General features: G+C 44.6%; 1 protein-coding gene and 1 long non-coding RNA gene across 8 annotated transcripts in view; one reads left to right on the top strand and one right to left on the bottom strand.

The window, feature by feature from the left end:
- Positions 1-18,501: 18,501 nt before the first annotated feature.
- LOC130291160 (uncharacterized) lies at positions 18,502-83,816 on the bottom strand. Its single transcript, XR_008847809.1, has 4 exons — positions 83,754-83,816; positions 65,419-65,512; positions 63,361-63,413; positions 18,502-18,593 (listed from the first exon to the last, which is right to left on the bottom strand). It is a non-coding gene; the product is annotated as an uncharacterized LOC130291160 (long non-coding RNA).
- Positions 83,817-97,729: 13,913 nt separating this feature from the next.
- The window catches only part of B9D2 (B9 domain containing 2), a 51,927-nt gene continuing 5,477 nt past the window's right edge, over positions 97,730-144,179 (top strand). Inside the window, exons 1-5 of one of the 7 annotated variants that reach the window (XM_056539066.1) lie at positions 97,730-97,752; positions 104,886-104,975; positions 105,189-105,314; positions 108,293-108,546; positions 120,579-120,691. In XM_056539066.1, the coding sequence (XP_056395041.1) occupies positions 104,888-104,975; positions 105,189-105,314; positions 108,293-108,546; positions 120,579-120,668 (558 nt within the window). In that variant the 5' untranslated portion in view covers positions 97,730-97,752; positions 104,886-104,887 and the 3' untranslated portion in view covers positions 120,669-120,691. Of the gene's footprint in view, positions 97,753-102,760; positions 102,942-104,152; positions 104,668-104,885; positions 104,976-105,188; positions 105,315-108,292; positions 109,978-120,578; positions 120,692-144,179 lie in introns of those variants that run through there. The other 6 variants (XM_056539063.1, XM_056539068.1, XM_056539065.1 and 3 more) reach the window with 6 other exon arrangements.

A 144,179-nucleotide genomic window follows, 5' to 3' on the forward strand; every position in this document is an offset into this window, starting at 1 on the left:
GGCAGGCAGACCCGCCCGTGCAGCCTCCGTGGCTGCCCCAATCCTGAAAGAATGCGTACCATATTCTCCCTCTGGGAAACCCAGAGCCACCAGACATCTCTTAAAAACTGCCCCAAACTGAAAGCGAGAAAGCGGGGAACCTGACTCATGCAAAAGGAAATTACGCCCTGACGGGCGCACTAACACGTAAGAACCCACTAAGCGCACCGGGCAGGCACTGCCCGACACCACACTGAGTGTTAACCATTTCCCCCTGCCTAACATATCTGTTTTCGACTTTCTCACCTTAACATGAACCGAGGATTCCGTCAACATTACATCATCTTGCAACAAACCCCCTACCCCACCTGCAGAACTAGGGACCAACTCCCCCACCCTAAAAGCCCCAAAGAAGGCCAAAGAAAAAGCCACCTGAAATAAGAGGGACTCATAAGGAGAACGACAAACCCCTTGCAAGGCAGCCATTAAGGACAACAATAAGGAAAAGGAAACTGGCCGTCTAGCATCTGAAACCCTGGGCGTCCTATCCCAACCTTTAAGCGCTTGCAAAATAGAAAAACGCTTAGTAACATCAACCCAACCCCTTAATTTAAAGTGAAAACTGAGGCCCGACAGCCTCCGTCTAGCTACTATCACTGACCTGCCCAACTCTCGCATGCGCAACAGATAATCCACGGTGACAGTAAAACGCAGCTCATCATCACCCGCCACATCCCGGCCACCCACCAGTTCCAGCCATTCCCCCCACGCCTTACCATGTCAAGTAGCCGGGGTAACTGACGAGGACACCAATGGCATCAGTCTCTGCTCACCACCTCCCAAAGGAAAGAGGGGCACTGCCGGCCCTCCAATGCCGCATCCGGGCACAACTCTCGGAATTCCTGAAAATTAAAACGAGACAATGCATCAGCAACTGAGTTCTCAATACCAGGCACATGGCGAGCCCTGAAAAACACATTAAGCTCTAGACAGCGGAGAACTAAACGTCGAAGCAGAGATAGAACAGGAAAAGAAGAAGAAGATAGATGATTAACACAATGCACAACACTGAGGTTATCTGTCCAGAAACAAACCTTCCGGTTCTCAAAACGATCCCCCCACAACTCCAGGGCTACTAATATGGGAAAAAGTTCGAGAAGCGTTAAGTTGCGACAGAAACCGTTATCCACCCAGAGAACAGGCCAACGTTCCGCACACCACTCCCCGTCCAGGAAAGCCCCAAAACCCACCGAGCCAGCCGCGTCAGTAAAAAGGGCTAAATCATAGTTAGAAATCACAGGCTGTTGCCAACAGGTGCGACCATTGTACCGGGCAAGGAAATCAACCCATACCCCACAATCAGCTTTTAAAGGCCCAGTAACCCTGATCCTGTGCTCCGGTCCGCGAGCGCCCTTGGTGGCAAGAGAAAGCCTTCTGGAAAAAACCCGCCCCATAGGCATAATTCTACATGCAAAAACTAATAAACCCAAAAGGGATTGTAATTGGAAAAGAGTAACCTTGTTGGCTGCACAAAAACCCATCAGCTGATCCCGAAGCCTGTTCAACTTGTCCACCGGCAAGCGAAAGACCATGTCCACGGTGTCAATTTCGATGCCCAAAAAGGACAACCTCGTGACAGGACCCCCCGTCTTCTCCTTGGACAAGGGAACACCGAATCTACTCATAAGGGAACTAAAACAGTCTAACAAAAATTGACAACGGGAAGAATCACCCGGAGCAACAAACAAAAAATCATCCAGGTAATGTATAATCGAGTCTGAACCCGTCTCAAAGCGAACAGCCCATTCCAAGAAGGTACTGAACATCTCAAAATAATGAAAAGAAATCGAGCAACCCATAGGAAGGCAGGCATCAAAATAATAAAAACCATCTACCATACAACCCAGCAGGTGATAGCATTCCAGATGCACCGGCAAGAGCCGAAAAGCTGACTCAATGTCCGACTTGGCCAAAAACGCGCCCCGTCCTGCCCTGCCTACCAAATGGACCGCTCGATCAAAGGACACGTAGGAGACTGAGGCATCCTCCTTAGATATGCCATCGTTCACCGATGTGCCCTTTGGATGAGACAAGTGATGAATTAAACGATAACTACCCACTTCCTTCTTCGGAACCACACCTAAAGGGGACACCCTCAGGTTCTCATATGGGGGGGGCCGAAAACTGACCCATCATACGACCAAAATTTACCTCTTTCTGAACCTTATCCCGGAGAACCTGTGGGAGTTCTCTAGCGGATTTCAAGTTTTTTGCCAGCTGAGGGGATCGGGAGGGAACAAACAGTATGAAAAAACCAACAGAAAAACCCTCCACAAGTTGCTCTGCAGCCGCCCTATCCGGGTACCTATTTAACCACGGCAGCATCCCTTCCACCGACACCGGACTCTTTGCATTCAGCCTGACCCTGGGTCTGCTGGGTTGCTTAACCTGCTTGGTGCAACGCACTGCTGCATGAGATCCACCACAGGAGGAACATTCATGTTTAAATTTACAGAGGCCATAGAACTTACAGTGCCCCTCATTGAACAACCAGCAGGCTCCTGGGCGGCGGACGGCCACTGAACCTGAGGCAGCCTGCTGCCCCCCAGTGACCCCAGATTGAAAGGGAGGAACTCTCTGCGACATCATAAGTCGCAACCAGACATCTGTCGCTTTCACCCCCCAACCCAAATCCGGTTGCAACGCAAGGCGGCGACGAAACTCCTCGTCATATCGCCACCATGCGTTACCGCCGTACGACTTATGAGCATTGAATATAGCATCCATGTACATAAAAAGTTCTGAGCAACGCTCAGGATGCCGCTGCCCCATCACACAACCCAGAACAGCGAAGGCCTGGAGCCAATTTCCCATCGTCTTCGCTACACGAGGTTTCCTATCCACAAACCTATCCTGATTAACCGGTCTACGTTCAATATCCACCGTGTGCTGATCAACTGATACCAACGAACATATGTCTATATACTGATTGGCCCAAATTTTTTCTCGTACAGTATCATCAATATGGGCCCCCAGATGACTGAGTCCGCAGAAAATTGCTTCCTTGTGCAGGCCCGCCCGAACCGGGGAAGCCTTCCGTTGGGGAGCAGCCGGTGGCGGAACAGAACCTGGGGACTCAAACCGATGCAACAAAGCCTTAAGGGCTGGAATAAAACCCTGGACCCCTCCCTCACCCCAAACCCCAGACAAGTCACACTTACCAACTGCAGGGGCAGGAACTGGAACCACATGCGGAGCCACCGGCCCCGTCGGAGCCACCGGCGTAACAGCAATGGGGACATCGTGTGAACGTGAAGCACCGCAGGTCGAACGACGGGAGGATCTTGAAATCCCCCGCCGAGACCCACGTCGGTGTGACCTCCTATCTGGACTCATAGAGCTATCGGATGAATATTCAGAGGAGGAAGGGGACCTCCAGCGGGAGGACCTGGACCGACATCGATGACTGCGATATCTGGATTCGTTGCCCTTGCGACCTCGGCGGCGCCTCCCGGAACCGCTAGCCTCGCCACGGTTTTCACGGGCAGAGCCCCTGGCGGACCCAGATGAAGATCGCCTGCACCCTCCAGATGGGCCAGCAACTTCCGGCTGCCCGGTATGGGGAAGTATAGCCGCTTGCTGATCCATAATGGGAAGCTGGGGGGGAGATAAAGCAACACTAGTAGCAGGAACCACAGGAGCCCCAAGTCCCCCAGCAGCATCTAAAGGCACAGGAGAAGGATCAGGGGACGGAGTAACAATTGCAGCGGGCCCCTGAAGGACCCCTGCCAGTGCCTCACCCTCGTGCACTGAGGAGGATGAAGACGCCTGCTGGGTGTTGCCCATATCCCTAGAGGGCAATCGTACTGGTAGGGCACTGGGGGCAGAAACAGTGGGGGCAGAGGAATCCAGAAGGGGGCTGTAGACAGAAGTAGGGGGTGGGGAATCTCTGAGCAAGGGGCAAGGGACGGGAGTAGTAGGAACAGACCCTAACAGCTGGGCACTAGAGCCAGAAGCAGCAGCCGCTGCAGAGCAATGTACCTGGGCCACGTGAAGCTGCTGCCTAACTGCCGGTAACAGGGGAAGAGAGAGAGGCGCGCACAAGGGAGGGGGCGGAGCCGGCGCCGCCGCGCGAACAGCCCGAGAACCACGCCCCCCTCCATGCTTTGCACTATCGCTCCGTCCAGCGTGGCCACGCCGCCTGGACATAGGGGGACTAGGACTAAGCCTAGCCGGAGGACGGGATCGGCGCGACGGGCGCCCCGATCCCGACACCTCCGACGGCGCAGATACTTGACTCGGGGGAGGTGTAAGGGAAGGGTTCCCCAGTCCGGCAAGCAGCCGTGCCAGGAAACCCTCCTCATGCAACACCCTCTCCCGGATTCTCTCACAGAGGTCGTCGGCCATACTAGCTACCTGCTGCACAGAAGCTTCACACTTGCCGGGGACTCCACAAAGAGGAAGCTGGAAGCCTCAGCAACACATTTTATCCCCTATTACTCCTCCTCCCCTTCCTGTTAACCTAGCCTATCCCTGTCCTCCTGCCCTTCTAGGTTCCACCCCCCTATTTCTCCAGCTCCTCATTTTATTTTTTTTCTTCTAACTTTATTTAACCCCCTCTTTGCCAGTCCGAGACGCCGCCTCCTAAATGGCGCGGCGTCGAACAGAAAAGCTATGCATAGAGTATATTTTGTTCTGGACAACCCTCTTTAGTGTTACAATTCACAGTGTCCTGGGCTAAAGATGGTTCTAGATAAAGGGTACAGGCTATCCTATTTCATAGATGCCCACTGCTTTAAAGGGGTACTCCACCCCTAGACATCTTATCCCCTATCCAAAGCATAGGGGATAAGATGTGTGATCGCGGGGGTCCGGAAGCGCTGGAGGGTCTGGATCCCAACCACGGGAACGGAAGTTCGTGACGTCACGACTCCGCCCCCGTGTGACGTCACATCCTGCCCCCTCAATGCAAGTCTATGGGAGGGGGCGTGACAGCCATCACGCCCCCTCCCATAGACTTGCATTGAGGGGGCGGGACGTGACGTCACACGGGGGCGGAGTCGTGGCGTCATGAACTTCCATTCCTGTGGTTGGGACCCAGACCCTCCAGCGCTTCCGGAGCAGAAACAGGTGGGGGCTGCATGCTATATTGCGAGGGTCCCCAGCGGCGGGACCCCCGCGATCAGACATCTTATCCCCTATCCTTTGGATAGGGGATAAGATGTCTAGGGGGGGAATACCCCTTTAATGGGGTGATCGACAGCCCTCTGTGTCCTGTAACACCTTAGAAAGAACATGATGATTCAGCAGCTTAATGATGTGTTATCCAATTAGACCCTTGTGGACAATTTTGCACCCATCAGTAGAGGTTTGTGAGGGCATAATCCCGATGTCATAATCTAAAAGGCTCTTTCTTGGTGACAGGTACCCTTTACATGGCACAGTCACACACTTCTCTAACATGACTGGTAATTTGGATCTATTCAAGACGGCAAATTATTCACATCACGTCGTTCTACAAAAGTTTGTTTAAAAAGAAATTTAGCCGTCAATTCCCGGGAAACCGAAGTGTGTGCATAACTGATATTAATGAAGACATTTATAGCGTCTGAGGAAGGGAAGATCCTGTCTCTTAATGATGAGACGGAATAAGGTGAATTCATTTAAAATACTCTCAGGGGGTCACATGGGGTGCACGTCTAGGCGCCATTTTAATACATTGTTATTTCACTGCATTCATAAGAAGGATTAATATGTAACCGGCTATGGAAGGCCCAAGAGGCTTTATACATTTCCCACAGTGCCTTATATAAAAAGAGACTTTCAGCATCAGTTGGTAGAGTAACAGAAAGGTGACTACATTACGATGGTGTACGAAGAGGGGCAGGACAGGATTGTGACACGACTTCTGCAACCACAGGACCTGGAATTGGAGACTTGCGTTATGTGCATTATGGACTGCTTCATGGGGATCCCACAGCTGTGGCTATGCAGGAGGCTGGTACCTTATGAACTCTTATAAGGACACTTTGTGGTCTGCCAGGACACATATGATTATAAATTCAGTGAGGTCCATCCAGGACTGCGATGACTGGCCCACAGCCTGCTCACAGTGTACTCCATCATGGACAATATAGACGTCAAGGGAGAAGAGGATTGAAGGGGTTATCCAGGAAAAACTTTTTTTTATATATATCAACTGGCTCCAGAAAGTTTAACAGATTTGTAAATTACTTCTATGAAAAAATCTTAATCCTTTCAGTACTTATGAGCTACTGAAGTTAAGGTTGTTCTTTTCTGTCTAAGTGCTCTCTGATGACACGTGTCTCGGGAACCGCCCAGTTTAGAAGCAAATCCCCATAGTAAACCTCTTCTACTCTGTGCAGTTCCCGAGACATGTGTCATCAGAGAGCACTTAGACTGAAAAGAACAACCTTAACTTCAGAAGCTCATAAGTACTGGAAGGATTAAGATGTTTTAATAGAAGTAATTTACAAATCTGTTTAACTTTCTAGAGCCAGTTCATATATATATATATACAAGTGTTTTCCTGGATAACCCCTTTAACACCTTTCTTCCCTCCCCTCTCCCCTCGTATGTTTTTCTCTCTCAATAAAGCTTTGATCTCCCCTACCCACCACCTTCTTCCCAACCGCCATCCCCTATAACTATATGCAATGCTTTATTGTTTGTCTTTGTTGTTTTATAATGTGCACAGGAATGTTAGTGTAGCATGTGGTATGTTGTACTTTTTCTCAATGAACAGCAATTGTATGAATTTTTGTGCGTGCTGCATTCTAGCCTGCGCTGTGTCATAGTACATTACATGTATAATTGCTGGTAAAGTTATTTTCAATCAGAAAAAGTCCAATATGGCAACCGGAGACATAGAGGTCAATGCATATATATGGATAGCAATAAATACGAACATTAGGTGCGACATCAGGACAGATTCCAAGTTAGACATAGAATGATCCCAAACTCTCGATCATAGTTGCTCACAATTATCAAGATCTCTGCTTGTTGTCATTCAACCGAAACCTTTATTATTATTATTTTCAGTGAATAAAAATCTGTCCTGGTCATGTGATTATGACAGAGGTGCTGACAGATTTTTGGGAATAATATTTATTTTCCGAAACTAGGATACCCCTTTATTAATTCTTTACATTTTAAGTACATGTACACATATAGTAGTGGCCGCTCCTTATACAGCAACTGCTGGCCATGTTATACGGCTGACAGTGGCCGACAGTAGCCGGGATTGGAGATAACTGAAATCCTGGATGTTAAACTAGGTCAATAGTGACTGTGGCATCTAAGTGGTTAGACCAAGGGTGTGCCCCTTGGGTATCTGTTCAATTCCCACTGCAATGGTGAAGGTTCCTAGGCCTTTCACCTTAGTAATAATGCACTTTGCTATATATATATATATAGAACTATTATCTTATATTGTTAGAACTTGATCATCTTCTCCAGGTGGACGTAAAAACAACAAACAATAACGTTTTTAAAAGTGTAAAAAAGAAACATTATGCTTCACTTGCTAAACATATTGAATAAATATTGTGTTTAAAAAGTCATAATGGCACCAATATAAACTATAGCTTGACTTACATACGGTAGGTCCATTAATGGAAAAATAAAAGTCTCAGAAGGCGGCAATGAACAGCACATGATGGACCTGTGCGAGGGCATATTACAGTGACCCCCCCCCCCCCCCGACCTACGATGGCCCTGACATACGATCATTTCAGCATACAATGACCCCTCAGAGGCCATCGCATGTTGAAGGCAGCATCAACATACGATGCTTTCGTATGTCGGGGCCATCGCATAAACGGCTATCCGGCAGCGCAGACTGCTTCAGCTGCCATCGGATAGCCGTTTACGGTGCCCCGTGTGGTCCGCTGACGATCACTTACCTGTCCTCGGGGCTCCGGAGCATCCTCTTCGGGATCCCCTGCATCGTCGGCGCTCTCCTTCGTCGTCATCACGTCGCTGCGCACGCTGTCCTGTCATCCAATTGGAGCGGCGTGCGTAGCGACATGATGGCGGCGACGGAGAGCGAGGATGCCGGGGAAGCAGAGGCCTTGCTGGAGCGTCGGAGACACCCTGGGGACACGGCGACAGCGATGGAAGGCGACATCCAGGGCAGCGGTGACGAGCGGTGACGGTCCGTAGCGGCGGGGACAGGTGAGTACAACTTCCTATACCAGCGGTCTTCAATCTGCGGACCTCCAACGGCTGTCCGGGCATGCTGGGTGTTGTAGTTTTGTAACATCTGGAGGTCCACAGGTTGTAGACCACTGTCCTATACTTTACATTGCACGGATCCCTCAACATGCGATGGTTTCAACAAACGATGGTCCATTTGGAACGGATTACCATCGTATGCTGAGGGACCACTGTATTTCCAAGGCCAGCTGTGATGGAAGGGTTATGAGTGTTAACCCATGTTGTCTATCCATGGACCCTTATGCATTTAGTTTAAACTAGGGGTAAACTTTAAATAGATACCTAACACTATGTAAAGTGCTTTCTTTCTGGCTCCTCCATCCTACAGATGAGAATACACAGAGTTGTCTGGGGATCGTCACACCACAGTGCTCTGCAGTCCTAAAGCTATTTAAATGTTAATGGCAGAAATGTACTTAGTAAATGTAAATAGCAAGATGTTTGGTCATTACGGTAACACAACAATACGATATATGGGTAAGCCAAATGCGGGGAGGAATAAAATGTAATGAGCCCTGCCTAGGGTAAGACTGGTTAATAGTCACCCCCTCTCACATTTGTTGGCTGGAATTACCCATGCACATTTATATGCACATTTTATTTCAAGCAAAGCAAAGACAAAGTAAAGTAGTAAATAAATAAATAAAAAAAATGGAAGTACAGTGGTCCCTCAACATACGATGATAATCCGTTCCAAATGGACCATCGTTTGTTGAAACCATCGTATGTTGAGGGATTCGTGCAATGTAAAGTATAGGACAGTGGTCTACAACCTGCGGACCTCCAGATGTTGCAAAACTACAACACCCAACATGCCCGGACAGCCAACGGCTGTCCGGGCATGCTGGGAGTTGTAGTTTTGCCACATCTGAAGGTCCGCAGATTGAAGACCACTGGTAGAGGAAGTTGTACTCACCTGTCCCCACCGCTCCGGATCGTCACCGCTCGTCACCGCTGCCCTGGATGTCGCCTTCCATCGCTGTTACCGCGTCTCCGAGGTGTTCCCAACGCTCCGGCAAGGCCTCTGCTTCCCCGGCATCTTCGCTCTCCGTCGCCGCCATCACGTCGTTACGCACGCCGCTCCTATTGGATGGCAGCACAGCGCCGTAATGACGATGATGGAGAGCGCCAACGATGCAGAGTATCCCGAAGAGGACGCGCCGGAGCCCCGAGGACAGGTAAGAGACATCACCGGAGCACACGGGAACCGTAAACGGCTATCCGGTGGCAGCTGAAGCAGTCTGCGCTACCGCATAGCCGTTTATGCGATGGCCCCGACATACAAAAGCATCGTATGTTGATGCTGCCTTCAACATGTGATGGCCTCTGAGAGGTCATCGTATGCTGAAATGATCGTATGTCGGGGCCATCGTAGGTCGGGGGGGTCACTGATACTTCTTTTTTATTCAACATAAACTCCTATATTTAGCTTTAAAAACTGCATGTAAAACTGCCACAAGGACTCCAGCTTAAATGGGCGCTGTCAGATCCCAACACTTTGTTATATTGTTACTGATGAAAAATGAAAGACCTTTTGTAATATTGTTGTTTAAATGTTTTTGAATATTTATTTAAAAAAAAAAACGACTCCACTAGGGGTCCCCATTCCTACTGGGACACTAACCAGTCCTGCAGCAGCATCAGGCTTGTCCATGAGTCATGGACAAGAGAGGACTCATGGACAAGGCTGCATGAGCAGACGCACCAATTACCTCTCTCCACCACCAGGGAGGGACACACCCCCTTCCTCTGAGAGGATTTCTAACACTGTGAGCTAATAAAAAGAGGGATTTTTATAATAAATATAGGTGATGGGGGCAGAAAAGGTAGATGGTCAGGATTAGCTAATGAGTAACATATTATACATTCTTTGTGGGATCTGACAGGCACACTTTAAAGTGAACTTGTCACCACATTTAGGTCGCCTGAACCGCATTTCATTGGGCCAGTCCTCAGCAGCTTCTCTCCTCCCCATTAGCTTTGATTGATAGATCTTTCTTCCTGTTTGAGTATAGAGAGAAAAGTATCAATCAAAATGTTGTGGCATATTCAGAAGCCACTGGAGACCACCCTGATAGCTTATGGTTCATGCAGCAAAAAAGTGATGACAGGTTCCAGGCTATGGACACCTCTGCACTGATTTATTATTATTAAAAGGCCGAACCTAACAGTAGTAGTAGAAAAAGTAGTAGTATTGTTGTTCATTTGTTTCCTGAATTCAAAATGAAGCATCTTTCTAAATAGTCTTCATAAAATTTTTTCTACCATTTACTTGCTTCTCAGAGAAAGATGTGGACATAGGGGAGAGCATACAGGGAGAACAGATCGCATTTGTTGATAGGGAGGATGGCAAAAAAAATTGTTTTTACGGGATGGGCTGTGTAGAGAGAAGCAGAACTTACATGGCAAACTATAGAGGAGAAACTAAGCAAAATTGTTAATACACACCTATGGAAAAAGTGTTTTTGTACCATACCCCCATGTAAATCTGCAGCTTGCAATCTTCACCAAATTGTTCAGATTTACCACTATGTATATAATTGAGGATATGTAGATCCAAAGTTAATATACACCCGTGAATTTACATTAAAGGGGTTATCCACCATAAGGTGATTTTTGTACTTACCTGCCAGACAATAATGGACATTCTTAGAAAGGATCTGCGCTTGTCTTGGGGCTAAATGGCTATGTTGAGAGATTACCATAACGCCATGGCTATCTTTTTATGTACTGGCTATCAACTGTTGGAGTTTCCTTCTTCAACTCCAAGTCCCATAATTCCTTGTTTGTAAGTGTGAGGTCAATTCCCCCCCCCCCCACACACACACATCATCCACCCCACCCATTGAAACACAAATGAGCAGTGTTTTCTAATCAGGGTGCCTCCAGCTGTTGTAAAAATACAAATAATTGCAGAATGATCTTCCTCCCACCTGACTAGAGATGTAATCTCTCGGGCCGCACTGCAACCTGGGAAAACCTGAGACGACACTCATTTTGTATGCTGTTAAAAATAAACTTTGGGGCAAAAATCACTGAAGAGTTGCAAGATCAGCCATAAAACACCAATTTTTTTTTTTTGCAACATTTTTAGCTAAATTTATAATAAGCACATTTTTATACAGCCTTTCAATTAGGGATCGACCGATTATCGGTTTGGCTGATATTATCGGCCGATATTTACGATTTTGGACGGTATCGGCAATTACCTTGCCGATAATCCGATAATGCCCCAGCACCCCGCACCGCCCCCACCGCGCCGACCCCCCTTCACCACCGCACCCACCACCACCGCGCCGCAACCCTCAACACTTCACCCCCCACCGCACCGCCCCAGCCAGAGATCGCCGCCGCCGTTGCCCCATTGCCTCCCCCATCCCCGGTTTTATAATTACCTGTTCCCGGGGCCCGGGCTACTTCTGGCTCCTGCGGCGTCCTGTGTTACGCTGTGAGCTGCGCTGCGCAATGATGAGTGACGTCCTCAATGCGACATCACAGTCAGTGCGCACAGTGACAGCTCAGGAGGACGCCACCGGAGCCAGATGTAGTGCGGATCCCGGAAACAGGTAATTATAAAACCGGGGAAAGGGGAGGCAATGAGGCAGCGGCGGCGGCGGTCTCTGGCCGGCGCGGTGCGGTGGGGGTTGCGGTGGCGGTGATAGGACTCAGGAGGACCCCAGGACAGACAGGGGGTGAGAAGAGAGTGGCGGCGGCGGTCTCTGGCACCGCAAAAGCTGCTGCAGTTCATTTATTTAAAGCGCCCGATAACTTATACCGGAATATCGGTATAAGTTATCGGCTATCGGCCCTAACCTCCACCGATTATCGGTATCGGCCCTAAAAATCGATATCGGTCGATCCCTACTTTCAATGTTACTTTATAGCAGTGGTCTCAAACTGTGTTCCTCCAGATGTTGCAAAACTTCAACTCCCAGCATGCCCGGACAGCCGTTGGCTGTCCGGGCATGCTGGGAGTTGAAGTTTTGCAACATCTGGAGGGCCGCAATTTAAGACTACTGCTGTATAGTCTATAGTGCTCCTGGGGTTCCTGTTTTTTTCTTGGTGGTCACACTTGGCTATAATCTGGCTTTGAGATTATCAGAAGGATGTCGGATCAGACGCCAATCAGCCCATAAACCCAATGTTAATTGTGGCAGATCAGGGCAGTAATGACGGCCATTGTCTCGCCATAAAGGGCTTTGCCAGCAGTTGACTATGACCCAGACATACGGCAATGACCGGGCATTTGTGTTCACAAAACCAGCTTATCATTTTTCCTTGTTTGCCAACAAAAGCTCTTGACGCTTCCTCCAGTGGGGCCGTCGGGCCGAATACCTCTGATGTCATGAAACAAAAGGACTATTTAACAGGATTTTCTTGCAGAGCTGGATAATTGCCTTTCACAGCAGCCGCTTCACTGTCAACGACTCGAACATCCGTTTTGCCGCTTCCCCTCTGCGAGTCTTCGCTGGCTATAAATATAGTGCGCGCTCGGGGAAGCGGCGGCTCATGAATCCACTTCCAAATGTTCGATGTGACCTTAAATTAATGGAATGATACGGGAATAAGGGATTTATACGCCGCTTTAGAGATATTCTGGGTCAGATCTGTTTGTGATATATTAATGACTGTGTCCGGAACCTCTCGGAGCCCCTGTTTATCTATACTCAGCACATTTTATATTCACTACTTTAGAGCTGGGGATTTGGGAATTAATGGGCAGATGATTTTTCCATTCTGCTGCTTGGATTGTTATGGAATGTAACTCTGTAACACAGGTTCAGAGGTAGAAATTCTAAACTAAATACTTTCCCCTTTACCACGCCAATATATGGGTGACTGGTAACCTGTGTTTTTCATATACAGTGATCCCTCAGCTTGCAATGGCCTCATCATACAATAGTTTCAGCATATAATGGTCTTTTCTGGACTATTGTAACTTGAAACCAGATTCAACATACAATGCTACGGACAGTCCAGATCTGTGATACATGTCAATGGCCGGAAGAACTGACCAATCAGAATGGGCATTTTACTGGTAAATCACCTGTATTACTGAAGTGCATGCACTGAATTCCTGTATGATAGCGCCCCCTACAGTACATGTTCTATACTACTCTTTACCTGTACCAGGGTTAGCTGCTCCTTTGGACACCAGGTGAGGGCGGCTCCATCTTACTTTTTTAGGACATTGTATGTACTGTACAGGACCCCGAAGAAGCTTCTGTCCTCTACATAGACAGTGATTACAGCTCCCAGCAGATCTTTCTTACTTTTATATGTAAGGATTTGCTTTATCTATATTAGTTATCTACTTATTTTTAAAGGCCATCTGCAGCAAAAGACAACTCCACAGGATAGGAGATGTGTTTGATCGCAGGGGGTCCGACCGCTGGGACCTCCCGGGATCTCCTGCACGGGGCCACGGCTCTGCCGCTGCACTCCTGTGCAGGAGGCATGCCGCTCTCAGCGTGACGTCGCAGCCAACATGCCAACTCCATGTATCTCTATGGGAGAGGCGGGGAGGCAGCGTTTGTGCCTCCCCGCCTCTCCCATAGAACTGTATGTGGAGGGGGCGTACCGCCGACCTCCAAAAGGTCAACGCTACGCGCATTAGCCGCTCACTTAGAGTGGCAATGCAGGGCCCCTTTTGGGAGATTGCGGAGGTCCCAGCAATGTAGGCCGGTGCTCCGTGCGGGGTCAGCACGCACCCTTCCAGCAAACTGCCGGGCCCCATTCAGGAGATCGAGGAGGGTCCCAGTCCTTGGACCCCCGCAACCTATAACTTATCCCCTATCCTTTGGATAAGGGATAAGTTATTTTTCACTTCAGAACTCCTTTAAGGTATAAATAGTATGTAACATATTTTACTGTAATATGTAAATTCAGTTTGTTAATAGTGAATTGGCCTCTCGTGTCTCCCTCCTTCCAGATCATCGCAGAAGATGTTGGCTGTCACCCTAGAGTCTCGTTAAGTTTTGTTCTTTAATTGTAGATGTGTTGCAGCTCTCACCAAATCCGACAGAAAAAGATATAAATATCAGCATTAAGCCTTAAACCAGGAGACAGCCGGATATGAAAGTGTATTCGCTGTGAAATAGGAGGGACTTCTGGAGATCTGGAGTCCCTTGGATTCAGCCGTTCATGAGCTTGTTGTATGTAATGATCAATAGGAGGTCATATAACTCCAAAACTGTTCATTTTGATCTTAGGTTTTCAGATTTCTTTGGGTGGATTGGGTTGGAAACTATTTGGAACACATTTCTCTGCATGGTTACCTTTTAATAATACACAAGCAACAGAAGCTAAGAATCCATTAGATGACTGTATTAAAATGACAGCATGGTGCTCACTGGGACAATTACATAGTAGGCCGCCAATTCTTCTTTAAGGGTTTATCACACGTAATCACATGCAACCCATTATTGGTGTATTTCTATATGCAAAGTAGCTTTCTCCCAGCAAGATAATAGAGGAGTACGAGTGGACTATAAGTCTCCACGTGCCTCTTGGCACTCTCCTCAACAAGAATCTTTATACCCTAAGTCCCTGGTATTGTGTAAGGAACATGTGGGGCTGGAGTGTACCGGGTCTTTGGCTGTGTTCGCATGTTGCAGTTGAATTGCAATTTTTATGGATTTTTGAGCTCCAATTCTACTAAAGGCCTTTTTAATGTGCAGATTATCGTCCATATGGGGCCATTATTACCCCATGTAAAAGATCAGGGATCAGCTGACTAACAAGTAAACACTTGTTTGGAGGCTGATTGCAGGGATAATGCAAAATAGCAAAAATCAATGTTAGTTGGCTGCACAACTCCCCAGTATATGCGGTTGACATTGATGTAAGTGAAAGGCCACATTAACCATTTAGCGATTGTGTAGCCCTGCATTGAAAATAATTGAGCCGTGTAAGGGGGTATTCACACATTTAGGTTTTTAGGGGGAGATTCATCAAAACTTATGTAGAGGAAAACTTGACCAGTTGCCCATGGCAACCAACTAGATCACTTCTTTCATTTTTGAAAAGGCCTTATATTTTTGAAAAGCGGATAGCCGTTCACGGTGCCCCGTGTGGTCCGCTGACGATCACTCACCTGTCCTCGGGGCTCCGGCCCGTCCTCTTCGGGATCCTCTGCATCGTCGGCGCTCTCCATCGTCACGTCGCTGCGCACGCCGTCCCGTCATCCAATAGGAGCGGCGTGCGTAGTGACGTGATGGCGGCGACAGAGACCGAGGATGCCGGGGAAGCAGAGGCCTTGTCAGAGTGTCGGGGACACCCCGGGGAAGCGGCGACAGCGATGGAAGGAGACATCCAGGGCAGCGGTGACGAGCAGTGATGGTCCGGAGCGGCGGGGACACGTGAGTATAACCTCCAATACCAGTGGTCTTCAACCTGTGGACCTCCCTATGTTGCAAAACTACAACTCCCAGCATGCAACATCTGGAGGTCGGCAGGTTGTAGACCACTGTCCTATACTTTACATAGCATGGATCCCTCAACATACGATGGTTTCAACAAACGATGGTCCATTTGGAACGGATTACCATCGTATGTTGAGGGACCACTGTACGGTCATCCTGTTGACCCAAACTAAACCCAATACACCGGGTCATAGTGTGGGTGAACAGGAGACCAATGCAGGGTCTCTCACTAAGATACCTACCTTCAGTCTGGCACCCGTTCCATCTGAAGATCGGCTTCTATCTTTGCTGAATTGCGCACTGGAGGCGGGCCCGCCGGGTTACTAATTTGAATATTCATTGTTGCTCAAGTGAGCGCTCAGTAGGCACAGATCGCTGTGTGTCTGCTCATAGCGATGGATTGCCGCTACAAGCAGACAAAGCTGGAGGTTCCATCATCGGCGGATCCACAGCGTAAAATACACTGTGTTTCTTTTCTCATCTGTCTTTTTCAGCTCATAGCAGAATCAAGCCTCCTTTCTCTTCCTGCTTTCAGCAAGGAGGGCTTTTACTCTGTCATTGACACTTCAGACACAGAGAATTTGCTGGTTGTGTGCAAGCTACTAGTGCTTTTCATGACTCACTGACACAAGACAGCTTGCACACAAGCAGCAGAGCCCATGTGTCATTGATTGTGTTTACAAAAAGATACGTTTTCCAGCAGATATTGTCCCTCTCCTGCTCCGCAGAGTCAGAGTGTGCTACTTCTGCAGCAATCCATCCACGGCTTCAGAGTAAGAAGTGGTCTGTAGCCTACACAACCAGCAGTAAACAAGAAGCAGAGAAAAGCAGCTGTAATATGAAAAGGAAACACATTTTTAAAATGTATACTCTATATTTACAAAAGTGTATGAGGGAGATTTATCAAGGGATTTAGAGGGGATTTTTTGCTTTCAAAAGTCGCACAAAAAGTTTTGTGTGACTCTTGTGGGTAAGCAAAAAATACCAATCAGTCCTACCTGAGCAATTTTGAGTTTTCCCTTTGCAGTGGTCGGGAGTTTATCAAGTGCGAAAGTCGCATGAAAGCAAAAAAAAAGTTGCAAACCATCTTCAAAAAGTCGCAAGTGTAAGCCAGCTAATGCCTGGCTTACAAACTTGCCTTTGACAGCAGTTTAAAAAATTCGCAACTGTGACTTTTGTGTAACTTTTTCGCAGCTCTGCTCCCCGGCCACCCACCCGCATCTATCACCCGATCGCTAGGTATTGCAGAACTACAACTCCTAGCATGCCCTTACAGTGAGGACATGCTGGGAGTTATAGTTACAAGAGCTTGCGGGCAGGTGGTAGATACAGGCGGGTGGTTGGGGAGTGGTGCTGGCCGACAGAAATATTAAATTACAGACTGTCTGGCCAATCACAGCTGCCAGCAGGAAATAGGAAGTTACTGTGCCGTAATTTCAGTTTCCCCACTGGGAAGCCAGGGTGCAGAGCACAATGCCGCCCACTTCCCTGGCTTCCCTGTCACTCGCATGACTACAACATGCCGGCATGTCCTTACAGTAAGGAGTTGTAGTCGTGTGGTGGGGGCAGGTGACAAGCTTGTCACCCGCCACCGCTGCACGACTATGACTCCCAGCATGCCCTTACTGCCCTAGTTGCACGACTACGACTCCCAGCATGCCCTTACTGTAAGGGCATGCTGGGAGTTGTAGTCGTGTGGCGGGGGCGGGTGACAAGCACATCTCCTGCCTGCCTGTGTCAAACGACTACAACTCCCAGCATGTCCTTACTTTAAAGGCATGCTGGGAGTTGTAGTTGTGCGGCGGGGCAGGTGACAAGCTTGTCACCCTCTCGCACATCTCCCTACTGCGCCGCACGACTACAACTCCCAGCATGTCCTTACTGCAAGGGCATGCTGGTAGTTGTAGTCATGCGGCACAGGCGGCAGAAGATGTGCGAGCGGATGACAAGCTTCCCTGGCTTGCTTGTCATCTGCCTGCACATGTCCCTCCAGCCAGCCGTCGCATGACTACAACTCCCAGCATGCTCTTAAAGTGAGGACATGCTGTGAGTTGTAGTCGTGCGGCGCCGACGGGAGATTTGCGGCCGGATGACAATAATTGTAATAACCTATTGTTTGCTTGTAGGGGGGGTTGAAATGAAAGTCTTTAAACGTGTTGTGCTGTTTTTAATATTTACTTTACAGGCTTAGTAGTGGAAGCCGTCTTATAGACGTCATCAATTACTAAGCCGGGCTTAGCGTTTGCCACAAAAACAGCTAGCGCTAACCCCCAATTATTACCCTCGTACCCACCACTACAGGGGTGCCCGGAAGAGCCGGTACCAACAGGCCCGGAGCATCAAAAATGGCGCGCCTAGGCGGTAACAGGCTGGCGTTATTTAGGCTGGGGAGGGCCAGTAACAATGGTCCTCGCCCACACTGGTAACGTAAGGCTGTTGCTGCTTGGTTGGTATCTGGCTGAAAATAAAAATAGGAGGAACTCTATGCGTTTTTTATTTTTATATTTAATTATTCATGCAAAAAAACAACCAAACAGCAACAGCCTGAGGTTATTAGGGTGGGTGAGGACCATTGTTACTGGCCCTCCCCAGCCTAAATAACGCCAGCCTGTTACCGCCTAGTTCCATTTTTGATGCGCCGGGCCTTTTGGTACCGACTCTTCCCAGCACCCCTGTGGCGGTGGGTACCTGGGTAATAATCGGAGGTTTTTGTGACTATCGCTAAGCCCCGGCTTAGTGATAGATACTGTCTATAAGACCGGCTTCCACTACTAAGCCTGTAAAGTAAATAAAAAATTTTTAAAAACACAACACGTCTATAAAACTTTTATTTAAAAAAAAAAAAACACTCCCACAGAAGCCCTTGCTAACTATTTTATTAATATTAAGCAAACAAAAAACGTGGGTCATCGTAGTCCACCAAATCCGAAGAAGTCCTCTGCATACACGGATCTGAAATGAGAAGAAAGACAAACAAAAATGGGTTAGTACATTTACAGGGAAAAAAGTGGTTTAAAAAAATGTAATAAAGACATATATATTTTATATATCGCACATTTTTTTCACAACTGCGACTTCCGGTGGGGTTACAAAGTGGTGTTCTGAAGTCATTTACTGGTTTTTGCTTAAATCAACCTTTTTTTTTTAACCAACTGCTGCCAGAAAGTTAAACAGATTTGTAAATTACTCCTATTTAAAAAATGTTATCCTTCCAGTACTTACCAGCTGCTGTATGCTCCACAGGAAGTTCTTTTCTAATTTCTTTTCTGTCTGACCACAGTGCTCACTGCTGACAACTCTGTCCGTGTCAGGAGAGGTTTGCTATGGGGATTTGTGCCTACTTTGGACAGTTCCCAAAATGGACAGAGGTGTCAGCAGAGAGCACTGTGGTCAGACAAAAAGGAAATTCAAAAAGAAAAGAACTTCCTCTGGAGCATAAAGCAGCTGATAAGTACTGGAAGGGTTCATTTTTTTTAAATAGAAGTAATTAACAAACCTGTTTAACTTTCTGGCACCAGCTGATTAAAAAAAATGGTTTTCCACTGGGGAACCCCTTTAATAACCCCCTACCCCTGCTATTCTGGAAAAATGGAGACCTCCAGAATGATGGGAGGCCGGGTCCATTGCAGTCACCCTAGGTATCCACCCTTCCATCAATGCTGACCACATGTGAAATGTGTCTACAGGTAACTCCAACACTGACTATATTAGCTAAGAATATAATAGTCCAATATTTTTAATGATGCTTCCCTGAATGTCTACAGAATGATAGTAAATGTCACATCCAAATGATATTATGGTGACATTACGGGGCTTCTTTCAGATATTGTCCTGGACTATATTGTGCCCCATTATCCTTACCACCATTTATTAAACATCATCCAGATGTGTAACTTGAAGCTCCTGAGCTGCAGTGCAAAAAATCTGCCCCCCACCTACTGTATGCTATTATTAATACTAAAGTCTTCTTATGTGACAGAGAAGCCTTTGGCGCAACTTAGGGCCAGGTGCCAATACTCCCTCTCCATAGCTATGCTCCCCGTAGTCATTTTCACATACAGTGACCTCCCGACCTACAATGGCCCCGACATACCATCATTTCAGCATACGATCACTCTCAGAGGCCATCGCATGTTGAAGGCAGCATCAACATACGATGCTTTTGTATGTCGGAGTCATCGCATAAACGGCTATCCGGCAGCGCAGACTGCTTCAGCTGCCACCGGATAGCCGTTTACGGTTCCCCGTGTGGTCCGCTGACGATCACTTACCTGTCCTCGGGGCTCCGGCGTGTCCTCTTTGGGATCCCCTGCATCGTCGGCGCTCTCCATCGTCGTCATCACGTCGCTGCACAACGGCGTCCCGTCATCCGATAGGAGCGGCGTGCGTAGCGACGTGATGGCGGCGACGGAGAGCGAGGATGCCGGGGAAGCAGAGGTCTTGCCGGAGCGTCGGGGACACCCTGGGGACACGGCGACAGCGATGGAAGGCGACATCCAGGGCAGCGGGGACGAGCGGTGACGGGTCCGGAGCGGCGGGGACACGTGAGTATAACCTCCAATACCAGTGGTCTTCAATCTGCGGACCTCCAGATGTTGCAAAACTACAACTCAGCCGTTGGCTGTCCGGGCATGCTGGGAGTTGTAGTTTTGCAACATCTGGAGGTCGGCAGGTTGGAGACCACTGTCCTATACTTTACATTGCACGGATGCCTCAACATACAATGGTTTCAACAAACGATGGTCCATTTGGAACGGCTTACTAGAGATGAGCGAACTTACAGTATATTCGATTCGTCACGAACTTCTCCGCTCGGCAGTTGATGACTTTTCCTGCATAAATTAGTTCAGCTTTCAGGTGCTCCGGTGGCTGGAGACTCTCTCCTAGGACTGTATCCACCTTTTCCAGCCACCGGAGCACCTGAAAGCTGAACTAATTTATGCAGGAAAAGTCATCAACTGCCGAGCCGAGAAGTTCGTGACGAATCGAATTTACTGTAAGTTCGCTCATCTCTACGGATTACCATCGTATGTTGAGGGACCACTGTATTTTGATAAATCCATCTCATCATAGAAATATGTTCTTCTCTACTTCTATAAAGAGGGTAGGATCCTCCGAGTTATCAGGCAGATCGGTCACATTTTAGTAACATGATTATTGCCAGACTTATCCGTTACCCCCTTATCAAACCTAACGTCTACCGCTCAATCCCTCTTCTTGGATCTAAATATAGTTTCTTCAATTCACTCAGTAGATTCAATCGGAAAAGAGGAATTGATTGATCTCACACAGCCGCCTTTGAAGATTATATTCTAGGAGCCATTTCATCTGCCAAAAGAGCATTATAGGAGAACAGCATCTCATGTCCAACACCTCTAGATGAGACAAAGTCCGGAAGATTTCCATCCCATCCAACTGAAGTAGATTCAGTGTTTTATGTCTGGAGCTTCAATCATCCTTTTTATCATAAATGGGCTGAAACTAGCAAATATGTTTGACAGAGACCATAAGGCTCGACTAATACCGTTCCTTTAAGCTGGAGAATTAATGGTAGCAGCCATGTTCTTGTACTGAGGATCAGACAACGCAATGAATGCCTCCATTCTCCATACACTTGGCATAGAAATGTGGCCAAGATGTGTTAGCCGATTCCTCCGAGATGGCATTCCAGATTTATTGCTGATCTTTTCAAGGTCAGAAAGATGTGACGGGCCTTCAGCAGGTCGACATTACGGAGATGCCTAATAATGATCTGATCATTCTGCTGACGATCACTTACCTGTCCTCGGGGCTCCGGCGCATCCTCTTCAGGATCCCCTGCATAGTCGGCGCTCTCCATCGTCGTCATCACGTCGCGTGCGAACGCCATCCCGTCATCCAATAGGAGCGGCGTGCGTAGCGACATGATGGCGGCGACAGAGAGCGAGGATCCTGGGCAGCAGAGACCTCCCCGGAGCATCGGGGACACCCCGGGGACGCGGCGACAGCGATGGAGGGCGACATCCAGGGCAGCGGTGACGAGCGGTGACGGTCCGGAGCAGCGGGGACACGTGAGTATAACCTCCTATTCTAGTGGTCTTCAATTTGCAGACCTCCAAATGTTGCAAAACTACAACTCCCAGCATGCCCGGACAGCCGTTGGCTGTCCGGGCATGCTGGGAGTTGTAGTTTTGCAACATCTGGAGGTCCACAGGTTGGAGACCACTGTCCTATACTTTACATTGCACGGATCCCTCAACATACGATGGTTTCAACAAACGATTGTCCATTTGGAACGGATTACCATCGTATGTTGAGGGACCACTCTATTTGCAATTGTTTACAACGTTTTTTGGGAGTACTCAATCTGTGGTTTCTCCGAGAATTCCAGTGCAATGTAGACCCCTAATGGTTACAACCAAATGTGCAAAAATGCTTAAAATAACGAATAAAATGGAGCTGGTTCTCAAGGACTCTGAATAGGGGAACCGTATGTGCAGAGGAAATGGGGGAGGGGATGATAAAAGATTTAGCCTAAAATAACCAAAAGCACACTTATGCAGAGTTGTAAAATTACATTTATTTGAATTTTTTTTTTTAAACATTTAATATATCCAGAAGTGGATTCCGGCTATCCACTCTGGTGTGGTTAAAAAAGGGTTAAATGAGTAATCAAGAGCAAAACATAATCATATGTAAACATATGCGATCATAGTCATAAAGATTAATAGTTGATAGACAGCTGTAGGAATGTTCAAAGTATACGCAGAAGCACTGGAGCCTCTGGATACCGCGCCCACTGAGGGACGTTTGTCCTGTGGCGTGGCACAATGGTCGGCAAAGATGAAAAACAAGAAGCGTTGGAGCCCCTGAATCCTGCACCCACTGGGAGATGTTTGTCTTGTGAAAGTTATGTAGTGCAACACGGCGGTCGGCAAATGAATGAAAATATAGAAGCGCTGGAGCCTCTATATGCTGCGCCCATTGAGGGACGTTCGTCCTGTAAAGTTATGTGGCGCGACACGGCGGTTGGCAAAAATAGTAAACTGGTCCACTCACCCGACCTCACGATGACCACCAGGAGGGTGTAGATGTTCGCAGCCTTGTACGGCGAAGTCTGCTTGTGGACAGACAAGCCGTGTAGACCAGCGTTGTCTTCTGCATAGAATCCTATGAGTCCTTGTGGGGGACCGCGCTCCAATGATGCGGTCTTGATGCGATGTCTATTAAGCGATGGAAGCTGGCAAGCTTCAGTACAGTTGTCCAGTTTAAAGTTTTTCTAGTAATAATGACTTGTATGATCTTTCATCTGACGCGTTTCGGGTTGTCTTAACCCTTCCTCAGTGATGTATAGGCTATACATCACTGAGGAAGGGTTAAGACAACCCGAAACGCGTCTGCTGAACGATGTAAATGTATTTTTATAACTCTGCATAAGTGTGCTTTTGGGTATTTTAGGCTAAATCTTTTATCATCCCCTCCCCCATTTCCTCTACACATATCCACAGTGCTTGAGAACCAGCACCATTTTATACAGTATTTGCAATTGTGCCAGACAAAACTATAGGCACGAGGGTGAGAGCTGTTTTTGTTTCTAGTAGCTGCTTTCCCAGAGATGGCGCTACTAAAGTTGTCCATGCACATTTGATATTTGTTAGTGGATGATGACCACTATTTCTTCCTCATATTATGTGTATCTGCTGCATGTACTATGTTCACAGCCCACACAGCAATATCACATCTTTTCTGGGGCTTTATCTATAAGCAGGTAGAGAGCTCTGTTCCTATTATATAAATGTGGTGGCCCAGTACAGGAGTTGCACCTCTGTACCATTGCTGTCCTGTCTGGCGGACTCTATTGCAGTGTCCCCTGGACCCACATCCCTCTTATGAACTGTCAAGTGTTAAATATGCAACATTTTCTTATGTGATGTGATGGTTAATCTTTTGAGGCATGTATGTCTTTAAATATTGTTGCCTATGTAACCAGGGAAGATGTCAGTGACCAGGTGACTTGTGGGGTGACCTATAGGACCTCCTATATAAACTAAGGGAGTAGTTAGTTCAGTGAGTTGAGATGAGTCTGTGGAACAGAACAGTCAAGACCTGAGAGTGTCCGGTGTCCTGAAGAGACCCAAAGCCTAGTCCCACAGCCACGCTTCCATCACCAAGTGCCCCACAGGTGAACATCAAAGCCTGGTAAGCTACACAAGGGGTGAAGTCTAGTCAGTCCTAGTAGAGTCAGTCAAATCTGTCTAAATTCAGCGTGGGTCTGCATAATTCAGCCAAGTCTACTACAAGTCCCAGCGAGTCCACAAGTCTCCTAAGTCACTGGTCTTCTCCTTGGGCTTAACTGAGCTGTAAAGTCTATTCCATCTGTCTGCCTCAGTAAAGCTGCCGTTGTTCCGTAAATTGGCATCAGAGTCATTATTTGCCCCGCACCTGGCCCAGGATTCAGCGGCCATACCTCGGGTCGTGCAGAGGTTAACCACGCCCTGGCGTCACAAATACATGGGGTTAATGTCATCTGCCCGTAGGGCAATAACATCTTCCCTCATCACACCCTCACCACATAAAGCTTTAAAAGAGGTTCTCTGCTTTGGACAATCCGTACTTGTTAGAATGGTCCTTCTGCTGGGAAAACTGTCAGGGAAAACTAAACATTACACAGAGTCCATTCAATTCAATGGGTCAATGGGTTTTCTAAACTGGGCAACCCCTTTAAATCTCTAACCTAGGCACGCTGTTAAAAGACTGAAAGACATTTCAGCTGCCAGAAGTTGTCGATAGGAGGGTCTTAACAATTTGGTATATTTGTGCCAATAAAAAAGTTGTTTTGTTGTGTCTGAGTGTTTGAGAAGCGTGGCCCATGGGCTATGCCCCAGAGCAAAACACTGATCTTCGCTTATGTCACACCCATTCCACCTGAAGATGTCCCAGAGGAGCAGGCAAAAGATTCCTCATTGTAGGCGCTCTCAACCGCAGTAGAAGTCTTGATGTGGAGGCAAGATAGAGGTGCGTCTCAGCAGCGAATAACCAAAACGGAGAGGTAAGTAAATAAAACAAGGTTTATTTACTTACCTGTCCGTTTCGGTTATTCGCACCTCCATTTTGCCTCCACATCAAGACTTCTACTGCGGTTGAGAGCGCCTACAATGAGGAATCTTTTGCCTGCTCCTCTGGGACATCTTCAGCTTCCTTTCTCAGGGAAAAATTTCATAGATTCTGGTTTTGTGTCTTACTGATCTGTTTATTATGTTTTTGTTCTCTGATGCTAAACTGGGGAAATACAAGGTATAGCTCAGGGCCGGACTGGAACCAAAAATGGGCTTGGGCATTTTAGAATAAGCAGCCCATTGTTTTGTGGGAGACCAAATGCTTATTTCAAGTGACTCTACAGCTGTTGCAAAGCTAGAATTCCCATCATGTCTGAAGAGCATAAGGCATTATGGGAGTTGTAGTTTTGCAACAGCTGAAGAGCCACAGATTAAGGTACAGCGTCACCCATCATCACTGCAGAACTAATAAGTGACTACAGCTCTGATGGGACAGTCAGGAGACCCCTCTGTGTTCCTTGATCCTCCTCCTCCAGACCCCTCTGTCCCCCTCCATCTTCCTCCTCCTACAGGCTCCTCTGTCCCCCTCCATCCTCCTTCTCCAGACCCCTCTGTCTTCTTCCATCCTCCTCCTCAAGACCTCTCTGTCCTCCTTGATCCTCTCCTCTAGACCCCTTTCTCCACCTCTTCCAGACACCTCTCTTCCCTACTCCTCCAGACTCCTCCATCATCCTCCTCAAGAGCCCTCTGCCCCCCCCCCCCCACACACTCCTGAGGCCATATTCACATGGAGTAATTTGTGCAGAGTGTCAGCACAGAAAACACATGTGGACATTCTGCACATTTGAATAATCTGGCAGGCACTAGGATTGCTCAGATATGCACCTGTAGATGGCTATGCATTTCCAAGCAAAATCCGCAAAAAAATAGACATGTCTATTCTTTTAGTAGATGCCAGAATTGGAAACCTCGGCCGAGTAGGTTCCACAGTGTGCACAGTGCAGCAGAATCCCATTGAGAGCAATCAGACTCTGCTGCAGCGGAATGTCCGTGCGGAATACTCCTGCAGAATTCCACATGGACATTCCGTCGTGTGAACATACCCAGCTCCTCTGTTACACTCCCCAATCCTCTCCAGGCTCCTCTGTCACCTTTCCCCAGACCCCTGAGTATAATAGATTTGTATATGACCGGTGTATGTATGATGATAGATGTTTGTAAGTTTGATAGATGTGTGTATGATATACACATCTATCATACATATGTACACACATCTATTGTATACACATCTGTCATACCTAAATCTATTATATATACACACACATCATACACTCATCTATCATACATACACACACATAAATCTATCATACACACATCTATTATACAAACACACACATCTAACCTGCATACACACAACATACATACATACACACACATCATGCATAACACATACATACATAACACATAATACATAAAAAATTGAAAACATTTGTAATTTCAGCTACCAGGTTGGATGCTAGGTGCTGTAGTAGTTTTGAGTATATTTGCTGGCAGAAGAGCACAGACTGCAGAGAGTGGGCTGTGTCCCGTGTACCAGAACAAAGGAAAAAAGAATCATAAAAGAACCCCCCCCCCTTCCCCTCTCAGTCACCTTACTCTTATTCCGCACACTCTCCTGACCTCCAGAGCACGCTAAGGTGCCTCCACTTCTTCCTCATGCAGAGGGCCTTATGGTAGTTGTTGTTGGCATGGCCATCTCAGGGGGGGGGGGAAGCAGACGTGCATACGTGTGCACCTGTGCGGGGCAGCCCCTTCATCTGCCATTAGGGAAGCGTTGTGGGAAGGGGGCGAAAGTGCGGCTGGGGAAGAAGGAAAGTGCGGCCGGAGGATGGGGTAAAGTGTGGCCGGAGGATGGGGGAAAGTGTGGCCGGAGGATGGGGTAAAGTGTGGCCGGAGGATGGGGGAAAGTGCGGCCGAAGGAAGGGGGAAAGTGCGGCCTGAGGAAGGGGGAAGTGTGCACGGCCTGGAGAAGGGGGGCAGAGCGGCCGGAGAACCAGGGCAGGGTGGCCGGAGACACAGACCAAAAAAAAAGTTAAACATTGCGCTGAGAAAGACGGCCAACTGGACGGGCCGGCCCACCAGGCAAATGCTCGGTTTACCCGATGGTCAGTCCGGCCCTGGTATAATTGCAGTTATGGTACATAGCTTGGAGCTGCTCAGCAAAAACTGCTATGTTTATAAGCACCTTGAAGCTTTATTTCAAGCATCTTGAAGCTTTATTTCTGCAATACAGCAGCTATAAAATCAGTCTGGAAGACGTTTCGGATGGCAGGTGCAGCTTTTCCTTTTTTCCTTCTCACTAAATCTTGTATATCTTAATATGTCCTAACACTCCACTACATTACATCTTTGTAGCTGAGAATTAGGATCTTGGGACTAATGAAGATGTCAGAAGTAGACCGCTCATCATCTCCCTTTTTTTACAGACCATATTTTGTAAAGTGATGATATCAATAATGCATTAGCTGAGGATAACCTTATGTAACGCAGTATTCAAAGAGGTTTCAGCATTTATCAACTTGTCTCTTTTTGTTTAAGGGTTCCCCTGAATATAATAGGATCATGAAGTGTCCTGCTGCTAGAATCCCCAGAAATCAGTGGTTATCTGCAGAGAACCTGGTAATAATATCTCAACTACGCTGCAACGGCCCCACAAGAGAAACCAAGAAGTATATGGCGTCAGTAAGACGCCTTACATTGTGTAACCAGCTAATGGTCAGACAAGGTCTAAGTATCTATGGGATATAACTTCTATGTCAGAAACATTTACTATCTCATCTATCAACATTTCCTGATTACCCTATTCTGGTGTTCACACCAAAGGAAAGATTTAAAGGGGTACTCCGAAAAAAAAAATGTTTTTAATCAACTGGTTCCAGAAAGTTAAACACATTTGTAAATTACTTCTATTTAAAAATATTAACCCTTCCAGTACTTATCAGCTGCTGTATACTACAGAAGAAATTCTTTTCTTTTTGAATTTCTTTTCTGTCTGACCACAGTGCTCTCTGCTGACACCTCTGTCCATGTCAGGAACTGTCCAGAGCAGGAAAGGTTTGCTATGGGGATTTGCTCTTGCTCTGGACAGTTCCTGACATGGACAGAGGTGTCAGCAGAGAGCACTGTGGTCAGACTGATAAGAACTATACAACTTCCTCTGTAGCATACAGCAGCTCATAAGTACTGGAATGATAAAGATTTCTAAATAGAAGTAATTTACAAATAGCAATAAAAAGGAAAGTCCAGCAAAGGAATATTGTGCCAAAAAGAGGGTTCTTCTTTATTGTATAAAAAGTCAGCATACAGGAACACACATGGACAAAGTGACGCGTCTCAGGTGTCGTAGTGCACCCTTAGTCGTATGACTAAGGGTGCACTACGACACCTGACATGCGTCACATTGTCCATGTGTGTTCCTGTATGCTGGCTTCTTATACAATAAGGAAGAACCCTCTTTTTGGCACAATATTCCTTTGCTGGACTTTCCTTTTTATTGCTATTCTGCTTTGTGTGCCTGCCATAGCACAGTCCTGGCAAGGAAGCAACTGCACGGTGAGCTGGATTTCGTGTCTACCATATCTAATTTACAAATATGTTTAACTTTCTGGCACCAGTTGACAAAAATTATTTTTTCTCACGGGAGTACCCCTTTAAAGAGATCTCACTGGTGAAGCACAATTGTCTCTAATGTAGTGGGTGACAAAGTCCACTGCAGTCCACTTTTATTGAGTTCGGTTCTGCAATATAACTATTTACTATTCTCCAAGACTAGGCCAAACCATTGTGTAGACCTTCCTTCATTTCACGTCTCTAGTAAAGTCCAAACACCTTAGATTGCTTTTGGCCAAATAAGTCTCCTGACTCCCCTATACACATTCAGGCTCAGGTGAATATGTTGTTAATGGGGAAAGTAGAATTACCACGTGATGTGGTTTATCTCTACCGCTAACAAAGAAATCCAATATTCCCAATCCTTCTTTTCCCCAACATCTGCCATCAGGGATAGTCCACAGGTAGAAGAAAGATGATACCCAGCACTCACCAGTGATGCACAGTGAAGATTTATTATGCCATAGTGTAGTACAAGGATGCGCTTCGACGTGGGAGCCTTCCTCGGCTGTCTGCCGATTAGGTAGACAGCAGAGGAAGGCTCCCACGCCGAAACACGTCCTTGTACTACACTATGGCATGATAAATCTTCACTGTGCATTACTGGTGAGTGCTGGGTATCTTCTTTCTTCTACCTCTGGGTTTACCCTACCTCATGCACCACCGCAGATTTCACGGAAGTGCCGACATATCCCTATATTGAATCATGGATAGTCCAGACACCCACAAGCCCATGAAACAGTCAACCAACGTACATGCATATGGGCACCTTATCTCATTTACAATTGTTGGCAAGCTCTCTCCAAGAGCTGTTCAGGCCTTCCCATTATTTATAATGCTGGTTATGTCGTACATAGCTTCAGCATCCTACATTTGGCTTTATCACGCACTGGAGAGCAATTAACACTCGTAATGCTGGAAAGCATCATCTACTTCTCCATGTGATGAGTGGTTGGCGGAGCGTTTTCTGGCCCTGGATACCGGGGGTTGTTTTCAAACTAGCTGACAATAATATGACAGATGCCTGCTGGGCTGATACGGGAGATGTACCGAGTGCTATTTATAGAGGAAGGATCCCTTACGTGTCTGTGTTTACATGAGTTGAGGACACGTACATGGTAATAATGTGCTATTATGTCCAGGTGTTCCAGATACTGAGCCAGCATATTGCCCGGTGCTCACTATCCGTGTTAATGTTTGATTCGGAGCCTTAAAATGCCTGTAAGTTAACCTATCAATTAGCACATTTATATGGGAATTATGCTCCCGGAAGCATTGGCGCTCCGCACATCCCAATTACCCGCTCTGGATTTACATTTAAAATACATTTTTATTTTTCCTTATCAGCTTTGAGCACATTTGCTAAGGAACTATTTTAGGAGGTGAAGGATGGAAGGAAATGAACAGCGAGGGGAGCACAGTCCAGGGGTGGTGATAAGCAGTCAGGCACAAGCAGATACATACTAAAGGATGAGCGGTGACCGCTTCCGTGATTGTGCGTACTGGAAGCAAGATGAGAAATCATGTGACTGTGGAGAGTAAAGTTGCCCACACACATAAGATAGAAGTCGGCCCAAAAAAGGCCAATAATGATAGTTTGCAGTGGCCAACGACAGACTGCTGAAAACGGGATCTGTGATGCAGAATCGGCCATCATTGGCTGAAGCTCGGTGTATTGTATGACCGGCTGGCCAAACATTCTACAATTTGCACCGCAATTAAGAATAAAGAAAAAGTCATCTTCCATAAGTGGTTAAAGGGGTACTCCGCTTCTCAGCATTTGGAACAAACTGTTCCGAACGCTGGAGCCGGCACCGGGAGCTTGTGACGTCATAGCCACACCCCTGATGATGTCACGCCCCACCCCCTCAATGCAAGTCTATGGGAGGGGGCGTGACGAATGTCACGCCCCCTCCCATAGACTTGCGTTGAGGGGGCAGGTCGTGTCGTCATGAGGGGTGGAGCTATGACCTCATGAGCTCCCGGCGCCGGCTCCAGCGTTCGGAACAGTTTGTTCCAAACGCTGAGCAGCGGAGTACCCCTTTAGGTGCCGAATGTTTGTTTTCTATCCCATTGATTCTCTAATTTGAGCAAACCTACTTGGTTGCTCTACACTTTTTTCTTACTTATTTTCGTATAAATATATAGTCAAATGGCATAATACATTCGTAACATGGCACAACAGTCTTTATGGTTACAGTTCTCATATTTGGCACAGAAGCTTCATAGATGCGTTTATACTGGGTGGCACTATTGCTTGAATGTTTTGGGATTATAACATTAACAGGAGGGTAACAATAACAATATTGACACCTGCTCTCTCCACAGGGACCATTCCTGGCATTGTGTTACTGTCTCTCATTTTCAGTCTACACTCTCCAGACTTCATTCTCAGGGACCCCTCTTCACTACCCCTTCCACTATCCTCGAGGTCCAACCTTTTGCTCTCATGACTTTCCAAACCAGACCACACCCCAGGCCCCACTATCTAGTTAAAGGGGTATTCAACAAAAAAACTTTTTTTTTTTCAACTGGCTCAACAAAGTTAAACAGATTTGTAAATTACTTCTATTAAAAAATCTTAATCCTTTCAATAATTATCAGCTGCTGAAGTTGAGTTGTTGTTTTCTGTCTGGCAACAGTGCTCTCTGCTGACATCCCTGCTTGTCTCGGGAACTGCATAGAGTAGAAGAGGTTTGCTATGGGGATTTTCTTCTAAACTGGGCGGTTCCAGAGACGCGTGTCATCAGAGAGCACTTAGATAGAAAAGAACAACTCAACTTCATCAGCTCAAAAGTACTGAAAGGATTAAGATTTTTTTAATAGAAGTCATTTACAAATCTGTTTAACTTTCTGGAGCCAGTTGATATATAAAAAAAAGTTTTTTTTCCTGGATAACCCCTTTAACATTTCAAATATAACTATCCAGGCCTCTCTACAGTCTTGTAGGGCTACCAGAATTTGCTGTGGTTATCTAAAAGCCCCCTAGGACAGGGCTATTCCTCAGTTACAAAGCAGGTTTTAACTGGTGCCAGAAAGTTAAAAAAAAATCTGTAAATTACTTCTATTTAAAAAAAATCTTAATCCTTCCTTATCAGCTGCTGTATGCTCCACAGGAAGTTCTTTTCTTTTTGAATTAACTTTCTGTCTGACCACAGTGCTCTCTACTGACACCTCTGTCCATTTTAGGAACTGTCAAGAGCAGGAGAGGTTTTCTATGGGGATTTGCTCCTATCCTGGACAGTTCCTGACATAGACAGAGGTGTCAGCAGAGAGCACTGTGGTCAGACAGAAAAGAAATTCAAAAAGAAAAGAACGTCCTGTGGAGCATATAACAGCTGATAATTACTGAAAGGATTAAGATTTTTTAATAGAAGTCATTTCCAAATCTGTTTAACTTTCTGGCACCAGTCGATTTAAAAAAAAAAAAAAAGTTTTCCAGTGAAGTACCCCTTTAACTACAACCTTCCCCCAGTTTGGGCAGACCACCATTTTCTCCTATAAGTCTGACTTTATCACTACAGTCCTAACACACTTTCCAAAGCTAACCACTGTCAGGCTAAGAGTAGCCTTCAGTAGCTTACATGTACATAGGCTACAATCCTCTCTCTTCACCCCATAATAAAGTCTACCACCTGCCCTGTAACACTCATTAAAGGGGTACTCCAGCCCTAAGACATCTTATCCCCTATCCAAAGCATAGGGGATTAGATGCCCACCGCTGGGGGGACACAATCTTTCATGCAGCACCTCGCTATCATCAGCCTCCGGAGTGAACATCGCTCCGCGTCTGATGAATCACGATCACGGGGTCGGAGTATCGTGACGTTACAGCTCCGCCCCATGTGACGTCATGCTGCGCCCCCTCAATGCAAGCCTATGGAAGGGGGCATGGCAGCTGTCACACCCCCTCCCATAGACTTGCTTTGAGGGGGTGGACTGTGACATCACACGGGGTCAGAGCTGTGACGTCACGATACTCCGACCCCGTGATCGTGATTCATCAGACCCAGAGCGATGTTCACTCCGGAGGCTGATGATAGCGAGGTGCTGCATGAAAGATTGTGTCCCCCCCAGCGGCGGTACCCCCGTGATCAGGCATCTTATTCCCTATCCTTTGGATAGGGGATAAGATGTTTTAGGGCCGGAGGACTCCTTTAAGTCCCACATGTTGAAGCAGTTGGATTTGTTCTCACTGAGACTGTCCCCACTACAGGCCACCCTCTTGTACAGCTCTCTATGGGTCTATGTCCTGCCTCCCTGCCTTCAGCCCACCACAGCTTCCAGGGGGAAAGCCATTACCTGGCCCTTCTGTCAGGAACCACAAAAACACGATGAGAAAACAGTAGAAATCACAGTAAAATAATAAAAAATAACAAACAATGGCGGAATCCTGGGACTTGGTTAAACAAACAGCCAAAGGTCTGGAGCCAAGGTGGGTATTTAGGAACAGCCAAAGGTCTGGAGCCAAGGTGGGTATTTAGGAACAGCCAAAGGTCTGGAGCCAAGGTGGGTATTTAGGAACAGCCAAAGGTCTGGAGCCAAGGTGAGTATTTAGGAACAGCCAAAGGTCTGGAGCCAAGGTGAGTATTTAGGAACAGCCAAAGGTCTGGAGCCAAGGTGGGTATTTAGGAACAGCCGAAGGCCGGACATGGAAAGCTGTGTAGTCAGAAGTCGAATCCAGAGTTTGTTTTACATTTCAAATATATTTGCTTTTCTTTTATCCATCAGTTTACACAATAAATGTTACAGCTGGTCAGGAGCAGGTACTTTGCTGATTAACCACTTGCAGACATTGACTATAAATGTCTGGGCAGTCGACAATTTACTGTAGAAATGTCCTTGAAGAGATTGCAGCAGCACACAGACTGTATCGCTGCAGGAGAGGAGAAACCTTAGTCAGTGACAGGCGGGATCTACACAGAGAAGGTAGGAACATCGTATCCCCATCCCTGCCTCCTGCTCTTGGGAAACACAGCCATAAGACTTCCAGCTTCCCACCCTGGTGATCATGTGACGGGTATCTGTAGTGATCTGCTGGGTCTCAGCCAACCCAACCCAGCTCTGCAGAGAAGAGGGCTGTATTGTCCCTGTAACTGGGGCTGATATGTTACCCACTGAAAATCATCAAAAAAAAAAAATGCATATGTGGTAACTGCCTTGGGGTGTAGTGTAGTTGGGGTGTTGCTTCAGTAGATGAGGGGTTAATTTAACCCCTGTCACTCGTGACGCCAAGGTGAGGGGTAAAAATACGCTGAGGTAAATCTTCGGCCTATCGCCACCCTTCCCAGAAACAATAGGTGCGTGCTTAAATGAATGAAGGTCAACAATAGAGATGAACTTGAACTTGATTAAACTTCACTGAAGTACTTGCGGTACATCCAATTAACAGCAACAGTCTCAGTAATACAGTCTCTATGTAGTACGGCAGTGATTGACAGATGCCGCGGACCATTAGCTTATCCAAAGGACTAGTAGAATTAGGATTGATGCAGAGATCCGTCCAGATTTAGGGGTCTGTTTAGGTCCGGTGATCTTGCAGACTTAACAGGAATTGAGGTAACTCACAGTTTTGTAAGATGGCCGTTGCCGCAAGGCTTGGGCCTAGTCACTGCTGATGACAGCTGCGCAGATCCTCCTCTATCAGCAGCCCACGAGGAAAGAGAGCGAGTAATGGCCACCGCTCCCTTATATGGGCAGGGCCATTTTGGATTGGTCCGTGTCAGCTGTCACTCACCGTTACAATGCATGGTGGGCGATCACCTGATTTCCTTCAAAGGTCCTTGAACCAGAAAACCACATAGTTTTTGGAAGGCATCACGTGACCCGCAGGTCCTGCGACACCACAACAAGGTAAGTACACTTTATTTACATATTTACACATTGAATTTGAATAATTTTAACTATTAATCTCTTTAGGACATAGGACGTTCTCTAACGTCCCCGCTACCTGGGCTTTAATGCCCAAGGACGTTAGAGAACGTCCTGTTGTATTTACGGTCTCTGCCGCGCGCCGGGCAGTGTTCAGAACAGCATGCCTACTGAAATCTTTCAGCAGGCATGCCGTGCAAATGCCTAGGGGTGTCCCGGGACCCCCGCATGTCGGCGATCGCAGAAAATCGCATGTCAATTCAGACATGCGATTTTCTCCTATTCCGGGCTGATCGGGTCTCTGGTGACCCGATCACTCGGAAAATAGGGATGCTCGGACCTGTGAGTGACAGGCCCCAGCATCCTGCAGGGTAGGAGTGAGGTCCCATCCCCTGCCATTGGTCAGAACTGATTCTGACCAATGGCAGAGCAGGACAGTAGGTTGCCATGGAAACCCCCCGTTCTGCCCACCCCTGGATGTCAGGCAGAACGTGGGGAGAACATGGAGGCCGGTACCTGGAGGAGAAGACTCGTGGGGCCCGGCAATCATCGCAGATATTCACCGGAGATCCCGGCTCAGGTAGGGAATCGACGGTGGGGGGGAGAAATGAAACTGAAAGTAAAGTGATTTTTACTGTGGCAACCACTAGGAAGGCCGAACTGCAACTCCCAGCATGCCCAGACAGCCAAAAGCTGTCTGGCATGCTGGGAGTTGTAGTTTTGCAACATCTGGAGGGTCACAGTTTGGGGACCACTGTTACAGTGGTGCCCAAACTGTAGCCCTCCAGATGTTGCCAAACTACAGCTCTCAGCATGCCTAGACTGCCCAGGCATGCTGGGAGTTGTAGTTCTGTAACATCTGTCAATTCAGATTTTGCAATTTTCATTACATTTTTGAAAATTGCTGCTCTACTTTGAAGCCCTATAATTTTTTCAAAAAGTAAAAATATGTTCATTTTATGATGCCAACATAAAGTGGACATATTGTATTTGTGACAAAAAATAAAAATTATTTGAAATATCCAGTTTCCTTACAAGCAGAGAGCTTCAAAGTTAGAAAAATGCTAAATTTTCAAAATTTTCATGAAATTTTTGAATTTTTCACAAAAAAGGAACAAGTAAAGCCGAAAATTTACCACCAAAATAAAGTAAAATATGTCACGAAAAAACAGCCTCAGAATCAGAATATTCGGAATATTCGTTTTAGAGTTGATAATGCTTAAAGTGACAGTGGTCAGATGTGCAAAAAACGCTCTGGTCCTAAGGTGTAAAATGGCCTGGTCCTTAAGGGGTTAAAGGGGTGACAAGGGGCTAACTATTGATGAGGACCCCACCGGTACCTAGGGACTCTGACTTTGGGGACCTCACCACAAGGTAACGGATGTAATCCGGTACCGGGACACCACACATAAAAGAGTTAAAATGTTCTCCAGAGGTCTACTATGATCTAAACGGGATGTAATATTTAATATAAAACAAAGTATATAATATAAAAAATAACAAAGTAAAAATAAATAAAATTAAAATAAAATAAATAAATAAAAACAACAGCTTGTGATATAGCACCTTGTATGCGTCCACTTTATATAAAGGACCACAATGGGAATACAATTGTATTGAGTATTTTAGCAGTATTGTATGCTTTTAAAGGGGTATTCCGGCGGGGGTCCCGCCGCTGGGGACCCCTGTGATCTTGCACACTGTACCCCATTAAAATCAGTCCCCGAAGCGTGTTCGTTATGGGTCTGATTACTGTTGATCACGGGGCCGGAGCATTGTGGTGTCACGGCTCCGCCCCTTGTGATGTCACGCTCCGCCCCCTCAATGCAAGCCTATGGGAGGGGGCGTAACGAACAGTAAGTTGTTATTGCCACACCCCACACATACTAAATCACACCATCTTAGCCTGCCCTTCCACATGTGTTTAAAGCACTAGCGGCAGCGAGTTACCATAGAAAAGTCTCAAAATTACAGGTAGAACAGTTTAACCCTATTACACAATACCAGAATGTTTCCTACAGCGCTAGAATTCCTCCCCATAAAAATGATTGGATAAATAGGATAGAAAGAGTTGTCTGCACAGTTAAAACTTTGTACTAAAAGACAACTAACATTATAGCCCTCATTTACTATTGCAAACCCGACATGTTTTATTGGGTTGTGCGCCAGATTCTGTCGCATTGCGCCAGAAATTATGTCTGCGCCAGAATTTAAAAAATCCCTACTAACTTTCCAGTTTGCTAATAAAACCCCAAAAAGGGGCATGGTCGTCGGTAAAGGGGGCGTGGTCTCCGAAAAGAGAGGTGTTCCCCACATTTCCACAAAAACCCAACATATTTCCACAGAAAATGTGGTGAATTTGAGCTGAGGAAATCCCTACAGATCAGAGTATGTGTAAAAAAAGCAAAATGTAGGGAAAGTGGAAAATGTAGGGAAACCTTAGTAAATACCGTGGAAAATAAATTGTAGGGAATTAAAACCCACAAAGAAACCTACACAACACTCTTAGTAAATGAGGGCCAATAAGTGTCAAAATTTTAGATCAAGACCTGCCTTGACTTGCCCTCAATAAAGGAACATTGAACTTGTCTTCATCACATCAGGAGGAAATCAGAAAACAGTCATTAAACTCTCATAATATAAAATAATAACATAGACAAAAAGTTACCTAAATACATTTACAATGAAGAACAACAGACTGAAAGTTCAGAAATGACTTATAGTCCATACATCCATGTAAAAGTGGGAAAGTCAGATAGAGAGTGCTATATCTATCTACAGGGACTGCTATTAAAGGAGTAGTCCAGTGGTGAGGGGGCGTGTCAGCCACCGCTTCGTGCGGGGGTCGACACCCGCTATCTGGCCGGAGAGCCTGGCCCCCGTACAGAGAGATCGCAGGGGGCCCCAGCGGTCGGACCCCCCGCAATCTCAAACTTATCCCCTATCCTTAGGATAGGGGATACGTTTTTCACCACTGGACTACCCCTTTAAGTAAGTACCATTATGAGGTGCCAGAATTTGGGTAACAGAAGGCGAATAGCTTTACACCTATCTAATTAAGGATGTCAAAAGACACAAATTAGTTAGTTTTGAAAGATTAGGTGTGTATGAGGTCCTTTAGGCATTTGCATTTATACAGGTATGGAATCAAGTCTGAGTAGACAATGATAAACTTGATACATGGGATATATGGGAAAGTAGTAAATAAGAAAGTATGGGTCAAGTGAGAACAATGTCACAAGCTGACATCCAAATCATTGTAGAACATTAGCAGAAATGAGTGTCACTATTCGGCTGGCAGGAGGTGGATCCTCTGTGCCAGAGAGGGATTGGTGTGGACCGTGTTGGTGGACCGGTTCTAAGTTGCTACTGGTATTCACCAGAGCCCGCCGCAAAGCGGGATGGTCTTGCAGTGGCGGTAGCAACCAGGTCATATCCACCAGCAACGGCTCAACCTCTCTGACTGCTGAAGATAAGCGCGGTACAAGGGAGTAGACAAGAGCAAGGTCGGACGTAGCAGAAGGTCAGGGCAGGCAGCAAGGATCGTAGTCAGGGGCAACGGCAGGAGGTCTGGAATACAGGCTAGGAACACACAAGGGAACGCTTTCACTGGCACAATGGCAACAAGATCCGGCGAGGGAGTGCAGGGGAAGTGAGGTATAAGTAGGGAGTGCACAGGTGAACATACTGATTAAGCCTGCTGCGCCAATCAGTGGCGCAGTGGCCCTTTAAATTGCAGAGACCCGGCGCGCGCGCGACCTAAGGAGCGGGGCCGCGCGTGCCGGGACAAGACAGACGGGGAACGGGTCAGGTACGGGAGCCGGGATGCGCATCGCGAGCGGGCGCCTCCCGCATCGCGAATCGTATCCCGGCTGGGAGTGATATTGCAGCGCACCCGGTCAGCAGGTCTGACCGGGGCGCTGCGAATGAGAGGATGCTGCGAGCGCTCCGGGGAGGAGCGGGGACCCGGAGCGCTCGGCGTAACAATGAGTTAGATAAGTCAAGAGAAATTACTAAATACAAGGAAGGTCCAGATTCTCCACATAGAAATCCAGTGGGTGTAAACAATACAGCAATACTCCAAAATAGCTCTTTGCTACAAGAAAGTACAATGGTGGCCATTGGTGGCTACCTTTAAAGGGGTTCTCCACCATAAGGTGAATTTAGTACGTACCTTGCAGGCAGTAATGAACATGCCTAGGAAGGATCTGCGCTTGTCTTGGGGCTAAATGGCTATGCTGTGAGATTACCATAATACTGTGGCTAGCTTTTTGTGAACTGGTATTTCCTGTTTGAGTTTTCTTCTTTGCCTACAAATCCCATAATTCAATTCTCCTCCCTCCCACACATTAGCCACCCCACCCACTGAAACATAAATGGGCTACATCCATTTAAAAGACCAGTGGTTTTCAATCAGGGTGCCTCCAGCTGTTGCAATAGTTGCAGATTGATCCCTCCACCCATTGAAGCAGACAGGCTCCCTGTCATCAGCTGACTAGTGATGTCAGGTCTCGGCCGCATTGAAACCTGGGAAAAATCTGAGACAACAGTCATTTTGTATGCTGGTGAAAATAAATATTGAGGTGAAAATCACATAAGAATTGTGAGAAAACCGTCACACACAGGTACAGACACTATATTATGAAGTACACTAACTATACAGCCCCTGTAGCATAGTCAAATAACAAAAAATCCTGGAATACCCCTTTAAGTCATTGCCCAACCCTTTCGAAACATGAAACATCCACGTTAAAAAGAAAACACAGTTGCGGCACTCACCACTCGTATAATTTTCATAGCTTTACTGCAATGGGTGCACATAGATACATGCAGTGGGGGGCTGTGGACAGACAACAGAGAAGTTCCAGGGACTTTCTCTAGCTAGCACAGTGTGTCAAGGCGTCTAGGTGTGTATTTAAAGAGTACCTGTCATGATCTTGTAAATTTTATAATCCCAGTTCACTGCCCCCATCATGATAAACCACCCCCTGCCTTTATTTTCTGTTATTTTTTAGTTTTCTACCTTGATATTGCTCTGTATTTTCGGCTCAATCTCAGTCAGATTCACAGACTGGGAAGGGGCGTTCCCCAGCAGGTGTGACATCATCTGAAGCCATACAGGGGAGAACTTCCTCCCTCACTCTGCTACCCACAGGCCACAGCAGTTCAGTGTGTGAGATGAGCTTTGATTGGATAAGGCTGCACCCCCCCCCCCCCCCCAGTACTTCAGACTGCATTTCCTGGTTTTGGACTTTTGCCAGGCCAGTCTGTGCAAGATATGGGGGAAATGTTCTCTGTACAGGTAGTGCTCTGCCTAGTGGCAACTTCTTTAAACACAAATAAAACATAGAAAACTTAATTTTTTTATGTCATGGATACATAGATAAACATTAGAACACAAAACGTAACAAGTTACATAGAACACTATAAAAATGAACTCCTCAGTCTCTAGGGGGTGTTAACCCTTTTTAGGCTGGCAACAAATCCACATAGGCAAATCAGAGTGTAAACTAGGTGTGTAGTGTGGCACATGATTGGTGATTATACACATGTATTGAAGCAACCTATCTAAACTATGTTGCTGTTAATGTTATGCTTGTAGAATGAGCACTGTCTATTAGTGATGAACAGCAAGGGCCATATTCGAATTCGCGATATTTTGCGAATATATGGACGAATAGACGTCCTATGTTGGCGAAATTTGCATATTCGCCATGTTAGTTCTTTTTCCATGCAAAAATTTTCCATGCGAAAAATGTACCACTACAGTTGTCCTTTACGATAAAGGGGGGGGGAGGGATAATGGCAAAAGGGGATCAGAGGGAGGGGGAAATAATGGCACAAGGACATAAAAATGGACGGGGATAGGGGGGGGGGGGAGTATTACACCACTCCATCTTTATCCCTTTGTGCCATTATCCCCCACCCCCTCTGATCCCATTTTGCGATCATCTGATAATGGCAAAAGGGGAACAGAGGGAGGGGGAAATAATGGCACAAGGGGATTAAGATGGGGGGGTGATGATTAACCCCCCCCCCCATCTTAATTCCCTTGTGCCGTTATTCCCCCCCTCCCTCTGATCCCCTTTTGCCATATCGGATAATTATGGCACAAGGGGATTAAGATGGAAGGGGGAATAATGGCAAAAGGGGATCAGAGGGAGGGGGGAATAATGGATTAAGTATCGCATTAGTATAAAGGTAAGCACACGCCATTATGAAAATAAGTAATTTCATGACTTATTTTGTCCCCGGATACTGCTTGCGCAGAAGTTCCGCGCAAATTTACACGCAAGGGGTACCCGAGGACATGCTTTCACCCTTTTAGGGGTACAGTGGTGAAAAAGGTTGAGAACCACTGTTCTAAAGCAACTCTTATCTTTGGTTCTGTTCTTATTAACCAATGGATGGAACCTAGAAACAACTTCAGTTCTCTTATATCTCTCTTCAAATATTCCTTTTTGATTCTCTCTTTCACATAGCTTTTTTCAGATCTTCTGCTTGAACAGTAGAGATCCCCTGATTATTGGTCATTCTTTTCAGGCGCAGGAATTGGGAATAGGTAACGTTCTTCATAACATGGCGGGGGATGGGAGCTACGAAAATGCAGCAGGGAATTTCTAGATCAACTTTTGTTAAAGCCTTGGGTACAGAGACAACCCTTATCCACTAAGATCTTGACATCTAAAAAATCTTATTCTCTATCTCCAAATACATATGTAAATAACATATTGAGATTGTTTGTGATATTAAGATAATGTAGAAAGTCTCTGAATATGTCCTCTGAGCTCTCCCACACCACAAGAGCATCATTCACGTAATGTAGGAAGAATTTATTGTGTTTGGTAAATGCGTTGGCCTCAGAGAACACATTACTGTATATACATTTAACCAGCAGTAGAGAATGGACCTTAATGTGCTTGACCAGTTCAGTCTTAATGATCTAAATAATTTACGCTGATCTTTATAACGTTCTATGCAACTTTTTATGCTTTTGTGTTTTAATGTGTATCTACCGTATTTTTCGCCGTATAAGACGCACTTTTTCTTCCCCAAAACTGGGGGGGGGGGGGAAAGTCGATGCATCTTATACGGCGAATACACCCCTATCGCGGCGGTCCCTGCGGCAATCAACGGCCGGGGACCCGCGGCTAATACAGGACATCACCGATCGCGGTGATGCCCTGTATTAACCCTTCAGACGCGGCGATCAAAGCTGACCACCGCGTCTGAAGGGAAAGTGACACTAACCCGGCTGTTCAGTCGGGCTGTTCGGGACCGCCGCGATTTCACCGCGGCGGTCCCGAACAGCCCGACTGAATAGCCGGGTTAGTGCTTACAGGACACCGGGAGGGACCTTACCTGCCTCCTCGGTGTCTTCTCCGTTCAGGGATCACCTGTATGGCCGGCGCTCTCCTTCCACGTCGTCGCGTACGTGCGTCGGCGTGCGTAACGACGTGATGGCTGCGACGGAGAGCGAGGATACCCGGCCGGCAGCAGAGACGTTACAGAGCGACGGGGACACGGCGACAGCGATGGAGCGTCATCCAGGGCAGCGGTGACGGGTCCGGAGCGGCGGGGACACGTGAGTATTAAATCCTATGCAGTGGTCTTCAATCTGCGGACCTCCCGATGTTGCAAAACTGGGAGTTGTAGTTTAGCAACATCTGGTGGTCCGCAGGTTGAAGACCACTATTGGGTTCAAAATCTTTATTTTTTTAGATTTTGCCCCTAAAAATTGGGTGCGTCTTATACGCCGGTGTGTCCTATAGGACAAAAAATATGGTATGCAATGTGTGTCTATGTGTTCGATAGGTGGATTTAACTTTGTACCTAGATAGCATGGCACAGTGTGCTGGCTAGAGGAAGTACATGTTGACGCATATAACAGGTGTCCCAGGAATGGCTCCGGTTGTCTGTCTGCATGTATCTATGTGCCTATTGCCATAGAGATATGAATGTTTTTTTTCTAGACTGGTGAGTGCCGCAACTGCATTTCGTTTCTCATGTAGATGTTTAATATGTATCACTCCAGAGCACTATTGTATGAAAAGCACAAGTGTTCACATCATCTAGCATTTGTCTAGAAAGTATAGATAGTGACTAGAAATGTAGTTCTAGATCAGTATCTTCTGTGTTTGTGACTTTATAAACAAGATCCAGTTATCAGCCCACAGTCCATCAGTCAGCAATATTTTGGTAATTATGCTTCTTAGGCTGCATTCACACCATGATTGCAGCCTACTGTTGCCGGATCCGGCAGGGGGAGTGGAAAACCGGGCACTCCGGTACCCCAGCCGGACTGGTGCCGAAATCCATTCACTTTAATGGGCCGACCAGAGTCAAACAGTAACTCCGGTCGGCTCATTTCTGCCCGTATCTGGTTGTGTGACCGGACCTAAAACCGTAGTATACTACGATTTTTGGGTCTGGTCACAAAACCGGATACAGGGCAAAAATGAGCCAACTGGAGTCACTGTTTGACTCTGGTCGGCCCATTAAAGTGAATGGGTTTCAATGCTGTTCTGGCTGGGGTATGGGAGCGCCAGGTTTTCCCCTCCCCCTGCCGGATCCAGCAATTGTAGGCTGCAACCGTAATGTGAATGCAGCCTTATAGGGTTTGCCCCTGCTTGATTGATAGTCAGCACTCATCTTCCAATGCCAAGCCCTGTTTCCAAATCTCACACCTGCACCCAATTTGTATGCATAGAGCAGAAAAACAGGGCCCGTCTTCTAGCTCACTGTCAATCTAACAGGGATAGGAGGGGGAGAGAGCAGGCGTTTCAGCCCTTAGATATACAGGGGCTCAGGAACACCTCTTTGACACTTGACACTAAAAAAATAAAAGCATTTTTCTATGTTATGGAGGCACAGGCAGATATATAAAAGGTACCATGTGTCTCCTTGTGTTAACAGCTATCTAACAGAGTCAGCAGTTTGGAATGTTAAAAGCTACCCCTGGGATCCTCACCTGTTGGCAGAATGAGGGTCCACTGACCCGTATGAAAATTAGTGAACAGAGGTCCGGTCATATTTGCATGTATCTGCAGAGTGGGCCCTAATTCGACACTGGGCATATATACCGGCACACTGAAGGTACTGATTCTCCTTGCAGAAATCCAGCTTGTAAAGGGTCTTTACTGCATTTCTCACTGGGGAAAAAGTATGCAAATGAGCTCTCCCCAAGGACAGATGAATGGCTCATGGATAGCAGGCAGCAGGGAGATTAGCGGTATACATCTCTGCCATTGACTAAGAGGGTGGGATATTAGATGGATAAGATTAATTGGAGGACTCACTAATCTATACACAATTCTATTAGGATATTGGTAAGACGGAGCTCATCTGCCTGGGATCCAGAATCAATATTCTGATCCAGTTCTGTCTTTTATGACACATGGGATATCTACCTCCAAACAGACAAACATGTGAACTCTACCCAATAAATACATGTAAAATACACATATATAAAGATATTCCATAGATTTCAGGCGGTTATAGATCAGTAATTTACTATATATATATAAAGATGATGAGGACGTGCCTAGACTGAAGATATGCATGTATATTTAATTATTCTGGTCTCAGAGGGGAATGATTCATTGTTATTTGTGTCTGTCGTGTAGCACACTCCTTAATCCTCTCCTTCATAGAGTCGCTGAAAGGAAATGATTTTTCTCCTCCTCTTGGCCACTGGAGGGGTTAAGGATTGAGGACAACGTATTGGCAGGGCACATGGCTGCCTGTATAATCAGAGTCAGGGATGTGCTATTTAAAGCCAAACTGACAGGCTGTTCACCTGCACTTAACCTAATAAACTGGGTTATCGTGAGAGTGAACAACATTGAAATGTGGGGTTACGTATGTGAATTATTCCCTGAGTTATTCGTCTTAAGTCTGCTTGTTTTATTGTATAGCTCTGCGCAATTGAGCCAGGGAGCCGGCTAGCCATGCTCCCCTGCCTCCTGCATATTCCACGCTCTGACGCGTCCCCATGATGAAGATGCAAAATAATTCCCTCTTATGTCACTAGGATTTTAGAGCCTGCACCTGCACTCAGCTCTGAGCAGAGTGCAGGCATCAGTAGGCTTATTCATCAGAGGGCCTGACCGAAAGGGGAATATGGAGGAAGCAGGGGAGCTCGGTGAGCCGTCTTCCCACCTCCATTACGCAGAGCTGCGCAATGGAACTAGGAGACTTGAGACGCATTAATTCTGGGAATATTTCATCAATTCAGTCACCTCGCATGTTAATGCTATTCACCAGCACTATAACCCAGTATATTGGGTTTAATGGAGGTGAACAGCCTGTCAGTTTCACTTGAATGATTCTGTCGACTGGTTTCTTGGCTAGTGTTTTGTTGGTTTTACCCTTGTTTTGGCTCTTGCAGTCTTACTTTGTTATGACCCTAGCTTATATGCCTTCCCTTCTGACTAAACCACTGTCCCACACACCAGTTCTATGCAATCTCTATTACCTTACTCTGACATGCCTAACTACACTTTTGGCTACTTTCCCTTCCTGTCTGGACATTGCAACCAACCACCATATTCTTTCATTATCTGCATCCCTGGCTCTGATTTTAAGAGTGTTGAGTTTTTATTAGTGTAGAGTGTTGTATTAGACTTGCAGGAATCCACTTTATTTACTATGGGGACACACAGGTTGGGAAAGTTCTGACTATCTATTTCTTGGTGAGAATTTTTCAGCCATTTCAGAATTTTTCAGCCCTTTTTCTGCCGTTTTGTGTAAATTCAATAGTAAATAGGTTGAGTTGTAAGAACACATCCAATTTTTTGGATGACCACACCCCTTCTGTATGTGACCACACCCTTTTGGGGGGTTTGTCAGGTTTGTAGGCTTCTTTTGGGGCACAATCTGACAAAAGTAGGTTGAGTTTACAATAATAAATCAGGGCCATTTTCTTGCTATAAACTTGCCATTTAGAGCCACTGCCCTTAAAGGGGTACTCCGGCGCTAAGACATCTTAGCCCCTATCCAAAGGATGCACCACTGGGGACCCCCGTGATCTTGCATGCAGCACCCCGTTACAATTAGTCCCCGGAGCATGTTCGCTCCGGGTCTGATTAGTGGTGATCACGGGGCTGGAGCATTATGATGTCACGGCCCCGCCCCGCGTGACATCCCGCTCCGCCCCCTCAATGCAAGCCTATGGGAGGGGGCATGACATTGTGGTCTTGCACAGTGCTGCATGCAAGATCACGGGGGTCCCCAGCGGCTGGACCCCCGCGATCAGGCATCTTATTCCCTATCCTTTGGATAAGGGATAAGATGTCTAAGCACCGGAGTACCCCTTTAACAACTGTTGCTCCAAGTATTCAAATGTATTCTGGCTCCAACTACAGTATGCTAAAAGTTCTGCAGGAAGTTACACAATGAAGCAGCATAGGACATCAAAGTCCTGGAGCCAGCTGAGTGCATCAACTCCAAACACAGTCATGGGAATGGGGGTCCTATTGGTGAATCATTCTCTCACTGGGTATGGTTGCAGAAATGTAATGAAATAAAAACCATATTATACACTTAATGGCCCAGATATAATAAAACAGTCTTTCATAAATAGTGTAAACTCAAACGGGCAGTTCTTTAAATGCACCAGATTTATCAGGGTGTATCAGGTGGATCTGAAGAGTGTCTAGTCTAAGTTTAGACCAACGAATGGTTGGTTTACTTAAAAGCCATAATTTTGGTGCTATGGTGCTGAAGCTATGCTATTTTTATCCAAAGCCACACCTTCTTTACAAAAAAGCCACTCCCATTTTGTTGGACTTTATAAAAAATTATAAAAAATGTGGCATAAGTCGTGTAAAACATGTTTTTGATCCAAGGTGCACCAGAATTCTGCCACATTTGCAACAGTTAATCTAGGCTACAAGTCATATGACTCCTTCATATAATAAAAAAAAAACAGTCAAAAACAAATTAACTGTATCTTATATTGAACTCAATTTTGTTGTATTTTTGCAGATAAAACAATGCTGACACTTGCATAACTAATGTTGTTGCATAATAGTCAGCATAGCTGTACTGAAGACTCAAGACAACGCTGCTTACCTAAACATGCATGCTGTTCAGAAGAGATACTGGATAGGATTATGTAAGAAAAAACAGACCAGTCTCCATTCATGGGTCTATCATGTGGACATAAGATTGACAGCAAATCCAAACCAAAAAACAAATGTTTACGGACGGCACAACTATGGATACTCAACAGGAAAACAACATGTAATAACTTCCGAGACTGGAATGACCCCTTCTTTGTGTCTTCAAATGTTATAAGGTTTATTTGAGTTTGTGCAATCACGTTGAATTTTAATTTAAATTCCGTGCAGCTCTGTAGGATACCCCATAGCAACCGCGAATGGTTATCAATGTTAAACTATTCTAGCATAAGCGTCCAGTGATTGTCTCTCTCCATATATAAATAGAAGGTCCAGTGCCCCCATAGACTACATCCCGGAAGAAGCTGGTATAGCGAAATGTTGGGTGTCAGAGGTCCTGGTGTATTTCTATTGGGTAACTACTGTTTTGCCACCATGCAATAAGCACACTAGAGTGACTCTCTATCTGGGGTCACCTAGCCCTATTTTGATTTCTGTGTCTGTGAGCTTTGATACCTCCACTATGGGTCAGTTGCACTGCTGGTTATTAGGCTGGCAGTGAACACTATTTATAGTATTGTTTTGATACTAATGACATATTTGTATAACCCTGGGGACCTCAGTCTCTGCACCATGCAGCCTTACCTCTGATTGTAATTCTTTTCATGATCATGTTTTTACTTGTTTTTTTAAACCTATGTCTATTATTGTAGTTATGTTCAATAAAGTGGTTTGAAGTATATTTGATCCCTTTATGGCTCCTTTTCTCTGTATTGTTAAGTACTTACCTGCCAGATAGTAATGGACATGTTAAGGAAGAATTCTTGCTTGTCTTGGGGCTAAATGGTTGTGTTGTAATTCCACCATGACGTTGCTGCTTTCTTTTTGTGAACTGGCTATTTCCTGTTGGAGTTTCCTCTCTCCAACTACAAGTTCCAGGATCCCTTGTTTGTTAGCATGAGATTACTTTTGTCCCTCCCAGACATCAGCCACCCCACCCACTGCAGCACAGCTGAGCTCCCTTGCATGTCTGCTGGAGCAAAGATTACTGTAGAAATGAAAGTCACACTTCACCACTTTAGTTTTCTTATGCTTTCTTTAGTAGTTAATGTTTCTTTATACAAACAGATGCGTAAATCTTTAATGGTATAACAAGTATACAAAAACAGATATCACCCTTAGTGCACACTAGACATGCTCGACAGTCCTCAGCATTCGGATTTACTTCACCCTCTCCACGGGCATCCTGTAGCTGAAGTCCTTCCTCTCACAAAGGGGTAGACAGCTGAGCAATCGTGTTTTTAATTGCAATTTGTCATTTGCCAAAGTTTTAATACACAGTCTCTCGTTTCAGAATTGAGTTCTTACGAGAGGTGATGTGCTATGTATTGAGGTGGTGGGAGCACGTTAGGGATACTTGAGAAAGGGGGCATCTCCAGCGATTGCTCAGCTATCTACCCCTTCGTGAGAGGAAGGACTTCAGCTACAGGATGCCCATGGATAGGGTGAAGTAAATCCGTATGCTGAGGACTGTCGAGCGCGTCTAGTGTGCACTAAGGGTGATATCTGTTTTCGTATACTTGTTATACCATTGAAGATTTACGGATCTGTCTGTATAAAGAAACGTGAATTACTAAAGGAAGCATAAGAAAACTAAAGTGGTGAAGTGTGACTTTCATTTATACAGTTGTCTATGGATATGGAACTGAGCCTCCATTTTTGATCACACCATACCCTAGTGCCAAAAGGTTTATACAATATTCAATGCTGGAGCAAAGATCACATAGGATTGTGAGACCAGCCATCAAACACTGGCATCGACACTAGTTTATGGACTACACTAACTTTACAGCCCCTGTAGCACAGTCAACTAAAAAAAAATCCCAGAATACCCCTTTAACATGTAGCTTTTTCATTACCAACAAATGGAGAAGGTCATTCGCTTCCCTTTTTTGTATGAGGAACTCGCTTTTTTGTGCCAATCTTTGATCGCATAAGCAAATGACTTAATTACTTTGCAGCACACACATAGACGCTGATCTCATTGAGGTCCATTAATGATGAGACGCCATGAAACTCTAGGCAGACGGGAGCCAGACTTTTACTCATATCTCACCTTCTGCCTGACAGAACTATTTTATTTTCGGAGGAGAGAAAACTGTGCGCATACTGACTAACGGAGGGCTGATACAAAATATACAATGACAGGAGGTTCTACAACAACAGACCAGGTCACCGCCACTTCTTAATAGACCTGTCAGCAAACTGTTAATTTCTCATGCAACACTGCTTGGCCTAGAAACCTTCTCATTTCAATCACTGCGCACTAATAAAGTAATTACGAAAACACAATGAAATGACTACAATTCTTAGAAGCTCCAGATTTATCACTTATCTCTCTGAGCTATCAGATTGTGACAATGCCAAGAACATCACTTGTAATTACTTTCAAGTCGGCGAAAGCTTCAGCGAAGAAAACTCCAATGTGAAATTCCAGATTTTGATACAGAACCAGATGTAGATGTGTCTCTTGTATATTTAAATGAGTTTTCCAAGCTCATTAAAGGGCCATTGAAACAAATGCAAATTGTCTTGAATGCAATGGGTTCTAGTTCAAAACAAGGCAATAAGGAGCATCACAAAGCTGCTTCTTAACATCTTCTTCTAAATGTTCTTGTTTTGATGCTTAGGAATTTGCTAATAGTTTATTTTCCGCTAGTCAGTGTTATTATGATGTAGAGCGGGACGTGCGAAAAAGAGACCAAGGATCAAAAGTGATCCTGTCTGTGTTGCAATAATGGGACTTAGCTGGCTACAATATTGACGTGGGGACTTTGGCACGTAACAGTATTATCAGCCACTAGCTGGGTTCTAAAAAAGTGTCTTTTAATAAATGTCACACTCCCATGAAAGGAAGGCAGAGCTTGTAGGTGCACCGCAGAAACAGATGCTCAAAACACTGGCTATACAGTCAGATCAGGTTCCGGTTGGGACCTGGACTATGGGGGCAGCATAGAGATAGAGACCGCTATTTGCAAAGTGTCAAGTTGTCTAGAGATTCTCCAATGTACCTACATAATTTCCAGCTGACATGAACCTTGTTGGTCCACCTGTTTGGCAAGTTTATACATATCCACAACCAGTAGGTAGACATCACTGCACCTCTGGGATCCATCCAAAAAGTGGATTCTTGTAAATAGAGTATGAATCTTGCTAGACTGGGGTGTGAAGTCTAAGGAACTCCTGTTCCAGAGAACACTAAAATTGTCAAATTCACCACTGGTGCCCTGTGGTCTTCACAGAGGAAATCAGGTTCACACTGAGCACATGTGACAGCCCTCCATGTGCTTGCCAGAGGTAGCCTGACTGCCGTTAGGTACTGAGATGAGATCCTCAGACCCTTGTGAGACCATATGCTGGTGCAGTTGGCCCTGGGTTCCTCCTAATGCAAGACAATGCTAGACCTCATGTGGCTGGAGTGTGTCAGCAGTTCCTGCAAGAGGAAGGCATTGATGCTATGGACTGGCCCACCCGTTCCCCAGACCTGAATCCGATTGAGCACAACTGGGACATCATGTGTTGTAGGAAGGTCATACGGGCACGTGGAGGCCACACACACTACTGAGTCTCATTGTGACTTATATTAAGGACATTACATAAAGTTGGATCAGCCTGTAGTGTGGTTTTCCACTGTGATTTTGAGTGTGACTCCATATCCAGACCTCCATGGGTTGATAAATTTGATTTCCATTGATAATTTTTGTGTGATTTTGTTGTCAGCACATTCAACTATGTAAAGATGAAAGTATTTCATACGATTAGTTCAGTCATTCAGATCTAGGATGTGTTATCTTAGTGTTCCCTTTATTTTTTTGAGCAGTGTATATCAAGACTAGCTTTAAATTACTTGATAAAAATGTCTTAAGTGCAGAGTACCATTTCTCTGTAGTAAAAATACTACAGCCGCACCCTGCTCGTGATGTCTCAACCACGCCCCCTCAATGCAAATCTATGGCAGGGGTCGTCACACCTCCTCTCATAGACTTGCATTGAGGGGGCGTGGCTGTGACGTCATGAGCCTCCACTTTCCGTGCATCGGATGTCTGGGGTGCCGCAGCCGAGATCTTGGGGTCCCCAGCAGCGGTACCCCAGGGATCAGACATCTTATCCCCTATCCTTTGAATAGAGGATAAGATGTCTAGAGGCGCAGTACCCCTTTAAATGGGTACTCCACTGGAAAACTTTTTTTTTAAATCAACTGGTTCCAGAAAGTCAAACATATTTGCAAATTACTTCTATTAAAAAATCTTAATCCTTCCAGTACTTATCAGCTGCTATATGCTCCACAGGAAGTTCATTTCTTTTTTAATTTCTTTTCTGTCTGACCACAGTGTTCTCTGCTGACACCTCTGTCCATGTTAGTAACTGTCCAGAGCAAGATAGGTTTGTTATGGGGATTTTCTCCTACTCTGGACAGTTCCTAAAATGGACAGAGATGTCAGCAGAGAGCACTGTGGTCAGACAGAAAGGAAATTCAAAAAGTAAAGAACTTCCTGTGGAGCATATAGCAGCGGATAAGTACTGGTAGGATTAAGATTTTTTAATAGAAGTAACTTACAAATCTGTTTAACTTTCTGGCACCAGTTTATTTAAAAAAAAAATGTTTTCCAGTGGAGTACCCCTTCAAGGTGCTGGTTTGAATGTCTAGTCCACTTAAAGTGTATGTATACTATCCCAACCAGTCTTCTTTTTATAGCTTAAATGCATTTAAAATAAAAGCTTACTTTCAGTAGGTAAGCAAGCAAAAAGAGACATATGGGATGGAGGGTGACTACAGGATCGGAGTGCAATGGGTTTGTTTGTACTCTGTAGCCAAAGAAATATATAAGTCTGCATAGGAGCTGTAGACAAAAGTGGGAGAAGGGGTGAGCTGAGGGCTCGGAGACTCTTGCAAATAATCCAGATATGCAGGAATGGGGGCTTAGAGGATGTCCAAGAGGCCCAGATCTCAGCCCCATCCCTGAATAACTAGATTTTTTGCAACCGTCTCCCAGTCCTCAGCTCATTCCTTGATGACCATAATATACAGTGACCCCCTGACCTACGATGGCCCCGACATACAATCATTTCAGCATATGATCACCTCTGAGAGGCCATCACATGGTGAAGGCAGCATCAACATACGATGCTTTTGTATGTCGGAGCCATTGCATAAACGGCTATCCGGCAGCGCAGACTGCTTCAGCTGCCAACGGATAGCCGTTTACGGTGCCCTGTGAGCTCCGGTGATGATCACTTACCTGTCCTCGGGGCTCCGGCGCGTCCTCTTCAGGATCCCCTGCATCGTCGCCGCTCTCCATCGTCGTCATCACGTCGCTGCGCACGCCGTCCCGTCATCCAATAGGAGCGGCGTGCGTAACAACGTGATGGCGGCGACAGAGAGCGCGGATGCCGGGAAAGCAGAGGCCTTGCTGGAGCGTCGGGGACACCCCGGGGACGCGGCGACAGCTATGGAAGGCGACATCCCGGGCAGCGGTGACGAGCGGTGACGGTCCGGAGCGGCGGGGACAGGTGAGTACAACTTCTTCTAACAGTGGTCTACAACCTGTGGACCTCCAGATGTTGCAAAACTACAACACCCAGCATGCCCGGACAGCCAACGGCTGTCCGGGCATGCTGGGTGTTGTAGTTTTGCAACATCTGGAGGTCCGCAGGTTGTAGACTACTGTCCTATACTTTACATTGCACGGATCCCTCAACATACGATGGTTTCAACAAAAGATGGTCCATTTGGAACGGATTACCATCGTATGTTGAGGGACCACTGTAACTATATATATCACTCTGCCTGTTTGCTTTCTGTACCCCTATGTTTTCTGACTATAAATGATTGTAATTATAATTTTTTTTTTTTTTTTTTTTTTATGGCTATTAGCAAAGTTGCCTTATTTTTTTTATTATAAAAGCACTGGAACAATACAAAAAATGGCTGTATAAGCGTGGATATTCTTTTATCTCTGAGGATTGGAGACAGATAATTGTTCCGTCCACATTTGCATTCCTACCGTTCTTCTTTCAATATGGAGTGTTATCTTGCCATTGGCTCCAGATGAAGGTCCCATAAAACCACTACTCATTTTTTTTAATTTTATTTTTTTAATAAAGCATTTACCTTAAATCCTGGCTAAGCCCCAATGCTATTGTGCCCCTGAGCTCCTGCTGATATATGGCTAGAGCTCCTCATACAGTGTGCAGCCAGGCTCTCCCTCCTCCATCACTTTATGAAGTGTGCCTCGGCAGATAAGAGTCGGATCAGCGCTAATGCCGCTGGTTGATCGATGGACTCTGGAGCCATTTGAGGAGAGAGTAGGCCGGGATTTTTTATTATATATCATTATTACTGATAACTTTGCTAGGGCCAGAGACGGATGGCCTCCCTGTTACCACCAACAGCTAATACATTTCTAAATGGGGATGAGTGAAATGAACCTAGAGCACTGCTTATGGTCATACACAGGATAATTCTAATTATGCCGGAAGAAGTGTCAGATTATTAGTCTTTCCGAATAATTGGTGTCTACAGAGTATTCCCGTAAAAAAGAAATGACTTCTGAATACAAATCCCTTTGATGTTATCTGTTTCATAAAGGGGTTGTCCGCACCTAGACATCTTATCCCCTATCCAAAGGATAGGGGATAAGATGTCTGATCGCGGGGTGTCCCGCACCGGAGGCTCGTGATGTCACGGCAACGCTCCCTCAACGCAAGTCTATGGGAGGGGGCGTGACGGCTGTCACGCCCCCTCCCATAGACTTGCATTGAGGGGGAATGGCCGTGACGTCATGAGCGAGGCGTGACTGTGATGTCACGAGCCTCCGCCCCGCATCGCCAGTCATCCGGCACAGAGTGAAGTTCGCTCCGGGCACCGGATGTCTGGAGTGCCGCAGCCGAGATTGTGGGGTTCCCCAGTGGCGGGATCCCCACAATCAGACATCTTATCCCCTATACTTTGGCTAGGGGTTAAGATGTCTAGGGGCGGAGTACCCCTTTAAACTGGCCATACTTGTCAGATAGCCAAATGCTTGATCAGTTGACAGCTATCTCTTATGATCCCCGTCCATATACCTGCACACTTGGCTCGGCCATGTAAGTATGTGTTCTGAATGGTGAGAGGTAGGTAAGCCATTAGAGACATCCCTGGTGGTGGCTGACCTCCTCTGAGAGCAAAAGGATAGGGCATGCTGAAATCCAACTGCCCGATCTTTCTCTCTCTCAAAATCTGCTGTGGCGAGAGGGTAGGGAGCACCACATACACAGTCCTGCCAAAATCAGTGCTCAGTGGAAATGAATAGAATGTTTCTGGCAGATTTGTCTATTCATATGGTAAAACAGAACTGTTAGATATATTACTGTATAACTAGGTAGAGCTGCCATTTGAGAGTCTGGGTAAGCTATCTGGGGTCAGGATCAGTGTCAAACTGCTGTAAAAACACTAGATGTATACGGCCAGAATACAAGAAACAAGCTGTGGTCAGTGGTCGGTACACAGATAACAGCAATATGGAAGAGATACGCATGGTCAGTACTCAGCGCGAAGTCGGCCCGTACACAAATATCAGAAATATGGTTATAGCGTAAGAGACAAGTGCGGACAATGCTTAGCCAGAGTTTAGTATACAGGGCAGTGGAGATATTAAAGTGGTTACCATATCTTATTATTTTTAATTAGAAAAAAAAATGTTTTAAAATAATAAACCAGCACTTGGTCATGGTTAACTCTGTAAAAGAGTTCAAAAGGGGTCTGGATGCATTTTTGCAATTTTTACCTCTAGTATTAGTTTTTTTTTTTTTTGCCTTCCTCTGGATCAACTCAGTAGGGACACATTAGGGATATAGGTTGAACTGGATGGACTCTGGTCTTTTTTCAACCTTATGAACTATGTAGCTCCCCTTTTTGATCCTGCTCTGATCCCCCGTTCAGACTCCCATCAGCACCCTGGTCTTCCTTTCGGAGTGGAGTCAATCAGCGTACTGTCACGTGCCGTACTTCTGGCAACATAGCTCCTGTCAGTGACTGGTGATGCCCAGAGTATGACACATGACCATCGAGGCCACTGAGGCCAAAAGGAAGACCAGGATGCCGATAGGAGCCTAAACAGGGGGTCAGCTTGGGATCGGCAAAGGTGAATTATTGCTAATTTATTATTTTAAAGCATTTGGGGCTATAAAAAAAATACCACAAAATGGATGAACACTTTAAGGCTAGAGCCCAATAATTTCACAATTAGAGAGTGGAAAGATCTGCCTTATATAGTAGAGGTAGAGCCAATCATGAAAACACTAGGTATCTCTAAAGACAAGGACCTAGATAATGCGTTCAGAATGGGAGCTGTCCAGCAATCTCAGCACTGGAGAACAGGAGTTTGCATTTTGCTACAGTTCCCGAAAACAGTGATGCTATTGCCTACACCGTAAGGTCAGCTGACAACCACAGTTAGAGCTAAAATGTGGACCACATGAAGAGTCATCTACGCTTTTTAAGCAGTCATCTCATATCATAACAATGAAGGATAACAATAAAAAAGTAACATTTCTAGTATAAAATTGGAGGTAGCTACCATAGGATCACACCATTGACAATATATGATCCCCCTCCCTGCAGAGTGACAACTAAACATACAGCATGCTCACTCTTAAAGAAATGAACATATTTATCATATAATGTATTTAAATATAGTGTTATAAGAAAAAATTATAATTCTTATACACGTGACTTATGTGGACAGTGCATGTTATCAACGTCCATACTTACTGTGCAGCAAATGCTGTTCTATTCAATCTACTACTGTCACGGATATTCTTTCACTATTCATTTGAGACTATCAAGGTAATCTAAGGCAGTGGTCCCCAACTCAGGGCTCCAGACCCACCAACAATATAGGTTTTTTCAGTTACTCTATTGGAACAGAACAGAAATTTTTTTATCCTGGAATGTTGGTTGGGCTTTAGGACTGGGTTAGGGACCATTGATCTAAGGTGTTATGCCTACAGCATAAGGTGAGTGTCATTGCTACATCATGTGGTGTATCCTCCCACCTGTTTTTTGCACCTGAAGCCATCTATAATATGTTTTATTCAGTGTTCAATAGAAGTCAATGCGTCATATTGTTATTTTTATTTTGTTCTCTTATGGTTTTTGAGCTCCAACGGTTTGGGCTAGCAGAAAATGAGTATATCCAAGGCTCACTTCTTCTAAAAAGATATATTTCATATCCAGCAATACATTTCTGGGTACTAAGGAGTCCTTTGTCAACTGTTTTCTTCTGTCCAGAGGCCGGTCCTGGGCAACAGAGCTAACCTCATAATCATGTACGGGGAAAGTAATACAAATACAATTTTACAAACATATTTTGACTGGGATTATTTAGACCCACAGGCCAGATTCCCCTCCGTCAAGAAAGATTGAATTTCTCCAATAGAAATATCTTTTGACCTACAAGGTGCATTTGGCCCTGTCTTATGAAAGTCAACCTGGTAATTCGAAGAAAAATTTCTTCACCAGTCAAAGAGAGGAGCACATCACAATTCACAAATGTTCTCTCTCCAGCACATGGAAACTGTAGCAAATTGCTCCATTATATTGACATATTGCCAGAGGACTCCGTGCAGATCGTCTCTGGGGACGTGACGTAGATCTGCGGTTCTCTGGATGAGTGGGTAGAGAACGGGTAGAGCGGTGTTTTTAGTAGCACATGTGCTGGGGAATTCTCTTACCAGCGTTGCCAAGTAACAGCCTTCAGGCAGTAGAAATAAATAGTTAGGTAATTCAGTTTATTTTCAATGTTAATTGCCTATTCATTATACTGATAGCAGAGGATGCGGATAGGGAGAATAGATTAGGTTCAACAAACACTTTCACATCAAGACGAATGATGAAGGCTTTATAATCCTGTCACCTTGGGGTATAAATAGAATTGACGGAACCATAGCCGCTGGAAAAATAATCCATATTTATTTTACAGTGCCAGGATTTTGTATTCTGATGTGTGTGTGCAAGTGGTATTGTTTCCTTTGAAAAAGGCACGGGGAGTTTATGGGAACATTATCGATTTATGAATGCTAGGACTCGGGAGAGAAGAACGGTTGCAAAGGCTTTACTGTCACTTTCTAGGTAGCTTCAAGCTATGTACACTAACCACACACTAAAATAAAAAAAAATAATAATAAAAAAATATATATATATATATATTGAGATGTAGCAGCGCTGTGTTTGTCATTAGATGTCCTACTAGCTGCCTTACTTTACACCAAAAATTGGGCACAATTTTTGCAACGAAAAGATAAGTTCATGCCACAGTACCCTTTCCCACACACCCATGCTGTCTTGTCTATCAAGACATAAAAGTGTTTGAAAACAAAAGGGGTCTCTAAAGCACATTGTAAATGCGGTGCACTGAAAGTACACCAGTTAATTGACATAATTCCAATTCATTGTTTAATTTAAAGCATACCCATCATTTCAACAGATTTTTTAAAACCTACTTGTCTTTGTTTGAATAACTCTTTAGAGTGGTGACAAGCTGATCATAGGGCTCTCACTGCTGTCATTGAACCCCTGACAGCCCCCTGAATGCTCACAGCTATTTCTAATTTAGTACATACACAGTTACTTCTTCCCTTACTTCTCTGTCTAATCACAGCACATCACCTAGTCCTTACTGCTAAGCCATGACATAGTGCGGAAGAAGGTGCACTGGATTGAACAGGCTGGCACTGTGCTGGACTGGTAATCTACACAGCCCACTAATGTAAATTGCATGTGAAAGAGAAGGAGTTAGCAAGAATGGTGTTACACAAAGCAATGCACTGAGGCTGAACACAGAGTAAGGGGGAAATTAGATACAGGAGGCAGCACTGCGTACATACAGAACAGCAAGGAAGGGGTTTTACTAAACACTGAACGGATGCTGCTGGGATGTGAGAGAAGCCCTGATTTCCCTTTGAGAGATAGTTTAGATCTTCTGAGGAATGGAGACAGGCTCACAGATTGCATGTACACAGTCTCTCTTTCTCTCCCTCTCTCCAGCACATAGCAGTAGATAAGCTCTTTCCCACCTCCTGTGTTCTGTTTTGCTGTGTCTGTTACTAGAGGCAGATTTCTGTAAAAACAGACAGTGGACAGCAAATTGCAAAGTAGGAAGACACCATGTGGCCAAGACTTTAAAGCTGTTTTCTACAGTAAGGAATTTTTTTTGGTGAATGAAGTTATTTACAAAAATGTTAGGGATCCCATAGACTTGACATCACATGATTGATATGACATTGACTATGTAAAGAGGTTCAGAACTCTGTGCTGATAAGTTTTTCAATCTATCTTTGTAATGGTTAGAGCTATATTTTGTGATACAGAGCTCCACATTCCCTTCATAGGCCGTGTATTAAAAGGCTACATTCTGACTGATTTTAGAGACCAGTGTAGGTGGCTCAGGGACTTAGGGTATTGTATACAGTTTTATTATTGAGTTCACGGTATGAAATGTATGGAATATGCACATAGTGGTGGCTGTGGGCAGTCGACTGAAATGTTAAGTTCTGACCATTATAAAGATACCTAGAGAAAGTATCCAGCACAGGTTGTTAAACCTAAATGTGACTTAGTAACCTGCTTTCACCCTGATTTCAGATCTTAAAACCATCATCCCTACCATACTCCTTTTCAGACACGCCAACCAATACTAGATTACTCCACAAATCAGCGTCAAGCTGGATAAATCACATTGCTGGAAGGAACTGGATGCTGGTCCCTGTGCTTTACAGAAAACTAATTTCCTTGTAAGGTGTGTAACTAACCCGGGCATATGAGTTTTTTCCATTGTGATTTAAGATAAACTGTTTTCTAAATCAATAGTATACAATGGTTGGGAAGCTACACACTACTGCAAAATTAGGTTTGTCCAAACCTTGCCGAGGTACTGAGAGGCACTATACCCGTACTGCCTAATAACAATAAATAATGATAAACGAATCAGACCTCAAGGAAAGGATGGTTAGATTAAAGGGGTATTCCAGGAAAAAACTTTATTTATTATATCAACTGGCTGCAGATTTGTAAATGACTTCTATTAAAAAATCTTAATCCTTCCAATAATTATCAGCTGCTGAAGTTGAGTTGTTTTTTTCTATCTGGCCAGAGTGCTCTCTGCTGACATCTCTGCTTGTCTCGGGAACTGCACAGAGTAGAAGAGGTTTGCTATGGGGATTTGCTTCTACTCTGGACAGTTCCTGAGACACGTGTCATCAGAGAGCACTTAGACAGAAAAGAACAACTCAACTTCAGCAGCTCATAAGTACTGAAAGAATTATAATTTTAATAAAAGTATTTAACATATCTGTTTAACTTTCTGGGGCGAGTTGATATATATAAAAAAGTTATTTTTTCCTGGAATACCCCTTTAACTGTTAGGTTGGTGTTGTTGTTGCGTAGTTTAAAACAACTGTGGGATATAGCTGGTATACTGAGTGCTTTATTAATTGATACAATGAGTGATGCAATATTGGATGTAACCAAATTCCCAAGCAGGGCCCTTGTTATAAGAATGGTATACTAGATGGTATAGTAACAATAAAGCATGTATACATTAAAGGCGTTCTACTACGGAAAACTTTTTTTTTTTTTTTTTTAAAGCAACTGGTGCCAGAAAGGTAAACAGATTTGTAAATCACTTCTAATTGAAAAATCTTAATCCTTCCAGTACTTATTAGGGGCTGTATACTAAAGAGAAATCCAAAAAAGAAATGCATTTCCTCTGATGTCCTGACCACAGTGCTCTCTGCTGACCTCTGCTGTCCATTTTAGGAACTGGAGAAAATCCCCATAGCAAAAATATGCTTCTCTGGACAGTTCCTAAAATGGACAGCAGAGGTCAGCAGAGAGCACTGTGGTCAGGACATCACAGGAATTGCATTTCTTTTTGAATTTCTCTTCAGTATACAGCCCCTAAAAAGTACTGGAAGGATTAAGATTTTTTAATAGAAGTGATTTACAAATCTGTTTAACTTTCTGGCACCAATTGATTTAAAAAAAAAAAAGTTTTCCACGGTAGTACCCCTTTAAAATAGGTAAGGTGGGAAATAGAATAACATAAAATAAATATAACATAAAATGCCATTGTTAAAGGGGTCTCCCCAAAACGCATCTGGTCTTGCTCACAGACTGCACTAGTCTGGCGGTGCCACCTTCACCTATTTAAAAAATAGTTGCAGTGCAGGAATATATGTGAAATAACAATAACAGATGCAAACGGATGTTATCCATTTGTATCCGTTTGGATCCGTTTTTGTTCAGTTAATAAACCCCCCAAAAACTTGTTTTTGTTCTGAGCATGCTCAAAAAACGGATGACATTAAAGGCTCATCCGTTTTCCATAGACTGCAATGTTAAATTTACTGTATCCGTTTCTCTCCCATTTTTTGGACGGAAGAAAAAATACTGCATGTGCCGTTTTTTCTGCCGTCAAAAAAAAAAACGGAAATTAGTGCAGATGGGTACAAACGGATTGTAAAAAAAATCCCATTGACATGAATGGGATTTTTTTGAGCCGTTTTGAATCCGTTTACAGCCTGCAAAAAAGGAAACAAAACGGGGATAAATAAAAAGGAGACAGACGGCCGTGTGAACGCAGCCTAACCATTAATCTAACCATCCTTTCCTTGAGGTCTGATTCGTTTATTGTTATATATTGTTTTATAAATCACACAATATGAAGGATGTGAACTTTTATAAGATCTACAGCTTGTAGCAGTCAGAATTTCTAACAGTGATTTTGAGGGAGAGATCGATCCAAACAAGTCGACATTATAAGCGGTTCTTCTGTCCTTCTTTAGTAACTGTCATTCATGTCTAATTCAAGGATAGAAAAAGATGTAATGAAGCTTGGGCATTGAGCACCAGACAGAATGGTGGTCTACAGTCATTCTCCAGATTACAGTCATGGTGGCACCAAGCATTCTGATGTTAAAGGGGTTTTTGTTGGCTGTTAAACTCAACACATTGATGGAAGGACAGCAAACATGTTCATCCACAGCTCCATTTTAGGTCTTCCTAACTGTAGTTAAATAGAGAGAAAAAAATGAAAGGTGTATTCCAGGAATGTCTTGTATTTGACTATGCTACGGGGGCTGTAAAGTCAGTGTAGTTCATAATATAGTGTCTGTACCTGTGTGTGATGGTTTTCTCACAATTCTTCTGTGATTTTCACCCCAATATTTATTTTTACCAGCATACAAAATGACTGTTGTCTCGGATTTTTCCCAGGTTGCAATGCGGCCGAGACCTAACATCAATAGTCAGCTGATGACAGGGAGCCTATCTGCTTCAATGGGTGGAGAGAGCAATCTGCAAGTAATGCAACAGCTGGAGGCACCCTGATTGAAAACCACAGGTCTTTTGAATGGATGCAGCTCATTTATGTTTCAATGGGTGGGGTGGCTGATGTGTGGGAGGGAGGAAAAGGGAATTGTGGGATTTGTAGTCAAAAAAAGAAAAGACAAACAGGAAATATCAGTTAACAAAAAGCTATCCACAGTGTTAGGTAATCTCACAACATAGCCATTTAGCCCCAAGACAAGTGCAGATCCTTCCTAAGCATGTCCATTACTGTCTGCCAGGTACATACTAAAATGACCTTATGGTGGAGAACCCCTTTAAGGACTCTGCCACCCCCTTCTAGTGATTGTGGGGAACCAGCATTGTTACCCCCAGTGGTCTTACAAATATCACCCATCCTATGGATAGGTGAGGAAGGGTATTTGTGGGGAAATAACATTTGCCTGGTAGGCCCTGTAACTCAGCCTCCTAGTTCACAAAGTGAAATGCATGAACTACAATAGAGACTAAGAGCAGAGTAAAAAATAAGAAGCTAGCTTCATATGTAAGTGCAGGAGGACAGCTTGGATAAGAATCTCCTTTAATTGTTGACGCAATAACTTGTTTTTTGCTTCATTGTGGCTTAAAGAGGAACTGAAAGCTTGTTGATCCGCACTAACCTTAATATATTGATATATTGGGTTATAGTGCGGGTGAACAGCTTAAAAAAGTGAAGAGTTCTGGCTATTTATATCTTTTATCCTATTGAGCAGCTCTGTGCAATGGAGGCGGGGAGCCAGCTCCCTCAGCTCCCCCTTGCCCCTGTAATGTATATTCACTTGTTCGCCACTGCCTTCCAGGTGAAGCGAGACAGAGCGCTCACCCCAGACTCCCCCCCCCCCCCCCCCTCCTTCAGGCTCTCACATCCTAGTGAAGTGAGTGTGATGACGTTTGAATATTCATTATGGGGACGGGCCAGGCAGGGAATATTGATGTGGCAGGGGAGGCTTCCCGCCTCTTCCCGCTTCCATAGAGCAGAGCTGTGCAATAGTAAAAAAAGATATAAAGGGCCATAACTCTTGAATTACTTTACCAATAAATGTAAGTAACCCCTCTTTTTAAAGTTGTTCATCCACACTGTAACCCAATATTTTGGGTTTAGTGCGAGTAAACAAGCTGTCAATTTCTCTCTAACTATCTTTATTTTTACTCGGGACATGGCAGATGGGGGAGGCTCCTACTGGAGTTTACTTGCAATATAAGACAAAATGAAATCAAATGAAAGAAGGAGACCAGAGGGAACATTTTCTATGCCTAGTGTCCCTTTAAACCGAGGATGTTTATATTTATTCATACTGTATCATTTGATGGCTGCAAATTTTTGCTGCATAGTTACCTTGTTTATGTTGCTTGTAATTTCTGTTCTAATTATTTTAGAGGTGGTTAGGCAGCTTAATTAATATGCATTTTTACATTAATACAATAAATTATTGTTATATTCCTTCATTGCTACATTTAGTTTTGCTGTTTAATTATGCTAATTGAAGGATGTTTTAAGTAATTATGTGCAGCCAAAAGGGACCAATGTCTGACTGAACCACAGTCTGTATACTTTTCTTTTCCAGAAAGTGCATCACCTATTTTTTATTTTTCTACTAATTAAAATACATACTGAAACATCATTTTTTTTCCATTTTTTTATTCTGTTGTTATTTTGGTACCGGCCATCTCGAATGTGCAGTGAACAGCATTTTCTAAGATTTGCTTTAAAAAAAAGTGACCTGGACATAAGAATGATTGGGAGAATGTAGTGAGGATGATCTGTGACCTGTGTGGAGATCACTGTGCAGGTTATTGGGTCAGCTATGACTACCACCTATTGTCACTGGTGTTATCCTGCATTATCTGCTTACAGCTTTATAACAGGCTGCTCCTTTCCATAATGTACACTTCACAATCTGCCAAGTGACCCTACCCGTTATTATAGACTAAATGGCAGAGCCCCTTTCTAAGCCACATCAAATATTTGCATACATCTGAGGCATGACAGGTGGTGTTGATGGTGTCCAGTTAAGGATATTTACTTTTGTCTCCAGTTAGTAAGATTTGCTATGGTGTCTGGTTAGACACTGCTCACATCTATACTGGACGTTCCCTTTAAAGCTGCCATCACATTTTCAGTTGTTTTTGCTGGGAAAAAGAGGGCGACATGCAGCACTAGTTTTTCCATCAAAATAATGGTTACCTCTGAAAAACATGAAAGACCCTATTATAAGTCAATAAAGACCATTGGGTGCTGCTGGTGTATCCATCATAACCAATAAGGAGAAAGAAAGTAGGGAGAGAGAAAACACACAGAGACGGTGCTCCAATAGTAAAGATCGTAGGGGACGCGTATCAAGGGGGTACCCCTCTTCATCAGGTTCATGTTGAACCTGACGAAGAGGGGTGCCCCCTCGAAACGCTTTGTTCCACACCAGAAATAAAGCCTTTATTAACCATTTCGGCTCTGTGTCCATGCTCGGGCGTGCGCCTATCCAGCAACAAGTCGGATTTTCATCGGACATCTGGCTAGCCCTGCCAGGCTACCCAGATTCCACATCTGTCATCATAACCAATAGTCACAACATAGAAGTGAACATAGCCTTGCTACTTACATCATTTTTCCTTTGACTTTAGCTATAATTCTGACTTCTGTATACAACAGTAACTAAAGAGATGAAAAATATTAATATATTATATAAGTGAAGGGTGGCGGAATAAGAATTTGTGGGGAAGGAAATGGAAATCTTTGAGTCGAATGAAGGAGCTAGTTGTGTTTTTGTTTGTATAGTATAGAGGCATAGTTGAGGATAGGCTAGCTGGTGGGGCATTTATCCAGGAGCCAGTTGTGAGGTGTCAATTAGCTGCTCTGCCTTGGCCAGGATATTTTGATACAGAGGTAGAATACTGAATCTTTAAAGGGGTACCCCTAGACATCTTATCCCCTATCCAAAGGATAGGGGATAAGATGTCTGATCATGGGGGTCCTGCTGCTGGGGACCCCCACGATCTCAGCTGCGGCACCCCAGACTTCCAGTGCACCAGGCAAACTTCACTCCGTGCCGGATGACTGGCGATGCGGGGCTGAGTCACGCCCCCTCCCATAGACTTGCATTGAGGGGGCATGGCCATGATGTCCCAAGCAGGGCACGGCCGTGACGTCATGAGCCTTGAGCGCTCCAACTGTGCACCCAACGCTCTAAATAAACGCCGGGTGCAGCTTGGAGATCGCGAGGGTCCCCAGCTGTGGGACCCCTGTGATCAGACATCTTATCCCCTATCCTTTGGATAGGGGATAAGATGTCTAGGGGCGGAGTACCCTTTAAACCAGCTGAAGGAAGGTCAAACTAGAGGCCTGGGGTAGAATTTGGGACAATGGGTTAAATCTTGGAAGGTTTTATGTCTCGGGATTCACAGATGACATACTGTTTTTCTTGAAAAAAAAACTGTATGGTTTTCTCATAAAATGAACGTTTTTTACTTTCTGAATTCTGGCCAAAACAGCAATTTATTGAGACACATTTAATTAAGGTTTTGGAAGAAATGATTCATTTTAAATTGTTTTCCCTCAAAGATAATAATTTTATTTCCCAGGGAAGTGCGAACGTGACATGATAGTGTGATGGCAGCTGGTGTGGAGACCTTCACATCTACTTACGAACCATCGTCATAGAATTTTACACCTGACAATGCATCATTTACAGGTTACTAAGGGGGTCCCGGCACCATGTAGTAAACACGCAGATAATAACCAATATAATATACAGAATCAGAAGATATATGCCCCTGGGACCATACAGATGAGAATATATACCTGTAGATTCCACCAAGAATTTAAAGGGGTACTCCGGTGGAAAACATTTTTTTTAAATCAAGTGGTGCCAGAAAGTTAAACAGATTTATAAATTACTTCTATTTAAAAATCTTAATCCTTCCAGTATTTATCAGCTGCTGTATGCTCCACAGGAAGTTCTTTTCTTTTTGAATTTATTTTCTGCCTGACCACAGTGCTCTCTGCTGACACCTCTGTCCATGTCAGGAACTGTCCAGAGCAGGAGAGATTTGCTATGGAGATTTTCTCCTGCTCTGGGCAGTTCCTGACATGGACAGAGGTATCAGCAGAGAGCACTGTGGTCAGACTGAAAATAAATAAATAAATAAAAGAACTTTGTGTGGAGCATGTAGCAGCTGATAAGTACTGAAAGGGTTACAATTTTTAAATAGAAGTAATTTACAAATCTGTTTAACTTTCTGGCACCAGTTGATTTAAACAAAAAAAATTCCTCCAGAGTACCCCTTTAAGTGTACCTGTTTAAATAAACTTTATTTACTTCACCTATAGACACATTGACTAGATTAGGCAATGTGTGCCACATATGCTCTAAGTTACTTAATATCTTATATGCAGTTTTTGAGATTTCTTTGTGTGACTCCCTAAAACAAGGAGAACCATAACAGTAGCTTGGTTTTATATCTTCACAGCCTGCTTGATACTACTACATCTATATATAGTATCAATATTTCATTGGTTCCCTGATGAACCCATATTGATGTGGCAGGAGAAACGTGTTGGAGCCTCAGGACCGCAATTTTTGTAATTGCGTAGCCACAGGAACTGGTATATTTGTTGCCACTTTTTCTGTTACACTACATAATACCTAGAGACAACATACCAATTGATTCCCTTTTTTAAAATTTTCACCAATTCTATTATAGGTAAGGGACTGCCACCGTGGTTTGGGCTATCCTGCTTAGGTGGTGGGCAACCTACAAGGCAGGGAAAGAGAAAGTTAGTATCATTATAGTGCGCACTTAAGCCTTCTTATTTCTTCAACTTGATACTTATTACATCATGCTTTATATAGACTAAGGTTTTAACATTTTTCATTGGTTGGGGATTCAGTGATAATTGTAATAATGGGGTTATATAATTATTTTAAAATACACCCTGTTTTTAGGTCTTATTTTGGATATTGCTATAAATCATTGGTCTCTGACCCATGACTATGGACTCTGACCTATTCTAGAGCAAGTGGTGAAAGATGTGAGCAGCTGAGCTCTCGGTCACATGGTACAGAGCTGGGAGAAAACACACATTTTGTACACCAGCTATCAGTCGAGGTCTAATGTCTGGAGCCTAATATGTTTCTCTGGCAGATTCTGCAGAAATAGGTCATGGTTGGAAGAAGTCTTCCTGGCGGTATGAGACAGACAGAGAAGAAACAGAGAGAGAAAAAGACTCAAAGAAGACTGGATGTAACAGCACTGTAATTACTTACATGGTCTATAAAGCTTGTGTAGAGTTGGGATCTCCACTATATGGGCACTGGATATTGTTATGTATATAATGGTTTTATTCACTTGTATTCCCCCGTCAGTAATGTTGATGGTAATGTTAGTTACCATGGTTTGGTGGAAGAATTTGTCCCTTGTATACTGGTGTTGTTGGTGATACTGGGCTGTGTATAGTGGTTTTTATTCCATAATAGTATTATGTAGTCACTGCAGTAGTAATATATCCTCCTGGAGTGGAGGTATTGTTTCTGAACCCCAATGGATGATAAAATCCAGCGTGCGCCCTTGGTGGCCAGTTATGTAAACACTGTATGCATTGGAACCCACTTGAATTCACACATAGGGTGGGGAAGGTGTCTTTGCCAATATCATATTTTTTCCCAGGGCCCAAATCAGAGCCTTGAAGGGCCCCTGCATCTAAGAACTTCCGGAGCACCTGATCAGCAGTATTGCTGGATCAACTATTAATCAATTTTGTTCGGAAAAAAAACATTCCTTCTACCATTAAAAAAAAATGTCACCATTAAATACTATAGCTCACCCTGCAAAAAAGTCTAGCCTCACGCAGCTCTATGGAAGGAATAATAACAGATCAAAATATGACAGTGAAACATAGAAAACTAGATACATTTAGTATCACTGTAATTATCCTGATAAATGTAACATATTCTAGTGTACGATGAATTGGATAAAAACAAGATCGCAAAAATTAGCTAAATTGGACTTTTTTCATTTCCATCCCACAAATATTTTTATATATTTTTTCATAGGGTAAAAGTACAAAAACCAGCCACTTGCAGTTTTGCTGATGGAAAAGTAAAGTGAACACAAAAATAAAAAGGGAAGCTGGCTGCATCCTTAAAGGGGTACTCCGGTGAAAACTTTTTTTTTTTTTTTTTTAAATCAACTGGTGCCAGAAAGTTAAACAGATTTGTAAATTACTTCTATTAAAAAATCTTAATCCTTCCTGTACTTATTAGCTGCTGAATACTACAGCGGAAATTATTTTCTTTTTGAAACACAGAGCTCTCTGCTGACATCATGATCACAGTGCTCTTTGCTGACATCTCTGTCCATTTTAGGAACTGTCCAGAGCAGCATATGTTTGCTTTGGGGATTTTCTCCTACTCTGGACAGTTCCTAAAATGGACAGAGATGACAGCAGAGAGCACTGTGCTCATGATGTCAGCAGAGAGCTCTGTGTTTCAAACGGAAAATAATTTCCACTGTAGTATTCAGCAGCTAATAAGTACAGGAAGGATTAAGATTTTTTAATAGAAGTAATTTACAAATCTGTTTAACTTTCTGGCACCAGTTGATTTAAAAAAAAAAGTTTTTCACCGGAGTACCCCTTCAAAGGGGTATTCTGATCTTCCACTTCTCATCTTCTATCCACAGGAAAGTGGGTATATCAGATTGCAATATGTGAAATTAAACAAATTTCTGATGTACAACTATTTATAAAAATGAAGAGTTTGAGATGTATGTACTAATCCCCCATGTGCTTCTTTGTTTTGCCTTGTTGTCCTGGGTTAGGGCCATCTTAGAGCATTCACTGAGATGTACTGTGTATACAAGCAAGGGGGATTGTGGGAAAGTGTGTGCTCTGTTGCCTGTCAACCGCAGGGTCACAGTTCAGAGATGAAACCAGGAAGTGATCAGATCCATGGGGGAGAAGTATAGTACAGAAATGTAACCCCTTAAGGACCCAGCCATTTTACACCTTAGGACGCGGCCATTTTTTGCACATCTGACCACTGTCACTTTAAACATTAATAACTCTGGAATGCTTTTACTTATCATTCTGATTCCGAGATTGTTTTTTCATGACATATTCTACTTTAACATAGTGGTAACATGTTGTGGTATCTTGCATCCTTTTTTGGTGAAAAATCCCAAAATTTGATGAAAAATTAGAAAATTTTGCATTTTTCTAACTTTGAAGCTCTCTGCTTGTAAGGAAAATGGATATTCCCCAAAAAAATTTTCTTTTTATTCACATATACAATATGTCTACTTTATGTTTGCATCATAAAATTTACGTGTTTTTACTTTTGGAAGACATCAGAGGGCTTCAAAGTTCAGCAGCAATTTTCCAATTTTTCACAAAATTTCCAAACTCACAATTTTTCAGGGACCAGTTCAGGTTTGAAGTGGATTTGAAGGGTCTTCATATTAGAAATACCCCACAAATGACCCCATTATAAAAACTGCACCCCCCAAAGTATTCAAAATGACATTCAGTCAGCGTTTTAACCCTTTAGGTGTTTCACAGGAATCACAGCAAAGTGAAGGAGAAAATTCACAATCTCCATTTTTTACACTCGCATGTTCTTGTAGACCCAATTTTTGCATTTTTACAAGGGGTAAAAGGAGAAAATGTATACCAATATTTGTGGCCCAATTTCTCTTGAGTAAGGACATACCTCATATGTCTATGTAAAGTGTTCGGCGGGCGCAGTAGAGGGCTCAGAAGTGAAGGAGCGACACGGGGATTTTGGAGAGTACGTTTTTTTTTAAATGGTTTTTGGGGGGCATGTTGCATTTAGGAAGCCCCTATGGTGCCAGAACAGCAAAAATCCCCCACATGGCATACCATTTTGGAAACTAGACCCCTTGAGGAACGTAACAAGGAATAAAGTGAGCCGTAATACCCCACAGGGGTTTCACGACTTTTTCATATGTAAAAAAATAAATAAAAAATGTCACTAAAATGTGTGTTTCCCCCCAAATTTCACATTTTTTCAAGGGTTAATAGCAGAAAATACCCCCCAAACATTGTAACCCCATCTCTTCTGAGTATGAAGGTACCCCATAAGTTGGCCTGAAGTGTACTATGGGTGAACTACAATGCTCAGAAGAGAAGGAGTCATATTTGGCTTTTTGAGAGCAAATTTTGCTCGGGGGCATGTCGCATTTAGGAAGCCCCTATGGTGCCAGGACAGCAAAAAAAAAACATGGCATACCATTTTGGAAACTAGACCCCTTGTGGAACGCAACAAGGAATAAAGTGAGCCTTAATACCCCACAGGGGTTTCACGACTTTTGCATACGTTAAAAAAAAAATCACTAAAAGGTGTGTTTCCCCCCCCCCCAAATTTCACATTTTTGCAAGGGTTAATAGCAGAAAATACCCCCCAAAATTTGTAACCCCATCTCTTCTGAGTATGGAGGTACCCCATAAGTTGACCTGAAGTGCACTACGGGCGAACTACAATGCTCAGAAGAGAAGGAGTCATATTTGGCTTTTTGAGAGCAAATTTTGCTCGGGGGGCATGTCGCATTTAGGAAGCCCATATGGTGCCAGGACAGCAAAATAACCTCCAAATGGCACACCATTTTGGAAACTAGACCCCTTGAGGAACGTAACAAGGCATAAAGTGAGCATTTACCCCCCCCCCCCCCCCCCCACTGGTGTCTGTCATATCTTTGCTTTGGAACAGTGGGCTGTACAAAATTTTTTCCCACTGTCCTTAAAGCCCAGGGTGTGGGGACGTCCCCGTATGTCCTGGGTCCTTAAGAGGTTAAGGTATTCTACCTACAAAACCGCATTTATACCTCATTACATAAACACATGGGGCACACATCTGATTTTACCAGCTTTGCTTCATGAAAAAAATGCCTTAACAAGGTTAAAATGATATACATGATATAAAATGGATCCCAAAGTCCTAATTTAAGGCTGTGAATCGATGTGTTGCCCTGGTAAAACATTTATGCCAGGTTTACAGGAAATGTGCCAGTAATGCAATACCTCTAGAACAGTGGTCTCGGTTCAAGAAATTGAAGATGTGGACAAAATTGTTGGTTCCCATACATTAAAAACAGAAAACACCCACAATGCTCCTGAAATATCCTGAAACTGACAAAAGTAATAATGAATACAAGTTTACTGAGAATTAACTGTCTCAGCCCATTCAACAGGTAGTTTCCCATTGTAGTTCTCCTTCACCGTAACCCGTAAGAGAGCTGTGAAGGGTTCTGCAATCTAGGCGAAGTGGGGAATGAAGTGGCGGTAGTAGCCGGCAAATCCCAGGAAGCTCCTGACATCTTTCACTGTGCACGGGGTAGGCCAGTTCTTGACAACTTCCATAGGTCTGGCCACCACCCCTAATGGCTCTTGGACAGGTGGACAAGCTTCCTCTAATTCAGTCCCGGACTCAATCACTTGGATAGCCAGTCTCTTGAAAGCGGGGAATGACAATTTGGGGTTTTGGACCGCCAACATTCGCTGCTGGGCTTTGTCCCACTTATTCTGAGCCCCATAAATAAATCTATCCATTAAAACCTTGTTTCCCTACTCTGGAGTTATACCATCTAATTTTTGAACAGTCTCTAGGGCATTCTGTAGGGCTACGGCATATGCTCTCAAGGTCTCACCTGGCTCCTGTCGCCTTTCATACAGCTGGAGACATACCTCTGATGGAGAATGGGACTCAAATACCTGGTGCAGTCCTTCAAAGATCTGCTCTACAGTCACCTTCTCAGAGGCTGGCCAGGTGCGGACTTCCTCTAACGCTGGTCCCTGGAGTTGTCCTGTGAGCAACTGCACCTGTTGATTAGAAGGGAAAGAGTAAAAGACAAACAAACTCTGGATCCTTTCTTTGAAATCCCTCAGGGTGAAGGGGTCTCCATCATAGGTAGGGAGGACAGGGTTCCCCATGAATACCGGTGCAGACGTGATGATTCCGCTGCTGGAGATGGAGGGGCACTGTCGCCTGGTTGATTTGGAGAGCTGGGTTCTGACATCTTGTTGAATTTTGAGTGTGCTGTCGCTTTAAGAAGAATAAAGGTGCTTTCCCCTTTAAGATAATCATTGAAGTGCTGCAGCGGCTTAGACTTGGCTAGTGGGAATACTATAAATGAATGCTCCCCCTCTATTTTGCAGGTACCCAGTAGTAATTTGTCTTGCGACTATACTTGCAGACACTAGTGGGTTAATGTTGATAGTTACTGGCACTGGAGACCTGATAATGGTAACTGGTGGTGTTTGCAGAGACTGTGCTGCAGCGGGTGCTTGATATAAGACAGCGGAGTTGGACGCAGCCGCCGGACCTCCAATGTTGCTGCGCACAGGGAACTTCCTGTTTTGGTCCGATCGGCAAAGTCTTCCCCTGCGCAACACAGGGCGGCTCTTTGGCTCCTCCTCACTGTGCAGGAGAGGCGTCACGGCTGGGGATGATGGGGCGGAGCTGCGACGGCTTGCGCGCGGGAAACACCGGACCCGATTAACCCTTTCAGGTACTGACTCTCTCTAATCCACGAAAGCAAATAACAGTCTTTTCTTCACCTCCCCCTCTGTGCCACGAGTAAAACACTTTTCACTTGCAAAGTCCCATACACTTTTTGGCGCAGACTTAAATCACATCGGCATGCGTTTTTTGCAGACAATATTGGACACAGTTCAGACTAGGGGGTAGGACTTGTGGCATAAGGCGCACACCCGTATCCTGTTCGTAGGACACCAATAGTTGTGCTAGCGGGGTGTAATGAGGGCAGATGTTGTTACCCTAGGGGCAGATGGCATTAACCCCTTGTATTTGTGACACCAGGGCCTGGTTCAGCCTAAAACCAACCGAAGGTATACAGCTGGATCCTGGGCTAAGCACGGGGGGCAATAAAGACTCCGACGCCAAGTTAAGGACAACGGTATCTTTGCTGAGGGTAGACAGTTGGTAAAGTCTATACAGTTCAGCCAGGGCCCAAGGAGGTGACCAGTGACGCAGTACTGGGACCTGTAGTAGGACTGGACAATTGAATGCAGACCACGCTGACTTGACAGATGACAGGGACTGACTTGACTCATAAAGCTGTGACTTTATCTTACGTGACTTGATGGCGGCTGCAGGACTGGACTCTGAGGTCTCCAACACTCTGGACACACACACTATGCACGACTGCACTGGACATCAGCAGAAGAGCAGAGCTCAAAGAGAGCGAGAAAAGAGAGAGAGAGAGAGCTATCTCCTCCCAGGGTTTAAAAATAAGGGGGAGACTAGCAGGGAGCCCATAGGTCACTCTTGGGATCACCTGGTCACTGGTACCTCCTGGGTAACAATCACATGACATATCACATGGTATAACTCTTAAAGCAACATTACATTTTATAACACTTTACACGGTAAAACATATTTACAAAGGGAAAACAAGTGCAGGGGGCCTTGGGGAGACTGAAAGAGGCTGCCTGACAGGACAGCAGGAGCACTTGGCAACACCTCCTGTACTGGGCCACCACACCTTTATAATAAGCTAGCAAAGATGTCTCTTGTATTTTAGCACAAGGCTGCAACATAAAAAAAAATTGAAAGCAAAAGGGTCTAAAGACTTTTCAAATGCACTGTATGTCATAAAAAGCTAGGAAAAGCTTCTGGAGTATGCATTTAACCCCTTAAGGACGCACTACGTAAATGTACGTCCTGGTGCGGTGGTACTTAACGCACCAGGACATACATTTACGTCCTGTGCATAACCGCGGGCATCGGAGCGATGCCCGTGTCATGCGCGGCTGATCCCGGCTGCTGATCGCAGCCAGGGACCCGCCGGCAATGGCCGACGCCCGCGATCTCGCGGGCGTCCGCCATTAACCCCTCAGGTGCCGGGATCAATACAGATCCCGGCATCTGCGGCAGTGCGCGATTTGCTGCGGGGATCCGATCATTCAGAACGCCGCACGGAGGTCCCCTGCTCTGGTCTGTGATCGAGCAGACCAGAGCAGAAGATCGCCGATAACACTGATCTGTTCTATGTCCTATACATAGAACAGATCAGTATTAGCAATCATGGTATTGCTATGAATAGTCCCCTATGGGGACTATTCGAGTGTGAAAAAAAAAGTAAAATAATGTAAAAGTAAAAAAAAAGTGAAAAATCCCCTCCCCCAATTTTTTTATTGGGGGAGGGGATTTTTCACTTTTTTTTTACTTTTACTTTTGCATTTTTTTCTTTTTTTTTTTTTACACTCGAATAGTCCGTTTTTTCCTATTTTACCCCCAAAAAGCGTAATTTTTTTTATAGACATATTTGGTATCGCCGCGTGCGTAAATGTCCGAACTATTAAAATAAAATGTTAATGATCCCGTATGGTGAACGGCGTGAACGAAAAAAAAAAGTCCAAAATTCCTACTTTTTTAATACATTTTATTAAAAAAAAATTAGAAAAAATGTATTAAAAGTTTTTTATATGCAAATGTGGTATCAAAAAAAAGTACAGATCATGGCGCAAAAAATGAGCCCCCATACCGCTGCTTATACGGAAAAATAAAAAAGTTAGAGGTCATCAAAATAAAGGGATTATAACCGTACTAATTTGGTTAAAAAGTTTGTGATTTTTTTTAAGCGCAAAAATAATAGAAAAGTATGTAATAATGGGTATCATTTTAATCGTATTGACCCTCAGAATAAAGAACACACGTCGTTTTTACCATAAATTGTACGGCGTGAAAACGAAACCTTCCAAAATTAGCAAAATTGCGTTTTTTGTTTTAATTTCCCCACAAAAATAGTGTTTTTTGGTTGCGCCATACATTTTATGATATAATGAGTTATGTCATTACAAAGGACCACTGGTCGCGCAAAAAACAAGCCCTCATACTAGTCTGTGGATGAAAATATAAAAGAGTTATGATTTTTAGAAGGCGAGGAGGAAAAAATGAAAACGTAAAAATTAAATTGTCTGAGTCCTTAAGGCCAAAATGGTCTGAGTCCTTATGTCTATGACAGGTGCCATAAAGTCCAAAATGACAATTCTTTTAATCTACATTGGACTAATGTAATCCTAAGGACATGTTTATCTCGATTTATATTGTAAATTCTGTATGCTTTACCAACTTGTATCCAATCCCATTAATGATACACTCTTGAGATAGCAGTAGTGACAGAGAGGACATGTAAAGGACTCGTATCTACTGGATTATTTCCATTTGCTGTGATGTAGAGCTGCCCTTGGTTCTCATGATATTATCTGTGTCCCCTGGTTTTTCAGAATCTCCATGGTCTTGCACATAACCTCCTTATCTTAATAGCGTGTTCGGCCCATAACACATTGATGCAGTCTTTGTCATGGAAATCCTAAAACATCACTAATTCTGTATCTGTCCTCACGCTCAAGCGTCTTTTCGCTATTTTAGGATACAATGGCGACATCTGCAGGACAGAAGAGGGACTATGGAACAGGAAACTGGATTGTTTCATGTCTGGAGGTAAAATACTTCTACCACAAAAATGTGGTAAACCTGGTGTAAGGACAACCTTGTAGATTTAATCCAGACTTCAGGTGTGATGAGAGTTAAATCCTTAAAAGGGTACTCCCCCCCTAGACATCATATCGACTATCCAAAGGATAGGGGATAAGATGTCTGATCGCGGGGATCCCTCCGCTGAGGACCCCCACAATATAGCATGCGGCACCCACCTGTTTCTACTCCGGAAGCCCTGTAGGGTCTGGGTCCCGAGCACCGGAACGGAAGTCCGTGACGTCACGACTCCATCCATAGAATTGCATTGAGGGGACGGGGCGTGATGTCACACGGGGGCGGAGTCATGACATCACGGACTTCCGTTCCGGTGGTCGCGACCTAGACCCTCCAGCGCTTCCGGAGCAGAAACAGGTGGGTGCCGCATGCTATATTGCGGGGTCCCCAGCGGCGGGACCCCCGCGATCAGACATCTTATCCCCTATCCTTTGGATAGGAGATAAGATGTCTAGGGGTGGAGTACCCCTTTAATTCTGCGGAGTCCCGGTACCGTATTTCATACCGTACCTTGTGGTGGGGTCCCAAAAGTCAGAGTCCCTAGGAACAGTGGGGGTCCTCTTCTTTAGTTAACCCCTCGTCACCCCTCAGTTAGCTAAAATTTGTGTAAATAAAAGTGTAAATATGTATATTTAAGATGCCTACCTTGTTAGCGTCGCAGGACCTGCGGGTCATGTGACTTGGTTCACAGAACTCTATGGTTTGCTAAAGGACCTTTGGTGACAGCTGAGTGAGTGACAGCTGACATGGCCCAATCTAAAACGGCCCTGCCCCTGCCCATATAAGGGAGCTGAGGCCATTAATCTCTCTCTTTCCTCGTGGGCTGCTGATGAGGTAGGATCTGCACAGCTGTCATCGGCAACCACTAGGCCAAAGCCTTGCGGTCTCGGCCATAATCCAAATTGTGAGTTATTACAATTCCCCGAAATCTTCGCAAGATCACTGGACCTAAACCAACCAATCCAATTCCAAAGAGAACTTACCGGTCCCAACCGACTGTCAGTCATTGCCGTGCTGTATATAGACTCTGTTATCTGGACTGTTACTGCATGTACAGAAAATCTTCAGTAAAGTTTCTACAAGTTTTTCAGTTCAGCACCGGTTGTGGACAATCCGTTATTCTACACTCACCTATTGCTCTAGGGAAGGGTGGCGATAGGCCCAGCATTACCTCAGAGTTTTAACCCTCATCCTGGCGTCACGAGTGACAAGGGTTAAATTAACCCCTCATATACTACAGCAACACCCCAACTACCCTACACCCCCCGAGGCTTACCACAATTCCAATTCCTCTATATTACACTAACAGGAGTCCAGGAACCTGAGGTAGGGTGTACTGTTTAGGGTGAGGTCCTTATAGTCCCTGTGCCTTTTTATGGCAAAGAGAAAACAAGGTGACAATTTTTTCTATCACCATATATGTCCTTTAGAATCAAGGAGTCATACAGAGCTGTAAAAAAAAGTATTTGCCCCTTCCTGATGTCACACTTCAATGTTTCAGATCATCAAACAATAAACAATGTTAATCTATATATATATATATATATATATATATATATATATATATATATATATATATATAAAACTCAACGTGTGTGTGTGTGTATATATGTGGAGGTTAGTTGAAACAGTTAACCTAATTTGTGGGAGGAGTCTGGTCTTTATATACCCACCTGATCCACACAGGTGCTGTCGCCAGCAGGCAAGATGTCTTTGCACCGGATGCTGTGGTTTTGGCGGGAGGGTTGATTGCATATGTTGCAGAGAGGCACTGTTTGCTAGCCTAACTATGATGCAAGGAATACAGTAATGTGTTAAGGTACCTTTTACGCTGCAGGCTGTGAAGTAGCTACATCTCGCTCCTACAATATGCAGTAAACATGCAGTAAGCACATGTAGCTGTGCAGGCTCCAGCCCTGGCCTGCTGGCCGTGAGGTAATTTGCATATTTCAGCTTGAGGTTAACTCTTTCCTGCCTCAGTCTCTTAGTCTGCAAAGATCACTCATAGGAGGTCACAGCTGTGGCTTATACAAATAATTGACTGCAGCAGGAGGATGTGTTTGGGCTGACAGAGCAGCATAGGCTGTGAATCTCCAGGTGTTGGGGGCCTCCATATTTCAGTGTTGTTTTGACTGTTCTTACATTTACGCGATTATTTTTCCTTCATATGTGACCTGGTGTAATCCAGTTTCATGCTCACAACCGCTCTCCATTCTGTCCCCTCGCTGCAGTCTCTCCTGCTGCGTCTCCCCATCTGTATGCTCTTTTATGCTGCAGCCCAGGACCAATCTCTATCTCAGACATGTCATCGATTATAGGCCATGTATAAATTGTCATTATACATTGTACTGTTATACATCACCAGTGCATTTATTTACTGTGTTTGTCAGTTACATGTACACCATGTATACATACCTTAGTATATACCATGTAAGTTGCCATCAGTATACTGTTATATATCACCGTGGTTATGTCACTTATCGTAGATACATCATATGTCTCTATTATACTGTTTTATGTTACCATTCTTATAACTTCTATAGTTTATAATTACATACACGTAGTCATGTATGGGTTATGTAACCATAGAATATACTTCAGCAGTTGTTTCATAGCTTTATTGTCACATTTGTCTTGGTTTTTAGTTATGTCACGTTAGGCTTTCATTAATGTATGCAGGTCAGGTTTTTAAGCTGTCACAGCATGACTCTCATGGTTCTCAGGTCTAGTATGTTAGGCTGTTATCATGGCATTGCTTTTACATTTACTCATGTTGGAGGTCAGGTGTGATAGGGATGTCCTTGTTGACATTACCACATGGTTCTCCACACGTATGTTTCCTTACAGCCTTCTGTGTTTCGTTACCATACACGCCATGTTTTCCTGCATTTATCACGCATACGGTTCACACAAGATAACACGTATTCATTTCAGCCAGGTACTGACATCACTTGGCTTCCTGTGTCACGGCTACATTCTACACAACTACACCACCATGATTGCGTTTCCACTCGGTTTCAACAGCAGGTAACAAGCAAAACCGCGTACTGCCATACGTTCCCACACAGTATACCACGCCTACCTTCCACATAGTGTTCCTTGCTGATATCCCACACAGTATACCACGCCTGCGTTCAACAGTGTATTACTCAGGTTCCTACTCGGTGTACGTGCTTATGTTTCCCTAGCGGTGTAACATGTGCATCTTCCTTCAATGTGACCTGCATATGTTTCTTACAGTATTGTTTTCATGGCTTGTGGTTACGTTTTTCAAGTTCAGCGCTGTCATGTTACTCTTATGTTTCTCATTGAACATGATTCATTCTACCCCATAACGTTCACACTACGCAAATATTCCTATAGCAGGCACATTACGCATAAAATGATGTATACCTTTCTGGAGCGGTCACATTGTACATACATGACACTGACATTTATGCTACAATAGTTCCGGTGGCATGTGTTACCTGAGCTGATACCATGCTTCACGTTATATTGGTTTGTAGTACCAGACGTTGATACCATAGCGTGTGTACTGTGCTCGTTTGGTATAGTTGATTTACTGGGCTTTGTCTTAATATAGCCGATGCTGTGTTACGTTTCCATAGCTGTCATGTGGTGCATTAATGTCCCTATAGTGGTCATACGGTGCTTATGTTACTATAGCTGATAATTTGCATTACATAACAAGTGTCCATATGCTATGCGTTAGTGTTAATTAACTGATATACGGTACATTAATGTTACTTGGGGCTTATGTTACTGTAGCAGATATACTGGGCATTTAACATTATTTTAGCTGACATATGGGCCTGTGTTCTATTGCTGGTAATTGCGTTTTACTGTGGCTTATATATACTGTGTATTAGTGGTTAATTTAGCTGTTCTGCTGAACATTAATGTTGTTCAGGGTTTACACTACTGTAAGCTTATATACAGGGCTTTGTTGTTTTCGGAGATGTTATACGGTGCTTACATTACTTCAAGTGATATACCATGCTTCAACGTTAACGGTTACCTTCAGTGTCACATACATACGGTTACCTTCAGTGTCACATACATACGGTTCCCTTCAGTGTCACATACATACGGTTACCTTCAGTGTCACATACATACGGTTCCCTTCAGTGTCACATACATACGGTTCCCTTCAGTGTCACATACATACGGTTCCCTTCAGTGTCACATACATACGGTTCCCTTCAGTGTCACATACATACGGTTCCCTTCAGTGTCACATACATACGGTTCCCTTCAGTGTCACATACATACGGTTACCTTCAGTGTCACATACATACGGTTACCTTCAGTGTCACATACATACGGTTCCCTTCAGTGTCACATACGGTTCCCTTCAGTGTCACATACATACGGTTACCTTCAGTGTCACATACATACGGTTACCTTCAGTGTCACATACATACGGTTCCCTTCAGTGTCACATACATACGGTTCCCTTCAGTGTCACATACATACGGTTCCCTTCAGTGTCACATACATACGGTTCCCTTCAGTGTCACATACATACGGTTCCCTTCAGTGTCACATACATACGGTTCCCTTCAGTGTCACATACATACGGTTACCTTCAGTGTCACATACATACGGTTACCTTCAGTGTCACATACATACGGTTCCCTTCAGTGTCACATACATACGGTTCCCTTCAGTGTCACATACATACGGTTCCCTTCAGTGTCACATACGGTTCCCTTCAGTGTCACATACATACGGTTCCCTTCAGTGTCACATACATACGGTTCCCTTCAGTGTCACATACATACGGTTACCTTCAGTGTCACATACATACGGTTCCCTTCAGTGTCACATACATACGGTTCCCTTCAGTGTCACATACATACGGTTCCCTTCAGTGTCACATACGATTCCCTTCAGTGTCACATACATACGGTTCCCTTCAGTGTCACATACATACGGTTCCCTTCAGTGTCACATACATACGGTTCCCTTCAGTGTCACATACATACGGTTCCCTTCAGTGTCACATACATACGGTTCCCTTCAGTGTCACATACATACGGTTACCTTCAGTGTCACATACATACGGTTCCCTTCAGTGTCACATACATACGGTTACCTTCAGTGTCACATACATACGGTTCCCTTCAGTGTCACATACATACGGTTACCTTCAGTGTCACATACATACGGTTACCTTCAGTGTCACATACATACGGTTACCTTCAGTGTCACATGCATACATTTCCCTACAGGGTAATACGCATAGAGTTCCTTACAGTATACGCTTCATAGTTATTCTCCCGTTCTTTTGTTTCAGCTGTCACGTTATGTACGCTTGGTTGTTTTACCTCTTAGTGCCATACGTTCAGTGTGGTTGAAGGCTGATTGCTATCGTCAATCCGTAAAGCCTCATCTTTATAGTTTAGTTTCTGGTCATTATACACGCCTTGTTACAGCCAGGTTGACCTCGCCGTTCCAGGTAAGCTTTAAGTCATCACTTTACATGCCTTTTGTACGTCACACGCTCTCATGAGAGAGAAGCCTCATATCTTTGTAATTCCTTTGTATATTATAAATGTTCTCATTTTGGGCAGATTGTATCGTCAATCCACGAACCTATTGTTGTCTTTTGTCCGTACGTGACACACGCCCCTGTTAGAGGCAGATAGCTCATGTTATACAGTGCTTACGTTACTTCAAGGGATATACCATGCGTCAACGGTTCCCTACAGTGGGACATATATATGGTTCCCTACAGGGTAATACGCATACAATTCCTTACAGTGTACGTCTTCTAGTTTATTGTCCCCTTCTGTTGTTTCAGCTCTTTTGTTTTATCTTACTTTATGTACGCTAGGTTGCTTTAAGTCTTAGCGCTATGTGTTCAATGTGGTTGGAGGCTAAATGCTGTCGTGAATCCGTAAAGCTTCATCTTTATAGTTTCCTTTTTGGTCATTACATATGCCTTGTTACAGTCAGTTCGACCTTGCCATTCCAGGTAAGTGTTAAGCTGTCTCTTTGCATGCCTTTCGTACGTCACATGTCCCTGGGAGAGAGAGACTGCCCGACAATCCTCGAGCCTTCGTATTGTTGTCATTCCTTTGTACATTACAAACGTTCTTGTTTGGGGCAGATTGTATCATCAATCCACGAGCCTCTTGTCATTTGTTTTTCTACGTTACTTACGCCCCTGTGAGAGGCAGATTGCTTGACAATCAACGAGCCTCGTGTTGTTTCCGTTTCTAGCGATTTTGCCCGAGGCAGATTGCACTGTCAGTCCACGAGCCTCATGTTGTTTCCGTTTCTGCATTTCATACGATTCTGTCCGAGGCAGATTCAGTCCACGAGCCTCATGTTGTTTCCGTTTCTGCGTTTCATACGATTCTGTCTGAGGCAGTTTCAGTCCACGAGCCTCATGTTGTTGCAATCTCTATCTTGCTCTTATGTTTGTTACTATGTGTCTGATTGTGGTCTTAGTTGTACACGTCTTAGTGTTAAGTTCTTTGATGTGGGTTCAGCTTGTTCATGTCTTGTTGTGTGTACCTGTTGGGGAATTTACCCTTATCGGTCTTTGTAACCTGCTGGTCATGTATATTTTCTTTTGCAATAAGCCTCAGGGCGCAGCAGTAATAATCTTCTTTACACCTGCAAGTATGAGGAGACTACCTTACTGGTACACGAAACCTCAGGTTAAGTATGTTATATACTTTTATGTTTTTTCTATGCGGGTCTGTTGTTGTCACTTTATGTATGGCATGGTTCAATAGGATTACTTATATGTGTAGCTCGGGACACTTTTCAGATCTTCTTCTGACACTACCTATCTAAATACCAACTGACGTTTGTGTTTTGGCCACTTTTCTAACCGACTCATTGTACCTTCTGTCTATCTAGCACTTTGACATTTTCTATATTTGACACTTGGGTTACCTCTATCCATGCGCACCCTGGTAGTACCATTCTTGTAGGTGCTATGGGTCTAGTAGTGCCAAGTGGTATATCTAGAAATTTATCTTGGCTTCGGCTCCATAACAGCTGCGCCAGCTTCTGGGTAGGGGCTTCTCTTTGTCAGTTATCACTTAGATGTTAAGTAAGTTAAGGGCACTGTTATTGCTCTGTTCCATTGACACGTTCCAACCTCCGGCTGTTAACTGGAGTATTTTGTCTGTTATCTTGGGTTCATATGACGTAGGTTATGCTTAACCATTAATTCATGTATTACCTAACTGAGGTATTTTTGCCCCCTTCTCTAGGATACCCTTCACGGCCACCCAGGCACACCCCAGGCCTAATTATTCATGCAAGTGGTACCCTACTTACGGTACATATAAGAATCCGACCACAAGTGGAGGTTAGCTGAAACAGTTAACCTAATTTGTGGGAGGAGTCTGGTCTTTATATACCCACCTGATCCACACAGGTGCTGTTGCCAGCATGCAAAATGTCCCCACCCTCCCTTCCCCTTTTTTTTCTACAGTCACTCTCAGGGTATCCCCCTTCTCTAGGATACCCTTCACGGCCACCCAGGCACACCCCAGGCCTAATTATTCATGCAAGAGGTACCCTACCTACGGTACATATAAGAATCCGACCACAAATGTATGTGTGTGTATATGTGTGTGTATGTTCCACAAAAACTTCCAGATAGGAGGACGGGATAGGAGGTCAGGATAGGAGGTTGGGATATGACAAGAATATATGAGGACAGGATATGAAGTCAAAAGCTTCCTCCTTTGTTTATTTTCCTCCCCAACAGGGATTAGGAAGGAAAAACCGGGCAATGCCGGGTACTCAGCTAGTATTACATAAATATAACCTAAGTTAACACTAAATGCAGTTTTCAAGTCACCATTTCATTTACTATGGAAAAAAAAAAGCCATCTGAACTTTCATGGTCCTATGTGAAAAAGTAATTGTCGTCTAAACCAATTTACTAGTTGTGTCATCCACTGGAGGGTTTTCGAACATGACCTGCCTTTTTAAAGGGGTACTCCGGTGCTTAGACATCTTGTCACCTATCCAAAGGATAGGGGATAAGATGCCTGATCGCAGGAGTCCCGCCGCTGGGGACCCCCGTGATCTTGCATGCGGCACCCCGTTTGTAATCAGTCCCCGGAGCATGTTCGCTCCGGGTCTGATTACCGACGACCACAGGGCCGGCAGTGTGTGACGTCACGCCTCCACCCCCGCGTGATGTCACGCCTCCGCCCCTCAATGCAAGCCTACGGGAGGGGGCGTGACAGCTGTCACGCCCCCTCCCGTAGGCTTGCATTGAGGGGCGGAGCATAACATCACACTGGGGCGGAGCCGTGACGTCACGCGCCGCCCGCCCTGTAGTCGCCGGTAATCAGTCCCGGAGCGAACACGCTCCGGGGACTGATTACAAACGTGATGCCGAGTGCAGGATCATGGGGGTCCCCAGTGACGGGACTCCTGCGATCAGGCATCTTATCCCCTATCCTTTGGATAGGGGATAAGATGTCTAAGCACCGGGGTACCCCTTTAAGGTCATGCCACAGCACCTCAGTCTGATTGATATCGGACTTTGCTAGGCCACTCCAAAACCTTTATTTTGTTTTTTAAGCCATTCAGTGGTAAACCTGCTGGTGTGTTTTAGATCATTGTCCTACTGCAGAACCCAATTGTGCTTCAGCTTTGAGATAACAAACTGATGGCCGGACATTCTCTTTCAGGATTTTTTGGTAGAGAGCAACTTGGAACTCTGCCATGGATGCCACTTTCGCCTAATACCTTTCTCAGGGTTCTGTAATGAACACTGCCTTAGTTCTTTAGATGTTGTGTGTTCTTTTTGTGATCTCTTGGATGAGTCTTCCATGAACAGCCACTAAAGGGGTACCCTAGCGTTTACATATTATCCCCTATCCCAGCTGTCGGACCACCTGCAATCTCCGGACTGCCGCTCTGGCTCTCCTTGGCCATGGAGCAGGGTCGACACAACCCCTTCATGCATCTCTATGGGAGAGCCAGAGATTAGCAAGAATAGCGGTCAGAACCCCGTGATCAGACACTTACCAGTATCCTATATCCTGTAGATAAGGGATAAGATGTAAAATGCTAGAGTACCCTGTTAAGGTCATATTCACATACAGTTTTCATTTTTTACCGCAAAAAACATGGTCATTTTCTTGTAACTGTCATTTGTAGAGATGAGCGAATTTACAGTAATTCGATTTGTCACAAACTTCTCGGCTCGGCAGTTGCTGACTTTATCCTGCCTAAATTAGTTCAGCTTTCAGGTGCTCCGGTGGCTGGAAAAGGTGGATACAGTCCTAGGAAAGAGTCTCCAGCCACCGGAGCACCTGAAAGCTGAGTTAATTTATGCAGGATAAAGTCAGCAACTGCCGAGCCGAGAAGTTCGCAACCAATCGAATTACTGGAAGTTCGCTCATCTCTAGTCATTTGCTCAAAAAATTTAATTTTTCTGAAATAACAGTAGTTAAATAATACAAAGAATGTATTACCAGCAGTTTTGTCCATTACAATCCACAATTGGGGAGATTTATCAAAACCCGTCCAGAGGAAAAGTTACCCAGTTGCCCATAGCAACCAATCAGATTGCTTCTTTCATTTTGATTTTGCAGAGGTCTTGTTAAAAATGAAAGAAGTGATCTGATTGGTTGCTATGGGCAACTGGGCAACTTTTCCTCTGGACGGGTTTTGATAAATCTCCCCCAATCTATATATATAAACCTCAATGGCCCTGATTTACTGAGTGTTGTGTAGGTTTCTTTGTGGGTTTTAATTCCCTACAATTTTTTTCCACGGTATTTACTAAGGTTTCCCTACATTTCCCACTTTCCCTACATTTTGCTTTTTATACACATGTTCTGATCTGTAGGGTTTTCCTCAGCTTAAATCCACCACATTTTATGTGGAAACCTTAGTAAATATGTTGTGTTTTTGTGAAAATGTTGGTGACACGCCCCCCTTTTTGGTGGCCACTCCCCGTTTTCCAGACGACCAGGCCCCTTTTTTGTGTTTCTGAGTAAAATGGAGAGTTTGTCGGGTTTTTTCAATTCTGGCGCAAATTCTAGCGCACAACCTGACAAAACATGTTGGGTTTACAATAGTAAATCAGGATGGGACATATGAGGATGGGACATAACGACAGGATATGAGGACACCATATGAGTCACGGGATATGAGGCCGGGATATGAGGCCGGGATATGAGGATGGGATATGAGGATGGGATATGAGGATGGGATATGAGGACGGGATATGAGGACGGGATATGAGGACGGGATATGAGGAAGGGGCATGAGAATGGGATATGAGGACAGGATATGAGGTCGGGATATTTGGATGGGATATGAGCTCGAGATATGAGGACGGGACATGAGCTTGGGATATGAAGACGGGATATGAGGTTGGCATATGAGGTCGGGGATATGAGGACAAGATATGGGGATGGGATATGGGGACAGGATATAGGGTCGGGTTATGAGGAAGGGATATGAGGAAGTGATATGAGGAAGGGATATGAGGTCGGGATAGGAGGACGGGATAGGAGGACGGGATAGGAGGACGGGATAGGAGGACGGGATAGGAGGACGGGATAGGAGGACGGGATATGAGGATAGGCTATGAGGACGGGATATGAGGACGGGATATGAGGACGGGATATGAGGACGGGATATGAGGACGGGATATGAGGATGGGATATGAGGATGGGATATGAGGATGGGATATGAGGATGGGATATGAGGATGGGATATGAGGATGGGATAGGAGGATGGGATAGGAGGTAGGGATAGGAGGTAGGGATATGAGGACGGGATATGAGGACAGGATATGAGGTCAGGATAGGAGGTCAAGATATGGGGATGGGATATGGGGACAGGATATGGGGTCGGGCTATGAGGAAGGGATAGGAGGTCGGTATAGGAGGATGGGCTATGAGGATGGGCTATGAGGATGGGCTATGAGGATGGGCTATGAGGATGGGCTATGAGGATGGGCTATGAGGACGGGCTATGAGGACGGGCTATGAGGACGGGCTATGAGGACGGGCTATGAGGACGGGCTATGAGGACGGGCTATGAGGACGGGCTATGAGGACGGGCTATGAGGACGGGCTATGAGGTCGGGCTATGAGGTCGGGATATGAGGTCGGGATATGAGGTCGGGATATGAGGTCGGGATATGAGGTCGGGATATGAGGTCGGGATATGAGGTCGGGATATGAGGTCGGGATATGAGGTCGGGATATGAGGTCGGGATATGAGGTCGGGATATGAGGTCGGGATATGAGGTCGGGATATGAGGTCGGGATATGAGGTCGGGATATGAGGTCGGGATATGAGGTCGGGATATGAGGACGGGATAGGAGGTCAGGATAGGAGGTCAGGATAGGAGGTCAAGATAGGAGGTCAAGATAGGAGGTCAAGATAGGAGGTCAAGATAGGAGGTCAAGATAGGAGGTCAAGATATGGGGATGGGATATGGGGTCGGGCTATGAGGAAGGGATAGGAGGACGGGATAGGAGGACGGGATAGGAGGACGGGATAGGAGGACGGGATATGAGGTTGAGATATGAGGATGGGATATGAGGACGGGATATGAGGACGGGATATGGGGTTGGGATATGACAACAATATATGAGGACGGGATATGAAGTCAAAAGCTTCCTCCTTTGTTGATTTTCCTCCCCAAAAAGGATTAGGAAGGAAAAAACAGGCAATGCCGGGTACTCAACTATACATAGTTACATAGTTACATAGTTAGTACGGTCGAAAAAAGACATATGTCCATCAAGTTCAACCAGGGAATTAAGGGGTAGGGGTGTGGCGCGATATTGGGGAAGGGATGAGATTTTATATTTCTTCATAAGCATTAATCTTATTTTGTTCCAGGAATGTATCTAATCCTGTTTTAAAGCTGTTAATTGTTCCTGCTGTGACCAGTTCCTGAGGTAGACCGTTCCATAAATTCACAGTCCTCACGGTAAAGAAGGCGTGTCGCCCCTTGAGACTAAACTTTTTTTTCTCCAGACGGAGGGAGTGCCCCCTCGTCCTTTGGGGGGGTTTAACCTGGAACAGTTTTTCTCCATATTTTTTGTATGGGCCATTAATATACTTATATACGTTTATCATATCCCCCCTTAAACGTCTCTTCTCAAGACTAAACAATTGTAACTCCTTTAATCGCTCCTCATAGCTAAGATGTTCCATGCCCCATATTAGTTTAGTCGCGCGTCTCTGCACCCTTTCCAACTCCGCAGTGTCCCTTTTATGGACAGGTGACCAAAACTGAACAGCATATTCCAGGTGAGGCCGTACCAATGCTTTATAAAGGGGGAGTATTATGTCCCTGTCCCTTGAGTCCATGCCTCTTTTGATACATGACAATATCCTGCCGGCTTTGGAAGCAGCAGCCTGACATTGCATGCTATTCTGTAGTCTGTGATCTACAAGTACACCCAGATCCTTCTCTACCAGTGACTCTGCCAGTTTAATCCCCCCTAAGACATACGACGCATGCAGGTTATTAGTACCCAGATGCATAACTTTACATTTATCCACATTGAACCTCATTTGCCAAGTGGATGCCCAGACACTTAGTCTATCCAAGTCATCTTGTAACTTATGCACATCCTCTATAGACTGTACCGTGCTACAAAGCTTGGTGTCATCTGCAAAGATAGAAACAGAGCTGTTAATACTATCCTCTATATCATTGATAAATAAATTAAACAACAGCGGTCCCAGTACTGAACCTTGGGGTACACCACTAATAACCGGGGACCAATCAGAGTACGAATCATTGACCACCACTCTCTGGGTACGATCCATGAGCCAGTGTTCAATCCAGTTACAAACTAAAATTTCCAAACCCAAAGACCTTAACTTACCTGTCAGACGTCTATGAGGGACAGTATCAAATGCTTTAGCAAAATCCAGAAACACTATATCCACAGCCATTCCTCTATATACAGAGCCCCCCTCTATATCCACAGCCCCTCTATATCCACAGCCCCCCCTCTATATACACAGCCCCCCTCTATATCCACAGCCATTCCTCTGTCAAGGCTTCTACTCACCTCTTCATAAAAGCAAATTAGATTGGTTTGACAACTTCTATCCTTAGTAAACCCATGCTGGCTATCACTTATAATACAATTATCCCCTATGTATTCCTGTATGTAATCCCTTATAAGTCCTTCAAACAATTTACCCACAATGCACGTTAAACTTACCGGTCTATAGTTTCCTGGGGAAGACCTAGAGCCCTTTTTGAAGATTGGCACCACATTCGCCTTGCGCCAGTCCCTTGGCACAATACCAGACACCAGAGAATCTCTAAATATCATGAACAGGGGTACAGATATTACTGAACTTACCTCTCTAAGAACTCTTGGGTGTAGTCCATCTGGCCCTGGAGATTTGCTTACATTTATATCACTTAACTTACCTTGTACCATCTCTACATTAAGCCAGTTCAGTACATTACATGATGTGTTACCAGCACTGACCTGTACATGATGTGTTACCAGCACTGACCTGGCCAATGTCAGCTCCTTCTTCCATAGTGTATACAGAACTAAAGAACCCATTCAGTAGCTCCGCCTTCTCTTGATCGCCTGTGACAACCTCCCCATTATCATTATTAAGGGGTCCTACATGCTCTGTCCTTGGTTTTTTTGCATTTATATATCTAAAAAAATATTTAGGATTAGTTTTGCTTTCTTTGGCCACCTGTCTCTCATTTTGATTTTTTGCTGTTTTTATTACATTTTTACAGATTTTATTAAGCTCCTTGTACTGTTTAAATGTTATCGCTGACCCATCAGATTTGTATTTTTTGAAGGCTATTTTTTTGCTGTTTATTGCTCTTTTAACATCATGTGTCAGCCATGTAGGATTTAGTTTCAATCGTTTATATTTGTTCCCCTTTGGTATATATTTAGCTGTATAGTTATTTAGAGTTAATTTAAAGATGTCCCATTTACCTTCTGTATCAGTATTTGAGAACTAGTAACTAAAAAGATACTTTCTTTTGGTACAAGAAACATCGGAAACATCTGATAAAACGCATATAATATTTTGTTCAGGATTTAGTATTTTAAACCAAAACTAGCAGTGAAACTATCAAAGAAAAAGTGCAAATCGGTTCTACTCCTGGTTTTTGGTTAAAAATACTGACCAAAATACTGTATTCACAAATAATTTTTAAACCTTTATTTTCAGTCTCATTTTCAGCAGTTTTTATTTTCAATTTGTCTTTTAACAGTTTTTAGATTTTGTCAATTTTGTTACAGCTCAAAAAACAGTGTATCAACATTGGCTAGGGCCATGTTCACAAAGGGGGAGATTTATCAAAAACTGTGCAAAGAAAGAGTGGTGCAGTTGCCCATGGCATCCAATCAGATGGCTTCTTTCATTTTTAAAAAGACCTGTGAAAAATGAAAAAAAAAAAAAGCTATCTGATTGGTTGCCATGGGCAACTGCATCACTCTTCCTTGGCACAGTTTTTGGTGAATCTCCCCCAAAATGTTTATGTCTGAAAACCTTTTTTTAATATCTAGAAATACCTATATAAGACTAACTATGGGTTATAATGCAGATGAACAGCTTTAAAAAAAAAGTTGTCACTTAGTTTAATCAATGGTTTAGTTTCAAGAGAGCAGAACACTCACCCCTGGCAGGTTCTCAAGTCCTAGTGAAGTGGGAGTGAAGACAATTAAAGGGGTATTCCAGGAATTTTTTTTATTTGACTATGCTACAGGGGCTGTAAAGTTCGTGTAGTTCATAATATAATGTCTGTACCTGTGTGTGACGGTTTTCTCACAATTCTTCTGTGATTTTCACCCCAATATTTATTTTTACCAGCATACAAAATGACTGTTGTCTCAGATTTTTCCCAGCTTGCAATGCAGCCGAGACCTGACTCACTAGTCAGCTGATGACAGGGATCCTGTCTGCTTCAATGGGTGGAGCGATCGTTTAGTGGGAGAGAGATCAATCTGCAACTAATGCAACAGCTGTAGGCACCCTGATTGAAAACCACAGGTCTTTTGAATGGATGCAGCTCCTTTATGTTTGAATGGCTGGGGTGGCTGATGTGTGGGAGGGAGGGAAATGGAATTATGAGATTTGTAGTCAAAAAAGAAAGTCAAACAGGGAATGCCAGTTCACAAAAAGCTATCCACAGTGTTATGATAATCTCACAGCCCCAAGACAAGCGCAGATCCTTCCTAAGCATGTCCATTACTGTCTGCTGGGTATGTACTAAAATCACCTTATGGTGGAGAACCCCTTTAACCCCTTCCCGCTATTGGACATATGCATACGTCCAGGCGAACTACACTTTCGCACAAATGGACGTATGCATACGTCCAAGCGATCTCCTGCTCTGCCGCGGGCAGCGCAGGAGATCGCTGGCAGGACTCAGCTGTTAATCACAGCCGGAGTCCCACCGCAGCTGCCGGGGCCGCGATCGTGCCGGTCCCGGCAGCATTAACCCCATAGATGCCGTGATCAGTTCTGATCACGGCATCTATGGTGTTTGCAGGGGGGAGCGCTCTCCCCCTGCCCATCAACGCCGGCGCCGCGATAAAATAAGGGGGATTGAGGGTGTCCAAGACACCCTCGATCCCCCTTGAAGAGATAGGAGTGAGGTGGCAGGGGTGCCACCCCTCCTATCCCTGCTATTGATCGGCGGAGCGACCGACCAATAGCAGACTGGGGGCGGGGGGGTTAAAGTTCGGTTCCCCCCTCTATGCCCACCCATCGTTGTCCGGGCACAGCGGGGGGAACCGTGTAGTAGCGGCGGCGGCAGCGGCGATCACTTACCCGGCGGCGGAGGTCCAGATGACGGCGGCGGCTGTGATCATGGCGGCGGTGGAGGTGAGTATGGCGCCGCGTGTCCGGGAGTCTGTTGCCTAGCAACATCTGCAGGGCGACAGTTTGGAGAGTGGTCTCTAAACTGTGGCCCTCCAGATGTTGCAAAACTACAACTCCCACCATGCCTGTTTGCTGTGTATGCTGGGAGTTGTAGTTTTGCAAGATTTAGAGGGGTTCAGGCTAGAGATCACTGGCAGTTTGCTGTCTTAGCATGCTGAGATTTGTAGTTTTGCAACATCTGGAGGGCCACAGTTTAGAGACCACTGTCAGTGATCTCCAGCCTGAACCCCTCTAAATCTTGCAAAACTACAACTCCCAGCATTCAGGAACAGCAAATGGCTGTCTCAGCATGCTGGGAGTTGTACTTGCGTGCCTCCAGCTGTTGCATAACTACATCTCCCAGCATTCCCTTTGGCAATCAGTACATGCTGAGAGTTGTAGTTCTGCAACAGCTGGAGGCACACTGGTTGGGAAATACCGAGTTAGGTAATAGGTTCTATTACCTAACTCAGTATTTTCCAACCAGTGTGCCTCCAGCTGTTGCAAAACTACAACTCCCAGCATGCACGTTCTGTCAGTGCATGATGGGAGTTGTAGTTCCCCCCCCCCCTCCCATGTGAATGTACAGGTTACATTTACACTGGTGGCGGATTACAGTGAGTTCCCTGCTTCACTGCTGCAGCCGCAGCTCAAACTCCTAGCAGTGTAATCCGCCGTCAGTGTGAATGTAACCTAAAAACACTACACTAACATAAAATAAAGAGTAAAACACTACATATACACACGTACACTGCCCCCCCTTCCCCCCCAATAAAAATGAAAAACGTATCCTACAGCAGTGTTTCCAAAACGGAGCCTCCAGCTGTTGCAAAACAAAAACTCCCAGCATTTCCGGACAGCCATTGACTGTCCAAGCATGCTGGGAGTTTAGCAACAGCTGGAGGCACCCTGTTTGGGAATCACTGGCTTAGAATACCCCTATGTCCACCCCTATGCAAATCCCTAATTTAGGCCTCAAATGCGCATGGCGCTCTCACTTTGAAGCCCTGTCGTATTTCAAGGCAACATAATAGGGTCACATATGGGGTATCGCCGTACTCGGGAGAAATTGCCTAACAAATTTTGGGGGGTATTTTCTCCTTTTACTCCTTATGAAAAGGTAAAGTTGGGGTCTACACCAGCATGTTAGTGTAAAAAAAAAAACATTTTTGTACACTAACATACTGGTGTTGCCCCATACTTTAAAATTTCACAAGCGGTAAAAGAAAAAAAGCCTCAAAAATTTGTAACGCAATTTCTCCTGAGGACGGAGATACCCCATATGTGGGCGCAAAGTGTTCTGGGGACGCACAACAAGGCTCAGAAGGGAGAGTGCACCATGTAAATTTGAGGTCTAAATTGGTGATTTGCACAGGGGTGGCTGATTTTACAGCGGTTCTGACATAAGTGCAAAACAATAAATACCCAGATGTGACCACATTTTGGAAACTATACCCCTCACGGAATGTAACAAGGGGTACAGTGAGCATTTACACCCCACAGGTGTCTGAGAGATCTTTGAAACAGGGGTCTGTGAAAATGAAAAATAAAATTTTTAATTTGCACAGCCCACTGTTCCAAAGATCCGTCAAATGCCAGTGGGGTGTAAATTCTCCCTGCACCCCTTATTACCTTCCATGAGGGGTGTAGTTTTAAAAAATGGGGTCACATGTGGGGGGGTCCACTGTTCTGGCACCACGGGGGGCTTTGGAAATGCATATGGCCAAATTCTCTCTCCAAAAGCTCAATGATACTCCTTCTCTTCTGAGCATTATAGTCCGCCCCCAGTGCACTTCACGTCCACTTATTGGGTATTTCCATACTCAGAAGAGATGGGGTTACAAATTTTGGGGGGGTATTTTCTGCTATTATGCCTTGTAAAAATGTAAAATTTGGGGGAAAACAAGCATTTTAGTGTAAAAAATTTAATTTTTTTTTTTTACATATGCAAAAGTCGTGAAACACCTGTGGGGTATTAAGGTTCACTTTACCCCTTGTTAAGTTCCCCAAGGGGTCTAGTTTCCAAAATGGTATACCATATGGGTTTTCTTTCTGTCCTGGCACCATAGGGGCTTCCTAAATGCGGCATGCCCCCAGAGCAAAATTTGCTTCCAAAAAGCCAAATGTGACTCCTTCTCTTCTGAGACCTGTAGTGCGCCAGCAGAGCACTTTTCATCCCCATATTGGGTGTTTTCTGAATCGGGAGAAATTGGGCGTCAAATTTTGGGGGGTATTTTCTGCTTTTACCTTTTCTAAAAATGTAAAATTTTTGCTAAACCAAGAATTTTTGGTAAATTTTTTTTTTTTTTTTTTACATATGCAAAAGTCGTGAAACACCTGTGGGGTATTTAGGTTCACTTTATCCCTTGTTATGTTCCTCAAGGGGTCTAGTTTGAAAAATGGTATGCCATGTGTTTTTTTTTTTTTGCTGTCCTGGCACCATAGGGGCTTCCTAAATGCGACATGCCCCCCGAGCAAAATTTGCTCTCAAAAAGCCAAATATGACTCCTTCTCTTCTGAGCATTGTAGTTCGCCCACAGTGCACTTCAGGTCAACTTATGGGGTACCTCCATACTCGGAAGAGATGGGGTTACAAATTTGGGGGGTATTTTCTGCTATTAACCCTTGCAAAAATTTGAAATTTGGAGGGGAAACACACCTTTTAGTGATTTTTTTTTAACGTATGCAAAAGTCGTGAAACCCCTGTAGGGTATTAAGGCTCACTTTATTTCTTGTTACGTTCCACAAGGGGTCTAGTTTCCAAAATGGTATGCCATGTGGTTTTTTTTTTTTTGCTGTCCTGGCACCATAGGGGCTTCCTAAATGCGACATGCCCCCGAGCAAAATTTGCTCTTCTGAGCATTGTAGTTCGCCCGTAGTGCACTTCAGGTGAACCTATGGGGTACCTCCATACTCAGAAGAGATGGGGTTACACATTTTGGGGGGTATTTGGGGGGTAAATGCGACATGCCCCCGAGCAAAATTTGCTCTTCTGAGCATTGTAGTTCGCCCGTAGTGCACTTCAGGTCAACTTATGGGGTACCTCCATACTCAGAAGAGATGGGGTTACACATTTTGGGGGGTATTTGGGGTGAAATTTGGGGGGAAACACACATTTTAGTGAAACATTTTTTTTTTTTTTACATATGCAAAAGTCATGAAACACCTGTGGGGTATTAAGGCTCACTTAATTCTTTGTTACGTTCCTCAAGGGGTCTAGTTTCCAAAATGGTATGCCATGTGTTTTTTTTGCTGTTTTGGCACCATAGGGGCTTCCTAAATGCAACATGCCCCCAGAAAAACGTACTCTCCAAAATCCCCTTGTCGCTCCTTCGCTTCTGAGCCCTCTACTGCGCCCGCCGAACAATTTACATAGACATATGAGGTATGTGCTTACTCGAGAGCAATTGGGCTACAAATTCAAGTATAAATTTTATCCTTTTACCCCATGTAAAAATTCAAAAATTGGGTCTACAAGAACATGCAAGTGTAAAAAATGAAGATTTTGAATTTTCTCCTTCACTTTGCTGCTTTTCCTGTGAAACACCTAAAGGGTTAAAACACTTACTGAATGTCATTTTGAATACTTTGGGGGGTGCAGTTTTTGTAATGGGGTCATTTATGGGGTATTTCTAATATGAAGACCCTTCAAATCCACTTCAAACCTGAACTGGTCCATGAAAAATAGCGAGTTTGAAAATTTTGTGAAAAATTGTAAAATTGATGCTGAACTTTGAAGCCCTTTGGTGTCTTCCAAAAGTAAAAACATGTCAATTTTATGATGAAAATATAAAGTAGACATATTGTATATGTGAATCCAAAAAAAAAATATTTGGAATATCCATTTTCCTTACAAGCAGAGAGCTTCAAAGTTAGAAAAATGCAGAATTTTCAATTTTTTCATCAAATTTGGGGATTTTTCACCAAGAAAGGATGCAAGTTACCACAAAAATTTACCACTATGTTAAAGTAGAATATGTCACGAAAAAACAATCTCGGAATCAGATTGATAAGTAAAAGCATTCCAGAGTTATTAATGTTTAAAGTGACAGTGGTCAGATGTGCAAAAAAGGGCTGCGTCCTAGAGGTGAAAATGGGCAGTGTCCTTAAGGGGTTAAGTGTTCATCACGGGGCAGGGCAGGCCGGGCGGTGAATATTGAGGAGGCAGGAGAGCTTCCCACCTCCATTGCGCATAACAGCACAATAACAATGAATTAAAAAACAGCCACAACTTTAAAACCACTTTATCGATTTGTAAGTGACTCATTTTTCTAAGCTCGATCTCTCAGACTCAACCACAACATCCACAGTTTTAAACGTGCCCTAAAGACACATCTCTTCCTGCAGGCCTATAACATTCCCTAATTGGCTTCCACTACTACCACTTTGCCCCTTTTGAGACCTCTGAGTCTTGGAGATGTCAAAAGCTCCATATTTGACAGCCCCCGCCCCCCCCCCCCTACTCTTTATGCACATTAGACATTCGGAGATTAGGTAGTGACTGGTTCACCCTCCATTATGTAACCTCCTCTATTTATGGCTGGATCATTGTATCAATAAAAGCACTTTATTCCTTCTGTCTCAGCCCCATTCCTCGTAGCCTGTGAGCTCTCTCGAGCAGGGCCCTCACAACTTCTGTCTGAATATTTAGTGTGTAATATTGTTGTGGTGTCCTGGTACAGGACCTGGTCCTGTCCCTTTGTCTAAAGTCCCCTCAGTCAGAGTCCCTCCATGTCAATAGGGCTCTCCTGTAGGACTAACCCCTAGTCACCTCATATAAATGGTATTTAATGTATTTATATATATTTAATATGTTACCGTATATACTCGAGTATAAGCCGACCCGAGTATAAGTCGAGACCCCTAATTTCAACCCAAAATCCCAGGAAAAGTTATTGACTCGAGTATAAGCCTAGGGTGGGAAATACATCATCCCCCCCTGTCATCATCCAGACCCGTCATTAACATCTTCATCATCATCACCGCCTGTCATCATCCAGACCCTGATCATCATCACCTGTCATCATCCCCTTGTCATCATCCCACACATCCCCCCTTCATCATCCCCTTGTCATCATCCCACACATCCCCCCTTCATCATCCCCTTGTCATCATCCCCACCCCCTTCATCATCCCCTTGTCATCATCCCACACACCCCCCTTCATCATCCTCTTGTCATCATCCCACACACCCCCCTTCATCATCCTCTTCTCATCATCCGCCCTCAGTGGTCTTCAACCTGCGGACCTCCAGAGGTTTCAAAACTACAACTCCCAGCAAGCCCGAGCAGCCATCGGCTGTCCGGGCTTGCTGGGAGTTGTAGTTTTGAAACCTCCGGAGATCCGCAGGTTGAAGACCACTGCGGCCTTCAACATCATCCAGCCCCCTCTCACCCCCTTTAGTTCTGAGTACTCACCTCCGCTCGGCGCTGGTCCGGTCCTGCAAGGCTGTCCGGAGAGGAGTTGGTCCGGTGGGATAGTGGTTCCGGGCTGCTATCTTCACCGGGGGCGCCTCTTCTCCGCGCTTCCGGCTCGGAATAGAGGCGTTGCCTTGACAACGACGCAGAAGTACGTTGGCAATGAACGCACCTCTGCGTCGTTGTCAAGGCAACGTGACTATTCTGAGGCCGGGCCCGAAGCGCTTAGAAGAGGCCTCCCCGGTGAAGATAGCAGCCCGGAACCACTATCCCACCGGACAACCTCCTCTCCGGACAGCCCTGCAGCACCGGACCAGCGCCGAGCGGAGGTGAGTACTGTACAGAACTAAAGGGGGTGAGAGGGGGCTGGATCATGTGGAAGGCCGCAGTGGTCTTCAACCTGCGGACCTCCGGAGGTTTCAAAACTACAACTCCCAGCAAGCCCGGACAGCCGATGGCTGCCCGGGCTTGCTGGGAGTTGTAGTTTTGAAACCTCTGGAGGTCCGCAGGTTGAAGACCACTGCGGGTGGAGAGTTCACTCGAGTATAAGCCGAGGGGGGGTGTTTTCAGCACGAAAAATCGTGCTGAAAAACTCGGCTTATACTCGAGTATATACGGTATATAGGTATACCTTTGTATAGGACCATAGAGGTCACGTGCCTTTAAATAAATTGGACTATGGTTTAAGGACCTTTGGGTCATGTCATACCCAGAGTTCACTGGGTCAGGACTGACAGGTTCTGCTGACCAATGAGCTTTGTCCCACCCCCTTAACCCCTTAAGGACGCAGCTCATTTTCACCTTAAGGACACAGACCTCTTTCGCAATTCTGACCACTGTCACTTTAAACATTAATAACTCTAAGATGCTTTTACCGATTATTCTCAGATTGTTTTTTCGTGACATATTCTTCTTTATGTTAGTGATACATTTTCGGCGTTACTTGCATCCTTTCTTGGTGAAAAATCCCAAAATGTCATGAAAATTTAGAAAATGTTGCATTTTTCTAACTTTGAAGCTCTCTGCTTGTAAGGAAAATTGATATTCAAAACACATTTTATATTGATTCACAAATACAATATGTCCACTTTATGTTGGCATCATAAAATGGACATATTTTGACTTTTTGAAAAAATTAGAGGGCTTCAAAGTAGAGCAGCAATTTTCAAAATTTTCATGAAAATTGCAAAATCGGAAGGGACAGATGTTACAGAACTACAACTCCCAGTATGCCTAGGCAGTCTAGACATGCTGAGTTGTAGTTTGGCAACATCTGGAGGGCTACAGTTTGGGCACCACTGTAATAGTGGTGTCCAAACTGTGACCCTCCAGATGTTGCCAAACTACAACTCCCAGCATGCCCAGACAGCCTTTGGCTGTCTGGGCATGCTGGGAGTTGCAGTTTGGCAACCACTAGAAGGGCAGCAGTAAAGATCGCTTTACTGCACCTTCCTTCCCCCACCCCACCATCGCTTTCCTACCTGCGCCGCTGATCTCCGCTGTCTCCACCGATGATCGGCGGTCCCCACAGCATCTTCTTTCCAGGTACCGGCCGCCATCTTCTCCCCTCGTTCTGCGCGACATCCAGGGGTGGGCAGAGCGGGGGGGTTTCCATGACAAACCCCTGTCGTGCACTGCCATTGGTCAGAACTCATTTCTGACCAATGGCAGGGGATAGGAGGAGATCGCAGCACTGCGACCTCGCTCCTATCCCTCAGGATGATCGGGGCTGTCACTGACAGCTCCGATCATCCCTATTTTCCGGGTCATCGGATCACCAGAGACCCGATCAGCCAGGAATAGGAGAAAATCGCATGTCTGAATTGACATGGGGGGGTCTCAGGACCCCCGTCAGCGATGTGCAGGGATGCCTGCTGAATGATTTCAGCAGGCATCCTGGTCCGGTCCCCAACCGGCTAGCGGCAGGGACCAGAATTCCCACAGGCGTATCTATACGCCCTACGTCCTTAAGGACTCGGGATGCAGGGCGTATGCATACACCCTAGGTCCTGAACAGGTTAATATATAAGGGGCTGCAGCCACTAAATTCTCTCTCTTCTGCTCTTACTCTCTTAGCTCTGGATTATAAAGCCAAGCACATCTCAGCACAAACATCAAATCAAGCTAGGCCTGAAGCCTAATACCTAGCAGCCACAAAACCGTGAGTTATCCAAGCTCAATCTACTAAATTCTGTGTGACTACTAGAAACGCAAATCTCCTAAAATTAGTAGCACAGTGGCTAACACCAAAGCTCATTGATCCCGGAGTCCCAGCAAACCTGTGAGGAACCTGTACCGCGGTTCTCTCTCGCAAAGACTGTTATGTTCCATGCCGTTGCATAAAATATGCAGTAAAGTTAGGCTGGGTTCACACTACGTTTTCTCCCATACGGGAGCGCATACGGCAGGAGGGAGCTAAAAGCTCGCGCTCCCGTATGTAACCGTATGCGCTCCCGTATGTCATTCATTTCAATGAGCCGACCGGAGTGAAACGTTCGGTCCGGTCGGCTCATTTTTGCGCCGTATGCGCTTTTACAACCGGACCTAAAACCGTGGTCAACCACGGTTTTAGGTCCGGTTGTAAAAGCGCATACGGCGCAAAAATGAGCCGACCGGACCGAACGTTTCACTCCGGTCGGCTCATTGAAATGAATGACATACGGGAGCGCATACGGTTACATACGGGAGCGCGAGCTTTTAGCTCCCTCCTGCCGTATGCGCTCCCGTATGGGAGAAAACGTAGTGTGAACCCAGCCTTACTTCAAGTTTACTTAAAGGGGTTGTGCTCTGCCCTGCCTTTTGGAGCTCCGCACGCAGCGTCCGGAAGTTCATTACTCCGAACGCTGTGTGCGGGCTTCCGTGTTCGCGGCCGCCGGGCGACCGCAATCACACCACCTTCTCATAGACTTTGGTATAGGGGGCGGGCGTGACGTCACGAGGGGGCCGGGCGTGACGTCCCCCCCGGCGGCCGCGAACACGGAAGCCCACACACAGCGTTCGAAGTAATGAACTTCCAGACGCTGCGTGCGGAGCTCCGAAAGGCAGGGCAGCGCACAACCCCTTTAATAAAATCTGCTGTGGGCATTCCGTTATTTCTCCCTGCCGTTTGTGGGATGGTTGGCGGTAGGACCATTACATTGAGGAAACCTCACCCTGGCTTCACGAGAATTAAGGGTTAACACCAATATACCCTGCACTATCACCGCAAAGCCCCAGACACCATTACTCTCTCCCGGCACCACATTGTTATGTCTGATACTTGTCTTTAATAAAGGGGTTATCCAGGAAAAAACGTTTTTATATATATCAACTGACTCAAGAAAGTTAAACAGATTTGTAAATTACTTCTATTAAAAAACCTTAATCCTTTCAGTACTTATGACCTTCTGATGTTAAGGTTGTTCTTTTCTGTCTAAATCCTCTCTGATGACACCTGTCTCGGGAAACGCCCAGTTTAGAAGAGGTTTTCTATGGGGATTTGCTTCTATAGTGGGTGTTTCCCGAGACAGGTGTCATCAAAGAGGATTTAGACAGAAATGAACAACCTTAACTTCAGAAGCTCATAAGTACTGAAAGGATTAAGATTTTTTAATAGAAGTAATTTACAAATATGTTTAACTTTCTGGAGCCAGTTGATCTATAAAAAAAAGTTTTTTCCTGGATAACCCCTTTAATTGTACCCTAAAATTGTAAAGTGCTACGGAATCTCTTGGTACTATATAAATAAAATTATTATTATTATTATTATTAAGATGTTCACCCACCCTATAATCCAGTATATTGGGTTTAGTGCTGGTGAACAGGCTATAAGTTTCTCTTTAAACAAATACCATTTTTCTGGTCATAATCGGTGGAAGGCCATGTTCCAACACAGTAAATCTGGCCATTTTTTGGCCATAAAACGCCCATAAATAGCCTATAAAACCTACAGAAATTGGCAGATTTTTTTACAAAAACAGACTACGGCTACAAAAGGAAGGCCTAAAATGCACTAATCACCACTTTACTACTGAGTTCAATAGAGCATACAAGTAAAAAAAAAAATGCAGTTTAGCATTTTTTGATCAGTAGAAATACATTGCATGCAAAGGCCATAAAGGCGTGATTGGTGACAGGGTTCGACCACGTGGAAACCCCACCAGTCCGGCAAATAGGAACAGCGCCCATACAACTGGAGCCTAAAGAAGAATATTACCGTATTTTTCGCCCTATAGGACGCACCGGTGTATAAGACGCACCCTATTTTTAGGTGCAAAATCTAAAAAATTTAAGATTTTGAACCCAATAGTGGTCTTCAACCTGCGGACCTCCAGATGTTGCAAAACTACAACTCCCAGCATGCCCGGACAGCCAACGGCTGTCAGGGCATGCTGGGAGTTGTAGTTTTGCAACATCTGGAGGTCCGCAGATTGAAGACCACTGCATAGGAGGTAATACTCACGTGTCCCCGCCGCTCCGGACCCGTCACCGCTGCCCTGGATGTTGCTCCATCGCTGTCGCCGTGTCCCCATCTCTCCGGAACATCTCTGCTGCCGGCCGGGTATCCTCGCTCTCCGTCGCCGCCATCACGTTGTTACGCACGCCGACGCACGTACGCGACGACGTGATGACGAGGAAGGAGAGCGCCGGCCATACAGGAGATCCCTGAACGGAGAAGACACAGAGGAGGCAGGTAAGGTCCCTCCCGGTGTCCTGTAAGCACTAACCCGGCTATTCAGTCGGGCTGTTCGGGACCGCCGCGGTGAAATCGCGGCGGTCCCGAACAGCCCGACTGAACAGCCGGGTTAGTGTCACTTTCCCTTCAGACGCGGCGGTCAGCTTTGATCGCCGCGTCTGAAGGGGTAATACAGGGCATCACCGCGATCGATGATGTCCTGTATTAGCCGCGGTTCCCGGCCGTTGATGGCCGCAGGGACCACCCCGATAGGGGAGTATTCACCGTATAAGACGCACTGACTTTTTCCTCCCAGTTTTGGGGAAGAAAAAGTGCGTCTTATACGGCGAAAAATATGGTAGATCTCATGTGGAATGGGGAAAGTAGTTCCTAAATCTAAGGGTAAGGCTGGGATTCCACTTGGATTTTTTTTTTAATAAAAAAAACATCCAAACAAATGCTATACTTGCTGTATGACAAAAATGCTGTGGCCAGATGCTAACTGAAATCAGTAGGGAAGTATGAAACTCCAGACTCATAGGCATATTTTTTTCTTTTGGTGTTTTTTCACTCTTATGGTGTTTTTAGGCTCAGGGCTATTTTTCCAATAGAATGCTAAGGGTATTGAGTTGATACTATTTTTTTTTTATTTATTTTTTTTAAACTGGCAATTTTCCTCCGTTTAAACCTTTATCAAAAGAATGAGGAAAAGAGGAAAATGGCAAAAAAGAAAACATAATGGGGAAATTTATCAAAACCTGTCCAGAGTAAGAATTGCTGTATTGCCTATAGCAACCAATCAGAGCGCTTCTTTCATTTTTTAGACCCACGACTAATGCCAGACATCGCTGATCGTGCTGATGTCTGGCATTAACCCTTTAGATGCTGCGATCAAAGTTGATTGCGGCATCTAAAGAGGTTAATTCCGTTCCTGGCTAGCTCAGCGGGGTGATTGGGATTGCAGCGGTGAAACTGCAGCATCCCAATCAGCTGAGAGGACAGCGGGAGGTGTCTTACCTTCCTCCCGGCCGTCCGATCTGTGCTCCAGCCTTGCATTTAGCTTTGCAAGGCTGAAGCAATAGAGCACCGAAAACACTGATCAATTCTCTCCTATGGAGAAGCATTGATCAGTGTATGCAAATTAGAGATTGCATGTTGTAGTCCCCTATGGGGACAAAAAAAGTGTAAATTAATTAATTAATTAATTAATAAAAAGTAAATAAATATGCATTAACCCCTTCCCTAATAAAAGTTTAAATCACCCCCCCCCCCCCATTTTTCAGGAAAAAAAAAAAGGTCAAAAAAATAAAACCTAAACATGTGTGGTATTGCCGCGTGAGTAAATGTCCAAACTATTAAAATATTATGTTCATTAAACTAAACGGTCAAAGGCGCAAGCGGGAAAAAAAAATTCCAAAGTCCAAAAATGCGTATTTTTAGTCACTTCATATACTAGAAAAAAAAATTATAAAACGCGATCAAAAGGTGCCATCAAAATAAAAATGGGCCAGATAAAAACTTCAGATCATGGTGCAAAAAAATAGCCCTCATACATCCATATATACTGAAAAATAAAAAAGTTATAGGGGTCAGAATTTGACCATTTTTAACAAGTTAAATTTATAATTTTTTTAAAGTAGTAAAATAAAATAAAACCTACATATATTGGGTAGCCTTGTAACCATATGGACCTATGGAATAAAGATAAGGTGTCATTTGTACTGAAAAGGACACTGGGTAGAATTAGAAGCCCCAAAAATGTACAAAATGGCATTTTTTTTTTTCAATTTTGACCCACAAGTATTTTTTTTCTGGTTTCGCCGTAGATTTTGTGGTGAAATGATTTATTACAAAGTAAAACTGGTGGCGTAAAAAACAAGTCTCATATGGGTCTGTAGGTGGAAAATTGAAAGCGTTCTGATTTTTAGAACGTGAGGAGGAAGAAACAAAAGTGCAAACATTTTAAATGGCCCGAGAGGGAAGGGGTTAAGCATATGTCCCTCATGAAAAAAATCACATAATAATAAAAAAATACGCAAGGAATAAAACACAAAAAAACCTTCAGCGTAGGGTCACATGCCGTATTTTGCTGCGTATCTTCTGCTGTGTATTTTTCTACCTATTTCTACTTAATGGGTAGTAAAATATGCAGTTGGTTTCAATGGGTGGAAAAATATGCAGCAGCCAAATACGGAACACTTACTAAAACCAGCTTTTTTTGGAGAAAAAAAAATGACCAAAACCACATGTGAGGAGAAAAAAATAAAAATAAATTTTTTTTAATGGTTTTTATTTTTTTCTGGCCAAAAAATAAAAGCCACACAAAAGTTGTGCGGAATCGCAGCTTTCATGGGGTTAAACTGCAGCTATGCCAGATCTGTAGGGTATGACCAGTAAAAGAACAATTTCCTGTTTCTGTGAGTATCCATGGAAACTGTTTGCCCTTAGTCATCATGGCCGCGCACGGTTAGGGCGTCATGACGCGCTCAGTAGATGCGTCACTTCCGTTTTCACTTACGAAGCGGGCGACTTCCCTTGTTGCCTAGCAACAGCAGAACCTCTACCGTCGCGATCTACACGGCGGACAAACCTGGCAGTGTGAACGGGAGCGTGGGGGACACGTAGGCGCTTCCTACTCGTACGTAATGACGATCATTTTGTGCTGTAGAAGCGGCGTGTGAAATGTGGAGAAAAATGTAAAATATATAAGAGGGATATATATATATATATATATATATATATATAAATAAATAATCGATATATAAGAGGGAGGGGCATCACATAAAAGTCAGGGAGGAGAGTAAGATGGAGCAGTGAAGGGTTAAACACGTGTGTGGGGCTAGAACAGTGGACTCAAAACTGTGGCTCTAGATGTTGCAAAACTACAACTCCCAGCATGCCCGGACAGCCGTTGGCTGTCCGGGCATGCTGGGGGTTGTAGTTTTGCAGCATACGTGAAAAGCGTAGTACACTACATTGGCCTATTAAGACCTGCAACTACGCCATGGTATATGTCTGGACCGCTTAAATATAATGTGAATGGGGCCTGTCGGTCATATGATGAGACTAGAGATGAGTGAACTTACAGTAAATTCGATTCGTCACGAACTTCTCGGCTCGGCAGTTGATGACTTATCCTGCACAAATTAGTTCAGCTTTCCGGTGCTCCCGTGGGCTGGAAAAGATGGATACATTCCTAGGAGACTCTTTCCTAGGACTGTATCCACCTTTTCCATCCCACCGGAGCACCTGAAAGCTGAACTAATTTATGCAGGAAAAGTCATCAACTGCCGAGCCGAGAAGTTCGTGACGAATCGAATTTACTGTAAGTTCGCTCATCTCTAGATGAGACTTGTTGTGGCCTTAGGGTGGGTTAACCCCGCGTTAATGCTGTCTAACATATAGGCTATATAGGAAAGAAACGGATATGGCTGCAAATTTTTTTTCCCGTGACTAAGGCTATGTTCACACTGCGTTATGGCTTCCGTCAGATGTATCCTTCAGCATCCTGCCAACACGGGATGCCGACATATACTGTAACATAGAGCGACGGGCGCCATTCATTTCAGTGGCTCTAGTGACTTAAAGGGGTACTCCGGCCCTGGATAGGGGATAAGATGTCTCACCACGGGGACCCCCGAAATCTTGTATTCGCCACCCACCTGTTTGAGCTGCACGCCGCGGTGTCAGCTCACCAAACAGCCGGGTGGTGACCACGGGGCCGGAGTATCGCCACGTCCCCTCCCATAGACTTGCATGGCGGGGGTGGGGGTGACATCACACGGGGGCGGAGTCATGACGTCATGATACTCTGGCCCCGTGGTCGCCACACGGCTGTTTGTGAGCTGGCACCGCGGCGTGCAGCTCAAACAGGAGGGTGGCGAATACAAGATTGCGGGGGGCTCCAGCGGCGTGACCCCCGTGGTTAGACATCTTATCCCCTATTCTTTGGATAGAGGATAAGATGTCTCAGGGCCGGAGTACCCCTTTAAAGAGTACCTATCATCAACTAAACTTTCCCTAATCCCCCTCCCCAGCTGTCCCAGACTTTCACTAACGTTATCCCTGCATTTATTTTCTCTTAAAACAGCAGATAAATACGTTATGTTCAGGTATCTCTGCTGCTCACTCTGAGAGCCTTGTGTGAGCGAGGGGGCGTTGCCCGGCCGGCGTGATGTCAGATGAAGCTCTTCTTATGCCCTTATTCCTCTATAAAACTTACTTATATATATATTTTTTTCTATAGAAAGACTTCGATCAGGCTAGGGAAAGGCAGACCCGATCCTCTGTTCAAGCAGGGCCGCGCTTCACTGACACCTGGCCAGCGCGCGTCACCTCTCCTCCTCAGGGGGCGGAGCCTGATTATGCCTGATCTGGGCCATTTGATAACTTTTGGGATACCAGTGCCATGGGGAGATTTCTGTAAGATCTTGGTAACATCACATGGTTTTCATTAGACCCTTGTGCTTCATGGAAATGGTGACAGCTGCGGAGAACACTGTACTGGAGATTGGGGCTTAAGCATAGCATAAAGATTTGGTATCCAGAGGAAACTGAAAACATAATGCCGTGTATATATATATATATATATATATATATATATATATATATGCCTTGTTACATGTCACATTTCTTTTCAGAGATGGCGGAGGTCCACATCATTGGACAGATCGTTGGTGCCAGCAGCTTTCCACAACACAGCTTATTTTGTAAATGGGGGGTACACACAGGTAAGAGTTATTGCCAATAATAATCTGAATGAAGTTGGTGTTCATGTAAACCCATTGGAATAAACTAGCTACTTCTTCCCCCACTTTACCAGTGATATCCATAAAATATTTCATGTTGTAAAATCTAGCCATATAAAGCCTGGTGATTTTTCTTGCTCTCCCTTAATTCAGCATTTTTTTAAATTTTGCTTTATTTCTGTATGTCTCATGTAGGGGGAGCCTGGAAGTTGCTCTCAGGAACTGTGGAAGGTCAGACGCAGGTGGACAATCCTCAGAATGAAGACATGGCTTTCTGGTCACACCCTATTGACATACATTTTGCAACCAAGGGATTGCAAGGTAAGTTAGTTTGTATTTGTTAATTTCTTCAGCAGGTGAAAGACTTCTCTTGCTCTCACATCTATATTATTTAAAATGGCTTGATACTGCAGCCCTGCTCATCCTGGAAGCATATGTAGCACTGATTTATATAATTGCAGGGAAAGAATGATTATAAATAGGGATGTCCTGATTCTGTTCTTTTAAATAGATTATGAGATTTGATACTTTTTTTTTTTTTTTTTAGGTACTCTCAGATATCGATAACTGATAATTTCTTTTTATGTCATGACAGCAGAGGTGGCTTGAGACTTTGTAAATCCTTAGATGAAAGTGTAACATGAGGTCCCCACTTACACTCATAATTAGTAGTAAGGAATCCCCTCTATTAGGGAAAAGCCCCAAGTAAGTAGGTAGGAAATCCACCCTGTTGGGTAGAAGCTCCCAATAACTAGGAAGGGAATCTTAAATATTAGTTAGAAGCCCCCTATAGGTGGAGAGATATATAAGTAAGTAGGGCATCCCCCCTATTAAGTAGAAGCCCCTAGTAGTAGGTAATCTGCCCCTTTTAGATTTAAGCCCCCCCCCCCTTATGTTAGGTAGAAGCCACAGGTAGGTAGGGGATCACCCCTATTAGGTAGAAGCTCCTAGTCTGTAGGTAGGTAGGGAATCCCCCAGTAACTAGTTAGGGAACCCCCCTATTAGGTAGAAGCCCCCAGTAGGCAGGTAGGGAATCTCCCACTTTTAATTAGAAGCCCCCAGAAGATAGCTAAGTAGAGAATCCCTCCTATTAGGTAGAAGCCCCAAGTAGATAGGGAACCCTCCCCTTTAAGGTAGAAACCCCCCAGTAGTTAGGTAGTCAGGTAGGTATGGTGCTTATTAAGTAAATGCCCCCATTAAGTTTTAAAAGTAGTTAAAAGAATCCCACACACCTTCCCTCCGCTTCTGCGCTGAGGCCTCTGCATCCTCCACTCTGTAATGGTGCAGGAATTTCTTCTGTAAGCTGCATAATATTGTCAATTCATTGTGCAGCAGGTCCTGCACCACTCCAGATCACAGAGTGAATGATGAGACCTCAGCCCTAGAGCAGAAAAAAGTTACCGTATATACTCGAGTATAGGCCGAGTTTTTCAGCACGATTTTTCGTGCTGAAAACACCCCCCTCGGCTTATACTCGAGTGAACTCCCCCACCCGCAGTGGTCTTCAACCTGCGGACCTCCAGAGGTTTCAAAACTACAACTCCCAGCAAGCCCGGGCAGCCATCGGCTGTCCGGGCTTGCTGGGAGTTGTAGTTTTGAAACCTCCGGAGGTCCGCAGGTTGAAGACCACTGCGGCCTTCAACATCATCCAGCCCCCTCTCACCCCCTTTAGTTCTGAGTACTCACCTCCGCTCGGCGCTGGTCCGGTCCTGCAGGGCTGTCCGGTAAGGAGGTGGTCCGGTGGGATACTGGTTCCGGGCTGCTATCTTCACCGGGGAGGCCTCTTCTAAGCGCTTCGGGCCCGGCCTCAGAATAGTCACGTTGCCGTGACAACGACGCAGATACGTCGTTGTTAAGGCAACGGCTCTATTCCGGGCCGGAAGCGCGGAGAAGAGGCGCCCCCGGTGAAGATAGCAGCCCGGACCACCTCCTCACCGGACCACCTCCTTACCGGACAGCCCTGCAGGACCGGACCAGCGCCGAGCGGAGGTGAGTACTCAGAACTAAAGGGGGTGAGAGGGGGCTGGATGATGTTGAAGGCCGCAGTGGTCTTCAACCTGCGGACCTCCGGAGGTTTCAAAACTACAACTCCCAGCAAGCCCGGACAGCCGATGGCTGCCCGGGCTTGCTGGGAGTTGTAGTTTTGAAACCTCTGGAGGTCCGCATGTTGAAGGCCGCAGTGGTCTTCAACCTGCGGACCTCCGGAGGTTTCAAAACTACAACTCCCAGCAAGCCCGGACAGCCGATGGCTGCCCGGGCTTGCTGGGAGTTGTAGTTTTGAAACCTCTGGAGGTCCGCATGTTGAAGGCCGCAGTGGTCTTCAACCTGCGGACCTCCGGAGGTTTCAAAACTACAACTCCCAGCAAGCCCGGACAGCCGATGGCTGCCCGGGCTTGCTGGGAGTTGTAGTTTTGAAACCTCTGGAGGTCCGCAGGTTGAAGACCACTGAGGGCGAATGATGAGAAGAGGATGATGAAGGGGGGGGGGGGGGTGTGGGGATGATGAAGGGGGGTGTGGGGATGATGAAGGGGGGTGTGGGGATGATGAAGGGGGGTGGGGATGATGAAGGGGGGGTGTGTGGGATGATTACAAGGGGATGATGAAGGGGGGATGTGTGGGATGATAAGGGGATGTGTGGGATGATGACAAGGGGATGATGAAGGGGGGATGTGTGGGATGATGACAAGGGGATGATGAAGGGGGGATGTGTGGGATGATGACAAGGGGATGATGAAGGGGGGATGTGTGGGATAAGGGGATGTGTGGGATGATAAGGGGATGATGAAGGGGGGATGTGTGGGATGATGACAAGGGGATGATGAGGATGTTAATGACGGGTCTGGATGATGACAGGGGGGGATGAGGTATTTCCCACCCTAGGCTTATACTCGAGTCAATAACTTTTCCTGGGATTTTGGGTTGAAATTAGGGGTCTCGGCTTATACTCGGGTCGGCTTATACTCGAGTATATACGGTAAAAGGGATTTTTTTTTCTATGGAGGGCACCTATTAAGAAGAAGCTGTGTATCTCTGCCCTTTAATCACATGGTGTCTGCTCGATCTGCAAATATCAGGATGGGTATCAGAAAAACTTGCAAATGTAATGTTACCAGTATCTGTATAGGGATATCCACAATTTTAAAGCAGTGAATGTAGCAGATCTGAGATCCTGAGTATTTGGGTGAGGGGTTTTCGTAACACGAGTCTTTCATCATAAGAGAGTAAGGTCTTATCCAAGTCTCATTTCTCAGCTTGTCCTATGAGATGACATCTAAACTATACCTACCTCCTCATTGTAGGTTGGCCTAAGCTACATCTTCAGGTTTGGCATCAAGACTCTTTTGGTCGGAATGAGCTGTATGGATACAGCTTCCTGCACATCCCTTCTACTCCAGGAACACACACATTGCTCAGCCCCACATGGAGACCCCTGGGGACCTGGCAGGAGCAGATTTCCCAAATGTTTGTAGGGGGCGGACCACAGCTGAAGTCACCGAATCTTATTTATGGAGGAGCTGACCGCTACCGTCTACAGACCACAGCCATGGGCCAGGTACACCTGGAGCTTACTGTCATACTCAGGAACTTTGATCGATTTGGGGTGGAATGCTAATTTTACAATACGTAGTATAACACCACCGCGGTGACTTCAGAAGGCCAAGGATCTGATACAAGATTATCCATCAGCAGAGGCCTAAAGTTTTGTTTTTCCGTGTGTGTGTGTGAACACCTTCTCGCCTCCCTAAATGTATAGCATCAAGCCCTGGTATGATGTTTGCACTTTTTATCTATGGACTACACAGTCTGGGTATTTTTTATCATATAGACCCCTGAACTGGCTGGAAAAAGTTATACCTATATCAGGAGGGCCTGTCTTTGTTTTATATGTTCACCCCCAATGGTGCATGGACCGGACATGGACTCGTCCCACACATATGAAGAAGAGAAATGGATCTCCAGCGCCAGACTCGTGATTAGAACCTTTATTGAGTTGTCATCGGAAACATCACACAGACTTTAGTAACGTGACGCATTTCAACCTCAAGGAGGACTTAGTCATACACCTGTTACACGCACATGGATCCCTTATATATGGAAGGGGGAAGTGACGTGCATGGGAACCACCAGCGATACATCACCGCACACCTCCACATACAATAACATATACTTAATAAAAACATATGTAATACAAATATAGTAAAAAAGCACATAAAAGTATAAAAGCAGATCTCCTAGGACTTGCTATCATGACATGGTATGATATATTTAATCTGTCACATACAAATGTAATAATTGTATATAATAACATAGACAGACACCAAACTCATGTGAGCAAGAAACAACAGAAGATCAGCGGGGAATTTTTGCGACACCATCTAAATGCAATATGGTATAAATGTAAGTCCAAGCTGGGACCATCCACTGTAGTCGACACAAAAATATACAAAGAGTTATCAGAATAGAAAAAGAGAGAACAGAGAAACAAAGGGAAAAACAATAATTACAACCAGAGAGCTAAGCAGGGTTCAATAATGCAAAATTGTATCTAACCTCCTGTTCAGACCATGTGGTTGGTACTCGCATGTTTAATTTTAGGATAAAAAAAGATCTTGCGATCCAAAACCTCCTGCTTCATACTCCCTCTTCTCGGTGGCACTAACACCCTTTCAATTCCCTGCAGCATGAGGCACGAGGTGTCACCTGCTTGGACCTTTGCACAATTTTTTGGAACCATAGATATGCTTCCATATATAAGGGATCCATGTGCGTGTAACAGGTGTATGACTAAGGCCTCCGTGAGGCCGAAACGCGTCACATTACCGAAGTCTGTGTGATGTTTCCGATTTCAACTCAGCAAAAGGTTCTAATCACGAGTCTGGCGCTGGACATCCATTTCTTTTCTGCATTCAGATTTTATACTGATTTTTTTTATACATTTTTAATTTTTCAATAACTTTTTTGTACAGTATTTAAATAAATTGTATATGAGAAAAAAAATCTGAGCTTTTTTTTAATCAAGAATATGTGATAATTTTTTAAAAAGTATTTTCCCTCACTACTTTAAGGGGTTACATCAGGACAACAACCCCTCCATATAAGGCATATTGACACATAGGTTGGGGGGGGTTCTTTACTGTTAAAGTCAGACTAGTGCATACTGACCTCAAGAATTTTTTATGGCAGCTGAATGCTTATCTAATAACAGGCAATGAGGGTTATAAATAAGACTGTTTTCCCAATTTATAGAGGTCACCCAGGAATAGAAAAACAGAACTAATTTTGTCCAAAAAACAGCACCATCCTAGTGCTTAGGTTGTGTGTGGTATTACACACCATTCACTTCACATCCACTTTAATATTATATGCCTGTCAGTCAATTGGATGGCCAGCCAGGTAATACTTGAGTAGGGCTTGTATGCTGAGCAAGGGACCCCACAACAAAAGTACTTTTATGGGGAATATTTATTATAAAAATTAGTAGAAATCCGCAGCACACGAATCAATGAAGGTGCAAAAAAATTTAGTTTATTCCATATCTAGGTGAAAGTTACAGCAACGTTTCAACCAGCTCTCCTGGTCTTTCTTAATGCTTGAGAAAGACCAGGAGAGCTGGTTGAAACGTCACTGTAATTTTCACCTGGATATGGAATAAATTTAATTTTTTTGCTCCTTCATTGATTCGTGTGCTGCGGATTTCTACTAATTTTTATCTACATATGGACCACTGACCGGGGTTCGTTTCTGCGTGCACCACAGTGCTGATTTTTCTTGGGGTGCTGGTTCCCTTGGATTAATATTTATTATAGCTATATTCCCTATTGTGTCCCTATTCCTTATATATATATATATATATATATATATATATATATATATACATACATACATATACATACAACTCAACCTATATATATAAATGTATGTTCCAGTATAAGTTCCAAATAGCTAGAAATATTTCAATTGAATTTGGTAACTTGAAAGTGTTACTTAAATTGTGAGCTAAAAATATAGTAGAGTTAAATTAACCCTAACCCATACCCTATGCGAGGGTCCATGGGACTTTCAGTACATCTCCTGATCACATTACTCTCTCTGGCTGCAGAGATTGCCCAGGACTTTTAGGGTAGGGTCACAGGCAGCAGATCCGCAGCGTATTTTACGCTGTGTATCCGCTGGTGACCCGACCCATTTTGTGCCTCCAGCTGTTGCAACCCCCCCCTTCCCCTGCCTCGCCCCTGGCCTGCTCCCAGCAGCAATCCGCCGCTACGAGCAGATACACAGGGGGCCTGCGAGTCGCCAAGTCCATTCAGACATCTCGGAGCAGCCGCAATGTCTAAGTACCGCGCACATACACAGTGCACTCAGACATCATGGCTGCCCCGCAGTGTCAGAGTGCACTCAGCAACTCGCAGGCGCCCTGTGTGGTGGATTGCTGCTGGGAGCAGGCCAGGGGCTAGGCAGGGGAAGGGCGGTGGCAACAGCTGGAGGCACAAAATGGGTCTGGTCACTGGCAGATCTACAGGGTACTCTGCTGATCCGTTACGTGTGACCCTACCCTTAAACATTGTCTGTCAGGCAGGTGTGGAGAAGAGTTAGTGTGGTGGACGGGATATAAGGAAAGGAGCGTAGTTGTTGCTTTTCCTTTTTTTTAAAGTCTAGTTAGAAAGACCCGGCAATGCTAGTATGAGATAAAAAAGCGTCTTTGTTTACAATTCTCATATCTTAACCTAAGTGAGAGTTGCTAAAAGGAGCATCTCTTGTTCGGAGGACCTTTCTTGAATTACTCAGACAAAACATCCTATTTTTAACCTATTCCCAACCAGCCTATGTAGTTATATAGCAGCTAGCAGTAGGCCAATGTGCATAGCTGCAGTATAGTTACAGTGCCCCCACCAGCAGCCAGAGTGCTGCAGGTAGCTCAGCAGCAGGTGGGAGTCAGCTGTCACATACAGCAGGCCCGCTACTAAACATAGGGTTAGAGCTGGCTCTGATCTGGGCCATTTAACACCTTAAATTCTGCAGTCAATGGCTACCCTGGCATTTTGGTAGGATGGGGGAAGCGGCTTCCTCTGCCCCCCATTGGCACCCTATGAAGTGATTGCGGGGTGCCGATGGTAGCCATGCCAACTGGTTAGGCTGTGTAAGCCAATTAGGTTTAATACGGACACTTGCAGGCAGATCTGTGCTGCAGTGCAAAATACCTGCAAGCAATTGATCACATATCTCCCATTACAAATCCTTTTGTTTAGGAAAAGGCTGTCTGGGCATGCTGAGAGTTGTAGTTTTGCAACAGCTGAGGGCAGCCGGGTTAGGAAACACTAAATGTAGCCATAGTAAAAGCAGCGACTCAGGATGTACTTTACAAAGTCAACATGTTTGGAGCCCTACCCTCGGGTTTCTGCTTATGACTGAGGGCAGGGCTCGAAGCATGTTGACTTTAAAGTACATAATGTGAGTTACTGCTTTTAATATGGATAAAATAAAGGGTATTTTTACCTTCACGAAGTATTAGTGCAGGATCCCACGTTTGTGATATAGAATATACCATCTCCAATGTGACCTTTTAAGTCTGAGCACCATGTGAACTATCCGTGCAGGAGGCATTTACATTACGAACGTGCAGCCGAGGGGTGAGCTGGCATCTTTTTCTTTTGTATGACATTGATGTGAATGGGCATTGTGTAGTGCTTAGAGGGGTTATTTTAACTTGCTGATGTTGGAGGTCTGATTGCTGGGACCCCATAATTTACAAGAATGGAGGTCAATTGTCCCACATGAATGGATCAGATGGTTAGCAACCGCTCCATTCATTGTCTTTAAGGCTTCTGAACGAAACTGCGTCCAGCGCTTGGCAATGTTCAGTAATCCCATAGAAAATGAATGGAGTGGTGGCCGAGCACGCGCGCTGCCACTTCATCTAGGTGGTAAGAAGCTTCCTCCTGGTCCCATCATCGCTGCCCACTACCCCTTAGTTGTTGCCTTGATAGATATAATAGGACATCAGCAGTTTGACAGTTCACCACAACACACATGTATTGCAGTAAAATGTGCTACAAGTAACAAAGGAAAGGAGATTAAAATTGCTATTGAAAATGTATACAAAGTAAAGAGAAGCAGGAAAACTCACCGTGTCCAGGAGTAAATGTGACGGTCAGAAGATACGGGGAGGCATACGAATGTGCAACGAAACACTCAGAGCGCTCCATTGTGCGTTCGTATGCCTCCCCGTATCTTCTGACCGTCACATTTACTGCCGGATGCGGTGAGTTTTCCCGCTTCGCTATACTTTGTATACAATTGATTTATTTTGATTTGTTCTGTGAGCGGAGCGCCCCGCAGGCATTTTTGATGTTGTGGTCAGCGCTGAGCCCTTTAAAGGGGTACTCCCATGGAAAACTTTTGTTTTTAAATCAACTGGTGGTGCCAGAAAGTTAAACAGATTTGTAAATTATATACCAAACAAAGGAACACAGGAATGAAGCGCTCACCAGGTCAGAAGTTAAATCGCCAGCTTCTTTATTTCATATCAAGCTTCTAGCGAGGTGGTATGTGCAGGGGAGAGCGGACAGGTGTAGCAGGCGGGGAAGAGGAATGGGCGACGGTCCGTATTCGCGCTTGCGCGCTTCGTCAGGCCCCTAGGGGATCACATGTGATGGAGTGTATATAAAGGTAGGGGGAGGGAACCACCGGATACCAGGTATACACAGAAAAATAAATAAATTCAAACGTGAACAAAACGTGAAAAATAAACAACACATATGATTACTATACACTAACTAGTGAAACATGGAAGCAGGCAGCAGAAAAAATCTATTATTTACATAGAAGGATTTTTCATTTCTTTAGTTTAATCCTAGGCGTCCCGTGGCGTTCAGCCTAGAGATCCACCTAGCCTCTTTACTCAACAAGAGGTGATGCCTGTCTTCCCTGGAGTTGGTGTGAAACCTTTGTGCCTCTCTGTGATGTGGGCAATAAATCTTGTTGCTCCAACTCCGGTTTTTAGGGATCTAAAATGTTCCCTCACCCGGTGAAAAAGTAGGCGAATCGTTTTCCCGATGTAGAAATGCCCACATGGCATACACTACAAAATCAGATCTGCATGTAATGAACTGGTAATTTTTATATTGTAGCCCCCTAGATTTCACTCTTTACATTTCGCATTGTGACTACAGAAGGAGCAAGACCCACATTGGAAATTACCTATAGGTCTTTGTTCTGACCACCAGTGCATTTTTCTACTTTTTTCGTTCTTTTCTTTTAGATTGTTGTTTGATATAATCTCCGATGGTCCTGCTCCTTCTGTATGTCACAATGGGATTATCGTTAGCAAGGTCTGCAAGATCTTTGTCTTGCTGTAGGATGAACCAATTATTTGCAATTGCCCTTCTAATGACATCATTAAGGGGGGTATTAGAGAAGATAAATGTGAACTTTTCAGATGTTATAGTATTATCCTTAAGTTTCAATAAATCCTTTCGCTCAATTTTACCTGCCTTTTTTCTTGCTTCTTGAAGGATCTTGTTTGGATAACCTGTTTCTGAGACAGTGCTCTAAATCATTAATTTGGGTGTCATATCTGCCTTTCTTATTGTTCATTCTTTTTAGACGCACCATCTGACTATAGGGAATACTATTTTTAGTATTTAATGTGTGGGAGGAGCCATAATGCAATATGGAATTTCTGGATGTGGGTTCTCTAAACCCGTAGGGTTACAATTTCTCCCTCAATTATTTCTATCTGAACATCCAGAAACTCCAATGCAGTGTCTCCGTATTGGGAAGTGAAGGACATATTCATGGTATTAATGTTATTAAGATGTGAAACGAACTCATTGAACTGAAATTCGTTTCCTGTCCACACCACGAATATGTCATCCACATAACGCCATATGGTGTGGATGTATTTAACAAATGGATTTGTGGAAGAAAAAATATAACGCCTCTCAAAAATAGCCAGAAAAATGTTCGCAAAAGCACAAGAGACCGGGGTCCCCATCGCGGTTCCGTTAGTTTGTCTATACCACTCACCTTCATATTGAAACACGTTGTTACTAAGGATAAATTCAGTGGCTTCAGCGACAAAACGAATGAACTCTGGGGACTTGTTGGTACATTGAAGAAATTCTTTCAAAGCCTGTATACCCGCACCCCAAGGGATGCGGGTATACAGGCTTTCTACGTCAATTGAGGCTAAATGGAAACCTGCCTGCCACTGCATATCTTCCAGGGCCACAATCAGATCTCCCGTATTGCGCAGATAGGTGGGTATCTGCTTCAAAATAGGGGAGATCAACCAGTCAATAAAACTTGACAAGAATTGGGTGGGACTCCAAATACCCGCAATTATGGGGCGGCCTGGAGGAGGAATGCAACCCTTATGAACTTTCGGTAGCATATACCAATGTGCATTTTTCGGGTGGTTAGGGAGGAGTTTCTCTGCTTTCTTAGCATCTATGATGGATTTTTCTACGTAAGTTCTAAGAAATGTACGCAATTTGTTCATGATTTTAGGGACTGGGTTACTGTTAAGTTTTTCATAGACTCTGTTATCATTTAACTGTTTAGATGCCTCATTTTGATAGTCTCTTTTGAACCATACTACGATGGCCCCTCCCTTATCAGCTCTGGAGATAGTGATGTCAGTATTACTGGCTAACCAATCTAAAGCTTTCGTTTCTCCTTTAGTGATGTTATGTTTAGGTTGGGGATAAATAAGGGCTGTAACCTCTCTACAAACGGCCTGTTGAAAGAGATCAATAGTTCCGCCAGGAATTGTAGGGGGGTAAATTTAGAAGAAGATTTGCAAATTACTTCTATTAAAAAATCTTAATCCTTCCAGTACTTTTTAGAGGCTGTATACTACAGAAGAAATGCTATTATTTTTGGATTTCTCTGATGTCACGAGCACAGTGCTCTCTGCTGACCTCTGCTGTCCATTTTTGGAACTGTCCAGAGCAGGAGAAAATCCCCATAGCAAACATATGCTGCTCTGGACAGTTCCTAAAATGGACAGCAGAGGTCAGCAGAGAGCACTGTGCTCATGACATCAGAGAAATCCTAAAAGAAAAGCATTTCCTTTGTAGTATACAGCCCATAAAATGTATTGGAAGGATTAAGATTTTTTAAATAGAAGTAATTTACAAATCTGTTTAACTTTCTGGCATCAGTTGATTGAAAAAAAAAAAAAGAACCGTTTTTCACGGGAGTACCCCTTTAACCCTTGTCATGGATTGATCTTAGTGGATATGACTCACATTTGGTGCTCTCTCTGTCTTCTTCTCTAGGTGCTTTTAACATTTTTGTATTGAATTTTATGTCCTAAAATGCCACAAATATGTTTATTTTGATTATATATTTTTGTAGCATTTTTTCCTAAACTATACATAATCTACATAAGTATAACCTATCATCTATATACATGACTATATGCTTTAGTTGAATTTGCTTATTATAATTCATATGTTTATCTGATTGTGTGATTCAAGGATTTCTTTTGAAGAGTGCGAAGGGGGAAAATGCCAAAGAAAACACCACCACCACTATACATACATTTTTACATTCGTTTTTGTTCCAGCTGTTACAATTTATAGAGTTCTAAGGCTGCATTCACACCACGTTTTTGCAATACAGTTCCCATTTACGTTTTCAATTTGAAAACCATACGGAACTGTATTGGAAACCGTATGCATTGACTCTCCATTGAAAACAATATGCCAAACGATGCATCAGGTTGTGTCCGTTTTGCATCCTGTACGGTTTTGTCAGTTTTTTTTCCCGTACCCAAAACTGTAGTCTACCACGTTTTTTGGTCTGGGTGAAAAACTGCATTAAACCGTGTACGTTTTTTTTTAACATGGGACTCAATGGGAACCGTACAGAACTGAATGTGCATACGGTTCCATCCGGTTTGCACCATACGGTTTTTGACTTTGCACAGTTTTTTTTCTTGGAATTTCAATCAAACAAGTGAAACTTTATTCAAAATGGAGTGTACAGTTAAAAACTTATACTTTTTTTCTTAAAAAACGGATGCAACCGAACATCATTTTTCAAACCATATACGGTTTTTAACTGTATACGTGTTGAAATTTGTACACACTTTTTTATACAGTTAAGTCCGGTTTTGAGGAATCAGTTTTTCATCAAAAACCTGATACGGGAACTGTATTGCAAAAACGTGGTGTGAATGCACCCTAAAAAAAACTGCAACTGACCCCAAAAAAACGTTAAAACAAAAAATGTTTTATATTTAATTATTGACTCCCAGCTTACATCTGAACACAGTAACAGGCCCTGATTTATCAAACTGTGAGAGCTTTTGCTCTCAGCAACCAATCACAGCTCAGCTTTCACTTTACCAGAGCTTGTTATGAATTGGAATTCGGCACGGAGATTCCGCTGCAGCAGAGTCCTGTTGAATTCAGCGGGATTCTGTTGCGCTGTGCACACAGTGGAATTTCTATGCCAAAAGTTACCAGCACGGAATTTCCGATTTCCGTGTCCGCAGTAGGAATGAACACGTTCATTCTTTCTGCGGACTCTGAACAGAATGCATAGCCGTCTATGAGAGGGCGCATTCCTATGCGGTCCTAGCGCCAGCATATTATCGCCGGTGCCCGCACTGAGATTTTGTATGTGGACATTCCGTGGTGTGAACATAGCCTAAGACATGGGGAAGATATTTCTAAAGGGTGAATGGCGGACATCATTGTGATTACTGATATATACTATTAGTGGAGGGTCCCCGGCTTCTATCAGACCCAGGGACCCTTCACTAATAGTGGAGTCAAGTGCAGCTCCAGCGCTCGCTTCATAGACTGTAAAACTGCCCCATGTACATTGCTGTGTGTGCAAATTGACAGGGTACAACAACTTACTTGTACATTGTGTGTCCTCTAGGGTTTAAAAGGGTACTCTGCCCTTAGACATCTTATCTCCTATCCACAGGATAGGGATAAGATGTCTGATCGTGGGGGTACTGCCGCTGGGGACCCCTGCGATCTCTTCTGCGGCACCCCAGACATCCGGTGCAAACTTCGCTCCGTGCCGGATGACTGGCTATTAGGGGCGGAGCCTCGTGGCATCAGTCACACCCACTTGTGATGTCACGGCCACGCCCCCTCAATGCAAGTCCATTGGAGGGGGGGCATGATGGCCTCCCATGCCCCCCTCCCATAGACTTGCATTGAGGGGGCGTGGCTGTGACCTCACAAGCGGGGGGGTGACCGTGATGTCACGAGGCTCCGATGCTGCACCTGACACTAAAGAAATGCCGGGTGCAGCAGGGAGATCGCGGGGGTCCCCAGCGGCAGGACCCCTGCGATCAGACATCTTATCTCCTATCCCGTGGATAGGAGATAAGATGTCTAAGGGCAGAGTACCCCTTTAACCCCTAGAGGACACGCAATGTACAAGTAAGTTGTTGTACCCTGGCAATTTTACACACAGCAATGTACATGGGGCAGTTTCACAGTCTATAAAGCAAGCGCTGGAGCTGCACTCGAGCTCCACTTGACTCCACTATTAGTGGAGGGTCCCTGGGTCTGATAGCAGCTGGGGACCCTCCACTATTAGTGTACATCAGTAATCACAATGATGTCCGCCATTCACCCTTTAGAAACTGTGATCAATACTGATATCTTTATCAATATCTTCCTCATGGCTTAGGCTATGTTCACACCACGGAATGTCCACCCGGAAAATCTCAGTGTTGGCATTCTGGAGTCTGCAGGCACCAGCGCTAGGACCGCACAGGAATGCGCCCTCTCATAGACGGCTATACATTCTGTGCGGAGTCCGCAGAAAGAATGAACCTGTTAGTTCCTACTGCGGACACGGAAATCGGAATTTCCATGCTGGAAACTTTTGGCATGGAAATTCCACTGTGTGCACAGCACAACAGAATACCAAATAGTGGAGGTAACTAATACAGATCTATCCCAGACGAAGGAGACCGGAACGTCTTAGAAACGTGTTGGAGGTATTGTGGACTTTCTCCAACACCATAGTGACATCACTAGCGGCGAACAGCTGACCACCTCAGATTCCAGCGGGAGTCTGGTACGGTAGAGACTCTCCAGTCTGCTCCCACAAGCAGCCCTCATCATATACGTACCTTACCTGCATTGAAGAGGATTGCAGTAAGTTTATAGGATTATGGAACACTATAGGGTGAGACTAAGTCTTATATAGGGTCTGCTTTTTTCCAGTTTTATTTATAACTAGCTGAATACCCGGCGTTGCCCGGTTTTTCCTTCCTAATCCTTGTTGGGGAGGAAAATAAACAAAGGAGGAAGATTTTGACTTCATATCCCGTCCTCATATATTGTTGTCATATACCAACCCCATATCCCGTCCTCATATCTCGACCTCCTATCTCGACCTCCTATCTCGACCTCCTATCTCGACCTCCTATCTTGACCTCCTATCTCCTCCTCCTATTCCGTCCTCATATCCCAACCTCCTATCTCGACCTCCTATCCAGTCCATCTATTGCGACCTCCTATTCCGACCTCCTATCCCGTCCTCCTATCCCGTCCTCCTATCTCGACCTCCTATCCCGTCCTCCTATCCTGTCCTCCTATCCCATCCCCCTATCCCATCCCCCTATTCCGTCCCCCTATCCCGCCCCCCTATCCTGTCCCCCTATCCCGACCTCCTATCCCGACCTCCTATCCCGACCTCCTATCCCGACCTCCTATCCCGACCTCCTATCCCGTCGTCCTATCCCGTCGTCCTATCCCGTCGTCCTATCCCGTCGTCCTATCCCGTCGTCCTATCCCGTCGTCCTATCCCGTCGTCCTATCCCGTCCCCCTATCCCGTCGTCCTATCCCGACCTCCTATCCCGTCATCCTATCCCGACCTCCTATCCCGTCATCCTATCCCGGTGTCCTATCCCGGTCCTCCTATTCCGTCCTCCTATATCGCCCTCCTATCCCGTCCTCCTATCCCGACCTCCTATGTCGACCTCCTTTCCCGACCCGTAATATGTGACCAGTTATTGAAATATCTCCAGCCCTATGGAAGTTATGTGGTAACATATATTTCCCATTGATTGGCATGGGACTTTAAACAAAAACCCTGACCCTCACAAATGGGGGTAGTTAAGGGTTAAATTAACTATCCTATATTTTAAGTGGACATAAAAGTAACATGTGACCAAGTATCCTGTTAATATCTTTAGCCGTTTGAAAGTTTTGGTGGAACATACACACATACATACATATATACATACACACACATACATACATACATATATACATACACACACATACATACATACATATATACCCACACACACAAACATACATACATACACACACACACACACGTTGAGTTTTATATATATATATATATATATATATATATATATATATATATATATATAGATATCACATTATATATATTCATCTTACAGACCTCGATACAATTACAAAGCATGTTTTGCACTTTATGTCCAAGAGTCTTTACATCTATACACATTTATACAAGCTTCTAAAACATGTAGGTAATTATTCTCGTGTGTGACATTACAAATACTGAATAGTACATTACATTATATTATTGTGCACTGCTTTTCATTTCAGTTTCTATTGGACAGATGGCCAGGAGAACTCAAGACAGTCTTATTGGCCGATATCCGCATATGTACTTTAAAGTTTCTTCCACCATTTTAAAATAAAAAAAAGAGTAAGTCCTATTTTATCTGCGCCAGTATTTATTTTAATTCATTTTCATCCACATCCTGCTGGGCATCAGGGACCCACAATACACCAGGCGGCAGGATAGACATATAACTTCCAGGGAGCACCAGTGTCACCGCGATCTCCCTGCTACACCCGACATTCGTTTAGAGCATCGAGTGCAGTACCGGAGGCTCGTGACGTCACAGTCACACCCCGCTCGTGAGGTCACAGCCATGCCCCCTCAATGCATGTCTATGGGAGGGGCTCCCATAGACTTGCATTGAAGGGGCATGGCCGTGACATCACGAGCGGGCATGACTGTGAAGGCACGAGGCTCCACCCTGCATTGCCAGTCATTTGGCACGGAGCAAAGTTTGCACTGGATGTCTGGGGTGCAGCAGAAGAGATCGCAGGGGTCCTTTGGATAGGGGATAAGATGTCTAGGGGCGGAGTACCTCTTTAAAGAGGCACTGTCATTTCAAAAAACTTTTTATATTTTGTAGTACTACTGTTAAGATGACTTTTTAAATATACATTTATTTAAAAATAATGTCAATGTTACTAAAAATAAAAATAGCCACCACTAGGGGTCATCTATCTTTATGCAGACAGACTACTCTGTATTTTGCAGCATATTGGATACCGGCCATAAAGTGTGTTGGTATCCAGTATAGGAGATCACCATTGCACCATTACAGCCTTCAGCTGTTCCTAAACTACAACTCTCATGATGGGAGTTGTAGTATTGCAACTGCTGGGTATACAATCTTTGTAAAACTCTGTTTTAGAGCTATGTATTCTCCAGCTGTGTGCCTCAAGCACAAAACTACAGACAAAAGAACGTGTGGGCATGCTAGAAGTTGTAGTTTTGCAACAGCTAAAGGCAACACTGCTCTAACACAGTGCTTTATAAACACTGCAGCTCCAGCTGTTGCAAAACGACAACTCCCAGCATGCTTGAACAGCTTTCTCTGACTCTTGAATGACAAAGAAGGTGATCAGTCATACAGGAGTCTGTGAAAGCTGAATGACATACAAAGTGACAGCTATGTTGATTAGAATCCAGCTTTACTGGGAACAGATAGAAAATATATGCATAAAAACTACTGTGCAGTAATTTGCAGACTGCCAGGCTACTCAGAGCAGATGAGTCATCCACAGTAAGGGAGAGAGATGGACACGCCCCCTCCAGAAGGCAAGAACACAAAGCAAGTGAGCAACATATAAAAGCTATTTGTTAGGGATATATAGGTCCTAGACACAATGCAATTTTATTTAATACAACCATGATGACAGATGGATGTGTTGTTGCAACTCTATGAAGAAAAACATAATCAAAGTATTAATTTTTTTTTATTTTATTTTTTTATAATTTGCCCAAAAGTAACCTCTTAAGGATGCAGGGCGTACCTGTACGTCCCGAGTCCGCTCCCTTTCTATAACGGGGGGCCACGGCCTCGGACCCGGCCTCTAACAACGGCTGGGGCTTGTGGCTAATAGTGCGCGGCACTGATTGCGATGCTGTGCGCTATTAACCCTTTAGATGCGGCGTTCAAAGTTTATCGAAGTGAAGGTAAACTACCTTTGGCTAGCACAGTGGGTTGTTCAGGACAGCCGCGGCGAAATCGCGACGTCCCGAACAGCTGGAGCACACAAGGAGGGTCCCTACCTTCCTCCTGTGTGTCCGATCAGCGAATGACTGCTCCTGCCTGAGATCCAGGTATGAGCAGTCAAGCGGCAGAATCATTGATCAGTGTTATCCTATGGGATACCAATTATCAATGTAAAAGATCAGTGTGTGCAGTGTTAAAAGAAAAGTGAAAAAAATAAAGTTAATGAAGATCATTTAACCCCTTCCCTAATAAAAGTAAGAATCACCCCCCTTTTCCCATTAGAAAAAAAAAAACAGTGTAAATAAAAATAAACATATGTGGTATCGCCGCGTGTGGAAATGTCCGAATTAAAAAAATATATTGTTAATTAAACCGCACGGTCAATGGCGTACGCGCAAAAAATAGCGTATTTTTGGGCACTTTTTATATCATTAAAAAAATGAATAACAAGCGATTAAAAAGTCCGATCAATACAAAAATGGTACCGCCAAAAACTTCAGATGACGGCGCAAAAAATGAGCCCTCATACCGCCCGAAAAGGGGTTAATATTCATATTTCAATAAATAACACCAGATTTTTTTAATGTAAAATGAACTCTCACTTTAGAAAATCTAATGTAAAACATGAAATATACGTCCTCTACTATTTTGCAATGAGTTTAATTCAGCAGGCAGGAAAGCATTAGGACGCCTTATATATGTTCAGGCTCATTACATTGCAGATTACGCACATTTTTAATGATCATAATAGTTTTCCCAGCTGCTTCTTTGGAAATCTATCGCCTAAGATGTTTGTTGTATTGTGGCCAGCAGATGGCAGCATATATATACTACAGTGCCTGTCTTTAATAATCCTTTTCCAAAAAAAAAGTTAAGTACTTATTTTTTTAAATATATTAATATGTCAGTCTAAAACAGTGTTTCCCAATCCCAACCAGTGTGCCTCTAGCTGTTGCAAAACTACAACTCCCAGCATGCCCGGACACACTGGTCTTGGCTGTAACGATGTTTATGTTGCTCAGAATATGTTTTTCCCCCCTTTTAGGAAAGTATGTGCCTGAAGCAATGTGCTGTATTCAGAGTATGGGATATATAACTATAATAGGAAATAACAAGTTGTATGTGTTCGATGAACGGGGGAATCGTTAACAATGGGGCGGAGTGTGAAACCACAGGTATCGTTATTGAAGGTAGGAGTGCAAGGCATTAGGGATCATTATTACAGTAAAATGATGAATTGTATAGGCTAAGGTATCCCTAAGGTATTACCTACTGTGGGAATTGTATCATTCTGGAGCATTTTTTCTTTACTTATTATGCAGTTCCTCTGTTATTCCTCCTGGAAAAGTATGAATGTACTAATAATTGGGTGCTGCTTATACCCATATCCAGTGTTTCCCAACCAGGGTGCTTACAGCTGTTGCAAAACTACAACTCCCAGCATGCCCGGACAGCCATTGGCTGTCCGGGCATGCTGGGTGTTGTAGTTTTGCAACAGCTGGAGGCACCCTGGTTGGGAAACACTGCTGTTGTTTCTAAAGAATCTCTCAGAATAGAAGATCCAGAATTGTTCTTGTATGGGGAATGCAGGTATATACTAAAACAGACGCGTCAAGAAAGCAGATGTCACCTCTTTAAAGAAGCAGTGACGTATATTACAATTTATGACACAGTGTAATCAATCCAAATACAATGGTCACATTAAAGGGGTACTCCGCACCCCTAGACATCTTATCCCCTATCCAAAGGATAGGGGATAAGATGGCAGATCGCCGGGGTCCTGCTGCTGGGGACCCCCGGGATCTCGGCTGCTGCACCCACCTGTACAGCTTCCACCTCACACCGGCAACGCTGGAGGCTTCAGAGCCCGACCACAATGGCGGACGAGCGTGACATCACGACTCCGCTCCGTGTGACGTCACGCCCTGCCCCCTCAATGCAAGTCTATGGGAGGTCCGTCACGCCCCCTCCCATAGACATGCATTGAGGGGGCGGGGCGGGACATCACATGGGGCGGAGTCGTGATGTCACGCTCGTCTGCCATTGTGGTCAGGCTCCGAAGCCTCCAGCGTTTCCAGTGTGAGGTGGAAGCTGTACAGGTGGGTGCAGCAGCCAAGATCCCGTGGGTCCCCAGCAGCGGGACCCCGGCGATCTGACATCTTATCCCCTATCTTTTGGATAGGGGATAAGATGCCTAGGGGAGCGGAGTACCCCTTTAAAGTCTGTCCTATGAGAGCATCACTTTTCCATGTAACATGTGTCTGCGATAGACCACCGTTTTAGGTCCGGTTTTAGGTCAGCTTTTCAATCCAGTTGGCTCATTGAAATACATTACATATGGCAGGGATACGGGAGCGCCCGGTTTTAGCTCCCCCCAGCCGTATGCGGCCCCGTATTGCCTAAAACGCAATGTGAACCCATCCTGACTCAAGCCCACTCTAAGCCCGGCAGTCCACAGCCCTTTTGCTGCTTGCTGTCAAGTTGACAGCGGCATATAAATGACAGTAAAAAAATCACATTGGTGGTGCAGTGGTTTGGGTTAGCCCCCCCTGCAATGTGATACCTTACCTAGCCTACCACGACTGCCCTGGACCCTTTATAGATGGAGCCTGCCTGTGGCAAGCTCTACCAATCGAGCACAGATCTTATAAATCAATGTAGTAGAGACATACTTCAATGGTCTGTCCATACAGATCCTCTAGGGGACTAAATCCAATACAGATATTACAAATATGAATAAACTAAAAGTTTAAATCACCCCGCCCCCTCCTTTTTTCATATTTCATATGGAAAAAAATGTATACAAAATAAAAATAAACACGTTTGGTATCACAGCATGCAGAATTGTCAGAACAAATTAAAATATTATTGATTCCACAGAATTAAGTTTTTTGGGTCACAATAAAAAGCGATGCAAAAGTCTGATTGATCTATGCCAAAATTGGTACCAATAGAAGACATCAGATACAGTGCCTTGCAAAAGTATTCACCCCTTGACTTTTTTTTGTATTTTGGTGCCTCACAACCTTGAATTAACATGGATTGTTTGAGGATTTTGATCATTTAATTTACAGAACATACCCACAACTTTGGAGATGTTATTTATTTATTGTGAAGCAAACAACAAATAGGACAAAATAACAGAAAAAAGTCAATGTGCATAACTATTCACCCCCCTAAAGTCAATACTTTGTAGAGCCACCTTTTTTTGCAATCACAGCTCCAAGTCTCTTTGGATAAGTCTCTATGAGCCGCGACATCTTAGAACTGGGACTTTTGCCCATTCCTCCGTGCAAAACTGCTCCAGCTCCTTCATGTTGGATGGTTTGCTCTTGTGAACAGCGATCTTTAAGTCTGACCACAGATTTTCGATTGGATTGAGATCTGGGCTTTGACTAGGCCATTCCAACACATTTACATGTTTCCCCTTAAACCACTCAAGTGTTGCTTTAGCAGTGTGTTTGGGGTCATTGTCCTGCTGGAAGGTGAACCTCCGTCCTAGCCTCAAATCATGTACAGAGTGGTAGAGGTTTTGATCAAGAATATCCCTGTATTTAGCACCATCCATCTTTCCCTCAACTCTGACCAGTTTCCCAGTCCCAGCTGCTGAATAACATCCCCACAGCATGATGCTGCCCCCACCATGTTTCACTGTGGGGATGGTGTTCTTTGGGTGATGTGTTGGTTTTGCTCCAGACATAGCATTTTCTTTGATGGCCGAAAAGTAAAATTTTAGTCTCATCAGACCAGAGCACCTTCCTCCATACATTTTGGGAGTCTCCTACGTGCCTTTTCACAAACTCACAACGTGCCTTTTTGTTTTTAGCTGAAAGTAATGGCTTTCTTCTGGCCACTCTGCCATAAAGCCCAACTCTATGGAGCGTACGGCTTATTGTCGTCCTATGTACAGATACTTCAGTCTCTGCTGTAGAACTCTGCAGCTCCTCCAGGGTTACCTTAGGTCTCTGTGCTGCCTCTATGGTTATTGCCCTCCCTGCCCGGTCCGTGAGTTTTGGTGGGCGTCCGTCTCTTGGCAGGTTTGCTGTTGTGCCATGTTCTTTCCATTTGGTTATGATAGATTTGATGGTGCTCCTGGGGATTGTACTTCTCAACAACTTTGTCCTTTTCTTGTTTGGAGGGTTCCTTGGTCTTCGGGCAGTGTTTGGTTACTGATTCCTCTTGCTTAGGTCTTTCAGCCTCTGGGGCCTTTCAAAAAAAGGTGTGTCTATGTAATGACAGACCATGTGACACATAGACTGCACACAGGTGGACATCATTTCACTAATTATGTGACTTCTGAAGGTAATTGGTTGCACCAGAGCTTTTTCTGGGCTTCCTAACAAAGGGGGTGAATACATACGTTTTCTATTTCTAAACAATAGTTTTATTTATATATCTTTCTCATTTCACTTCACACATTTAGAGTATTGTGTTCTGATCCATCACATAAAATTCAGATTAACAAAACATTGAACTTAAGGCTGTAATGTACCAAAATACTTGACTAAAAAAGTCAAGGGGGTGAATACTTTTGCAAGGCACTGTAATGGCGCAAAAAATTTGCTCTGTAGATGAAAAAGTAAAAAAAAAAAGTATAGGGGACAGAATTCTTACATTTTTCTTATACATGATAGAAACTATGCAAATTGGCCATTGCTGTTATTATATTGACTTAATAAAAGTAAAAGGGGTTATCCAGGAATAGAAAAAACTGAGCTAATTTCTTTAAAAAAAAACTCTCTCTGTCTTCAGGTTGGGTGTGGTTCTGCAGCTCAGTTTCATTGAAGTAAATGGAGCCAAGTTGTAATATCACACACAACCTGGGGACAGACGTAGAGCTGTTTTTGAAAGATATTAGCTCTGTTTTTCTATTCCTGGATAACCCCTTTAAAGGGGTACTCCACCCCTAGACATCTTATCCCCTATCCAAAGGATAGGGGATAAGATGTCTGATTGCCGGGGTCCCGCCGCTGGGAACCCCCGTGATCTCTGCTGCGGCACCACAGTCATCTGGTGCACGGAGCGAACTTTGCTCTGTGCCTGATGGCTAGCGATACGGTACTGAGGTCACGGCCACACCCCCTTGTGACGCCACGCCCCCTCAATGCAAGTCTATGGGAGTGGGCGTGAAAGCCACCATGCCCCCTTCCCATAGAATTGAATTGAGGGAGTGTGGTGGTGACATGGCCATTGATGGGCCCCCTGCGATCAGACATCTTATCTCCTATCCTTTGGATAAGGGATAAGATGTCTAGGGAGTACCCCTTGAATATGTCAGTTTAACCCCATTGTGAGTAAATGAAGGAACTGTAGCTACTGTAGTAGCTGAGAATTTCTCCATATAAAATCTCATTTACTTGGGGTTATCCAGGAAAAAACTTTTTGTTTTTATATATCAACTGGCTCCAGAAAGTTAAGCAGATTTGTAAATTACTTCTATTAAAAAATCTTAATCCTTTCAGTACTTATGACCTTCTGAAGTTAAGGTTGTTCTTTTCTGTCTAAGTGCTCTCTGATGACACGCGTCTCGGGAAACGCCCAGTTTAGAAGAGGTTTGCTATGGGGATTTGCTTCTAAACTGGGCGCTTCCCGAGACACATGTCATCAGAGAGCACTTAGACAGAAAAGAACAACCTTCAGAAGCTCATAAGTACTGAAAGGATTAATATTTTTTAATAGAAGTAATTTACAAATCTGTTTAACTTTCTGGAGCCAGTTGATTTCTGGATAACCCTTTTAAAGTAAATGAGATTTTATATGGAGAAATTCTCAGCTACTACAGTACAACAGCTCGTGCCCAGAGGTACATCTCGTACAAACCTTGTAGACTAGCCAGACTTATTAAATTAAAGATCAAAACAAATATGAATCACGGATTTTGGCATGTTGGCATGTTACTAGTACCAGGTACATGGACTTCGGGGAGAAATGTGACTCACGCTTTCAGGTAATCTGTGCTACGCATACCATATGAAGGTGTGTGTCAGGTATTAGGAGGGCACCAATATCAGGAGGCTCCACCAATATCATGTAAATCGACCTTTCTCAGACACTTTCATTTTTGGAGAATGGTGACCATCCATCCTGCTAGAAGGTGTTGAGATGTGTCATTTAGGTTACATTCATACTGCACGGAGGACTGTGTGAATCACAACCCAGTACTATTGTTTGAGTCTGGACACGCTTGTATGTGGCAATGCCAGCCAGAAACTGAATGGAAATACTGAGAAATAGCTTGCTGGTGGAAGTAAGCTATCATTTAAAGGGGTACTCCACTGGACAGCGTTCCGAACATTTTGTTCCAAACGTTGTGTGCGCGCTGCGGGGGTCGACCATGCCTCATCGTGACGTCATGCCACACCCCCTCAATGTAAGTCTATGGGAGGGGGCGTCAAGTCCCCTCCCATAGACTTACATTGAGGGGGCGTGGCCAACCCCCACAGCGCGCACACAGCGTTCGGAACTAAATGTTCCTAATGCTGACCAGTGGAGTACCCCTTTTTAGGGCTATCCTGTATGGGGCATATAGGCAGGATCAAGCCTAGGGTCATGGACACTTGGGTTCAGATTTTTTTGGGCACTACATTTTGCCAAAATGAACTTGAGTAAGCCAAAATCCTTCTGGGAAAACGTCTTGTGGACAGATGAGACCAAGATAGAGCTTTTGGTAAAGCCCATCATTCTACTGTTTACCGAAAACGGAATAAGGCCTACAAAGAAAAGAAAACAGTACCTTTTTACACGTTGTGTGCGCACTGCGGGGGTCGACCATGCCCCCTTGTGACGTCATGTTACACCCCTCAATGTAAGTCTATGGGAGGGGGCGTCAAGCCCCCTCCCATAGACTTACATTGAGGGGGCGTGGCCGACCCCCCCCCCCCCCCCCGCAGCGCGCACACAACGTTCGGAAGTAAATGTTCCGAATGCTGGCCAATGGAGTACCCCTTTTTAGGGCTATCCTTTATGGGGCATATAGGTAGGGTTAAACCTAGGGTCATGGACACTTGGGTTCAGATTTTTTTGGGCACTACATTTTGCCAAAATGAACTTGAGTAAGCCAAAATCGTTCTGGGAAAACGTCTTATGAACAAATGAGACCAAGATAGAGCTCTTTGGTAAAGCACATCATTCTACTGTTTACCGAAAATGGAATGAGGCCTACAAAGAAAAGAACACAGTACCTTTTTAGGGCTATCCTGAATGGGGCATATAGGCAGGGTCAAGCCTAGGGTCATGGATACTTGGGTTCAGATTTTTTTGGGCACCTGATGTGGACCCCGAGCTGAGTCTGGACATTGACTGCCACTAACTTTGGCTCCAGCTGTAACGCTGGTCCGCTCTTCAAAAGCTTCAAGTTCTTCTTGTTTCTGGTGCGTAGGCAGACATCTGACGTCACCGGCCGAACACAGAAGCCCACCCCAATAATCCAATGAGGAAGCAGCATAGGCAGCCGTCTCCTGATTGATAGAGCCAAGTGGACAGCACTAATGTTTTCGATGGTGTCAATGCCTTCATTTGGCCAAGCCAAGTACATTTATTTGTCTCAGTTTTGAAGATCTCTTTTTTTTTTATCAGCAAACTTCACTGTCTATTTTGCCTCTTTTTTGTATTTACTTTCCAGCATTACTTTGGGAACCTGGCCGTATGGCTAAATTATTTATTTTTCTTTTTGTGGAGCTGTACCCCCACCCATGTTTTTTTTTTTCTTAGAGTGGTGCTAGCCAATTGTCTGAGACCCTCATTTACCCCATTCCAGAAGCAATCTAAATTTACTATTGCCCTAAACCACCAGGAAGTTTATAATTAACCATTTAACTACCCTAGACCACCACGGAATTTAAAGGGGTATTCCAGTTCCAGTTATACAGATTTGTAAATGGCTTCTAGCCTTCCTGTACTTAGTAGCTGCATTATTTCACCCAGCCTGAGGTGAGTGAGTGTTATGGTCCCATTCGATATGAGGCCACCTCTGCGTGGTGGATGAGGGGACACGTTTTGATCAAAACGTGCGCTAAGAGCCTCCATTTTGTTGACCAAGTGTGCTGCTGCCATTTTCTTTTTTTACGTGTTTTGTATTAGCCACAGCAGCGTGCACCCGTGTATTGGGTTTAGGTGCTGGCTACATTTTTGTTTTTACTTAGTAGCTGCTACATGCCCTGAAGGAAGTCATGTAGTCTTTCCAGTCCGACACTGTGCTCTCTGCTGCCACTCCTGTCTGTGTAAGGAACTGTGTGCAGAGCAGGTTTGTTATGGGGATTTGATCCTGCTCTGGACAGTTTCTGACACAAGCAGAGGTGGCAGCAGGGAGCACCGTGTCTGACATCCAGACCACAGGCAAGCGATGCAGATGAAAGCGGCATTGGCTAGCACCGGGATCCAGGGCAAGTGCGCAGACTTCCTGGTGCTTGTGATGGCCAGCAATTACGTCCTTCCCTCCCCACTCCCGGTCAGGTAGGTATTAACAATAATGTCCCTGATATAGCAGATCAACGCCAAGAGAAGACTAAACAAATAATCCATAGAAACAAGCGTATAGCAATCAAATAATGTCTTTATTGAACATATATGCAAAACATACACACAGTCATGGCCGTAAATGTTGGCAGCCCTGAATTTTTTCAAGAAAATGAAGTATTTCTCACAGAAAAGAATTGCAGTAACACATGTTTTGCTATACACATGTTTATTCCCTTTGTGTGTATTGGAACCAAACCAAAAAAGGGAGGAAAAAAAGCAAATTGGACATAATGTTACACCAAACTCCAAAAATGGTCTGGACAAAATTATTGGCACCCTTTCAAAATTGTGGAGAAATAAGATTGTTTCAAGTATGTGATGCTCCTTTAAACTCACCCCGGGCAAGTAACAGATGTGGGCAATATTAAAATCACACCTGAAAGCTGATAAAAAGGAGAGAAGTTCACTTTGTCTTTGCATTCTGTGTTTGTGTTTGCCACACTAAGCATGGACAACAGAAAGAGGAGAAGAGAACTGTCTGAGGACTTGAGAACCAAAATTGTGGAAAAATATAAACAATCTCAAGGTTACATGTCCATCTCCAGAGATCTAGATTTGCCTTTGTCCACAGTGCGCAACATGATCAAGAAGTTTGCAACCCATGACTCTGTAGCTAATCTCCCTGGGTGTGGACGGAAGAGAAAAATTGACGAAAGGTGTCAACGCAGGATAGTCCAGATGGTGAATAACCAGCCCCAAACAAGTTCCAAAGATATTCAAGCTGTCCTGCAGGCTCAGGGAGCATCAGTGTCAGCACGCACAATCTGTCGACAACATTTAAATGAAATGAAACTCTATGGAGGAGACCCAGGAGGACCCCACTGCTGACACAGAGACATAAAAAAGGAAGACTACATTTTGCCAAAATGAACTTGAGTAAGCCAAAATCCTTCTGGGAAAACGTCTTGTGGACAGATGAGACCAAGATAGAGCTTTTTGGTAAAGCACATCATTCTACTGTTTACCGAAAACAGAATGAGGCCTACAAAGAAAAGAACACAGTACTTACAGTGAAATCTGGTGGAGGTTCAATGATGTTTTGGGGTTGTTTTGCTGCCTCTGGCACTGGGTGCCTTGAATGTGTACAAGACATCATGAAATCTGAGGATTACCAACAAATTTTGGGTCGCACTGTACAGCCCAGTGTTAGAAAGCTGGGTTTGCGTTCGAGATCTTGGGTCTTTCAGCAGGACATTGACCCCAAACATATGTCAAAAAGCCCCCAGAAATGGATGGCAACAAAGCGCTGGAGAATTCTGAAGTGGCAGCAATGAGTCCAGATCTCAATCCCATTGAACTTTTTTTTTTTTTTAAATCAACTGGTGCCAGAAAGTTAAACAGATTTGTAAATTACTTCTATTAAAAAAATCCTAATCCTTCCAGTACTTTTTAGGGGCTGTATACTACAGAGGAAATGCTTTTCTTTTTGGATTTCTCTTCTGTTACGACCACAGTGCTCTCTGCTGACCTCTGCTGTCCATTTTAGGAATGGTCCAGAGCAGCATATGTTTGCTATGAGGATTTTCTCCTGCTCTGGGCAGTTCCTAAAATGGACAGCAGAGGTCAGTAGAGAGCACTGTGGTCGTGACAGAAGATAAAATCCAAAAAGAAAAATATTTCCTCTGTAGTATACAGCAGCTTATAAGTATTGGAAGGATTAAGATTTTTAATAGAAATAATTTACAAATCTGTTTAACTTTCTGGACCAATTGGTTTAAAAAAAAAAAGTTTACCAAGGGAGTACCCCTTTAAAATTGCTGTTGGTAAAAGGCGCCTTCCAATAAGAGAGACCTGAAGCAGTTTGCAAAGGAAGAGTGGTCCAACATTCCGGCTGAGAGGTGTAAGAAGCTTATTGATGGTTATAGGAAGAGACTGATTTCAGTTATTTTTTCCAAAGGGTGTGCAACCAAATATTAAGTTAAGGGTGCCAATAATTTTGTCCAGACCATTTTTGGAGTTTGGTGACATTATGTCCAATTTGCTTTTTTTCCCTCCTTTTTTTGGTTTAGTTCCAATACACACAAAGGGAATAAACATGTGTATAGCAAAACATGTGTTACTGCAATCCTTTTCTGTGAGAAATACTTCATTTTCTTGAAAAATTTCAGGGGTGCCAACATTTATGGCCATGCCTGTATGTCTAAAATCATTAAAATGCTGAGAGGTATAAGATAGGTGATACAAAATGCTTCTGGTAAGAACTGACTAGTACATAGAGGCTAAGCACACGGCATACAAACTAATAGTGCAAATAAGCAATAGTAAACAGAGTAAGGGTGGGTTCACACTACGTTTTGTCCCATACGGGAGCGCATACGGTAGGGGGGAGCTAAAAGCTCGTGCTCCCGTATGTTACCGTATGCGCTCCCGTATGTCATTCATTTCAATGAGCCGACCAGAGTGAAACGTTCGGTCCGGTCGGCTCATTTTTGCGCCGTATGCGCTTTTACAACCGGACCTAAAACCGTGGTTGACCACAGTTTTAGGTCCGGTTGTAAAAGCGCATACGGCGCAAAAATGAGCCGACCGGACCGAACGTTTCACTTCGGTCGGCTCATTGAAATGAATGACATACGGGAGCGCATACGGTCACATACGGGAGCGCGAGGTTTTAGCTCCCCCCTGCCGTATGCGCTCCCGTATGGGACAAAACGTAGTGTGAACCCAGCCTTACAAAGTATACATGGATGGATAGTACAGTGGCAAAGTGCATTAAAGATACAAGTCACAAGGTCAGAATAAATGGGAATAAACACAGAGTATGCATCATACAGTGATAAAGATCATTCCCACAGTGGGAGCATAAAATGTGCAAACCTCCACGACCCAACGTTTCGCTCCAAGGCTTCATCCGGGGCGTGGTCATGGAACAAACAACCCTCCTTAATATATGGTGACACATCCAATGAACAATAGATTCCCTGGACATCTGATACATAAAGTAACGCCTACAATATATCACGTGACGAGGAGAGACAAAAGTCTCCCTGAAACAGGTTATAATAGGTCAATATAGAGAGAGGCCATGCCCCTAGGTAAGTCATGTGATCATGAACTACAAAATGCCATATGCATCCAATAAATCTGATGAAACATACCCTGATGCCTGGTCACCGTTCACCTCATACATAGCGGAAGATCTGCAGCCGCCCGTGGGGGAAGCGGGAACATGTGAGAAGGAGGAAATGTGCTCTCTCTGTAAGGCCGGGTTCACGCCACGTTTTTGCAATACAGTTCCTGTATACGTTTTCTATGTGAAAACCGTACAGAACCGTATTGGAAACCGTATGCCAAAAGATGCATCAGTTTGTGTCCGTTTTGCACCCTGTACGGTTTTGTCAGTTTTTTTTATTTACCCAAAACCGTAGTCTACCACGGTTTTAGGTCCGGTTGAAAAACTGTATTAAACCTTATACGTTTTTTTTTTAACATGGGAGTCAATGGGAACTGTACAGAACCGTATGTGCATACAGTTCCATCCGGTTTGCATCATACGGTTTTTGACTTTGCACAGTTTTTTTTCTTGGAATTTCAATCAAACAAGTAAAACTTTATTCAAAATGGAGTGAAAAGTTAAAAACGTATACGTTTTTTTCTTAAAAAAACGGATGCAACCGGATGTCATTTTTCAAACTGTATACGGTTTTTAACTGTATACGGGTTAAAATTTGTGCACACGTTTTGATACAGTTTAGTCCAGTTTTGAGGAATCCGTTTTTCCTCAAAAACCTGATACGGGAAACTGTATTGCAAAAACGTGGTGTGAACCCAGCCTATGTCTGTTTTGCATATATATTCAATAAAGACTTTATTTGATCGCTCTACGCTTGTTTCTTTGGATTATTTGTTCGGTCAGGTAGGTAGTTGCGTCCTAGGCGTATGCCTACCCTTCCTAACCCTTGTCCCTGACCTGCATGATAGGGATGGGGGATGAAGGAGGCATGCATGCTGAACATCAGCTTCTATGACTCTTGACTTTAACCACTTAAAGGGGTACTCCGCCCCTAGCATCTTATCCCCTATCCAAAGGATAGGGGATAAGATGCTAGGGGAGGAGTACCCCTTTAAGGACACAGGCAATTTTATTTTTTGCACTTTTGTTTTTTCCTCCTCGCCTTCTAAAAATCATAACTCTTTTATATTTTCATCCACAGACTAGTATGAGGGCTTGTTTTTTTGAGCGACCAGTTGTCCTTTGTAATGACATCACTCATTTTACCATAAAATGTATGGCACAACCAAAAAAAATACTATTTGTGTGGGGAAATAAAAAAAAAGAAAAGCAATTTTACAAATTTTGGAAGGTTTCGTTTTTACGCTGTACACTTTACGGTAAGAATGATGTGTCTTTATTCTGTGTCAGTGTAAAATGATATCCATGACTACATACTTTTCTATTAATGCACTGCTTAACCCCTTAAGGACTCAGCCCATTTTGGCCTTAAGGACTCAGACAATTTAATTTTTACGTTTTCATTTTTTCCTCCTCGCCTTCTAAAAATCATAACTCTTTTATATTTTCATCCACAGACTAGAATGAGGGCTTGTTTTTTGCGCGACCAGTTGTCCTTTGTAATGACATAACTCATTATATCATAAAATGTATGGCGCAACCAAAGAACACTATTTTTGTGGGGAAATTAAAATGAAAAACGCAATTTAGCTAATTTTGGAAGGTTTCGTTTTCACGCCGTACATTACCGTATGGTAAAAATGACGTGTGTTCTTTATTCTGAGGGTCAATATGATTAAAATGATACCCATTATTACATACTTTTCTATTCTTGTTGTGCTTAAAAAAAATCACAAACTTTTTTACCAAATTAGTACGTTTATAATCCCTTTATTTTGATGACCTCTAACTTTTTAATTTTTCCGTATAAGCGGCGGTATGGGGGCTCATTTTTTGCGCCATGATCTGTACTTTTTTTTTATATCACATTTGCATATAAAAAACTTTTAATAAATTTTTTATAATTTTTTTTAAAATAAAATGTATTAAAAAAGTAGCAATTTTGGACTTTTTTTTTTTTCGTTCACGCCGTTCACCGTACGGGATCATTAACATTTTATTTTAATAGTTCGGACATTTACGCACGCGACGATACCAAATATGTCTATAAAAAAAAATTACGCTTATTGGGGGTAAAATAGGAAAAACGGACGTTTTACTTTTTTATTGGGGGAGGGGATTTTTCACTTTTTTTTTACTTTTACTTTTACATTTTTTTTTACACTTGAATAGTCCCCATAGGGGACTATTCATAGCAATACCATGATTGCTAATACTGATCTGTTCTATGTATAGGACATAGAACAGATCAGTGTTATCGGCGATCTTCTGCTCTGGTCTGCTCGATCTCAGACCAGAGCAGGAGACGCCGGGAGCCGGACGGAGGAAGGTAAGGGGACCTCCGTGCGGCGTTCTGTATGATCGGATCCCCACAGCAGCGCTGCGGGCGATCCGATCATTCATTCAAATCGCGCACTGCCGCAGATGCCGGGATCTGTATTGATCCCGGCACCTGAGGGGTTAATGGCGGACGCCCGTGAGATCACGGGCGTCGGCCATTGCCGGCGGGTCCCTGGCTGCGATCAGCAGCCGGGATCAGCCGCGCATGACACGGGCATCGCTCCGATGCCCGCGGTTATGCACAGGACGTAAATGTACGTCCTGGTGCGTTAAGTACCACCGCACCAGGACGTACATTTACATCCTGCGTCCTTAAGGGGTTAAAGGGGTTATCCAGGAAAAAATTTTTTTTTTTATATATCAACTGGTTCCAGAAAGTTAAACAGATTTGTAAATTACTTCTATTAAAAAAATCTTAATCCTTTCAGTACTTATGAGCTTCTGAAGTTAAAGGAGTAGTCCAGTGGTGACTCAGTGGTGAGCAACTTATCCCCTATCCTAAGGATAAGTTGCAGATCGCGGGGGGGTCTGACCGCTGGGGCCCCCTGCGATCTCCTGTACCGAGCCCCGACAGCCCAGGGGAAGGGGGTGTGTTGACCTCCGCACGAGGCGGCGGCCGACACGCCCCCTCAATACAACTCTATGGCAGAGCCGAAGCGCTGCCTTCGGCAATCTCCGGCTCTGCCATTGAGATGTATTGAGGGGGCGTGTCGGCCGCCGCCTCGTGCGGGGGTCGACACCCGCTATCTGGGCGGAGAGCCGGGGCCCCGTACAGAGAGATCGCAGGGGGCCCCAGCGGTCGGACCCCCCGCGATCTCAAACTTATCCCCTATCCTTAGGATAGGGGATAAGTTTTTCACCACTGAACTACCCCTTTAAGGTTGTTCTTTTCTGTCTAAGTAATCTCTGATGACACGTGTCTTGGGAAACGCCCAGTTTAGAAGAAAATTCCCATAGCAAACCTCTTCTAAACTGGGCGGTTCCCGAGACACGTGTCATCAGAGATTACTTAGACAGAAAAGAACAACCTTAACTTCAGAAGCTCATAAGTATTGAAAGGATTAAGATTTTTTAATAGAAATAATTTACAAATCTGTTTGACTTTCTGGAGCCAGTTGATATATAAAAAAAAAGTTTACCGGAGAGTATTTTTTGGAGTGTTTTTGCTTTTCCTCCATTATTTTTCTCACCTTATTTACTATTGTGTCGCAAGTGTCGGGTATTTTCTGTCACACGGAATATTGTTTGGTCGCACAAACTAGGCGAGTAAAACCAGGGTTAAAAATTTTTTTTTTTTCAATGCAGACTTGGAGACCCTATTGAGAAGAGAGGACGTTTGTAGAAAATGACTATGTTCAAAGCAATAACAATCAAAATATCCATCACTTGTCAAAATTTATTTAAAAGTTTACACAAATAGTCTAATTTACTCGGGAACATGCCCCATTTCGTTGAAAACACGCCCACTTGGTGGGTTTTACTAAACACTCGGAGAGTTTTCAAAACAGAGTGTTTTTTTGGTCGCAAACAGTGTCGCATAGGTCATGCGACTGAAAATTTGGCACAAAACCCGACAAAAAGACTCGGGTTCACGTTAGTAAATGAGGGCCCCTATGTTTAAAATCTTTTTATTTTGACGACCTATAACTCTCATTTTTCTGTATACGCGGCGGTATGAGGGCTCATTTTTTGTGCCGTGACCTGTACTTTTTATCGATACCACACATTTGCGTATATAAAAATGTAAAAAAAAATTAGATAAAAAAATTTTGGTAATAAAATGTGACAAAAAAGCTTACATTTTTTACATTTTTTTTTTATTTTACGTCTACGCCGTTCACCATACGGGATCATTAACATTATATTTTGACAGTTCGGACATTTATCCACACGGCAATACCAAATATGTCTATACATTTTATTCATCTTTATATGCTTTTTAGGGGTAAATTGGGAAAAAGGGACTATTTACATTTTTATATTTTTTACACTTTTTATGTCCCCATAGGGGCCTGTCTATAGCAATCATTTGATTACTAATACTGTTTAGTGGTATGCATAGGGCATAGCACTGATCAGTGTTATCGGCAATGTTCTGCACTGGTCTGCTCGATCTCAGACCAGAGCAGAAGACCCCTGGAGGTGGCCGGAGGCAGGTTAGGGGACCTCCGGCCGCCATGCTGGATGATCAGATTGGACAATCCGATCATCCATTTTAAGTGCCGCACTGGCGCAGATGCTGTGATCTGTATTGATCACAGCATCTGAGGGGCTAATGGCGGACATCAGTACAATTGCTGATGTCCACCATTACCTGCTGCGCAGGTTCCGGTGCTCTCATTATGTATAGGACGTAAATGTATGTCCTGGTGCGTTAAGTACCAGGGCATCAGGACATACATTTACGTCCTATGATGTTAAGGGGTTAAACTTGATTTTATAGCTTTGAAAACAGTCATCTTCTAAGAGACAGGTACCATTTGTTTAATCTACCAGCTATCTGCCCATGTATATAGCTCTAAGCATGATATAGAATTGACAGATTCCCATTAGATTTACAATAGAAATAGTCTATTGTAGGGTCCTACGCTGATCATTTCTATAAACTGCCCCTGACTGCATTGCTATAGGGCAATCATCATCCGAGGAATGAACTTCACAGGTAGGTAATGTGTATAGTCATAAAGACCAGTCACCATAAGGATAACCTACATAGATGAACAAACCTACATGGAAGATGAAGAATCAGCCTTGTGGGTGGAAATGGCCAGGCTATACAACCCAACTAATCCATGTATCCTGTCTCTGTGTGCCATGGGTGTTATAGCAGTCACATAGTATGTCAGCTGATTATTATTTGCATCTATAATTAGATAGAAAACCCAGTAGGAAATCCTTTCAGTGCCGTGCTCAGCCTCCCTGTATGATTCCATTACTCGCTCAGGCCTTCTTGCTTGACTAATTACTCCGTCGGTAATTTTTGGGAATCTCCAGTCAGCTGAATAAATGCGCACACCAGTTAACAATGGGGCGCCCATTACTGAGAGGTGGGGTGTAGATTCTGGACTCTAATTAGTCTTCCTTATGTGATTCCCAGCAGCTCCCCGTGGAGTCCCACATTCTTCACGTCAGCCCGTCACCACTAATCACTGTCATCATTCTTCACTGTAACAAGTCAGCCAATCCAGTTTCTGTCAGAAGCCTATGGTTTGTTTCATTCCTGAGGAGTTGTGTATTGGTATTGGGAACTCTAAATATAGATTGTCAGTTGACATGTCCATGGCCGGTCTCAGGTTGGATGATGTTCTGTGCATTTCTTCTATTGATGCACCTTATGAAGTGCGTCATAAAAACTGTCCCAGGTTAAACCACCTCAAAGGACAAGGGGGCACTCCCTCCATCTGGAGAAAAAAAAGGTTTAGTTGAATTTATGGAACGGGCTACCTCAAGAACTGGTCAAAGCAGGATCAGTTGAGAGCTTCAAAACAGGGTTAGATACATTCTAGAACAATATAACATTAATTCTTATGCAGAAATATAAAATCACATCCATTCTCCTTCGTCCAACCATACCCCTTCCCTTCAATTCCTTGGTTGAACTTGATGGACATATGTCTTTTTTCAACTGTACTTACTATGTAACCGTATAATGCTAATATAATAAAATGATACAGTGTACAAATGTAAGGTCCTATACACATTACATGATTCGCCTACATTATACATATATGGTGGATAATAATAGCCATAATAGAAAATAAACAGTCAACAATGTATATATATAGGCCAACATTTATCATTGTCTTCAGACAGTTTTTTGTGTCTAGAAAAGGCGCAAAAAAGGCTCAAGCAGGGTTTATTTGCGCCTTTTTTTGCGGCTTTTGATTTTCACATTTCTGCTGATTTTGAGTTTTAATCCACTGATTTTGGCAATACACTTGATATGGACGGGTTTTATGAACTGCGCCTTTTTGTGAAAAGGCCCAAGAAATGCCCAAAGCCACTGAAAAGTCTCTAAAACTACACCAGCCCAGACTTAGCTTAGCTTTTTGGTGTATGTGAAGAGAGAAATTTCTGAAAATGTGACCTGCACAAAATATATCAAATGCTCTGTGACCATTTAATAAATTTGGCGCTCCTACACATTACCAGCAGTAACACTCACGTTTCTGTAGACAGGAACTCTGGTGTATGTGGATCCGCTGGACCTGTGTGGCAGATGACTTGGACTATGCCAGGGAGCGGAGTCTAAGGGGCCGCTGGTCTTCACCAGAGCCCGCCGCAAAGCAGGATGGGCTTGCAGCTGCTGGCGACACCCAGGTTGCTACCCCTGGCACAGCTCGACCACACAGGTGGCTGAGGAGATGTGAGGCACAGAAGGGATGAGACAACTCGTAGTAAGGATAACAGTAGGTCAGGGCAGGCGGCACAGTAGCATAGTCAGGACGTAGCAGAAGTTCAGTAGGCAGGCGGCAGAGAAGCAAGGTCAAGATACAAGAGCAGGAGATCTGGTACATGGCAAGGCAATACAATGGAGCGCTTTCACTAGGCACAAGGCAATAAAGATCCGGTAGAGAACTGAGGAGGGTGGAGGAATATATCAACAAGACACAGGTAGTTACACTAATGAGCGTACTGGCCCTTTAAATCTTAACGCTCCGGCGCGCACACCCTAAGGGACGGGGACACGCACGCCGGAGCAGAGAGGCGGAAGCAGAGGCAGGGGAAACACCCAGAGAGTGATGGACTGGGGCTCACATGCGGGTGCGCCCCGTAATGCGAGTCCCAGCCCCGTCGGCAGCAGAAGGTAAGGGGACCATGTGCTCACGGCCAGCGTGTGAGGCCAGAGCGCATAGCGTAACAGTACCCCCCCCCCTTTGGTCTCCCCTCCTTTTGAGAGAGAGGAAACTCCTTAGAAGGTCACGGTCCAGGATATTCTCCTCAGGTTCCCAAGATCTCTCCTCAGGACCGTAACCCTCCCAGTCGACCAAAAAAAATTGTTTACCTTTCACAGTTTTTGCAGCAAGAATCTGTTTGTAGACATCAGATGAGCCGGAGACAGGTGTTGGGACAGGATTCTTCTGAGAAAACCGGTTTACGACAAGAGGCTTGAGGAGAGAGACGTGGAAGGAATTGGGAATACGTAATGTAGCAGGTAGACAGAGTTTGTAGGAGACAGAATTGATTTGTTGTAGAATCTGGAAGGGACCAAGATAGCAGGGACCGAGCTTGTAACGGGATTTTGAAGCGGATGTATTTGGATGAAAGCCACACCATGTCACCAGGAGAGAAGAACGGAGGAGGTCTTCTACCTTTATCCGCTTGCGTGAAGAAGCCTGGGACAATGACTGTCGGGTCCGTTAGATGGTGGAGAAGTCACAGACCAGCTCATCAACAGCAGGCACACAGGAGGAGACAGGGAGAGGAAGAGGAGGACGGAGATGGAGTCCATAGACAACAAAAAAGGGAGACGACCTCGTGGACTCAGAATCCTTAAGATTATATGAGAATTCAGTCCAGGGGAGAAGGTCGACCCAATCATCTTGGCGAGCTGAAACAAAATGCCGAAGATAAGTCTCAAGGATTTGATTGACCCTTTCCACCTGACCATTGGACTGAGGGTGCTAGGCCGAGGAGAAGTCCAGATTGATGTCCAGACGGTTACAAACGGCTCGCCAGAACTTAGAGACAAACTGCACACTTTGATCCGAAACGATATGCTGTGGAAGACCATAGAAACGAAAGACATGCGTCAAGAAGTACTTCGCCAGCTGCGGAGCAGAAGGAAGACCTGGTAGAGGAATGAAATGAGCCATCTTGGAAAGCCGATCTACCACAACCCAGATGACAGTGTTATTATGGGAAGGTGGCAGATCGGTGATGAAATCCATGGTGATATGGGACCAGGGAGTCTCTGGAATGGGTAAAGGCTGTAAGAGTCCTGCAGGTCTTTGCCGAGGAGTTTTGTCACGGGCACAAGTTACACAGGACCGAACAAAATCAGATACATCACGTTCAAGATGGGGCCACCAGTAGTGCCGGGAAATAAGAAGTAGGGTCTTGCGTATTCCAGGATGGCATCAGCCTCCAACGCAAAGGGCCTCTCCGGATCAGGTCTTGTAAGCACGGGAGCAGAGGCAAACGCAGACTTTAAACGGGAGAAGGCCTCTTCAGCCTCTTGAGGCCAAGGCTTAGGATTGGATGCCTTTTTAGTGAGAGCCACAATAGGAGCAACCAAGGATGAAAAATGTGGGATAAGCTGACGATAATAGTTAGCGAACCCCAGAAAGCGTTGAATTGCACGTAGGCCCGAGAGATGAGGCCAATCCAAAACTGCAGATAACTTATCTGGATCCATCTGCAGGCCCTGATGAGAGACAATGTAGCAGATCTGGAGTCCAAAAATGCTGTAGCGCTGAAAGAAGACTTGGCTGAAGCAAAGACTAGTACAGGAATAGTTAAGCGTGGAGAGGTAGTATTCACACCCAGGGACGCCTCTCCCTCATACCCTAGGTGCAGACGAACAGTACAGTCCTTGAGAAAGTGCTCCGGGCTAGCACAGTACAAACACAAATTCTCATTGTGTCGTCGTGACCGCTCCTGCTGCGTAAGACGAGGATGATCTCCTTGTATAACCTCTTTGGCAAGTGGTGCAAGAGACAGAAGAGGAGAACATTGGGACACAGGTGTCAGGTGGGCAGATTCCCTCTCAAAGTGCAATTCCTCCTGTCTTTCGGCAAAACGCACATCGATGAGTGTGGCCAAGTGGATAAGTTCAGTCAAAGAAGATGGAGGATCTCGTGCTGCAAGGGCATCTTTAATCCTGCTTGACAGTCCTTTTTTAAATGTAATGCAGAGAGAGACTTCAACGGGGGTGCCGGATTTGAGAGGCGCAGGTCACAGGACAATCAAGGTAGGTAAAAGCAAGGGTAGTTTATTCTCCCAGCATGTCTCTCTGCATGCTGGGAGAATAAACTACCCTTGCTTTTACCTACCTTGATTGTCCTGTGACCTGCGCCTCTCAAAGCCGGCACCCCCGTTGAAGTCTCTCTCTGCATTACCTCCTGTTCTGCCGGCTTGGCTGCGGACACTTTATGCGCTCACCATTGTTGTGTATGGGGGTACACAACAACACCAGGTGAGCCTCCTTGTCAGTATATACCTCTCCACCTCACAGGTCTCCCATTTATCACACCATGGAGCGCTGTATCTTTTGTCTTTTCTCGTTACCTTTTTTAAATGTGGCACACAAGGCCTCTTCATTCCAGGCAAGTTCAGAGGCTAGAATGCGGAACTGAACTGCGTAGTCACCAACGGTAGAATTCCCTTGACAGAGGTTCAGCAACGCCGTCTCAGCTGAAGAGGCATGTGCGGGTTCCTCAAGGACGCTGCAAAATTCTGCCAAGATTGCCGACAAATTGGAGGATACTGGATCACCACGGTCCCAAAGGGGTATAGCCTGAGCCAGGGCTTTTCCAGAAAGTAGACTAATGGCAAAAGCCACCTTACCACGTTCCGTCGGAAACAGTTCAGACATGAGCTCCAAATGCATGGAGCACTGTGTAACAAAGCCTCTGCATGACTTGTAATCCCCATCATACTTGGAAGGCAAAGGCAGGTGCAGCTGGGAGCCAGGAGAGACTGCAGGAGCTGGAGGAGGGAGTGGGCCAGATTGAGGTACCTGCTGCTGTTGCAAGGCCAAAAGCTGTTGCATCATGGCTGCAAGTTGGGAAAATTGCTGCGCCTGTCGGGACAACTGCTGTGAGTGACGTATCACAACGGAGGAAAGATCCGCAACTTCAGACAGGGGTTCCTCAGCGGCATCCATGGCCGGATCTTACTGTAACACTCACGTTTCTGTAGACAGGAACTCCGGTGTATGTGGATCCGCTGGACCTGTGTGGCAGATGGCTCGGACCGTGCCAGGGAGCGGAGTCTAAGGTGCCGCTGGTCTTCACC

This window comes from Hyla sarda, chromosome 9 (genome assembly GCF_029499605.1).
Source record: "Hyla sarda isolate aHylSar1 chromosome 9, aHylSar1.hap1, whole genome shotgun sequence".
In the NCBI taxonomy this organism is placed as follows: Eukaryota; Metazoa; Chordata; class Amphibia; order Anura; family Hylidae; genus Hyla; species Hyla sarda.